This window comes from Gasterosteus aculeatus, chromosome 4, assembly GCF_964276395.1.
Source record: "Gasterosteus aculeatus chromosome 4, fGasAcu3.hap1.1, whole genome shotgun sequence".
NCBI lineage: Eukaryota > Metazoa > Chordata > Actinopteri > Perciformes > Gasterosteidae > Gasterosteus > Gasterosteus aculeatus.
Genome location: NC_135691.1, coordinates 22,236,440 through 22,344,897, shown reverse-complemented (window position 1 = coordinate 22,344,897; position 108,458 = coordinate 22,236,440). Strand labels below are relative to the sequence as shown.

Below are 108,458 nucleotides of genomic sequence, written 5' to 3'. Positions count from 1 at the left end.
TTGGGGGCATTTAAAGACTCCCTGCTGAGCCAATTCAGGTCATGTTACCTTCGTTTTTTGTGCTCTTAAAAAATGAAATAAGGAAACGTTCACCGCCGTGTTGTCAGGTGTGGTTCTGACCTTGCTGACTAAAGTTAGGCTAAATTTTTTTTCCGCATTGCCGGAAACTGAAGTGGCACCTGTTGATACAGCTTTAATGACTCCATGATTCATGATGTACTTCCCAACACAGAGAGCTGACAGGAACTCGTTTATCACCCAGACTTCCTCCAGCAGTGGAGGCAGGTCACTCCCCCGATTCTGACTCGTTTATGTAAGCGTCCTCTGGCCTGTGACGGCGGCTCAGTGAATCAGTGCCTGCTGGGCTCTCAACGCGGGCAGCTTCTCGGGTTTGATCGCTCAGTCGCGCACTACTTTTACTTTTGTTTTAGGCGGCAATTAGCGAACATGAGAGGCGGTTTTAAAAAGAGGCTCCATCTTTGTCAAGTTTCGGTCAACTTAGTCAAATGATCAAAGAGCAGGCAACCTTCGCTTGATTGTGCGGCGTCCTCTGTCTTTGTTAATGTGAATCTTTGAACGGAGGAGACTGGGAAAACACGACAAATGATGCGCTCGTCTCATTAGGATTGATCAAAGATCAGCGCCGGCCTCAGGGAAGCAAACTCTCACTGCTGATGATGATGTGGCCTCGGCCGGCGAGCTGCTAGCCACATACACACCAAGACCTTTCAAACAGACGTGTAGTGTTATGTATTAGTACTGTAGTACTATGTTTTTGGACAACAATGCAGTTCTATGACACCAGGGAAATATATTTATAATGCGTTTTAAAGTGCAATATAGAATGTCAGGAGACCTTGTCAAATAATCACATATCAAATGTGTTACGTTATAATTCTAAAGGGCCCATACAAATAATTATGGTTTTATTTGTCCAGGTTTTGCTGTATCTGTTTCTCCAATTTCTCTACATATGATGTCAATTAAATGTAGTATTTGAAAGGTTGAGATAAGACCTCATGACAGCTTTTTCTTTACCACAGAAGAGCAGTTAAAAAGTTGGTATGGATACTTGGAGGTACAGTATACCGGCCCGTTCAGTACGTTAGGATGCAGTTGAAAGCTCATGGAGAGGCCGGTAAATAGTTGTTCCCCTGTTTACATGAAGATGTGTTAATAATGAATTATATGAATGTAAACTTTACCACAAAATAAATTATATTTGCCTCCAGTGTCACACCAACTTGATCTGCCTGGCTGGAATTAACTCCCTTTTTATTTACTATTTTGTTGAATCATACTTCTGTGACAGACAGCTTAAGCATGTGTAGAGATCTGTGTTTTGGGGAGGTCATCTGAAAGACGGCACATACAGCCAACACCTGCAGTTTTGACGAGGACTCGTGGGTCCTATGAAGGAACATTGTGTGGCTTTCTCCGGTGTATTAGTAAACCAGCTCATGTGTCTAAAGAACGCTTTATCCAAAGTGCTTGTTTTTTCTGTCCTGGTCCGGCTGAGAACAGCATGTTTGCTCAGGTGTCCACTTAAACAGTGCATGGCCCTAGTAGAGTGTTACCTCCATTATCCTTACTGTCCTGGGCTCTGTGTTCCTCCCTGCAGATTATTGAAGACCACATTTTGCATCAATATGTCTCCAGCAGATTTACCTGTTGTTTTGGATTATTTAGCTGTGATTCTAGAAAAATAGACCACGCCTTATAGGTACACATCCTCCACTTCTTCCTCCCTCCTTACGCAAAGAAGTGATACCGCCATAAATGATGGACAGACATTGCATTCCTCTTCAAGTCATATACAGTATTTAATATCCATGTAATACAAGTGCTGTACTTTGTTGAGTATTTTGTGAGTGAATCTGCCAACCTCTTCACAATGGGTCAGGTTTATTCCACCATTGTGGTAGTCTAATGATTGCTGCCCCCTAGTGAACCTCCTGTTACATCAACAGAGTTCATACTGTACAGCAGCTCCGGCTGACAGCGACTCTGTCATGATGCTTTCCATTAGGTTTAGCCTGAGTTGATCCCCCAATACATTAGAAATACCATGTATCATTTGGACAACGAAAACAAACATCACATCAGGGCCTTGTCTTGCGTTTTTAAGTTTTGCACATCACTGTTCAGTCCCCATTTGAGAATCAATCGGGAGACGTTTTCCCACTGTCGCGCCGTTGGCATCGTCTTGGCTGCTCCACCAAGCTTTATTTACACGGCTTGTTAGAGACGACGTTCAAACCATGGTTTGTTGTCTTTGTCCGAGCCTTCTCAGTGAAAGTTTGTTTGGCATGGCCGTTCACCAGTGCGGCGGTGTGTATGTGTGTGGGGGGAGGCAGCCAACAGGACAGTGCCCAGTCAGTTTTGTGCAGAAACGAGGGATCGGATTCCAGTGTGGGAAAGACGGAGCGAAGGCCAGGAGGTTCTGATTACGAGGTAGCTCCCTGGAAAGAAAATGAGGGAGATCTATCAACGTCTCGTTTCCTCCGATGCATTTAAACAAGATACCATCTTCCTTCATCTTCATCGTTCACTGCAGAAGGCCCGTAGATATATTGTATTGAAACCAATGGCTTTCTTCAAAATGTGGTGATCTTCACATTAACTTCACTGGCTGATGTCCCTATTGCAAACAGGTGGCCGGTCACCCTTAAGGGGAGGAAGGGGGGGGGGGGGGGGGGGGGCAACAGGGGGGTCACAGACCCTTACACACAGCCACGATGAGAGAAAAAACGAAAGCGAAACTGACATGAGTACTTGACCTGTGTTGTGTTCCTTACCCCTCCAGAGTGGCTCAGGTTACGAGCCGACAAACGCAGCAAAGAGGCAGAGAGAAAGAGAGAGAGAGATAGGAGAGAGAGAGAGAGAGAGAGAGAGAGAGAGAGAGAGAGAGAGAGAGAGAGAGAGAGAGATAGCTAGACGTGCAGCGGCAAAAGGCAGCAAAAAAGACACGTGCAAAACTGAAATAGTGGTTTAAAAAACCTCCCTATTAAAGGTGGATTTCTTCCAATTACAGTACTTCAATTTTAATATTTGAAGTAAATTTATTTGAAAATATGTTGTAAATGTAATAAAACTAAAAGTAAAGCTATATGTACTTATTCTATAAATAAAATCCTTTTTTATATTTTATATATTATAATGTAATTCATTCAAAACAAACAAGGAACAACCCTATTTTCTTTTTTCTGTCCAGTTGGGGGTCTTCCAATGTCCCTATATTCTCAAAGGAGGTCCTGACGTTGGAAACCACTGCTCTATGCTAAGTTGCATTATGGGAAGTGCGAAATCAAGTTCAGGGCTATTTAACATTTTGCACATCTCTTTTTATCAATCTAGCTCTTACAAGCCACATAGTGAAAATACGAATAAAGATAAAAGATTAAAAAAAAAAAAAGATTGATTAAATGACTAAATTATTAAATAAAGGATAGTTTCATAATTTTTTTTTTGGTTAAACAAGCAAGACAGTGCACTATTTAATGGCACAGGAGACATGACACATAATTGATACTACCCGTGGTTGCCTCCTCATTTGTTATGGGTAAAAACAAATTAGTAACAAATGTGGAGCTACGCCAGTTTACTGTAAACACATTGCAGAAATAGCGGAGGTCAAATTACTGCAGTGACATGTGAGACACAGGTTTGTATGTTGTATACAGTTACAGCAGAGCCGCCTGCATCTGTAGCTCAGTGAAATGAGACTATTAAATAAACAGCAGAATTGCTGTGGCAGTAAGAATCTGCTTCATCTCAGCTTTGGGGAATTAAACTAACGGGGCCATAACCTGCTCAAGCTGCGCTTCACCTGAGCCGAAGGGAAGTCGGCAGCTGGAAAAGTCCTGTGAACAGTGATGTGCAAGAGGCCTTCAAACCACTTCCTGTGTGTTGGTTAGTCTGCAGGAAATCACATGTTAGTCGCATCCTGCAGAGTGACTCGGTGCTCTGATTGGGCGGCATGTTCGGAGAACACACCATCAGTCACAGACAGGCTGTCTTCATCTATTTCAGTATTAGAAATAAAAGGTTGCATCGATAATGATTATCGATTAGCAAAGGCAGTTGAATTGATAATACAAAGAATCAAGTGGTTGTGCAAGGTATTCATCTATTGTTAGTGTTTAACTACATTTAGAAATATTTGTATCACTCAGTCCTGACGTCAAACACTCTTATCTGGGGGGAACTGAAACTGTTATCTATGCTAAAGCCAAAGGGACCCTTTGACAGGGACAAAAGGGGACCGTGGATAATACTACAGATCAAACAATTCTAACTTACTCTTTCTCAGTTGACTGAATTGCTCTCAACAGCTTTCTGTCTCTATGGCAACTTGTCAGTCTGTGTTTGAGAGCTCTCGCCATCGATAAGAATCAAAACCACAGGAGGGACCTCAGTAGGACCTCAGAGGGAACGGAACAATTCGGTCGCTTGCTATCTCCTGTTAACACGTAGCTTTGGTGTTGGTGTAAATCAGAGAGACGCTCTCTCAGATAACTACGTGAGAAGAGATGGAGGCAAGTAAGGCACTAACCGAGCTCTTGAAGAAAGATGTGGCATCTCATGCTCTGGATTGTTTTCAGCCAGAGAGTGATTACTTCAGGTCAGAAGTCACAGCGCAGGAAGTGTGCTGACAGCCAAGGACGGGCCACGCGGATGTTGGCCCTTAGGCCTCTCTCATATCCCTCTGACACGTCATCTGGCCCTCCAAAGTGATACCACAGCATCATGCCAAGGTTTTCTTGAGCCTTATTTGGCGTAATTCAAGTGTTTCAAAACTAAAAGTTCAACATTTTTCCAGTAATCGCTTTATTTTCCTCACAAGAGTGACAATTGTCTTAATCGTCTGACAAACAAGAGACAGAAATTGGAGTTGAAAAATGGTTTAGCAATGAAGACAATAAGATGGGTCCTTTGGTAAAGTAACAGCTACAACTAAAACAGAATATATGAATGCTGAACCTTTCAAGACCCAACCACATCCTTCACCGGCCAAGTCAATAACACATGCACTCAAACACACCCGTTCATGAAATCATTTAGATTATAATCCTTGTCCAGTTGTAGGCTTTCACATTTTTCCACTGTGTTTGAAGTACTGGTTGAGAAGCAGAGAAAGAAAAAGTCTGATATAAAACCTACCATCCAACTACAAAATCAGACTTTACTCATGTACAAATAATCATGACTTCAACGTCCAACAAAACAAAACAAATCAAAATCAAATCAAATCAAATCAAATCAAATCAAATCAAATCAAACCAAATCAAATCAAATCAATGACTTGCAGTGGAGCTTTTGGTAGACATGACCGCCCCTTTAATACAATCACAGAGAGAAAAGGTTCAAACTGCACCTTAATAAAAGGCCGAGTTCAGTAGGTTCCATTAGAATAGTGTAATTTACATATTAAATGAAAAGAGCCAAACTCCTTTGGTGTTAACATTATTGAGACATTATATAATCCTTGTTTTATGTGCGTTCTGGTGTGGGCTCTTAAATGAAGATACAAAGCGAGACTGTCTCAAGCATGACTTTGGACAAGCAATGAATTTGTGGGGTAATAATTATTTTTGTATTTATCAACAGTATCTTCTACACGGGTACTCCGTGGCAAATGTAGCAAATCTGTAATACAACAATACAAAACAATTATAAACCAATAATAGTTGACGTGGCTGTGACGGTGCTGCTGTGTTTCTTCTGGGATTTGGGTCAGACTTTCGGCCCCTGAGCATGTTTGGCTCCTCTCGATGGGGACATTCCTGCCGACTGCCCCTCCCTGGAAGTCCCTTACTGCGCAGACTCGCGACTCTGCGCTGTCAGGGCAAGGCAGACTGACAGTATGGCGGCGGGGTGCAGCTGGAAGGATGCTACTGTCGCCCGTGATGTGTCTATCGCCGGTAGGACGTAAATGGACAATTAGCGGAAAAAACAGAAGAGGATTTAGTGAGAAAGGCTTGTCGCCGTGATCTCCCAAGATGGCCAGGCTCGCCGACTACTATCTAGTGGTCACTTACGACCTCGACAAGCGAGGTGGGTACTTGAGTTAGCCTGCCCTGCTAGCTTTAGCGGCGTATTCTTAGCCGTGAGTAAACAGGAGGCGGGGACGGGACGGGTCGCCGTTCACAACTGACCGACAATAGATGCTACAGCTGTCAGTTTGCTCCAACTCTGTGCCGAGGACGCGCAGGCCTCCCGGGATTAGTGTACTTAAATGCTAGCCTGTCAGCGAGCATGCCGCGTTTCTGACGGAAGGACACGTTGAATGCTCAACACCCTTTGCAATGCTTAACTTCCAGGCGCACTTTAGCTTGAGAAAAAGAAACAGTCCTATTCTTTTGACAGCAAACTTAAGCTAACTTTATGTGCTAAGAGCTAACGTTAGCCGGGTAGCTATGAGGGGGGCTGGCCGCTTGGTCGTCTGACCTAAAAACGTATTTATTCACAGTCTTCCCCAGTTGTCAACAAATGTTACTACCGCAACCGTCACCTTTTAGAAGCACATTTTAAAACTGGACCCGGACTCCGGCGAGCAGCGGGGTGTCAGTGATGTGGCTGCAGGGTTCTGAGCGGCTACAGTCCGACCACGAAAATCCTGCTGATTTCCGCTTGGACTTTTATTTCAGGCGTGATGTTTCAACTGGAAATCGATGCTTCTCCTCGGCGGAGTTGCTGATTGTTTTCTTTGTCTTTGTTTTTGTGTGGATTAACCCAGACGGCTTTGCCCCTCCCTGAGCCCCCTCGGACCACAGCTCTGTTCCCTTGTGTTGTTGGGACGGGGTTTGGACCGTTATCTGAGCCCCCCCCCCCCCCCCCCCCTCCCTTCAGCCAGGGCCTTGGCCTAGATCTTTGCAGTATAATGGCGCGTTATATCATGAAATATTCAACCCCCCCCCCAATCCAATAGAAGCATGCAGCTTGTAACATCTTTTATATAGAGTGGATTTTTTTTGCGCCCATTATTTATTGAGAAGAGGCAAATCGTAACATGACAAGCCCACAGTGGCACAGTGGCTAAACGCAGCCAGAGAAACGGCTTTCATCACTTTTGTCATTGCATGAACGCACTTAATACACCTTGTGTTTTTTTTCATGGTGGTAAATACAGGATGTTATAACGTGGACACTGCAAACGCTGCAGAAAGGCTCCTTCCTGTTCTACCGTGCGCGAATGCAACCTAGTGCAGAAGGAGCCTGTAAAAAGCATCTGGGAAGCAGACATTAAAGCCACACAGGCTTTGGATCATGGCTCCCATTCCTTGTGAAACCAAACACTCAAGGGTGACGATGGTTGTTGGCGTGGCCCCTCTACTGCCGCTTCCCTGTTTGCAGTAATGCTAGTAAACCGCGCTCGAGTTTCTAGGTGGAGGAATTGTCTTGACTCTCCAAAGGCTTGAGTTGATTTTGTTCCCATCATAAGCATCACCAGCCATTTTTAACCTGCTAAATTCATCTTCTTAAGTCAGATGGACAGTCTCGTCTACTGTGCACTTTTAGTTTTGTCCTCACTCATGATTGCCAAGATCCTAAAAGTGATGGAGAATGCTACGCACATTTGGGACGGTTCCTTACAGACCAGATCAGTGGCTGCTACAGCGTGACTGGTAGAAGTCTGGATTTGGGGTTAAACTCACATTCTGATGCCCCGAAATTTCCACGTTTGCATGCATGTGTTCAAAAGTTTTGGATGATAGTTATCTATTTATTCTTTTATCCGTGTAATTACTGTAAAGTGAAACACTGTGAATCAAGATTAAATGCTCCTCGATCATAAGAATACCAGGAATTCCGAAGCACAGTGGAGTTTCCTCTTGTGTTTTGAATATTTCACACATCCTGTGTGTGTGTGTGTGTGTGTGCGTGTGTGTGAGAGAGAGGAGTTGCTGGTTACCTCTCAGTCAGTGGAATGTTTTGCGAGCGTGGGCATCAGCTCCTCTCAGCTGCCTCTTAGTCAATGACAGAAGCCCCGCAGGGAGAACTGCTTCTTACCTACTGGATGAAGCGTGTTGTCCTTGTTTCCTGTTAAAGAAACACTTGACAGCGTTGTTTCTTCCAGAGCCTTGAATCTTCCATTCCCCCTCTACATGTGCTCTTTCGAGGTGTCGGCCTGTTCTACTCTGTGCTCAACCAAAGTTATACTATGAGCGGAGCTTTCTTTTTCTCAAGATGACTTATGGGGGCCGGCACAAGTCCATGAGGGTTGGGATCAGTCCGTAGCTGTTGCAGTGGTGACCAGCTGGCGAGGGTCTTCTGGGTATGTCGGTGTGTTTTGACAGTCGTTCCTGCGCTGGGCCACGTACCCAGCAGCAGCCCAGCGTGAATACTGCCGGAGGCCTAAACAGGAAGCTGTGGACAGGACCTGAGGGACAATCCAGATTGTCGCCCCTTTCATGTAAAGAAATCCAGAAAGGGGGCCTGTGTTTGTGTGTGAGGCAGTCTCATTCCAGACAGTGAAGAGGCACGCTGGCTTGTATTAACAAAAAACACACACGCACACACACAGACGGATGCTAAACACTCTTGACTGTGTTTGCGATCCGTCTTTCACACACACACACACACACACACAGCTTGCAGGGAGAGTCCAATGAGGACACGAAGAGGTGTACCCACGGTGGACCGAGCATCCATTGTTATGTTTACAAATTTGAGGTTCTCTATTACCGCTGTACTGTTTTTTTCGTGACTTATGATGAATGAAACGTTTTTGGTTTAAGGTTGCTATGAATCCATACTAAATAAAACAGAAGCCACCATGCAGTGCGCTGCAGCCCTGGACTGGAACCTCCTTCTGTGTGGTGGTGGTTCTCTGTAAGCAGAATATGTTCCCATGTCACGTCTGGTGGCCAATGGAGTAGATGAAATGGTACAAATAACGGATTCTGAAATGCCCCCTTTGAGATATATATATATATATATATATATATATATATATATATATATATAATAAATATATATAAATATATAATCTCTATCTATCTATCTATCAAAGGGGGCATTTCAGAATCCGTTATTCGTACCATATATATATATATTCTCCAATATCTAGGCAAAGATGTTGTGTGGCTGCCCATATGAACACCTGGTCTTGTACAAAAACATATTTCTCAAAGAATGGTACAGAAAATCGATGTGGACAGTTGTACCCCCCTCCCCCTCCTCTTATCCTTATTTTGTTTTCTAGATTCTTGGTGTCACCCAGGGATAAGTAATGAAATCAACTGGTCACACGCTGATTCGTGGATGGTTCCTTAATCCCAGAGGCCACGGTGTTGTGGATGACAGGGAATCTGGCACAACTACTGAACATTTATTGAAAGTGTTTCATTCCCACTGTTCTCTGGTGTTGAAGTGTCAGGTTGTGTCTTTGAGACAGGGCCGTGACTGTCTTGTGTCGCTCTTGCAGGTGCATTCATTGGTGCTTGAACGTGAGCATACGCCTGCACGAGGGGGAAGTAGAAACCTCTCAGATGGAAAGCGAGCGAGCGGATTGTGTGTGATGCTGCCAGCAGTGCCTGCATGCGGGCAGCCACTTCCTCCAGAGCGGGGCTGCAGCCTTTCAGGCCCTCCAGAAATAGCCCTCCCAATCTGCCTTTCACAAGGCGACAGAGCGCCGCCGGGCCGTGGCTACGGTGCACTGGTTGCTTGTGTGCATGAGTGTATGTGCTGGTTTGTGCGTGCTTGTTTCTCTCTGTGTGTGTGTGTGTGTGTGTGTGTGTGTGTGTGTGCGTGGTCTGGCGTGGGCTCTTCTCCCATTGGCCACTCAGATGGCTGCCTAGATGTTTGTGGCTGTCTGTATGTGTTTGCTTTGTTACCGTGGCAACTTCTACCCCACTGCAAGCTGCATCATTGTGGTTAGCGCTTGTCTCATATTGACCAGTTCGTCATGTTGCTGATTTCTTTGATGTGAAGGCCGTTTTCCTTTGTGCTGATATGAAGTCAATTTTAATTTGTGTGCTTTTCTACACAGTGAAAGAATATAACAATCAATATATATATATATATTTTTTGTATGTCAGCATTTAGACAAAATTGGGTAACCACAACCCTCACTGTCTGGCCCCAAATCGAGAAAGCTATTTCATTGTAAGCAGCTCACAAAGGCAATTAAGCATTTTGTAAGACCTCAAAGATCTTGTGTATATCAGCCGTTTTGGTAGAAATCATTAATATGCCAGTCTGTACAGGAAGTAGTCAGGGAAGACTTCCAGCATATTCCTGTTGGGATGTTGCCCGTGTCCTCCTGTGTCCGTATGTGTGGATTTGTGTGTGTGTGTGTGTGAGAGAGAGTCTGTATTACAGCATTCTGCAGTAGTGCACAGCAGTCTGCTGTGCATGAATACTTGTTATTCATGAGGGAGACGGTGGCCCCAAGGCCCCAGACCTGCCCTCATTCTCTCATTTCTACTACACAGATACAGAAGCGTGTGTTTCCGTGTGCTAGGGGTTGGGAGACAGACAGACACACACACACGCGCAGCCCATAGACTCTTCTTTACGCACACACAGGCCATAGACCAATTCTTTTAGGTGACATGTATTTTTCTGTCATAAACTGTATACTCAAATCCAAGTCTGTGTGGGACAACGTTTTTTGTGTGTGTGTGTGGCTAAGTAAATGAGATCTGGGGGGGTGGAGGCTTGGTCTTTTGCCCTACATTGAGATGCGAGATGCACGTTTAAAAATGAATTGCCACATAGTACATGAACCCATCCAATTGAAACATTTTCCACAGGTTGGCATTTTAAGGTGAAGACGTGATAGTGATAGTTGTGAGGGTGTGGATGGTTGTGCGCTTGTGCGTGTTGGATGGGGTGTTGGGGCTGCCCCGTTCCTTGGTGCTTTGATGGTTTCCCCGGTATTTAGAGAATGTCTCTGTCCCCTCTCAGGACAAAGGCCGAGTCAGTGTGGCTCACAGTTATCCCGTTGGTGCTCTAGGGAGCAATCGCTCAAATCCCTGAGGGGGGATTCCAGCGCGCCCGGAGCAGTTTGGATCAGAACATAGGGGGTCCTTTGGATTTGTGGAGCTGGTTATCTGAGGCTCACTTCAACAGTTGTGTTAGTGTCATGCTGCAGGCTGTGCACGCCTGGGATTAACACTTGCATGTGCAAGATTATTGCTCTTCTACTACAACTTTAAATAAAGATAAGGTGGTTAGATGCGTGTTTAACATAATTGCATTACCAATTGCTGTTGTCTCTTTACCGCCATCATATTTAGGGCTGCAACTAACTATTATTATTATTTTTTCGATGAATCGGATAAAAAAACAAAAACAAGAAACATTCGTTTCCAACCCGTTATTCAAAACACTGGTAGTGCTAATTAGCAACCCCTACAACAGACACATTTCATTTCATTCAAAATGAGTAGGTTGGCTGGACGTAAAAAACAAACATGGGAGGAAGACTGGTTTTCCCACAATGTCATTCTAAAAGTGCGTTTGCCTAATCTGCTCTAGTGTCGCTATTCCAAAGAAGGGAGATGTGGAGTGGCACTGTTGAACCTTTCATAAAGGCTACAACACTGACTTTCTTCTGAATGCAAGCTGAGAAAGAGCAAGGTGAAGGAACTAACATCGCATTGGTCCAGACGGCAGACATTATTTACACAGCATAAAAAGCGAAGGCAGCCACTGAAGCATCATTCCGGGTAAGCCACTCCATCATTAAGCACAAGAAGTCCTTCCATGATGGAGAGGCTTAAAAACGTTATCTCCACTCAAAGCTCGTTCGATCACACGTTCTCTTACGTTCTCACGTTTTCTTACTTTGAATTGTGTGAACTTGTGGCACTAGGGTAGTTTAAAAAAGCTGTTCCTGTGCACATTGCCTGCAGCAGCACTCACTGACGATCATGAGCTTACGCACAGAAGGCGGGATTCAGAGATCACCGGGCTGATAATGGCGGCAACGGGGAGTCATGACATCAGTAGAACGTTTCCGGTTTAAGGCGGTAGTAATGTGCACAGCGCAGAAAAGGTTTGTTGTTAGTGTCAGAAATGGTGACACTGTCAATGGTTGAGACTTCAGCCTATAAGTACTGTACAATATTCTGGGACAAATTGACATCCACTACTGGAGATTATATATCAAATGGAGACCTTCAAGATTTTGAATGTTCCCAGGAGGAAAATCCCAACAACTTGTGTTTAGCCCGCACACAGTGTTGGATATGAGCAATATTCGGTGGCATTAGACATTAAAAAAAAACCTGTCCTTCTCTGAACAAATGGGGATCCTTCCATCAATGCATTTCTAGTTACTGGAGTAGTTTAACATTTCAACCACTTCTTGAATGAAGTGCCTCGTTTCTCTTTTGGGGTGGCTGTCACCACAGTGACCAGTGGTAGAAGATTAAGTTCATGAAGACGGCCTCCAGGTCAAATCTGTTGTTCAGAAGAAACAATCTGATTCCCACCACTGCACTTGCTATAATCTTCTGTGTAGGACGTGATTGGTTTAGAGATGAAGATTAAAGGAGTGTTCAGACCTGGTTTGATATCACTGGGCTGAATCCCCCCCCCCCCCCCCCCCCCTGAAGTCCTCTTCCATCGCCAGTGAGTCCTGCCGTTGTTGATCATGTTTTGTGTTCAAAGTCTCTGACAGATGGCGGCTTTAAGAAGTGGATTTGAATTGTATTGTTTCTACGTGAATTGATTGTATTCCCTTCTGTTGATCGTATGTATTATAAATTCCTTTGAGTGGGCCCAGTAGAGTCCTCTATCCGTGACTATTGCAGACTCATTTGTCCAGTGAGTGAATGCCGACTCATCTCACATACGGCAAAAGCCAGACATTCCTGGGCATTGGTTTGAGTGTTTTGTGCTTTTAGAGGTTAATGTTCCAAAAAAATGGAGAGAATGAGAAGACATATTTCAAATTGGTGGCATAAAGCTGGTCATCTTCAAGTTGAGCTCAAACCTCGCTGTCTGCCTTTCTTGTTTCACAGACACTTGGTTTCTGTCTGGTAACCAGACATGCACAGAGTCTCTCAGTTTCATAGCTATTGGTTGCTGGGTAACACTGTTATTTCCGGGGCCATGTGCGTGGGTGCTGCGGCTGAGAAAAAGCTTCAGCGTTCATTTGAAACAGAAAAGACACGTGGTGCTGAAATAAAGTAGCAGTGATAAAGGGGGGACAGAAGAGTGCTGGTTGGAATGATTTGAGGGATGCAGGGTATCGCTGAAGGAAGACAAAGGTCTGGGAGGAGGAAGATGTGCTCAGCTACCGCGTTTCCTCACTCAGTATTGAAGTACCAGTACCAGGTTTATTAAGACAACCATACCCCCGCCCCCTCCCACTCATTATTTACAACTTATTTTATTCACCAAACCAATTTATTTCTGCAGTCCCTCACCAGCCTCCTCCTCCTCTCCTCCTCCACTTAAAGCTCCCGTGGAGTCTGGGACGCCGTCATGTGCCTCCCTCACCGTGTGACTGTGATCCACAGATGAGTCCCAGGCTCTGGTTCCTGTCACACCACACGTGATGTTATATTTGGGCCTCACACAAAACGACCCGTAGCATGTTCATCACCTCTTGTTCTTCATTTTCTTAGATGTGTCTCTGGGCAACGCTTGCATCAGGAATTCAGAGTATTCATAAAATATTGGTAAGCACGACATAGTAATGACGTCACTGTTAGATCCGTTCCTGTCAGCAGGTTACGTTACAGTACTTACGAGGCTGCTGGGATTCCCCCCTGCACTGAAAACCGATGCCGTGTCAAAACCATGCAAAAAACAATGGCTGCCTGTAACACTGCTGTACGCAAGTGTCCCCAGGTGTAAAACCCCCACCACATTTAAGACTGAATGTTTAGTGCTGGGGGCTTGGTGACATGAGGCCTAGTTGGTGAAACTGCTGAAGCACAGCGCGAACATGCTCCCACCTCAGTCTGGTCTCTGTTTAGTTTACGTCCACCTTTTTACTCATCAAGAGTTACTTCAGAGGGGACATCTCCCTGGCGAACTGTCAGTCAGCAGCATTTCATTTGTCCTGCGACACATTTAAACTAGAAATATGCTTGCTGCAGATGCCGGCTCAGGGATGGTGGTTACTTGTCAGGAGCTGCATTGAATCCCAGATGGACTTTAGTCTCAAACACTGGTCGCAGTGTCTGGAATGATGTGCTGAGTCCTTTGTGTTCCAGCGGGCTTTCCTCTCCTCCTGTGAGTCCGTATGGTGGCTACGACTCGAGCAGAGAGAGATGAAATTCTCTGAATTGAAATGAGTTTTGTCTCTCTGAGGCCGTTTGGCTTCCTGGAAAGCCTCTAGTTTCTCGCATTATATTTGCAGGAAGCATGTGAGTTTGCTGAAGAGCCTTCGCACAAAGAAAACGTCCCACATTGTCTCCAGGGCAACGGCGGCCTCCAGATGGAGCAGGGGCTTCTTTTTTTTCACCCGCTACTTGGCTCCTGACTGGCAGCGCCGCCCAGCCTGGTGGCGCATTTGTTAATGCGCTATCGTTTTCTTTTGCCGCCATCTGACACAAAATTCAGACCGCTCTGAATGTCAAGTGTTACTTATTGATGTGTGTATGTTCACACCCTCCCATATCACTCGTGTGTGTATAAGAATACTTTGTGGATAGCAGAGGGCCTGGATGTAATGATGATATAGTTTTTTACTTTTTCAACCAGGGATGTGATCTAAAAGTAATGCAGCGATGACGCTCGCTGATCCCACTTAACAAAGTGATCTTTGTGGATGGAGTTGTAGAAAGTAATTAATTTGGCTCGTGAGTTTTAAAATGCCAGCGGAGATTTATGGTGTTTATGATACAGGTTACAAATCAATACCAGTTCTCTAAATTGTTTTGGTTTAACACATATCTAAACAAATTTCATTCCTTTGGCTAAAGGGAGCGGACATCTTGGCTATGTGTGTAGGGCTGTACCGAATAGCTTCATTGTATAATTAATGACAAAATGGTGTATTTCAAATGATCCGCCTATATAGACTCTGCTTGGCATAAATTAAAAAGGGAACAGATCCCTTTTCATTTGCTCAGACAATTGGACTTTCAACGCTTTCCAGTTTCAACTCACTTGGAAAGTCTATTCTCAATGGAATTTTTGCCAATAAAAAAGGGATAGAAAATATGAGAGAAAGTCATAATTATTAGATTAAAACTAAGAATTATAAGATAGAAAAGTCAAAATGATAAGATAAGACATGCGCATGCACAGACTCCTTCATAGTTCTGTAAAGTTTTGTCTGACTTCTGGTTCAATAGCTAATCAAATGAATTCATCAAAAGCCCAGTTAAGCAAAGTAACAGCTGTAGTACAACAATAATGGCCCCACTGATGTACTGAATGATTGTGGTCATGCTACCATTCATACCAGTGAAGTAGTTGAATATTTTTGTAAAATGTTTTTCCGCGTTACAGAGAGGTGTCATTTGGGTTTTAATAACGTTTCACTGACGAGTTATTGAATTGGGGAAGTCAGAATCTGAAAACTTTACCAATGAAGGAGCCTTCTCATGCACATGTCATATCTCATCATTTTACATTGTGACTTTTTTATCTAATCTTATCTCATTTAGACTTCTTATCTATATCTTATAATTTCAACTTTCTATCCCTTCAATTGTTTTCCCTTAGTTGCAGAAATGGGCTTCCATAATTCTCAACTTTTAGAGCATTAAATACAAAAATGCTGAATGATTGTGTTGGACTTTGCATGAAGAACCAGGAAGCCATTGACCTCTTCGGTGGCTGAGCTCTGTAGGAACTGAACGCACTGATTGTGGCTCTCTGATTGTGTTACTAACACAGCTGCTCTAACACGCCTGCCGATTCACTGGAACGGACAAAAACCGGAAACACAGGGCGGTGGCTCACAGTGATCACCTCCATTTTCTCCTGTCTGTGTACATGAGGGAATGCGGTAGTTTGTGGCGTCTCCGGTGCTTCTAGGTCACTCCTTTGGTTCTAAGATATTCATCACAGAAAGGCAAACTTGTGCTGTAAACATACGGCCCAAAAACCTGTATTTGGTGAATAGAAGAGAGTCAGTTGTAGATATAAGATTGAAAATAAGCCGATAGCCTTGCCAGTCGGCAACGCTGATGTCACACCCCCCCTCATTGGGTTATGATCCCAGAGTCTCCTCCGGGTCATCATCCACCGGTGCCTCTTCACACAGCCTGCTGGAGCTCTGCCCACTGTGTGTTCCTTGGGGCAGCTGCCTTTAGATTTAGTCTTTAAGCAATAAGTAGTTTATTCACATGGAAGTTCTTTTTGTCGTTGTTAGTCTAGTTTGAGGTTTGTGATGAGAAACACTGGGTGAATGAGGAGGAAGACGCACCTCCGTTATGACAATCCAACCTACTGACATATTCCCAAGATACATTTTAGTTGGGTGTTTATTCATCAACAATATTGCATGTTTGATATTGTTGTGCTAGATCCCATCGGCGCTGCCTTGTCGTTGTGTCGTCTTTGTCATGAAGAAAGCAGTTTATCACACCTTTTAAAGGAATTGTTTGTTTTAATATAGAAAGATTGCCGTGCAGTGTTTGTATACGGTTGAGGACATTTGAGTGCGGAGCGGCATCCTTGTCAGATTCTGATTGGTCCAGCACACATCTGGATAGCCGGAAGGATGTGTGGACGTTTGTCAGACTTAATCCCCTCAGTCCAGAGGTCGTTTGTCCCTATGAGACATGAGAAATAGCAACTAAACATTGTCATCACAAGTTGTGTCTCTCTGCCACCTTTGTGTTTCCACCCCTGTTCCTAATTTACAACATTCAAGCTTCATTTCACATTCCAGGAAGCCCACAGACATTATCATGAATAATGAAATAGAATAAAGCCCCATATTCCTGCCCTATTTCTGCACAGCACGTTAGAAGACTAACTAGAAGGGTCATCTATTTCCCATGTGTTTTGTGTCAAAGGGACTGAGGGGATAAATGTTACTACTGCACTACTTAGTGTCACTAGGTTCTCTTTTGTAACCGTGACGTGTTTTATTTCTCTCCTTTTAATATTCTATTAATGTTAATCCCGTGAAAGTGATGTTCAGCCGGAACGTCTGTCGCTTGTGTTTTCAGTGTGGCTTCGCTGTCGGTCCTTCCAGAGGTTTAAGATGAATGAAGTGACCAGTTTGTAATGTTGTACACAGAGCCAACATGCGTAATGTGAGATCCTCATTCTGCCCCTGAACCAGTTTTAAGCAGCTTTATGCATCCGTTGTGCTTCTAAACAACTGACAGAGAGACATCTACATTCTGCGTCATAATGGAAATAGCAAGTCAAATCACAACTCATTTGTGGTACTTGATGGGTGGCTGCTCTCTTCTCTTCCCTCCCCCTCTCTTTCCTTCTAAGGGAACTTATCTTCTCTCCTCATCTCCTGTCCGTCTCTCCTCTTGGAAAAAGCAATGCGGATAACATCGCAGCAGGGTATTTTCAAAACAGGGCCACAAATAGGGTGATTTGTCATTGTGTTGATCATTTCCAGCCCTTCAGTTTAGCTCATAGCTAACTAGCCTCCGAGCCGGCAGCAGCTGGTCTGATCATAGAGGAAAAGAGGTTCTGGTTTTAGCTCCATTGTAAACCTTCCGTCGGCCAGTTATTTTCTATTTATATCCGCCGCAAGACCGGTCCGCAAAATATTTTCTAACATGAAACCACTTGTTGTGTGAAGTCCGTTGGAATGTTGTTTACATTCTATATATTCCTCCTGTCAAAATGATCCTCCTGTGTGGAAGACATACCTTTTGTCTGTAGCAGACCCACTGCTATAGATACCTCGGCCGCAGGATGTCCTGCTGTACCTGGTCAAAGGATCCCTGCCCTGCTATTGGCTGCAAGTGTTTCTGTCCCGGCTTGACACACCCTCTGTTTTTGTTTGTTTATGACCCACCTGACTGCACGTCACCCACTGACAACACATAGTAACACAAAGCAACACAAAGACCGTACCAGGCAACACACACGCTTATTCTTTAAAAATCCTGTCAGGGGTGACAGCAGGTCCCAGCATGCTTTCGCTCTGCTATGCTGACGTATAATTCATAAAATGGAATGTGCACGAGCCAGGTTGTGGTATGTGCCTCATGTCACAGACTAATCACAGGTTGATAGAATGAATAATGGTGCACCTGCATGATGGTTCAGCTCAGTCTTTGGGGAAAAAGATATGCAATTATTTAAATGATCTATATCTATTTTGTAGAATGTTCTGTGTGTGTGTGTGTGTTTCCCCCTCACTAGCTGGCTGTCTCTGTGCTGCACTGTACTTGCCTCTCAGCTGCGACTGCCGGGCCACTGTGGAAAATTGACTGTGCTTCTGAGGCTCCCAGTTTCCAGTTCCACATCAATATGAAATAACGGTCTACTGACAATTTCTGGGAAAGTGTCCACAAAAAAAATACTCTGGACAGTTGTCAAACAGCTGCAATAATCAAACTACAGAGAGATCTGTATCTGCCAATGTGGATCATGGATGATTAGCAATACGTGGCCATATTTGCGCACTGCAGAGTATCAGCAGTAGAAAGATCGGTTTAGGGGTCTCTAAAAGTTCTATTGATGATCTGAGCCTGAACAGTGAGGTTCCGATAACCGATACCAGCTCGATACAGAACTGTATCCCGGTCTGATTTAAGTACATTTTTGTTGATGGCTGACCAGTAAAGGTCAGGCTCAAAGAAGGCTGACAATAAGCTCCAAACAACATGTCTTTGATGACTTTCACCCAAAGCGCCGCTCACACAGGCGTCCACGTATCCCTGGATGACTCAAGTATATCCCTGTGTGTTTTGGTAGCTGGCCTACTTTCTGTTTGTGTATTGTCTCCGTAAGTCTGAGCTTCTGTTTAGTTTCCTTGGTAGAAAGGCTCTTGTTATTTTTTCTGAGGCAGGAAACTGCCATGGACGGCTGTAGATGCTTGAAAGATGTCTCCTTTTTTATCAGCATGGGATAATATTTAGTCTTGTACAGTTGTATGCTTGATTCAGCTCCTTTTGTATCGGGAGGATAAGTGCATTCTCTGTGCGGATGTATGCTGCCATGCAGGGCTTCAGATGGAGCCAAGCTGAAAGACAGGCTTGTGGTGGTTACATAAGAGGGCCTTTGTTGTGTCATTGTACCACTGTGATGAGCGAGGCCCTCGCCAACAGTGGAAATGGCCTCATTAACCAGCAGCAAGAAGAAATCACAACACATTACACTAATGTTTACAGATATTGACTAATGTAGGAGAAAAAATGGACATGAAAACAACTGTAACTAGTAAATATTTCTTGGACTTCATCTGAACTTACCAGGCAGCAACGTCCGGGTCTAAGAAGGGAAGTGGGAAGTGGCTTAAACCCGCATTCTCTCCATCAGGATTCTTCAGGGTGCAAACAGAATTCTGATTGTATGAGTCAATATTGTAAACATGAGTTTATGGTCTCAATCGTTTTCAATACAGCATGATGTTCTACACCTGTTTCACTCTGCAGTCCAACATGGCGACGACCAAAATTCCAACTGGACGATACAGCTTTCCAAATGTCCATTCATAGGTCCTAGATGAATTAGTAGTAAATGCGTAGAAATAGAAGCACTTTAGCAACTGACTGACATCAGCTGTGTCCAGCTTCTGCACTCATCGCCTCCACAGTCCTCTCCTCATGGTGAAGCTATCACACTTCCAATCCCTGTGGCATGTTGGAACAAAACATGTTGCGTTTCAACATAGTTTATTTCTATTTCAACATTCATTCCCCAAAGTCCTCTATTGAAACAAATCAAACATCTAAGGAGTCTCTTTAAAGAAGCAAACAGACAACAAAGGATGTAAATAGCACGGAGTGACCCCTGCATTTGTCCCTCTCTGTGTCACTCCCTGCAGCAGAGGGTGAAGGTCAAGGTCGCATTCTCCAGCGGTTTCCTGAGAAAGACTGGGAGGACAGCCCTTTCCCACAAGGCGTAGAGCTGGTGAGTCAACTCATGTAGACGAGCTGCAGTGGGCCTCAGTGGGTAGAGCAAGGCACTTTACCCTGTGGGGGTTACAGGTTCCATTCCCTTGGATTAAGACACTAACTGCAGCTATTCAAGGTTCAAATGGGTTCTTGTGTTTTTGGATCTATATCAGGTTACTCCTGAATTAAAAAAACACATGTTCAGTACACCAACGAGTAAAGAGATATTTCATGGACTCACTTAACCCCAGCGGTATGGATCACTTGGTACAAGGTGATCTAAGGCCGCTATTTCATCTGGTTGAAAATCCAACATGATTTGATGGAACAAACACCAGCCAGGTTGCATTTTATGGATATGCGTGGTGAGGACGGATACTGGTTTTAATGACCCACTACTCTTTCCTCCAATGTCACCACATCCGTTTCAAGGCGTTACGGCTACGTTCACACTTTAGTGCTCAATTGTGACTGACTGAAGCACATCAAATTTATATGATATTTATTTATTTGTATTGGTATAATGTTATTTGGCTACATATCCACTATTCAGAAGAAACAACACAAAGGCTATGCAATGTGCCAGAGAGGAATGAGATTGTGGCATTCAGCACAAATTCACACGAATATCGGGTGGAACCCAGTGAAAAAAGCCACAAAAAATAGCTTCATAAACTGTTGGCTGTGGATTTAATTGAGATAAAAGCATGTTCCCCCCTTTGTCCCATAACCTCCATCCCCTCCTCACCCCGTTAACCTGCTCCTCCTCCTCCACTGTAGTTCTGTCAGCCCAGCGGTTGGCAGCTGGTTCCCGAGCGGCAACCTGCTTCCTTCTTTGTAGCGGTTCTGACTGACATCAACTCTGACCGTCACTACTGTGCCTGCTTTACCTTCTGGGAGGGCCTGGACAACCCACAGGTGAGACGCACTGATTTGGATCAACGCCGTTTGGTATGCAAAGATGCAAATAAAAGGTGTAGTGTTAAGCTGATGTGAGTGGCTTCACGTTGATGCTTTCTTCGTCCAGCTAAAGAAGGCGGAGGCCGGCGAGGTGGACGAGGCCGATGATGAGCTCACTGTCGTCCAACCAGCTCAGGTCTTTGCCCCCAAGAGCCTGGTGCTGGTGTCCCGACTGGACCACACGGAGGTCTTCAGGGTATGACACTCATTTGTGCATCTATAGTGATAGTTTATGTGTCAGTAGACATTAGGATAGGCGGTGTGTGTGTGTGTGCAAGCACGTTCCACACGCTCTCTCATTCAATTTATTTCTCTTCTTTTTCTCTTACAAAACAAACTCAATGTCAACAAAAGGACTAATCCTCCATATTTTGTTCTTATTAATCAGAAAAACCCAAGTCTACACCTGCTGTATTTAAGTCTATCTCTTTGACCCAACTAAGACCGGCTTTGTTTCCTTTGTTAACTCTTAGTTGACCGAGTTAGAGGTAAAAATGTACATTCTGTTCATTTTAGTTCAAATTTAATAGAAACTGCATGATACCTTTTTTTTTTTACTATTGACAACTTATAGCCTTATAGACAAGTTTCCCGGGCACTTCCGGTTTACTTCCTGTTTCTGCCAAGAACTTCCGGCGCAGGCTGAGTAGTGGTGTAAAAATGGCTTTGGAATGGCAACATTCGACCGAAAATCTTGTTAAAAATGGTGTTTTGACCAATCCGCATCCAAGTAAGGTAACATCATGGGCGGACAACATGTCGATATGGCCCAGCATCACAACATCCAAGATCTTTTCTTATTTTATTGATGCCATGGCGGTGGATGGGAATGCAATTAATAACCTGAAAAGCTCAGAGGCGTTTCAGTACCTCCATTCCGACAAAGTGGGCTGTGTACTTTTACACATTATGGGCATATAAAGGCCGATGTTCAACCAAGCCAGTCCGTTAACAATTCAGCGCATAACGCCTGGGTTTTGATTACCAAGACGGGAGATGTGGAGACTGCAGGCTGTACCTGTAGCCATGCAGCCGCCGTGCTTTGGAAGGTACGTTAGCCCATCTTATGCTTGTATTAAGATGTTTGTATGTATCCGTGTGTTAATATATAACAGAACACAAAGAGTAATAAAAAGAAAAAGTAATCCCCTCTAGCCTGCCTGCACTAAAAGCATGCTTTAACCCTTCAAAGTCGACTGACGAGCGTCAAAGTGCGCACCCCTGACATATCTATTAATAGCTTCGGAATGGATAAAGGTATTAACTTACTTTTTTTTCTATGAAAAAGCTGACATTCGTCTGCGTAATAATTAGTAGACTGTGTTGACTTTGAATGATAAGCCTTCCGTATTTGAGTGCAAATCTATAGCATTTTACTCACTTGTAGATGGTTGACGGTCAAAACATTCTCCTTCCGACCAAACATTCAGCAATCGCCACGGGTTGTTGCAAACGCGAACAGCACAATATGTCCCGGAGCCGTGTCGGCGTGTAACACCATCCATAGTTTACTTTTTCTGCACGCTAACCAAAGACAGTAAAAGACGCTAACTCGCTAACCGGAAGTGCTTTGCAGACACAACCGGAAGTCGTTGGCAGAGTGAAAGGCCAATGGCGGCCCACCTATTTCACTCAGAAAACTTGTCTATAGCCCATCACTGAATATAATACAGTCAATATCAGGGCCTTCTCCCCGTGTGGCATGCTTTTATTGACCCTTGTGCCCTCCCCCCCTGATTGAACAGAACTGTTTGGGTCTGATCTACACCGTCCATGTAGATGGCCTTACTGTCCCCATGGAAACGGTGGTTGGAAATCTCCTCACTTGCGTCATCCCCATCGCTGGAGGCTCTCAGGTAACTGCTAACCACTCCTGCCCTTGTCTCTCTCAAACACACACACACACACACACACACACACACACACACACACACACACACACACACACACTGACTGTTGGACAAAGCTCAATGCTGATCGATCCTCAGTCTCATTCCTTCTTCTGTGTTGCTGCTGCTCGATAGTCTGCACCCTGTATGTTTCCACATGCCTCGCTCAGCAGTACAGTCTGTTGGCGCAGCAGTTAGCGCAGCATCTCCATCAGCACGGGCCTCTGCTGCCACTAAACGTCCATTCGTGTTCGCTTGATACAGCAAGAAAGGCCCTAGCTGTGCTTGGACTCTTTGTTTCTGTATGCAGACAATGAATGTGCACATGCAGAAGTGAAAATGGCGCTGATCTTCTCCACAGAGCTGGTTTCACAGCAGGTCTCCTGGTTCGCTGATTCGCACGGCGTTTTGTAAAGTTCAGGGTACAGTCTTTAGTGCGGACTGCAGCATTTCAATGGGAGGCCGTCATTTAGGGGCACTTAACAGACATAGTGATTCAGCAGATAAACACAACGGACATGTCTGACATAGCAGATACCAACCATGAATAAACTACGTACTAAAAAGCACATGTCAAACAATCAACAGAGGTAGAACGAAGCAAGATCGCAAACGCCTCCGCAACTACGTTAAATCTCTAACTTTATGTTAAAAAACAAGTGCTGCCGTGCCGGCAGATGACGAAGGGTTGAGCCATCTTGTTTCTCTCAGTTCTGTGGAGTGTGGAGCACATTTCCAGTATTAGTGTGCTAGCCGGGTGTGTTCCTTTAGCCAGAGCTAGCAAACTGTCAATTAGCTGTCGATATTTTACATCGGAATATGTCCTGTGGCATTTATTTTCTGTATGGATTTGTTCGTTTTACAAGGCGTGAACCAATAATATCCATCACATCTATAGAGGGGTAGTAATTTTACCAATATAGTAATTGAGTTATTCAAGGGACTAAACATTTATAAACAATTCATAGTGGTAAACACACTGGTATTGGATTGGTATTGGGAAGTAAAGAACTAAAGAAAAGGAAACAACATCGCTGGCCAATGAACAGCTTCCTATTTCTTCCTATATTTTCCTAAGCTGACTTTTGTTTTGGAAAAATGTTATGCGTTTTATCAATCTTTCCCATTGCACGTATTGTTGGCCATGATTAATGCTCATCGGTTAAACCTGTGGCCTCCCCAGGTCATAACCGAAGTGTGCTGTTCGTACGCAGCCTATACACTGGTTCCTCTGTGTTACAGACGGATGAGTCGCCAGTTTGTAGTTTAGACCAGGTTCCTCATGACGGGGCCTGTGATTGGCTGCTGGCCTCTCTCCAGGTAACACTCTGTCCGCCAATCAACAAGCCAATCTCTGTTATTGATTCTGCGGATCAAACGAGCGCACCCGGTTTCTTTTGTGTTGCTTTCTCGTCATAATTTCAAATCATTGCGTGATTGATGGCTCTTCTTCTTGTGTTCTGTTTTGTGATCAAATTTCCACAAGAAAATTATTTCTGCTTTTTTGATCATCTCTCCTGTTTGACATAAGCCTGATTAGTTGCAGCCATTTCACTACACTGATTATTTTTTAATTGATTCCTCACTTTCTAAAACACACATGTTGCTGTGCAGGTTGCCTTTTTTAAATTCCTAAAGCAATTCAATTATCTAATCAGTAACGCACACACACGAATACACACGCATATCTGATAACACTCATGGGTGCGCAGGCAGTTTTACCCCTACAAACAGGCACACATATATGTGCATACACACACACACCCTCGAAGACATGCAGGTTTGTACTGCGTCACTCCATCGGAGCACAAACTGTCCTGTTCCTCCGGCTCAAGAGGAGGGGATTCCACTTAGAAAAGTGTGACTTACACACATCTCTAGAACTGTGTGAGCGGCTAAATGTCTGTCATTACATAGAGAGACTCTCCCAAACGTACACAGCAGAATGATTCCTGGCATCAAATAATCCTCTAGCCTTCTACAAGGCCTGCGTGGGACTTGTATGTTCATGAAGACGGTCAGCATCAGAGTTGTTCAGCCTGTAATATGTGCGCCTATTTTGTTGACGTTGTGATGAGTCTTCCTGTTCCGCCATCGGCCGCCCAGTTTGGTTAGGCAGTAGTAGACATGCGATCCTCTGCTCACAAGCGGAAACCGGCCAGCAACGCTTCTTTCCATCATTAATCTGGTTTACAACGGCGGTAACGACTTTGCTGTGTTTTAATCGCGCTAAACCGATTAAAAATAATGCTCAAACAACAACACCAGGATGCAAAAAGTTTTAGTTAAATGGAAGAATCCTGCGTTTTGGAAACTATTATAAGATCTTTGATCTTTTCCCAAAAGGCGTTGGTCCAATCAGAGCTCGGCAACGCTTAGTAGGACTGACCAGTCTGTCAAGGGTGTGTTCATAAACTATAAATATAAGCATGCAGCTCCTCACCTAGAGTAGTAACTCAGTATTTCTTCCAAGGCCAACTAGCTTTGTTTTTAGATTTTTGTTGCAGAAGTTGCGGTCCCCTTAAATACACACTTCAGTTAGTTCTCATTCTTAAAGCCTGTTTTCTGCTATAATACAACGCATCTTTATAAAGCTGCATGCGGTCTGTTCCAGGACGGAACGCTAAACCGGCCTAGCAGCACTAACTAAGGAGGAGGACACTAGTAATTGGGCTGGCTTTCACTGAATGAATATGCTGCCCCTTTCCACAATTACACATTGGTCTTATTAAAATAAACGGTAAACGTTTCCCTGCAGTTTTCTGACCAACAAGGCGTTTATGTAAACGGTTTACACAACCCCAAATTTGAGATGAACTTTAGGCTGATGGCCTGTTGTGAGAAATGGAGAAGGTACAGCAGCAGGGCGTCAGGAACACCGTCCTTACTACAGATGGATCAAACCACGACTGCTGCTGCAACTTTTCACCACAATCTGCACAACATCTGACCCTGACCTCTGAACACTGCGTGTGGCAGTGTCCGTTTTCCCCAATGAAAGGAAGTGATGGGCTCTTCTTCGAACCCATTAGCGATGGAGCTGTTACAGTTCAGAGGGAATTCCATTCCCGGTTTCCGGACACTGTCTGTCACGCTGCCAAGCGATCTGAGCGACAGCAGAGCTTCAAACACGTCAAACTGAAAGTTCCACAATTTGTTTCGCTTGAGGTTGTTGAAACTTTCTGTCACATGACAAGAACACACATCATTTAATACTTCAGTTTAACCCCTTCCCCTTCGATCATTGCAGTGTGAAAGATGCATCACAGTGTTTCCAGCATAGTCTGACTATCCGAAGAACCATAGCCACCATATTTCGAGGAGTAAAGTAAAGAGACGCCATATAGACCATATAGACATAGAGTGTCGCCCCGTCTCTCTATAATGAACATCATGTAGTTTGAAGAAGACTTGAAAGTAGAGATTGAGGCCATGAACTCATGTTTACAATGTTTACTAAGGTGGACATTGGAGAGAATGCAGTTTTTTAAGATACTCCCGCCTGGCACAAATCTAAATAATACTATGCAATTCCATGTGTACTGCACCATATGTACTACATTTACATTCTCACAGAGATCTAGCATAAATAGAAAATCTCTTACTGCAGCGTCACCTGAAGGTCGTCACTTGACATAAAGTGGACATACAATCCAGCTGCAACGGATCTGGACTACTCACCAATGTGTGTATGTTTGAGAGACCAACAATGAGCTGTTCTAGTAAAAGGAACATCTCTGCATACTTCTCAATTAGTTTGACTGCTGTAAATGACAGGTACTTTATTCTGAGTTATTGGCAGAATGGCATGATGCTTCATCTGTTATGGTGCTGCCGGATGCTAAGTGATGTGCTATGCTTTGTTTTGTATGCCTGTTTCTCATGTTACAGTCGCACCTTTTATTTTTTTTAACCAGCGTCATCTTGGAGTTCACGATGTTCATGACGTTGTCTTTGCAGCTTCCTGACATCACTGTCATGTTGTTGTACAGTTTGGGCATCCTTTGTCCTCACTCCTTGTTTCTAACCTTTGTCGTCTTCTGGTGTGTGTGTTTGTGTGTGTCTGCTTGTGTAGCCGGGCCAGCAGGAGAAAGCAGCCAGTTTGGTACGCCGGCCCGTCTCCCCCTCTCTGTCCCAGCTCCAATCAGCTCTGGGCTTTTGTGCCTTCCTGTGCCCCTCCCATACCTATTCGCCTCAGCCGATCCATGCACACCTCTCACCTTGCAGCAGGAGACCCAATTTAAAGTCTTTCATACACGCTCAATGTGTGACTAACAACTGATCAATCTTTCCCTGAAACTGAAGTAAGAAACTGAAGTGGCCTTCGGTTGGTTAACAACTCCAGCGAGCTTCAGACAGTGCAGCTTACTAACAAAGAAAAGCAAGCTGAAGCTGTTCAGCTTTGAGTCATTTAGAACTGTGATGGAGGTGCTCCATCAGCGTTATGTCGAACAACACATCGGCCTCTCATTAACTCAGTTATTGTTGTTAAGCGCTCACCTGTGAATGCTGCTGCTATTGCAGCTGTGCAGAGCGAGACAATGCAACCAGGTCCATTAGAGCCACATAAGGTGAAGCTTTTCTTTTCTTCCCAGACACAGACAATGTATCCAACGGGTCTGTAAACCCTGAAGGATTTCATGTAATTGTATTGGTCTGCTGATAAGAAGCACAACCTGAAATTTGATTTGTATTCATTTCAAAAAGGAGTCTCAAATGTTTGGTGCACATCAGAGGTCCGGTGGCTACGTGATCTCTCCTCAGATGTCCTCATCTTGTCTTGTGACGCGTAGCTGTCCAGTATTATTGTGCGTATTGTGCTCGTACTGGATCGATTTATATTTCCGCCGTCTAAATCATCCTCATTCCACTCCCGGAAATGCTACTTATCAAAACCACACACAAGTCAATATTTATTGGCTTTGTCTGGCGCTAAGTAGACATCCAGCCCTACCAAATCTGTGTGTAAAGGAGGATGTGGTTGTTAGACACAGAGTTTAGTGCGAATCAGAGAGACAGACTTTCGTCCCTGCGATGAGCCGTGTAAAGAAAGCTCTGTTTTAGAACGCCATCTAGACCAGATGAGTGTGTCCAGCAGGCTGAAAGTTGGAACTGCTCATTTTATCCCACGGTCCTAAACGAATCATCCTGATCAGCCTCCTTCCCGCTTGTGCTTCCCTAATGCTGCCGTGAAAAATGGCCTGCGCATGACACGCTTGGATTTCTCTCACCCACAAAAGGCTCATTTGACACGTTGGTGTTGTTCTTTCTGCGGTGCGGCCGTTGGCATGGAGCCCTGCACGGCTCCATTCCCGGCTCCATTAGCTTGAGTGGCTTGCATTTTACTTGTGATGTACCTGCTAAGCCTCTGTGGGGACCTCCTCTCCCTCGCTGACCCACGCTGCTCATCCGACACGCCCTGTGATTAAAACCCAATGTTTCTGTGGAACGGCAGGCATTCTTTGTTCTTTTCAACCCTCTTTTTACTCTCTTAATCTATAGAGAACCATAACATTAGGCGCTGGCGACCGGCAAGTCATCCAGACTCCCATCGATGACGCACTTCCTGTCAGCGGCAGCACCGTGGCACAGCTCTTCAGACAGCTTGGTACGGTTACGTCTCTGTATATAGTTCATTTCAGTAGTGTGTTTTCAGGTGTTTGCTTGGTGAATATAACTAATAAAGTTTCGTCGTTCTATAGCTGGAGAGTTCTACCCGAAAGAATCTTCTATTTAGGGAAGATAGACGGGTCTACAGCCCTATAGACTTCCCTGACTGAAAACAAATGGACAAAATAGAAATAATCAGATGCATTATTTATGATGTTAATCCATTTTTAGAACGGCGTAGAAAGACTGTCACTCACCCAATCAGTAATCTGGGACGTAAATCCTCAAAACTGTTGTTTCAGACTCTTTTCAGACTCTGCTGGTCCCACATGTAAGCATGACGTTGGTTTGCCTCCTTGTCCGCACCCCCTCCTCCCCCAGGCATAGTCAACGTGTTGTGTCTGTTCTGCGCCGCCCTGACGGAACACAAGATCCTGTTCCTGTCCAGCAGCTACCAGAGACTGACCGACGCCTGCCGGGGACTGCTGGCCATCATGTTCCCCCTCAAATACAGGTGGGACCCCCTCCGCTGTCCCTCCCCGCTGCCTTCGGGTGTATATCTGGGTGCTCCTAGCCTCAAGACACACATGTGCCAGATGTGCTGAATGTCATTCCTGTTTGTGTCCCTCTCAGCTTTACCTACGTTCCCATCCTGCCGGGGAAACTGCTGGAGGTCTTGAGCACCCCCACCCCCTTCATCATCGGTGTCAATTCCTTCTTCCGCTCGGAGACACAAGAGCTGGTGGGTTTCCACTACCCAAACAACAGCACCTAGTACTTAGTATAATATTCAATTTGGAGGATTTACCTGATGAACGGCTACATCATCTATTAAATACAGTGTTTCTCCTAGGTTTACAATCTTGTGGGGGCGGACCGGCCCACGGGGTGAGGGGTGGTGGTTGGGAGTAGACCTTTCTGTATTTCAACTAATATCTAAAATTTGGAAATAAGATAGCTGTATTAAGCAGGAGCTCAATTAGTCCTAGCCCAATTCACTTCTCTTATACCCTGAGCTAATCTTACACACATTCTATTTGATGAAGAAAACGTTGTGAAAACGCTCACTGACCCATTAAGCAGCGCTTCATCCTGTTCTAAGCTAAATAAACTCTTTACAGTCTGTGTCAAGATAAATTATCCAAAAATATACCGTAGGATAATTACCGTCTGGATCTGATAATCAGAGAATTCCCTTTGTTGTTGTCTTTATTGAAGCTTGATGAAGGTGTAGTGAACCCTCCCGGTAGAGATGTCCCCCCCAATCACAACAAGATGCAGTGTCTTGTACAGTAGTCTCATGTCTGCTATCAACAGATGAGCGGTCAAAGGTCAAGCGTTGGGCCGTGTTTGTTGCGTCCTGTAATGAGCGCCTGCTAACAGAGGCGACTGTGTCTGTGTGTCGTCGTGCTGTCTGGGAAATGAAACGCGTGTCTGATGTGTTCCCAGCTGGATGTGATCATCGCCGACCTGGACGGCGGCACCGTGACCATCCCCGAATGCGTCCACATCTCCCTGCTGCCCGAGCCGCTCCTCCAGCAGACCCAGACCCTGCTCTCCATGGTAAGAGCTGAAGCCCCCTCCCTGAAACTGTCACATGCAACACGTTTCTAGGGACTTCAGGAGTCAGTCTCCCTGCATTTTCTTTTGTTGCCGATTTAAATATTATTTTATCAACATACACTATAAGGGCCCACAAGGGCAAAGTGAAAATATATTTTTACAATCCTTTGCAAAACTGAAATCTCTTTTCTCTCTCATATATATACATATATATTTATATAAATATCTATTTATATATCTATATATAGATATAAATTAATAATTTAAATTAATTAGGAATCACTTTCAAAAGCGTGTGTTTTAGACTCCTCGTGCACCATTGGCTTCTTATCGAGCACAGTAAAAATAAAAAGAAGAGATTCCCAGCAGCAGCTCTATTGTAAATAATGCCAGTTAGCTAGTCAATAAAGTATCAATCTATCTATCTTATCTATCCATCTTAATATCTAACATGTAGCTTCTAGTGCCACCGCATTCTGAGAAAGGCTTTGTTTCCCTCTTTAGTGTATAAACAAATGAATTCCCAGTTTTTTCATTATCTTATTTCGACATCTTATCTTATTTAGATTCAGATTTATTTCCTACTTCCCTTTTGTTGCTTTTGTTGACTGTGTGCACGTGTCAAAACGCATGTGGGAGCCCTGAGCAGTAAACCTGCGGTCTCAAGTATGAGATTCCCAATAGAGCTGCTGTTGGAAATCTCTTGTTTATTATCGACTTACTGGATGAACTGTAGATTGCTCTGATTGCATGAGTCACGTCTAATAACAGAGTCCGGAATAGTGAGTAAACGCCATGCTTTTGTTCCGCTTGGTTATCTTGGTCAAGTGTGATGTAATGTGTCAGATACATTTTAATAGCTGTAGACTAGTAAACGTCTGAGGAACAAACTACTGATGGGGACACTGTTTGTTTTACTCCATTTTACAGCTCATAAAAATCATTCACTCCCCTCAGCATTTTCACGTATAATTCTTTTACTGCTTTGATATGCACAGGGTGAGATTACCATCAAACAAGTCCACAGTCCACAGCTCCGGGTAGCTCTGCTTCAGATAAATGCTGCATAACATCCAATAGAGATAGTTAATTCCGGACCAAAGAAGCCCGGCGTGTCGCTAACATGCGCTAACATGCTGCTAAAATGGCGCTAACATGCTGGTTGAGCAGCTTCGCTGCTCTCACTTTTTCAGACAGTGCCCTAGTTGTGCAAAGCTGATAGTTCTCTCAAATTAGACCCTGTATGCCTGGCTTCAATAAACATTGTCATAGATTGATTTTATTTTATTTTTTAAATTTGTAAAAAGGTTTTGTGGCACGGCCTTTTTCTTTTCGTACACGAAAAAACAAACACAGAAAGTCCAAATTGTAACGCATGATTAATGATTAAAGGCTTCAAGCTACTAGACGTCCGGTCCTGGATTGCAGCCTTTGTTTGCACCCTTAAAACCTGATGATTCACTTTATGAATTTAGTGTTTCCCCTACCATTACATTGGGGGGGGGACTCCCGACACAATGTGCACACGTGTGCACACGTACACACAGGTGAGCATACTCCCACCAGCGGACAGAGAGTGCGCATCAGAAAGGTGTTCCCCTCCCTCCCAAAGCTGTAAACTGATAGGGAAACGGGTTCCTCCGACTGCATCCAAGGGCTGCATCTTCCCTCTGCTGTTTCTTTTGGAGACGTGTGGTCACAGAGGTGAAGGGTGTGCTGTGTTTATTTGGGAGACTGGAGCTGGCATCCAGTGCTTCGTCTCAACACCAGCGTCTGTTTGGATGCAGTGAGGAGCCTCGAGATTGGGAAATCCAACGGGCTCTTCCCACGGACCCTCTCCTTTTTTAAAGGGTTTTGTGTTGTAGGAAATCCATCGTCCTGTTTTTGTTACTCTAACAAAATAGAAACCGATGATGGTCTCTCTCTCTCTGTGTCTCTCTCTATCTTTTTTTAGAGATGCAGAGAGAAGTTAATAAGCTTTGTCTTTTGGTCCACATTAAAACCCCAGTGTGTAATTGTTATGTAATGCGGTGTAAACCTACTCCTGTAAAAGACATTGAGGCATTCGTCCGTTGTCTTTCATCTGGATTAAGAACATGAAAAACTAACTGTGTTGGACATTTTTTGCTTAGACAACGCAGAGAGGGCGTTCTTATCCTCTAACATACAGACACACGATCTGACCGCTCAAGCGTATGATGAGCTTCTTTTATCTGAATGATATCCTTTCTAAATTGATATACTGTCTATTATCTTGCAATGTGTCTATTCTGCTGTCCTCTGTGGATCCTATAAGGTTTTTATAAATGTTTTTTAAGTCATGATTACGTCATCCCAGTGGTTGGATTCACACGTGTGATGTTGCTCAGGTGCAGAATAGAATACCCTTAAGGATTGGTAACAGCAGTTGTACAACTACCATGCCATTACAAATATTGTTTACAATCCCAATGGCAGCTTATTCTGTTGTTGCTGGTGTGTGTGTGTGTGTGTGTGTGTGTGTGTGTGTGTGTGTCAAAGTGTCCTGAAGCAACACACTGAACCTGGACACACTGACCAGGCCTCTGATGAATGCCTCAGATGACTTTGCCCAAAACCCAATTCCTCTAAAAAAATAAGGATTTTATTGTGAAACCTCATGTTCCTACAACCTCGCCCGTCCCTCGTGTTTTGGTGTTACCGACTGCTCTTGTGTGCTTCACGGCCTCTGACCCAGAGACTCTTGTGTGTTGTGGTCCTTGCTCTGCATGCAGGGAATGAGAGCCGGAAACAAGTGGAGGAGAATTTGCTGGCGTGACACCAACACAGACTAACCCTAACCCTACAAACCTCAAAACATCCAATCTGCTCGCACAGACAGCACTACTGCAAAGCTGGAGAGCAGATTAGGAGGTGTGTGTGGTGGGGCTTTAGTGTGTAGAAGGAGGTCCGGCAGAAGGTCACCGGAGCCACGATGCTGGCGATTGTTCGGCAGCAACCGTGACTCGGAGCTTAGCTGCTGTGCTCTCCTTCCACTTAGCTGATTAGCTTTTCACATAACGGCCTCAGACCAAAGGCTGTGTCCAAGGTAGCACTCTGGGTTTGTTGCTGCTAGTGGCCTTCTCCAAAGGATTTAGGCCTTAATGTTAGGACACCTCTCCACAAATATTATGTCTTAAGAAAATTACTCCATTAAAAGGCGTTTAAAACCACAAATAACAGCTAACCAGTGTTATTCCAGGATCCTTTTATCTGGCCATATTGCCATGTGTTCATTGGTGACCGATCCAAACTGTGCGGTTAACAGGAAACGCACATTCAGTGGATTACCATCACACACTCTTTTCTTTATGTTGAACTCCTAGTGGTTTGATCCTGTCCTCAAACATACCTGCGAGGCTTCTGCTGGTCCTGCCCGTTTCTGAGGCAGCAGGCTACAGTTGCGATACAGGGGGCATAGTGACTGATGGGGGCTGTGTGTTTGTCGTGTAGGTTTTGGATCCGGAGCTGGAAGTCGCTGATCACGCCTTCCCCCCACTCTCAACACAACCCTCCGCGCTTAAGATCCAGGTAAGGAAACCAATCTGCTCCCAGTAGCTTCGTTCTCAAAAAATAATTATCTTGAGATTTTATGAAACATTCAAGTTTCCATACAATAGTTATGGTAAGGAATTAACTAAATGGAAAAAGTCTTAACAGACCGCATGATGAATTAGTGCAATCTCAGTCACCCCCACAGTGAACTGTTGTACACCCTCAACCCAAACTGTTATCAGATTTGGTCCTTAATCTAGTTTGCTGCTCTGAGGCCTAATGTCTGACCAGCAGGCTAGATCCTACATTTTTTTATTTTACTCTTGGGGCATTGAAAGGATGTTAAACATTTAACTCTATTAAATCGGCATGTCCAGGATTCTGGACATTCAAAAGTCTTTCAGACCCTTTGGCTAGTTCAGTTGTTCATTCCATTATTCCTTTGTTTTTGTGTGTGTGCGTGTGTGCGTACTTAAACCTGACTGTGTGTTCCAGGACAAGGAGATCCGGGGAGTCTTCCTGTGGCTGTTCGCTCGGCTCTTCCAGGGCTACCGCTGGTGTTTACACATCATTCGCATTCACCCAGAACCGGTGATCCGCTTCCATAAGGTCTGTAAAGAATACTGCATGCGAATATCCCCTCCAGCCAATCACCTGTGTGCTCTGAAGAGAGAGGTCGCCATCAGCTTAGTGTGTCGTGTGTTCCCGCAGGCGGCCTTCCTGGGTCAGAGGTCGCTGACTGAGGACGACTTCCTGATGAAGGTGTTGGACGGCATGGCGTTCGCAGGCTTCGTGTCGGAGCGAGGGCCTCCCTACAGAGCCACCGACCTGTTTGATGACGTGAGTGAGCACAACTTCCCCCCCTGTGTGACTGGGGGCGGTTGAAACCAACACCACTTGGATGTGAAACTTCTTTGTGGCGTTTCCACAGCTGGTGGCCAATCACGTTGAGCGGATACGACAAGAGGAGACCTGTCCGCACAAAGTCATGAACCACGTCAAGGAGCTGGCCGAGCAGCTCTTCAAAAATGTATGTTCTCAATGAATACCCTTCACTTAGCTGCTATCACTCTTCTCTGGCCCAGTTTCTTTCTTTCTGTCACTGCCTGGTTCAATGGGGATGTTCATTTCATACCTGTCCCTTTTAGGTTATTAAATAACAACAATAAGCTAAGTTAAAGAAAGGATGACGGTTCACTCTGTAATTTCCCTCATGTGTAAATGCCTTTTTTTTTTTTTTCCACTGGTTGGATTTACTGGCCTGACAAGTCATTGTACTTGCCTCGTGCATTCAGGCAATGCATATTGTTGACTCCTACATCTCCAAAGACCAATGATATGAGATATGTCCTCCTCTACGTTGCGTCTTTGCTTTCCTTATCTCACTTCCTCGTTCTCTCCCTCGTTCTCTCCCTCCCTCTAGGAGAATCCTTACCCCGTCGTTGCGATGCACAAAGTGCAACGACCGTCGGAAAACAGCCAGAACAGTGCACAGAGTCAGACGCCGTTCCCCATGCTGGACGAGGTGACGGTGGAGCTCTTCATCGACCACGCCGCCGCCAAACTCAAGACAGCGCCTCCTGTGGTTAAGGCGGAGCTTAAGAGCATGGTGCCGTCTGGGCCTCCGTTGGGTGAGCTGCCTGAGATTCTTTGTTATGTCTGAATCTGTAGTTTAATTCCAGTTCTTAAAACGGTTCGATTCATTTGAAAGTTGTTACAAAGGTGCTTAGAACTTGCACAGCAGCTGGTGTTGGGTGAGACAGTTTCCACTTCCACCTCCAACCTCCTCTGTGGACTTTTCACTGCCGACAGTTGGTCTCACAGTGTGTGGTTGAGCTCAGTGCTGCAGTGATGAATGAGGGTCTGACCGCTTCTCCACAGGAGACACCGTGGACAGGAACGGCAACGTGATGGCCAACAGCGCCCGCAGGCTGGAGGTGGTCAGGAACTGCATCACATACATCTTCGAGAACAAGATGCTGGAGGCCAAGAAGGTACAAGTGACTCACTCCTGACGCATGACTGGGCGTTTTAAGAGGGTTCCGTGGAGTCCAGTGCTCTTTTCACAAGCTGCACACTGAACAAACCAGTTAATTTGGCTCCTGAGCCTTTAGTTGTATTTTCCCTGAGGAAGGTAAGGTAGCCTTGTGAACTCGATGCCCTCCTGTTGGTTGTAGTGTTATGAAGCTATTGTGTGTGATTCATTGTAGGGCTGCACGGTATTCTGGTATAAGATCTCCTTACGGTATGAATTTCTCACATTGATTATAATGCTTGTCCTCTGTCTAGTTAATGCCAGCTGTGCTGCGGGCGTTGAAGGGTCGGGCAGCCCGGGTGTGTTTGACACAGGAGCTCAATCAGCACGTCCTGCAGAACCGAGCTGTGCTGGATGATCAACAGTTTGACTACATCGTCCGAATGATGAACTGCACCTTACAGGTGAGTCAGCAAATACTGGAAATCCTTTAAATCAATAATCAATAGCAAAAAAAGACTTGAGATTCATTTTCATCAAACTGCCATGGGAAACAGAAACATAGAAATACGTTGCTAAGGATCAGAATCCCTCTGCCCCCCAAAAAACAACTACTAAGAGATTCAAAATGACTTCATGGGGAAAAAAACTCTTCCAATAGAGCGAAATGAAAATACAAAGCAGTGTAAATTTCCGCAGCTATTTTTGATTTAGTCTTAGTCTTTAGACGAAAAATGCATATTAGTTTCAGTCACATTTAGTCATTTTAATCCTTCTTAGTTTTAGTCGACAAAAACTAGACTAAAATGTAATTAGTTTTAGTCACATTTAATTTACAACTTGTCTACAGCTGCATAATAGTCTAGCCTGCAGTACTTGGTTGTCCATTAGATGTCCCTCCTAGGACAGGTCTATAGCAGGTCGGCAAACGTTTTGACTCGTGGGCCACAATGGGTTGTTAAATGTGACGGAGGAGCCGGGCCAAGAACAAATGGTGGAAGTGTTTGTGTGAGCTGATATAAATGACATGTGAAAAATCATTACATGATTTGGATTTTAACAAATAGCAAAGCATTTATTTGCAATGCAATTTAACAAATTAGCAAAGGTGTAACAACTTCATGAGGACCAGGGATCTAAACACAACACTTTGTTGTCTTTGTCTGTTTACTTGCAACGCTTTTGACCTGGACACCGGAAACTTCATGCTCCTTTATTGTTTCCACTGTCCCAACTAAAGGGACCTTAACGTCCTGCAATCGTTGCAATAAATTATTTTCTTGATCATCATAAACCAGCCATTCTAAACTGGACCCCCACTTTTCATTCAACAGTCTTTTCTTTCTTTTTGTCTCTTTGTTTATTTTTTGGTTTCATGACCAGTTCTTCTCTCTTGTGTCCTGCGGGTTTTCCTCCACCTGCTCTGTGCCGCCACGTCCTTCACCTGCACTGCTCAGTTCTATTAAAAGGATCCACCTGTCACGTGTGCGCGCCTCTATGTTGCTTAGTAACGAACGTACGGTGGCCGAGGCGGTTTAACACCGTCTTCATCACCATGTGGCGAGTGAACTGTATTTGAAATGCGTGAGGCTTCAGAACCTGCAATGACTTTATTATGTTAGACGTGTCAACAGCCCTGAGCTGTTAAACGGGTCTTCATGTTTCTGTGAAGCAGCGCGGCTTCAGCCTGCTAACAGTCAGCTAAACCGAGACAGCTGAGCTAAACTAACGAAGCCACATTCAAACTCGCCGAAGCGTAAAATAGTCGTCGCGGTCCGTAGTCGGTGCACAAGAACCACCGCTGCACCAATGTGAGCGTTCTGGGTTCGTGGAGGACGTCATCATGACGCTTTAATATCCGCCGTACTTTGCCTGTTTGTTGTGTCAGCTGCGTGCGAATTTAGGGGGAAAAAAGTATCGTGACTTCGTCAACCACCAACATTTTCGTCTCGTCTCGACTAGATTTAGTCATAATTTTTATTTTTTAAGATAGTTTTCGTCTCGTCTTAGTCTCGTCTTAGTCATGGAAAAAAGGTTCGTTAAGGAAAAATTTTCGTCATAGTTTTCGTCTACGAAATTAACACTGATACAAAGGCACATAAATAACTAAAGGTACAAGACAAAACAATTGAGGGAGACAGAGATATGCTGAAAATCTACAAAGACACACAAAGCAACAACACATGGAGGCTTTTTATGAGAACTGTTCTAAAGTGTGTGTGTGTAGTTGAGGAGTTGGGACCTTTTGCATGTCTGTGCCTGTGGGCCCGATGTCTCACTATTCTCCCACGATCAAAGCAATTAATTTTCATCCTAGCAAGGCCAAGTTTATGTTTAAGGTTTAACATACAGTATATATGTATTACAGATTGAAAGATGTGCTCTTTAAAAATGTTTGCATTTAAGGTGGCAGAATGTAAAGCTTTAGATGCAATGAGAAGTCTCAGATGTTGAATACAATTGTTTTATGGTTTGCAGGTTGTCAGATCATTGACTGCTTCTTTATTTCTTTCAGGATTGCTCACATATAGATGAACATGGTATAGCAGCTGCCCTCCTCCCGCTGGTCACAGCCTTCTGCAGAGTAAGTTCACAACCATCTCCAGCAAACTCATTTCACTTTGCCAGAATTCTGCCTCAACTACAGCAAAGAACCTTTTAATCAGGAAATTTAATGATCCCCTTAGTTGTTTTCCATTCGACAAAGTGAGGAGATTTTGTGGTGGGATGAAGTTGGTGGGATGTCTTTGTTGAGTATTCATTCGACTGAATGTAATTCCAAGCTGCTGGCCCACCTCATGAAAATCTTCCCCTGTGTTTGTCTGACAGAAAATGGGTGCAGGCATCACACAGTTTGCCTACAGCTGTGTTCAGGATCACATGGTGTGGGCCACCATGCAGTTCTGGGAGGCCATGTTCTACAGCGACGTCCAGAACCACATCAGAGCTCTGTATCTGGAGACGGAAGAGGGGGAGCAGCAGAACAACCATGTGAGCACCATCGTCCCACTGCGCATGGTACCACAGTGACCAAAGAAATTATGTTCAAAGTTTGGCGTTTAGTTTTTCAAATAGAAGACTAGGAGTCAGTCCCCCAACAGCTGAACCGAGTGTCCCTGTTGGTCAGAGACGTTGAATCAGTAAGAAGCCTCTCTCTGACTGGTTCCCAGGAGGAGCAGGACGCGTTGGGCGACGGGAGGGAAATCAGCGCCCTAGAGCTGGCGTCAGAGCAGAGCCGGCTGTGGCCCACGCTTAGCAAGGAGATGCAGACGGAGCGCGTGCAGAAGGAGGAGAGCACGGTGTTCAGCCAGGCCATCCACTACGCCAACAGGATGAGCTACCTGCTGCTGCCGCTGGACACCAGCAAGAACCGCCTGCTGAGGAGCACCGGCCTCGTAGACGTGGAGAGCGTCAGCAACAGCTACGTCACAAACAGGTACGGCCAGCTGTCGACCTGCCTCGTTCTCCCGAACTTTCCTGTCATTCTCCAGCTGCTCTAAAAAAGGTAATAGGACGGCAATAAAGATCATCTTTAAAATAAAAAGGGGATCGGAGTTGTAAGTAAAAATATGCAGGTCGGCCGGTAAATTATCTTCTTTTCCCAATATAGTTGAAATCACTATAACCTTATTGTGTCACAAGGTGAAATAATATTATCACGTTGATATGGAGAGCAATGATCGCTGTTCTCCTGTTATTCCTGACCAAACTGTTCCAGAACAAATCGTCTTATCAAACATTGCTGAGAATCATTCATTTGGAAAGGAAATCATTTAATAAACCATTGTTATATCTTAATGAGACAATTTCACTTTTTTCTGCATTTTTGGTGTTCTTCAGAATGTCATTTTAATCTCTATGAGCAGACAGGCATTAATTGATATCTGCTATCGGTAATCTGTTCATGGAATATATTTACAACCAAATCAACATTCGTCCTTTAAAATTGAAATAAAGCCAAAGTCAATTAACAAAAGATTGTAAACGTTTAAATACTAAAAATGCCTTTTATTGGGTTCTATCCAAGATTTCTATTAGCAAGCTGTTCAGTGTGGAACATGAGGTTTATGTACTTTACACAACACACCTTTAAAGACAACATACATTAGCTCCATATGCAGGTCGTCAAGATCAAACATTGCATGTGATTCAGCCCACAAGGAGCAACTGTTCCCACGTTAGATAATCCACTCGGAACTGGTGGCTGGAGTGTTTGACGGCTTCATTCAAACACTGCTTTGCTTCCAGCTCAGACGTGTCTGTGAGAGTTTGGAAACCTTTTTATCCTCCTGGTCTTGTAGTATTGCGGGCAGCATGGCGGAAAGCTACGACACGGAAAGCGGCTTCGAAGACGCCGAGAGTTCGGATGTGGCAAACTCCGTGGTGCGCTTCATCAACCGCTTCGTGGACAAAGTGTGCAACGAGAGCGGTGTGACCAACGAGCACCTTAAGGCCCTACACACCATGATACCAGGTACACCCTCCACCCTCACACACTCGCTCCCTGATCCCTCCCTGTGCCCTGAGCGTCACACCCAATTGTCCCCTGGTTTCCTTGCAGACATCGTTCAGATGCACATCGAGACGCTGGACGCAGTCCACCGGGAGAGCAAGAGACTGCCTCCGATCCAAAAGGTAACCAATTCCTGTTTTTACGTTCCGCTGGACAAAGGCCGCGCAGAATCCCAATCAGCCCCGCCCACTCCCCTCTCCACCAGTCCCTGCAGCACAGGCTCACAGTGTCAGAGCAGGTACGTCTGTCTGCCACAGGCAGAAACCTTGTAACCCGAAGCCCGCACGAGCAGTGCATGTTGGGTTGACTGCTCCGCCTGGTTGTGCAGTTTGGTTTCTCCGAGGCCCCCTCATAGGAGCTGAGTGCCTTCAGTCTGAAGGGTGCAGTGTGTTGCTGGCAGCTCTGAGCTCAACAGAACATGTTTTGTCAATCTACTAAAGACTAGTGCCCCCCTCCTCCCCCCCAACACTCCCAAACCCCTCCATATGATGTTTTTACTCCTCACCTCTGATGTCACAATGTCCCTTCAGCAGTTTCTTCTGCCGTGAACTTCAGGATGAGTTCAGGAAACAGAAACATTTATTTCAGGGGAATTTGACATGGCGGTTGGTGCATGACATTGGACAGTAAGACAACGAGACATGGACAACAAGAAAAATAACAAGTTATTACAATACATGTCATTTAGCTGACGCTTTTATCCAAAGCTACTTACATTCCATTTTTCACCCATGGTTTTCACATTTTGCCCGGGGAGCTGGGCTCAGCTCGGGGGGGGGGGGGGGGGGGGGTGATGTAAAAGGCCTGAGGAAAAAGCCTGCTCAATATTTCATACAGCACACAGAGGCCTCTGAGATGGAGCCTCGTATCCTCGGGGACCGCTCAAACACGACAGTCCTTGTTATTTATGAAATACCAAAATAAACATCCCATCAGATAAACACACCCAAATTAATATTATTAAACAGTCTGTGTATTTATCGTCATTCATCGTTTGTTACATCCTCTCTGCCAAGATCCCACCAATCCCAGATAAAGTTTTGTGGTTTGCAACAATCTTCACATTGCTGCTCATCACCAAACCAGTAACCTCAGCATGGTCGTGAACGCATGAGACTTTGATGAGTGCAGTGGTTGGCCAGTAATCAAATGTCAAAACAATTACCTATGTATTATTGTATATTAAAATTGCAGGTGAGATATTTAATATGAGCAGAATCTTAGACAGTTTTATTTGAATCATTTTCAAAGGCTTTATAGGGTAAAAGTATCCCTGGACTCAAGACCAGGCGTGCCCAATTGGTCAATTGCGATCGACTGTGGGAGCTAACAGGAAACTTGGTAGTGCTCACTAGTGATCCTCGCTTACGACATGGAGGCATTTCATTTAAAAGCAACCCTGGCTGACTCCAATCAGTGGAAGTCATCTGAGTAAGGTGATGACCAAGAATGTGTGGAATGGTTGCGACGGTTCCCTTCTGACTGATGAGAAGCTCGTTGTTGTTTTTTAATAACGATTTGTCGGGCGCTCACGGCATGCAACGCTGTTCCGTTTGGTTACCGCAAATACTTGTCCGCCCGACTGCTAACATAAGGTTCAAACTGAAATAGGTTTGGGGGTGAATTATAAGCTTCATTCATTGCTACGGTTTTCTTGACAGTAGACTGTTGCTATAGAAATATTTGGCTATGGAAGCGTGTGATTAATCTCCCTCCTCTCTTTCTGTCTGCGCAGCCTAAGCTGCTGAGGCCGACGCTTTTGCCCGGTGAGGAGCTGGTGATGGACGGCATGCGGGTCCACTTGATCCCCGACGGCCGCGAAGAGGCCATGGGGCTGATGGGTGGTCCGCCCCTGCTCCCTGCCGAGGGCGCCATCTTCCTCACCACCTACAGGCTGATCTTCAAGGGCACGCCCAACGACCCGCTGGGTGAGCGATGACATACACACTGATGAAAGCTTCCATCCCAGGTCTGGGTCTGTGGGTCTTCTAAACCCTCATCTTTGCCTTGTCTGTCCCCCGCAGTGGGTGAGCAGGTGGTGACCCGCTCGTTCCCCATCGCCTCTCTGACCAAGGAGAAGAGGATCTCAGTCTCGTTACCCATGGACCAATTTATCCAGGAGGGGCTCCAGCTACGCTCCTGCACCTTCCAGGTACCCTCACATCCTCAACCCCTATCACAGATATCCGGGCCGTCTCACATACTCATTCCCCAGTTTTCACCTGTGTTCTCTGTCTCCGCCCGCAGCTGATGAAGATTGCCTTCGACGAGGAGGTTGCGTCTGACCTGGCCGAGGTTTTCCGGAAGCACATGCACAAGCTGCGCTATCCTCCGCACGTGCAGGGCACCTTTGCCTTCACAGTGGGTCAATCCGGGAAGATGGTGGTGGAGCACAAGACCAAGGACAAGAACCAGTCGCTCAAGTAAGGAGCCTTCCACGTAGGAAACAGGTTTACATGCAAGAGATACTCCTCATCAGCAACACGAGCACCGTGTCAATCACCGACTCACAGCATCCGGGGGTCCAGCACAGAGAGTTTCATGACAGTAACTCACTGATCATGCTTCAGATCAGCTGCATTTGTCTGAATGGTGTAAATGTTAGTTGCTGATGGGCAGGTGTCACTGTGTATGGTTACTCCCGTTGGTCAGAAAACTAGACAAGAGAAATACAACTACAGTCCGTTAACTATTTATGGTACCAGATTTCATGAGTAGCTTGGTTTATTGAAACCTAGTGACCCATTGGAACCAGAGAATCAAGGTCTACCGAGTACAGAACAAACATGACATGAAAATACATTTAGAATGTGTTGAATGAAAAACATGATAACAGCTAAAAGTCCTGAAAAAGATTGAAATAAACCATGCCAAGCCTCTGCCCGCAGTCTGCCTACACTTTTCTTAGTGCATGTCACTGCAGATCTGAACAAGTTGCATGAGTGTCATTTTGTAAACAGAAGGTCTGTAAAGCACTGCAAGTCATGTGACGCGCATCATCGTCTCCTCTGTCACAGTGCATCACGCCTAGGCTGCGGGAGACCTGTCCCAAACCTGCCAGGTTCATCTCTAAGTTCATGAACATGGTGTATTAAGAAAAGATTACTGTTATCTTTTACTTTTTTTTGTTGTTATGAGTTTCTAGTTTTCGTCAGCTTTTTATACAAAGGTGCAGCAACCAACTTTTGTTCTCCCCCCATCACATACAATCAAAGACATGCTTTCCTTTTTCAGAGAATGTGACTTTAAATGGGATACGTTGTTGAATGAGCACACCAATGTTGAACTTTCCCCTTATCCCCCCCTTGTCTTTTTCAGGACACTTTCCAAAAACCTAGTGAAGAGTGCCAAAAGGACCATCGGCCGACAGTATGTGACCAGGAAGAAGTACTCTCCCCCCACCTGGGAGAACCGGAGCAGCTTCCAGTCGGAGCTGGACGAAGACGAAATCTCGGGCAAATGCAGCTTTAAACTCGTTTTTGTCTGATTTGTTTACATCGTTATGACATCACCAAAACAGTGTCTCATCTCTCTGTGTGTTGTGTCACAGTTTCAGAGGAGGTGGACCAGAGCTCCCTCACCCTCTCCTCCACCATGCGCTCGTCTGACAGGCAGACCATGAGCAACGTCGTGGAGCGCGCCTGTTGCCGCGACTACCAGCGCCTGGGCTTGGGCACGCTCAGTAACAGCCTGACCCGCTCCAAAAACGAGCCGTTCCGGATCTCTACCGTCAACCGCATGTACACCGTCTGCAGGAGGTGAGTCCGCCCCCTGGAGGACAGCTGACAGAGACCTGGCGGTGTTTCAACAGCGTTTAACACACGTGTGTGTGTGTGTGTGTGTGTGTGTGTTACAGCTACCCGGGTCTGCTGATTGTGCCTCAGAGCATCCCAGACACGACCATTCAGAGAATCTGCCGCTGCTACCGTCAGAATCGCTTCCCTGTGGTCTGCTGGAGGAATCCGCGGACAAAAGGGGTGCTGCTGCGATCTGCAGGCCTCCATGCTAAAGGGGTGGTGGGCTTCTTCAAGTCCCCCAACACCCCTGCGTCAGGTAAAACAATCTATTTTAGACAGCTTATTATTTGAACTTTTTTTTCATTCCCGGGAATATTGCCTGTTATTTATTGCCGGGGTCCCCAACCACACCGGGGTCAAAGGGCCAACCTCGAACTTGAAAATCTGCCTTTTTGTGTCTTTAACCTAACGGTCTAGAGCATGAAGCATAAAGGTTGGTTCTCTTGTTTTCTTTACTGTGCAGGGCCGTCGCAGGCCGATTCCATTAGTTTGGAGCAGGAGAAATACCTCCAGGCCATCATCAGCTCCATGCCTTCTTACAGCGAGAGCAGCGGAAGAAACACACTTAGTGGCTTCACCTCCACTCATATGAGCACCTCTGGTTGGTGGACACACATACACACACACACACACACACTGACTCACTGTCACTGGGACCTTGGGGTCACACTTCTTCTCCACCCACAGACTCCTCAGACAAGCTGAGGCAGCCAAAGATCGGCGCTCTGATGAAGCAGGTCATGGGCGCCAAGGAGGAAGCCCCCGCAACCTTCAGCAGAGGAGGTGAGACGTGTTTGTGTGTTTGTGTACGTGTGTGTACGCGCGTCCCCCACGTTGCTCCTGTAGTTTTTCTGTAGTTAGCTTTATTCTGTTTTCAACACAAAATTTGTGAATTTTGTTTTCATTTGTTGCTGAAACTGGCACCACAAAAGGAGGATGACAATGGAGGAATGATTGTGTTGTGTGTGTGTGTGTGTGTGTGTGTGTGTGTGTGTGTGTGTGTGTGTGTGTGTGTGTGTGTGTGTGTGTGTGTGTCACGGTCCCCCATCGTGTGCCGTTGGTTAACCGGCCGTCTCTGTCGTTTGACCTCAGCTCATGGTCAAAGGGCGAAAGTCATCTCCCTCTCTCAGCCCAAAGTGTCTGGGAAGGCTAGGAACACTCCTAGAGGTACAGTAGGCCCCGCCCACACTCCCCTCCCTCCACCCCTGTCTAACCAATGCGATCTCTCTAACAGTAGCGTCAGTGTGTTTGCTGTGGCTCCTGATAGGTGCCGTCTGCGCGGACTAATGGTCTGCTCTCTGTGCATGCTGCTGCCGCAGCTCTGCTGTCTGACCTCTTGTTTGTCGTTTCCTCTGCTGAATGTCAGCAGCGATTGGAGTTGACGTCATAACGTAGCCGTCACTGAGCTGGGTACTTTAAGTGACTACTGTCTTGTTTGCCAGCATGGCTATCAGTAGCTGAGAACGTTATACACATCAATGTGTTTTACAGGATCATTACGGTCTGTTTCACCTCCCCCCAAGCTCTGAAGACTACGTTTTTATGTCACACTTCTCTTCCTCTGAAGACTCTACTTGTTGTATTGCAGGTAAATGGGGCAGCATCCGGGGCAGCGGGCGCCTGAGTGCTTACAACCCGGACGTGGGGACACGTCTGGCAGGGAAGGAGTCGCCACAGCCCAACGGAGGGCCGAGCGAGGCGTTCTTTCTCCGCCAGCAGAAGGCCTACCTCTACATCATCGGAGACAAGGCCCAGCTCAAGGTAACCACACACAGGCTGATATTTAGAGGTCCTGTGGTGTTTTAGGGCTAGAAGAAGATCACCAGTATTGACTTCAACAATGTCGTTGGGTTCAGGGCGGCAAGCAGGACTCCTTTCAGCAGTGGGAGGTGGTTCCCATCGAGGTCTGCGATGTGCGGCAGGTGAAGAACAGCTTCAAGAAACTGATGAAGGCCTGCGTGCCGAGCTCCTCGACCTCTGAACCCAACATGAGGTTCCTGCGCTGCCTGGAGGAGTCGGAGTGGATGGCTCTGGTTAGTGCTCCCGCACACCGCTCATTCTGTGACCTCATGGCATTGTTCTTATAGTGTGTGTGTGTGTGTGTGTACGCAGCTCCACAGGGTGCTGCAGGTGTCCGTGCTGGTGGTGGAGCTCCTTGATTCAGGCTCATCGGTCATGGTCAGCCTGGAGGACGGTTGGGACGTCACCACACAGGTCTGACTCACACGCAAAACCTCAGGCTCTACAGCGGAAAGCTTTTTCCACGAGGCTTGGCAGTGACCCGCCGCTGTCACTGTGTCCAGGTGGTGTCCCTGGTGCAGCTGCTGTCCGATCCGTACTACCGGACGTTTGATGGCTTCCGACTGCTGGTGGAGAAGGAGTGGCTGTCGTTTGGCCACCGGTTCAGCCACCGTGGAGCACAGACCCTGGGCAGCCAAAACAGCGGCTTCACGCCCGTCTTCCTGCAGTTCCTGGACTGTGTACACCAGGTGGGTCAGCAGTCTGAGGCTTCTGCTGTTGTTTTAATAAGAGGCATGATAGGTTAGGGGTGCAATGGCATTAATCCCACTGATTATACCGTTAATTAATGCACTTTCATAAAAAGCTGATGCATAAAACACGCACAATGATAAGTGTGTTCCTCTCGCTGTGTTTATTTCCAATGCTGTGTGTGTGTTTACCTGGACTTTCTTTCCCTGTTTTGCCGATCGCTGGCATGGGTTCTGACCTGTTATCATATGAAGGAAGTGCAGCTTAATTTATCTTCAGTGTCCCCCCCATGTCCCATATAGCACCTCTGTAAAGAAGGAAGGAAGAGGGACAGGATGTGACGCAAACACCCAACAACAGGTTGACAACATTGTGACGCCACCAACTTGCACCTCTTGGCTGGATTGTTTTATTGATCCAGAAACAGCTGTTTCACGTCACGATTTCAAACCGCAGACTATTAGGGTACTATGTGGGCGGAGGGGATTTAAAGGTCTGATCCCAGGTCTGAGATACAGAGTCAGTTTGTGGCGGTTGCTGTGACTTGGCGACATTTTAGCATGTATGCAGTCCGAACTGTGTCAGCGTCGCCCTTTAAACTGTAACCCTGACTCTGGATTCCGCCTCTCCCCCCCACCCTCAGATCCACTTGCAGTTCCCCATGGAGTTTGAGTTCAGTCAATACTACCTGAAGTTCTTGGCCTACCACTACGTGTCCAACCGCTTCCGCACCTTCCTGCTCGACTCCGACTACGAACGCATCGAGCTGGGTGAGAACAGTTCTGATTCTCCAAATGCTGCTGTTTGTTTCAATCTCATAATGTACGAATGTCATAGATGCAGTGTCTTTGTTTCTGACAATGCCACTTCTGTTGTGTGTGTGTGTGTGTGTGTGTGTGTGTGTGTGTGTGTGTGTGTGTGTGCGTGTGCGCAGGAGTGCTTTATGAGGAGAAAGGAGAGAGGAAAAGCCCTCAGGTGTGCAAATCTGTGTGGGACTACATCGACCGACTCAACAAGAAAACACCGGTCTTCTACAACTACATGTTCTCTCCTGAGGACGAGGAGGTGAGCGCGCTGCATTCTTCCCCCCACAAACCAGTTGCTCAGAGCGGTTCTCTACACACACTTTGACCAGCTTTTCACTTGGCAAGGCCTCGCAGGGATGCAAGTGACCAGCTGCAGTAAACAGACGGAGCAATAAACATGGCTCCGAAATGTTTAAAGAGTATGAATATAGTAAACCCTGCTGTTGCTATTCAAATATGGTATTGGTATCAGCCTTAATGATTAACCTCAGTAATTCGCACTAGCGATTAGGTAGCGATTAGCACTAGTGAACAGCATGAGCAAATTGAACTAGTAGCTTCTATCATGAAGGATAATTTGAAATCAGTAACGCCTGGCTCAGTTGTAAGTAACCCTTTTTGTTGTGCTTTTTATATTCCTTGACTGCAAGATTACATTATGGTGGAATTATGGTGGAAGATAGTTAGCTGTAGCAAGCTGCGAGGAACTACCAATGATTGATCTTTGTCAGAGGCACACCGTAGGTCTGTTCCGTGATCATTATGCAGGCTTTGTAATCCGTAACCCGGTCACTTTAAAGGGAGCTATTGTGTGTTCCAGGTTCTGCGGCCGTACACTTTCAACTCCAACCTGAAGGTGTGGGACTTCTACATGGAGGAGACTCTGTCAGAAGGGCCATCATACGACTGGGAGCTAAGGGGCTGGCAGGAGCGCGTGGCAGAGGAGACACTCGATAAGGCCGACAGCGGCGGCCCCAAATCGCAGCGCCGCATCGTGTGGCCGTGCTACGACAGCCTGAGCAAGGTGGTGCCCGACGCCATCACCAAGCTGCTGCAGGACCTGCAGAGTCTGGAGGCGGAGCTCGGCCAGACGTCCGAGAAGTGGAAAGACACGTGGGATAAAATGAAGGCCGCGCAGAGAACTGAGTGCAAGCTGGAGAGCAAGGTGACACCAGCGGTTTCATTTTCACGAGATGATACAGGAAACAGTCTGCAGTGTTGTATTCAAGAGAGCACTTGTGAATGAGATGTTCTTAAATGTTATTTATTCTGTCTGTAGGAAACACAGAAATCTAGTGTTGTGCTTTTACAGACATGTTCTGATTTGTTATTAACGTAGTATTGCTCACGTATCGGTAGACATGCTGTACGTTTCCTCAGTGTTTTTGTATTTACATTGTTGTAATAGTTGGTGACATTAGGGAAAAGTACCTCAAATACTTCACAGATGTCTAAAAACAAACTCCCTCCGTCCTCCACAGCCATCGTTCTCCAGCTCTTTGTTGATGGCGTCCAACCTGAGCCACCAGCGGCGCTCTCAGGGCGTCTACCTGCAGGAGAGCGGCGTAGGATCCTCTATCAACCTGGCCATGGACCACGAGGCGAGCGCCACCTCCACTCCCGTCGCCGGCCGGCCGAGCACCAGCACGCTCTACAGCCAGTTCCAGAGCACGGAGAGCGAGAACAGGTCCGTACCTGCAGTGTTGCACTCCGCTGCTACACCAAGGCTTGGAGCATCTAACTGGGAAGGCACAACAAGCAATGCAGACGGAGGACTCACTTATTTAATAGTACATACGGCTGGTTGGTCAACAGCCGAAACAACGTATGTTTGTAATACCAGAGTCTCCATCGTCATATTTTGTCTACTCTCTCGTCAGGAGTTTTGAAGGCATCCTCTACAAAAAAGGGGCATTGTTGAAACCATGGAAACCACGGTGGTTTGTGCTGGATAAGACCAAGCATCAGGTAAGACGGAGGGGTGGTTGAGATCAAAATTCAAAACCCTCAAATCCTTGGAAAACAATCCAAAGAATAACCCTGTAACAGCAAAAGAATGCGCTCATCATCGTCTGTCCACAGCTGAGATACTACGAGAGCCGACAGGACAAGGAGTGCAAAGGGGTGATCGAGCTGGCCGAGGTCGAGTCCGTCATTCCAGGCACGCCGACCATGGGAGCGCCGAAGAATATAGAGGAGAAAGCTTTCTTCGATGTAAGTTTATTTAAATCTTGGTCATATTTATGCATTATTAGTGCGTTGGGTTAGTGTGATTTATAGCGCCGTAGTCACAACAGCAGATAAAAAAAAGAAGAAATTCTTAAGGTACATACAGTTGTTCTTTGCGTGAATATCACTAAGAATCTGAAGGGGTTTCAACAAGTCTGATGTTGAGAAGGATATCCAAAGGGCCGCTGCCTCGCAAATCCCACCTGGCATCCCTTGTTTCTGTCGGCATGTTTTCGTGTCTCCAGTGTAATTCTTGTCTTTCCTGTCGTCTTTCAGCTCAAGACAACCAAACGAGTGTACAACTTCTGCGCCAAGGACAGCATGAGCGCGCAGCAGTGGATGGACAGTGTGCAGAGCTGCCTGTCGGACGCCTAGGGAGGAGGCAGGACTCTTTTATTGTTTGAATTTTAAAAAAGGGCGCGATGCACCCAGTGACGAATGAGCCGCCCGACGGGGCCAATCCCAGGGGCCTTTCACCACTTATGCTCCGGGCTGTTGGATAGTGTCGAACTAATTACTTTGCGTCACCACGTTTCAGTGTTTTTGTTATATAAAGACTATCAGAAAAAGTACAAAAAAATAACAATGTCCGTGACAAACCACTCGCTGTCGTCTCACAAAGTCGCCGCCGCCTCTCACCCCCACCCGCCGCCCCCTCTCCGAAAGTCTCACCACTCTGCTCGCTGGGCGTATGCGTGCGAGTCAACAAAACCGAATGAAGGCGGAGCTGCGGACGGGGGGACCAGGGCCACGCAGCGCTGCACCGGAAACAGAACAACCCCGAAGAGCTCGTGTACGGAGCGCTTTCCTCTCTGCCGCTCGCTGCCTGACGGAGCCTTTCAAAGGAGGAGTGTCCCGCTGCCTGGGGGGGGGGGGGGGCTCCTCAGCAGTACATGAAGGATTTCTTTATTTTCTCTCCCAAAACCTCCCATTTGTACCATACATATAACACACCCACCCTGTGAAAGGCATGCATCATTGTCAGAGATCAAACCAGGAGAGTCTGTCAGGTATCGAGTGTGATGGTGAAACTGTCACCGAGTGTTTACAAAGTAAACCACTGAACTCTTTTTCAATCAGTATCTACTGTTACTAGTGTTCAGGTTTTGTTAAGGTGCCGAAGGAAAAAGGACGGATTTATTTTGTATCCATATCTATCAAAAAGCAATCTTTAGAAGGAGATCTGAAGGTGGGATATTTTAGGTGGAGGGATACTAATGAGCCGAGTGATATTATGGGATGCTTCGGAGAGATTATGGTTATTAATTTTGTTGTTGAGACGGACTCGGCGCAGGGCTCAAAGCGTTGTATGAATGTCCACGTATTTTTTAACCTCAGTCTTATTTTCATGATGGGACAGTGTGAATTTGTATTTGGTTTTCTGGAGTTACTTGTTGGACCAACAGAGGAATGAGCTGTATATGGAAAAGTACCCCTTGATTAGCTGGTGCAGCTAAGCTCATGCTAACGTGATGAAGCAGGGGCAGCCAGGTAGCTAACCATCTGTATGGTTCATTTCATTTAGCCGGCCAAGTTGCACTAAAAGTAGACTCCTACGCAGTTAGCCATCCAGGGGTCTACTTTCTGTTAACTTTTTTACTAAGACTAGTTGTGAATAAATTGAGGTTCTTCTGGGGAACCACGTTTTTCCCAAAAAAACTCTTGTATCTTTTTGTCATTGAATTGTTAATGCTCATGATGTCATTTAAAAAAAAAAGGTGTCTTTTTATTTCGGTCCAACTATGGAAATAAGACTTGGGTTGATAAAATTTCCCCTGAAGGGTGCTGGGACATAGAAAGTTCCACACATACTTCCATCACATCCCATGTCTCAGATATGAAGGTGCTTAGAGCCCCCCCCCCCCCTCTCTTCTGCTCCTCTGTGTCACCATGGTTACCTCCAGCTGCACCTTTGACATGGATGTCTGCGTCTGTCAGGGAGCTGCAGAGACACTGTACGGTCAGCTGGAAGCTTTCTATCACTGGTTTGTCAGACCTTCCCCCGCCGTTCTCCACACACACACACACACACACACACACAGCTTTGACTCTTTGACCCACTCTTGTTAACAAAAACCCTGCTATGTAAGATAAGGTTCTACTGCTGTCTTTGTCCAAACGTCAAATTTGAAATTGTAGATTTTTCTTGTCTAATAACTCCTTTGTATATACTACTACAGATTTGTATGTAACGTTTATGGTAGTAATTTATTTAACTTGTCTCCTTAGTAAGAAAGTTCCAAGCACCACTTTATTTTTAAATTAGGAATTCAACGTGCCATTTGTTTATTTCTGTATTGTGACTAATGCTTTTTTATGTTCAAGTAAACCCTCAATATATATATATTTTTTTTGTATAAGCGGTTGTCCTTACACAACACCGGCCGTTATTGCAAGGGTGGAGAGGGTGTGTTTAGTGGAGTATGACCCCCCCCTCCCCCCTCCCCGGGCTGCCCGGGTCTGACGTTGTTGCTCAGCCAGTGATTGGATGCTCTGGATCCAGGCACAGACAAAGAAGGTTCTCCTCGGGCTGGTTCTGCTGACCGGGCTGCTGCTGCTCCATGGACCTCTGTCAGGAAATAGTCAATGACCAGGCTGCCTCAATAATTACACAAAGAACATAAGGGAGTCCATTTAAAGTACTAAATAGATGCCAAGCATGCTGTTAGGATTTACTACGCATTCTGTATGTTTAGCACGGTTCAACACCCTCTGGTTGGACGTTTCAATCGACTTGTAACCGGCCCATAGCGACATCACAGTGACACACAGGTCCCCTACCTCGGCGAGGACGCGTGATTCACAGGGGACGTGTTTAAATTTGTGTTTTATCAGACTAACAGTCTGAAAACATTGATATACAACATGGATGACGACTGAAAAGCTACGTGACAGTTGAGTGACAAGGGGTGGGGTAATATTCTGAGAAAGAGAAGTGGTTTTCTTCTCAATCTGCCCCGTTCAAAGTAACTTGTCTTCTATGTCTGCGATATGGTGACTGAGCTAATATCACAAGTACTTCATTTATAAATATCGATTGCAAAGTATATCTTCATTAGTCATACATTGCGGGCATAACCATATGTGGGTTGAAAAGGTTTTTTTTTTTTTTTTTAAATAAAGTTGTTGCTCGAATCAGAGAATTTCCGATTTTTATTTTTTAGAATTAATTTATTTTAATCAGAATGTTAACTGCTTCCGTAATATTATTTTATTATTTCACATACATACCATTAATACCCCAAATCATTTAATGGTACTGCTTGATCCAATCCGTAAACTACATTATATGAAAAGACGCGGTCGAAGTATCTTGCGGTGTTTTTATTGGCTCGTTACCAACAGGCCACATTGGTTAGAGCAGTTTACTGGAGGTCTGGGGACCTGAGGCACACATTGGGCATGGTTCACTATGGCAGTAGGTGTTCCCCGAGGAACGGATGGAGCGAAGTGGCTGCAGCAGCAGGGCCCGGTGCAGCAGCAGGACCGGCCCGTAGGACTCTGTGTGTGTTTGTGGGACTGCAGCCTGCGTCCAGGCAGAGCCGGCTTTTCAATCTAGTGTTCTCATCTCTTTGTGGTAATGCTCTACAGAAGCTAAGATTAACCACCACCACCACCAGACGTAAGGCTTTTAATTTATTTTATTTTTTGTTTGGAATTAGAAATTACTTTCTGAGCCGGGTTATGTTTTCAATCATGTCAATATAGTTTTTAGAATCCGAATAAAAACTGTGGATTTAAATGTTCGTTTGTGTCTGTGTGTGTATTGAAGACTCCGTGGTTTCACATTAGATTTAAAGCAATTTAAATTGGAAACAATGTAGTTATAGTAGTTTATCACACTATTAAATAGTCACTGTAGTCGTAGGAGCCTAAAAGAACACGTTAACTCCCAATAGTCGGTTGCTCTGCGCCCCCACGTGGCGTTCCGTGGTGGTAATCGGCACCTGCTGGTGTCGTCATCATAATCAGCAGCAGCTGTGCGCAGGGCGCTGTCTAGTTCGGGTGTTCTACTAAAAATAAGTGAATGAAGGGTATTTCGGGGTCAAAAATAATTTTAATCAGTTAGGGGTTGAATTGTTTTTGAATAAAATATGTATTTACATTCCTCACTTGTATATATTATGTTTGGGATTTGAGCGGTAGAGACACCGACGCGTGAAGCCACTGGCTCTCCCCACTCGGCTCCGCTGTGAGTCATTTCAAGGTTTCGACTCGATGTGAAGCCGTCGAATGAACGTCTGCAAATCCTTCCAGTCTTTCTGGAAATGTTTCAACCGTCACATCTGTTTGGGTTACTGTAGTTTTTTTCGCGCATGCGTCCTCCCGCACCACTAACATCAGGAGCGATGGGGAGGACGTGAGGATGAGAGGTCGGAGGATGAGAGGATGAGAGGTGAGAGGATGAGGATAAGTCAGATGACTACCGACGAAGAGCAGCAGCCTGAACAACGCGGTAAAACAGCAGCTTCCTCTTCCCGTTTTAGTCAAACTGCTTTCGCCATATTCGAGGGAATAGATAGTTAAGCGCTAGCTAGCTACCGTTAGCTTACATGTATCACACAGCTAACTGGATGCAATAGTACACGCTGATGGCACAATCCGGAGGACGTTAAACACGTTTCCCGCAGATGGACTCTGGGGGACGTCCACGCGGACACACGCTCGCTTAATAGGTCGAGTTTCATAGTTCGCACGGACAGCTGTTCGCTGACGTCATCAACCGAGCTGCACCACAACAAAGTGAAGCCGTCGGTGATGCTGTGTGACGTCACGGCTCCGGTGGCGGACGAGGCCTCCGCGCTGATGGAGATCTGTGTCGCTGAGGCGGAGAAGAGGAACGGCAGGAACACGGTGAACATGCAGGAGACGTTCACCGTGTACCTCGTCGAGACACGGTGAGCACGGCCCCCTCTGCTCGGGGCTGTCGGGATCTTTATTGCACGTAGTTATTGCGCGGTGGTTCATGGATGTTGTTATTGTGTTCCACGCAGGCCGATGGATGCAGTTGCCGAAGGCCGCAATCCGGCGCCGGACTCCCTGTGGAGGAGATACAGTGAATTTGAGCTGCTGCGGAACTACCTGTTGGTCACTTATCCGTACATCGTGGTGCCTCCTCTGCCCGAGAAGAGGGTGAGTTGTTATTATTATAAACAGAAAAATATACACTTTGTATTGGTAGAAAAGTGGAGGTTTTCACTTAAGATTAACACACACTTTATTTATTTCAATGCTTGGTCTTTTAGAAGACAGGAAGGTAGTTATATGTCACCATATCACGTTTATGTTGTGCGATTATTGCACACCAAAATTATTACCACCAAAAAAGATCGCACTCATTTTCTATTGTGCGATAAGTCAATATATTGGAACAGGCCTAGGAGTGAGATTATTAGGTTGTTTGTACCGTATATAATTAAAAAAATGATCAACCAAGCAGAAGTGACCACAAAGCACCGCCGTCGAGCGAGAAGTTGAATTGCAGGCGTCTCCGTTTTCCGGCCTTCAGGCAGAGTTTGTGTGGCACAAGCTGTCGGCTGACAACATGGACCCGGACTTTGTGGAGCGCCGGCGGGTCGGGCTGGAGAACTTCCTGCTTCGTGTGGCATCACACCCAGTCCTCTCCAATGACAAGATTCTCCACCACTTCCTCACTGAGGTACGTGCTGCTCAAGCTGGCCTGTTAACTGACATTTATTAGTCAGATACATATTTCAATAGGGAAAAAAACAGGTAAATCAATATTCTCCGATGAAAAATAAGCAGCAGTGTCGCTCTGCCTCATCGATCTGAATGCAGTGCCTGAAGAGTCTCACAACGTCGCTTTCATTCATTGAAAGAGAAATGTCATGTCATGTCGAGCAGAAAGAGGAACGACTGAACGGATCCAACTATGGGACCTTTAAATAGATGGGTGACTTGTTTCATTCCATGATTGTACTTTATAAACAGAAAACACTTGTTTTTGTACTGGAATATTTCTTTGAAATGAAAACAAGTGGCCAACAGCAAGAAGGGAACTCTTGGGTGATCTTTCTGCAGCCAGAAGATAGAAGGATGTGTGTCGAACCCATAACCTGAACCCTCAGTGTCCTCCCTCAAAAGCCTGAATCCTCAGACTCAACCGACTCACCTTTCCTGCCGTAGCCCGTCACCATAACAACACCGTACAATGTCATGTACCTTTTCACTCTGATTTGTCAAATAAAAGTACTTTGACAGTAAGTCAGGTGATAATCAGTACGGGTCTGTGGCTCATTGAATACCTTTCTTATCTCTGTTTGTGGCAGGAACACGGCTGGAAGGAAGTGGTGTATGAGACGGGATTCCAGGCCAAGGTAATCTGTGCGTTCTCTATCTCTCCATGCAGACAGCGTCTGTGTTGACAGAGCTTGACCTTCTCCTCATATTTCAGGCCGATTCCAGGCTGAGAGCTCTCAGTGCCACCTTCAGGGTGAGGAATCCAGATAAGTAAGTCCGTGTCTCTGACGCAACGTGTAACAAGGCTCAACTGCTGTCAAGCGTTTAATGTCAAAATAGTTCATCCTTTTTGAGTGTACTTCATAAAATTTAAGACGTAATAATTTGATTAGCCCGTTTTCAAAAAGAGTTGTATCTTCATGCTACGTTTGATCAATTCGAAAGCATTTACGGGATGACCGATTGGTTTTCCCGTTCCTGAAGGCTACTCCACCCAGCATTCATTAAGGTGGAAACTAACGACCATCAATTATTATTATTACTCCTTTTACTCCCCCCCACCCCCGCCGTCGTCAATCACACCTTTAGGACGGCTCCGCAAAGTACTGTCTCACACGAAACCGGTTTGTGAGGCAAAAAATGTTGAGAACCCCTGCTTTAAATTATTAATCATTAAAATAATCAATCAAAATAATATTAAATATGGTTCAAAGTGGATTAATACATGAGTTTCCATTGGACGGCGTAGGAAGAAGGGGAGGGGCCTGTACTGACCATCTGCTGTACTCGTTTCCCTCTCAGGCGCTTCGTGGAGATGAAACATTACAGCGACGAGCTGCAGTCTCACACGTCTCAGCTGCTCCGAGCACGAGTAGTACGTCTCTGTCTGTCTCTGTCCCTGTCTGTCTGTCCCCATTTAGAAATTGTTCATTTAGACAAGTTGGAAAAAACACTTGTTTGCACGTTTATTTTTAAATCACCATATAAAGATATTAATATGATAATGCTTTATTTGCATACTGTATATACCCTGAACGTTTCAGCAGGAAGACCATTGTAAAGCATTGTGGATCTGAATGCTCTGCTGGTTGAAGTGTTCCTCACTAACCAGCTGCTCTTGTGTATTCACTGTTTCTCTTGTAGAGGGTGGCAGATCGTCTCTATGGTGTTTACAAGGTCCACGGCAACTACGGGAGAGTCTTCAGGTGGGACAACACGTAAATGTGAAACAAAATGAATTGCTGATGAATAAAGGAGAGAACATCTTAATTAAGTTGGTCAAGTACTGTTTTAAATCCATAAATATGAACTCATTATCAGCTCATCATTGAAAAGTTTTGGAGACCACGTCTGTAGAGGGAAGATCCTAATGAAGACCACTAGCTGGACACCGCAGGCGTACAGCTCCCTCAAAGGCTTCACCATATCTACGGCCTACAGCGCCCTCTGCCTGAGGATAAAAAAAAGAAAACAACTTTCACACACGGCACAATAATGTCACTAGATAGAAAAAGATTGGCTGGGATCTTTTTGAAGGATGTTCATCAAAATTCAGCAGCACATCCAATACAAAATAATTTCACTGCACATCCTTCATATTCACCAAATAAAACAAGACGATTATATTTTCCTGCGCGCATGTGTGTGTGTGTGTGTGTGTGTGACTCCTCCCTTTGTTCCCTGCAGCGAGTGGAGCGCCGTGGAGAAGGAGATGGGAGATGGGCTGCAAAGTGCTGGTCATCACATGGATGCGTGAGTATCAGACGGGTCATCGTCAGTCGAACACATTTAACTCTGCTGGGTGGCCACTGCCAGCTGTGTTGCATGTTAATGCAGATGCTGTTTTTGTCACTCACTCGTAGATTTGCAGCCTCAATAGATGATATTTTAGAGGAGGAGGAACATTATGCAGACCAACTGAAAGAATATCTATTCTATGCTGAAGCTCTGAGGTAAGGCCCTCTACTTATCTTCATCCAACACGGTGGCCCCACGAACATTAGAAACCCTTTCTTTAAGGCCCTTCAACCAAACAGGACAGTTCGGTCAGTATCACTGAGATTCCTTTGAGGAAAAGAAAATTGAAATAATTTTCCCCAAACAACTGAAATCGATGAACAAAAAAAAGCCTCTAGTTTGATGGAAGTATACTGGCGATTCTGTACTGGTTTAAGTTATCTCACCTGTGGTTGTGCACACGGGGTGGGGTGATGCTCGCGTGGGTGGAAAGGCTTAAGAAGTGGTGTACAAAAGGTCCTTGTAATATTTTACTGACACCACACAAGAAGAATGTCAGGAAGTGTCGCTGTGTCACCAGTGCACTCATTGATCACAGTTTTTAACTTTTTATTGTTGCTTCCAACTGTGATAAAGTTCAGTTTAGTAAAATGCAGAATTTGATTGACTTTATTCTAGCTAATACCAATCCTTTAGAATAGTCCTTTATCTGTTTTCTACATGAATTTGATAAATATTAAAGTGACATTTTTGATGCTTTTCAAATCTGTTTTCCCTGGATATTGTGTTTGTGTCAAAGTTGTGCATTGTCGGCACAAGAGCAGCATGACATTGCGTTACGTAGTGCGCTTTGCTTTGGCAGGGCAGTGTGCAGGAAACACGAGCTGACCCAGTTTGAGCTTGAGATGGCCTCCCAAGACCTGGTCTCCAAGAAGCAGCAGCACGAGGAGATAGCCACGGGGGTAGGCTACCTGTAACCCTTGACCCCCAAGGCAGGGATAGCTGGTTTTGGCATGTCAAACCCAGGTGGGCCAACTTCCAGACCAACGTGGTGTCCTGTGCTCACGTCCTCAGATTGTACGGACGTTCTCCTTCAAAGGCATGACCAACAAGCTCTTTGGCCAGGAGGCCCCCGAGCAGAGGGAGGCCCGGCTGAAGCTGCTGGAGGAGCTGATCGCGGAGGGCGAAGAGACCGTCAAGGAGAAGACGGTCGAGTGCGAGTGAGTCATGGACACTGCTTAAAGGGGCGGAGCAGATGTTTAGAAGTCAGGTGGTATGTTGGAGAAACATCATGGGAGCAAGGAATGCACGGCTGTGGAGTTCAACATCTCTACAGTAGTTAGTGCCCGCTAGGTTTAGAAGATTCACTGCTTCGTCTTACAGCTCACGCTTCAAAGCAACCCGTTGGTTTACGGAACATTGGGTTCCTTCCAGTCAACTGTCAGTCCTCCGTCCCTAAAAAAAATAAATAAAGCCCCTTTTTGGCGAGCTAAAGTAACATTCATAACAAAAATAACCACACTACTAGTAGGATTACTTTGCAGGTCAATATACTTTTGTGCGCTTTCACAGACAGGATTTGGATCCCTCAAATTTGTTAATTTGTTAATGCCTCAGTTATCAGTAGTCAAGCTCCTCTTCAGTGGAAGCAGCAGGAAAAGCTCTGTAGAAAGTTTAGTTACAATTACTATGACAAAATACCTTATACAACCGCATTTCTAAACTCCACTTCCAATTGTGTGTGTTAGAGAGCACGTTGACAGGGCGTGGGTGGACATGCAGCGCTTCAAGGAGCAGAAAGACAAAGACCTGCGAGAAGCGCTCATCAATTATGCTGTCATGCAAATCAGCATGTGCAAAAAGGTACGGAGCAGCAGGCCGGCTTTGAGAAGAGGACCGAGTGACTCCAGCGGTCGTGTAATTATTCTCTCTTCCTTTTAGGGAACACAAATGTGGAGCAACGCCAAAGACTGTTTCCTCAAGATGTAACGCTGATGCCGCGCTGGAAGGATTCCCCTCGGTGGGCTTGTTGTTGTTGGCAGGGTTTAGAAAACCAAGCAGAGTAAATTGACAATATCAAGATATTGAGTCTGAAGAATCCCCCCCAAAAGAAGGGATTCAATTCATGGTTAGAGAGACATTTCTACCAGAAATAAAGATGTTCCTGTAGTGCTATTTATCAAATGTGAGCAGGCAGAGCTGTCTGACTTATATCTAATATAATGGGCCTGTATTGCTAGTGGTGCCATGTTAAAGTTTTTTTTGGGGGGGGGGGGGGGGGGTGTTGTACAGATGTACAGATTTTAAAACCCAAATTTGTGATTATGGTCAATACAAAATAAATTGAATTGTCGCTCCACCTCCGTAAAACTGCTCCAGAAAAGCGGTTTTCTCTCGAGTAACCGAGGGGAGAGGTTTCCAAATGTATTCAGTGCCATCTAGTTCACTCATACCCAAGAGAAGGAAGACTGATATCTGCCACGATGTGCCAAAGAAATTGTTGGTTGATAAATGAAAATACAGGTGATATAAAAAAATGGTTTGAATTTGTCCCTTTAATGCTTAGTGAAGGGACACCAGGAGACCATGACTGGGACACCAGTTAGCCAAAACCATGTTCTCTCTCCTTAGGAGAACTTTCCACAATTCTCCCTGTCGAACTAGTTGGTATCGCTCCGTTGGCTTTGGCAGACAAGAGCTTGGAGTCTGATCCAAAAAAGAAACCAGAAAGTCTGCTTATCTCAGTTTCTACCACATTGATTTTGACCAATGTTTCGTGCCCAACATGTACTGAGGGGAGAGGAGAAGTAGCACCGTCTAGCATCTTCAGACATCGGTGTCTTTAAGCTGGATCTTTGCAGAGGTGGAGACACAACAACCAGACGGCCAAAGCAAAGCTTTTGGTATTAATGTGGTCAACCAGACACTTTTAATTTTATATTGGTTTAACAATGATCGTAGAACCTGATCTGTCAAATGATTGAAATAAGTACACCAAAAGGTCGGCAGCGCTGAAGAACCCGGACCTGCCCTCTTTCCAATCCTGCTGCTCGGAGACCAAATTAAAACTTAAAAGGTAACATACAGCGTCACGCTGACCAGTCGCCACTCTCGCCCTGTGAGTAAGTGCCCGGTGGGGAGAGAACAAAGGAACAGACAATAGTAATCTCAAGATTGCTTGTAAAATGACTTTTAAATGTAGATAATATTCGTATATAGGTAGATAATGTTTGGTTGATTTTAGGGGGGGTAGCAGTAGGACTGTAAAGGTCAATACAATCAGAAGGTCTTAGCTCACTAGCTAGGTCAACAAAGAACCGGTTATACATGCATTAAAACAAACAAATTAAAAAATCACAACGATCGAGTTGAGATTATATCAAAATTTATCGGCCCCAAATTACACCAAATCCAAGTGTCCAACTCTGATTATTTGTAAAGAGACAAAGAAAAATGTTGAATTTAATTTTTTAAATATAAATGGCTAATTGACATTATTGCACATGAGCAAAAGACAGTAATACTATTAGAGCTCTGTTCAGCAACCCACCATCCACCTTCTCCTCCACTTTCCTGAAGCACTTTAGAACATTCAGGAACCTGGTGACGCACGACAACAAGAGACCGACGAGAGAAACACAAAAAGAAAACCTTGATCTGGGTGGGAGGACACTTATATTGTGCTATAATGTACACAAAATGGCTGCATAAGTGCTTTTTCTTGAAGCTTGGAGAAAATAAGAAGTATCTATTGTTGAGGCATTATCAAAGTTAGCCTGTGCTATCCATTCAGGGGTGACGATGTAAAATCCCTCACAATGGGATTCTGACGGTTTCAGGACATAGAAAAATAATGATGATGATGTTACCCCTCGGATTCTGATGCTGCTACATTAAAACCGCACATAACTATGTGCAACATCAAAAAAAAAGCTGCGAAGATGATTCCTCTACACTCTTCTGTCTGTTGGTTTTGTTTCTCTTTTTTTATTTTTTCATCATTGGTGTTGATTGGCAGTGTCCAGGTCCAATAACATGGTCGAGTGATTCAGTAAAAAAAAAACACTGTAGTTGCAGTGACGTTATTTAGGGGAGGAGTCTCTCTGGAGGAGGCCGACGGTGCCAGGCACCATCACTGAAGGGAGCAGCAGTGCAGCTCAGACCGGCCCATTGACTGACACTTCCTGTGGCGGCGTTTCTTCTCTGCAAGGAACACAGAAGCGGAGAGATGAGCACCAGCTGGAGATCAATTTGTGACCAAAAAGTGTGAATTAGATCCACGATGCTCTCTATAGTTAACCTCCTACACAGGGACTATTTTGTCACAAACGTGGCTGTGTAGTGATGAATAAGAGCGCTGCAGGAATCTGACATGTGGAGATATGCAAGTTGAATGGATACTCAATAAACAGTGACGCTTCTTAATAAATGTCTGACTACAAAACGCCATCTCTTCCTTCACGTTATCATTTTACTTGTGAAGATTCATTGACTCCTCAAAATGCACAGTCTATTTACTGCAATAATCCAAAAGCCAAAAGGAAAATCCCATTGCAATTTTGTGGAGAAAGCCAATGCTATGGCAACTTCTGGCTTGCTATACAAAAATACGTCGTCACTCAGCTCTCTATAAAACAGTAATTATAATTTTGTGCAGCTACACTACTGGAAACGCTTCCTGTGCAGCCCTTCAAATTATGCCTCTTAATATTTCATTTTCCTTTATAAATGCATGGAATCCGTTCATGCAAATAAATGCTTATGTGATGTCATCAGATGGCTTCATTCTGACCAATGTACAAAACACCGTACCTAAAAGTAGCATGGATTTCTCCAGAAAGAGTTAGTTGTTGGGGATGTCTCCTCTTGATCAACAGGTCAACTAATCTGTAGCTTAGGTTCATTCCTTGAGTGAATTAGTTGTTTTTTAGAGTTCATTGATGCTGAAGGCCTTGAAATAGGACGTTGTGAGCAGATCACTGGTAAACAAACTTTAAAGCAGTGCTTCTCTGTGTGAAACTCCAAGGTCGACCCAATCAACAAATTGGTTCAATTGTGTTAAGAACTCACACACATACACTCATTTGGAGCATCTGTGGTTGAGGACAGTGCTAACCTCTGCACAGCTCAAACTTGTATTCAGAGTCAATAGAAAGTCACCTACTTGCTGTCCGTATGTGTGGTTGGGGGTGAATCCTCAGCAGGCTCCGACACTTTAGGAGGATCGGACAGCGAAAGCTTCTCCAGAGACACCGGACTCTCCTCACTGCAGGACACAGACAAACAGTCACCAGTCAGTCGACCACGGTGCACCTTCAAGCTAGGGGCAAGTCACTGTACTTTGGATTCACCGTTTTGACCCTTGACTCCGCCACTGCGAAAGACATTTTAATATTCATCCTGGGATTCATGTAACCTCTGGAATTGTACTATATACTAGATAACCGTAGCTTAGGGAAACCGATGCTATCAGCTAAAAAAGCTAAAGGAGATCAGCTGGTCCACCTTAAAAAAGGGGGCGATAAAGATGACCATAAGTTAGTTAATTCATGGCTGTATCTAAAATATAGAAAAAAGCTCTTGAATTCCTTAAGAGTTCTAGCTCAAGTTGTCTGTAAAGAACCAGAGAAGCTGACATTATGTACTGTGTTATTGACGTGCCCAATGCGCAACCAGATATTCAAATATATGTGTGTGCGAATATTCAAATAGCATATTTGAGCAATTTTGACAGTCCTAGTGTGGTAACGAGGGCCGACGTGGCGCAGGGGTAGAGAGGGTCCGCTGGGAATCAAAAGGTTGGTGGTTCGAGCCCCGACTGCTCCATGTCCCATGATGAAGTGTCCTTGAGCAAGACACCTCACCTCTAATTGCTCCCCGGGCAAAAATGTAAAAAGCCATGGGTTAAAAATGCAATGTAAGTTGCTTTGGATAAAAGCGTCAGCTAAATCACCTGTAATGTAATTAGGTTTCAAATATGCTTCTACAAACACAGTGCAGCTTTTTGATTGTGGCTGCAGAGTGGACTGGTCACCAGAGGAGGATTTAACTACCAAAGTTTCCAGCTAAAAAGATCCAAACCTTTTGAGGTCAGCCGTCTCGTTCCCGGGGGCGCCGCCTGTTTCTGGGGTTCCGGCTGCAGCAGCAGCACCGGCAGCATGTTTGTCATCCTCCTCGCTGTCGGATCCCCCGGAGGAGCTGCTGTCTGAGGCCACAAGAGGAGCCTTCCTCCCTTCTTCCGCCGGCCAAGCTTCAGAGGAGGCACTCGCATCGGCTGGCAGACACACGGACGGTTGTTCACTCATGGTGATTCAAGTGGGCATCTCGGACACCGAGCGCCTCAACGTACACAGTAGCGCCACGGAGAATACGCAGATAGCGCTCGCTGTGATACTTCACACTTAAATGGACCTCCTTTTCGCTTTCTATAATGCATTAGCCAAAGTCAAAACAGGAAAAATTCCAAAGCTGATGTGTAATTTGGGCAGTGGTGGTGGGGAAATGTACATATTGACTAGTGCGCTGTAGCAAAGCGTGAAGTACTTGCTGTGATACTGCTGAGTGCAGACTGCGATATTCCCACTGCTCATGCTATGAGTGTTTGAAACAATCCTGATGCTAATAGTTGTTTACACCTGCTTTTAAGAGGTGCAGAATTTTCAACGCAAAACGAAAGCGTGCTTAACGCATCTCCTCCGATCTGTTTATGGGAAACTCCCATTTCTCCCCCCTACCGTGAACGCAAATGCATGTAACGCACACCTTGCGTGGGCGCTTTAGTACAAGAAGGCCCTGAGGGAGTAGGGAACCACTCACCAGTCTTCTCGTTCTTCGGTTTGGCTTGTTTTTCTGTATCGCCGCTGCCCGCATCCATAGGAGAGCTGCACTTGGGACCAGTCTCTTTACTGGAGACAATCAACCGCAGAGAGCCGTGTTAACAAGTGGGAAACCAGTTTGGTCTGTGATTAGTTAGTCAATCAATACAACTGTTAAACAGTGCTGTGTGGTTCGTCCTCGCAGCGAAGGACTACTACCAGAACACATGTGGGTGACCACACCACATTTAAAACATGTAGAGTAAGAAAGTTGTCTCTCTTAAGACTTTAGCCAAAATCCTTGGACAGTTATGTCACCACAGGGCAAATAAAGTGGAATTATCACGTACACTCTCCATACTTGAAATTGAAAGTATTATGTAAAGGTTAACAACATTTTGATTCTTCACGGATCTTCTTCACAACAAAATAATAGCTCCTTGTTCAATAGAAGTTCCACTGATTGGTACAAGTAGTTCCAAGAACTCTGGAACAGAGAAACTTGTGTCTAAACTAGAAATAGGTATAGAATGGAATGTCAATGTTTCTTAACATTTAGAACGCATCGCCCTAGAGTGACGCTTTGAGCCATTCTTCTTCTTCAGGATCGTTCTAGCAGAACTGCTATTTGGGTCAACATGTTTGCTTCTCACCCGGAGAAAGGCTGGAACTCCGTGAAGTTGGCCCAGCCACTTCCCTGCGTCTCTGCCCCGCTCCTGGATGAGCTGTCCCACCCTGCTGGGGTTTGGGATGCCGCCGTCCCTCCAGATTCCCTGAAATGTGCTGTCCAGCCTGGACCTGGAAACAAGACCAGGCAATAAAAAGACTGTTTCAAACTAAGTCAGAGAGGCTATTCTCAAACTCTGGGTTTTAACAAGATGATTCTCTAACTGACCGGTTTCTGATGTGTTCTGCTCACAGTCCTCGTCCTCATCAGATCCAGATCCGTGGTCCCGCTCCCTGCCTCCGTTTTCCATGTTGCTCCTGGAGCTTTCCTCTGAGGTTTGGGAAACCCCAAACCTGACAATGGATAGAAGGTGTTAACAGACAGAAGACAGAAACGCCCAGTGTTCTAGAAAAACCACAAACTTTACCGTGTTCTGGATTTAGCTTGCGTTGCATAGTTCATCTCCTTCTCCTCCCAAATGTCCTCTTCCTCTTCAGCATCATCAAACTGGCGTATTCTCTCTTTACAGCAGGCTTCAAAAGCAGCCGCATTGGCCTGCTCACAGACAGACATTTGAATTCAGTAACCAAAATATTAATATTACTAAATAAAAAGATCAGAAACAGGATAATACTTACACTATTATCATCAGCATCTAGATTGAAGTTTATCTCAGCAATTCTGTCAAACGTGGCACTGAGGAAAAGAACGAGATCATATTCAAATACGTTGTAGGTTAAGATGATTAGTGTGGAATAACTGGAAAGATTCCACATCTAAGGATAGCACACCTACACTGAAGTATCAAAACAATACAGCCATTGGGTATGGATGAAATGTTGGGAGAGCTCAGAGATGGCGGTGTTGTGTACAGATGATTTTACGCACATCGGCTAATCCTTCAAGGAACAATTCACTGGCACTTTAACCTTTAGTTAAAACTGAAAAAAAGCACCAAAAAAACCCATCCTTCCAGAAGACCGGTTACCCCAAATAATCCACAGACCTTGTTGTGAGCATTTTCAACTATCTTATTTTCTTCTTCCCCAGCTAAACCCCCCCCAAACGCATCACCGCCCATCTACTCATAGACGAGAGGCTCGTGGATGTAGATATGAACGGCATCGTCCTCGGCCGAGCTGCAACGTTAGCCAGCTCATCAGTTAGCTCTTAACTGTCAAAACGAGACATCTCACACCAAAAGAATCGAGTTGGCCAAACATCACTACAAATCAGAGGACAGATGAGTGAACTTTGAAGCAGGCAACAATCCACTTTTACTACTTACTTGATATTTTCATCATGCTCGCTGAACTCCTCGTCATTGAAGCCAAACTGATCCACAAAGTTGGCCGTCATCTGTTGGATCTGATAGTCAGAGAAGGCCTGGGAAGGTCAAAGGGTAACTTTTGAAGGTGACATCCTTGCGGATAGTTTGTTCATCTTTAAAGTCATGGTGTTGACCAGCCTACCTGCTGGAGAGACAAGTCGTTGGGGAAGGGGCTCTCCATGTCGTCGTCTTCACTGGACGAGTGCATGTTGTGGGTGCTTACCTGCCGTGCACAGTGAGGTCAACGTCATACACATTTGAACATCTTGTTGCGCTTTTTAAACAAATGATGTAAAATAATGAACTTGCGAAGAGAAATACAAATACTAGTATTTGCACCATTAGTTCCTGCAGAACTGATAATAAAAATGATTTAATTAAGTTAAACCAGGAGCATCTGTTTACAATCAATCACTGAGCCCCGTACATAACTAGTTTGGTTTCCCCCCCTTGCGAAGACATATCAGTCTTTGATGCCAGTTTAAATCTTGTGTTTGCAGTTCATTCATTTAAACAACACCTCTCACTTCTGTTGATTGTATTCTTAGATTTATTAGAAAAATCAAATTATGGGGGAAGCTGCAACATCTGCTCTGACACTGCGCTGCGCTGCTCTGCTCGCTCCACTCCTGATAAACTGGCTACTGTGAACACAACAGGGTCAAACTGGGAGAGGAGGAAACAAGGGGGAGTTACAAGAAAACTTTGCATGCAGGAGTGGCATCTCACCAGCTCAACAGTGTTCCTCCGGTTAGTCTCTCTCAGCGTCTCATCCACGAAGCTCTCCCAGCGACCTCTGCAGTCTTCCGGTAGCTCTGCGAGACCGGGGACATTCAATTTAACTAACTTTTCAGTTAACTCAACCTCTTGACTCATTTTCAGCATCAAGCCTGCAGCAGTATCGGCTTTACCTTTGATGAGGTCAGTGATCTGGTTGTGTACTGGTCCTTTCTCCAGGTTCTGGACCACCATGTTGGCAATTCTGGTCAGGTGACCCATGTTGCCTCTCCTGGTGCCACCCTCAGCCCTTTAGATTCACAGATACCATAAAATTGGGATAAAACTGCTTTGGCAGCAAACCATGTGCTGAGATCCAGGAGCCCAGGTGATAATGTTCAGGTCAGAAACGGCTACCAATCGAATTATTGATTCATGGAATTATCTTTACTTTAATCACACACTATTACCCAGAATTAGTACCTCTGGGTTTAGCGTTTATGGAATAAATATGTATGTAAAATGTCAAATCATAGTTGAATCCATAATCGTCCCAAACTTAATACCAGTTGCGTAAAATTGTCAAATAATAGCCAAATATTTGTGAAGTCAAGGTGACTGCTGAACACTAAAATCATCCAGTCCAAGAGGTCGGTTCTGCCAAATTTGAAGAAATCTTGTTGTTTCGCAAGAATAGAGGATGTAAGGTAAAGAGGTAGAGGTAATGTAAATGTTTATTTATTTTGCACACTGCTTTGCTGTGGGTGTAAAGAGAGATACTTACTGTATTTTATCATTCTCTTCCCAGGCATCAAGGATTCTTTGGACCAGTTGACACTTCTGGAAAAGCTGAGGTTCAACAGAAACACAGAAGGTAGGTGAGTGTGCGTTGGGTCAGAGCATCAAAACAGCCAAGAAGGTTTGAGGGGATGGTCAAGTCGCCAAGCTGCTAAAGCCCCCTACATGTGCTACGAGGGCGTTGTGGATGGAGGCGTGTGGGTCACTGGTCCTGCCCGTCTCCACTGCCTCCTCCTGAGCCTCGGGGCCGGATGCTGCAGGCTGCTCATCGTGGTTCTGGAGGGCCGGGCTGGGCCGCTCCTCCAAAGAAGGATGGCTCAGGATTGCTGCCACACACAGCTCCACTTGGAAGTGCAAAAAGTTATTCCAGGAGTATTTAAAGAACAGATCCTATTTAGAGAGGGAAATAATAGAGATGGAGGGAGAGATTTAGGGGTTATTAAGTCAATTACTCATAAGATACATAGTGATATTTAAAAAGTGGTGATAATATCTGGACCAGAGCTGACTTCTCCAGTGATCACATGCTGGCTAACACTGGAGGGTTTGAATCCCCCATATGCTATAATACACACAAAGCTCAAAGTTCTTAAATTAGCCTGCTCTGAATAAGCAAGACCCACTGCCTTTTGGTCAGGGGATGTGATTGGGTAATCAGTGCTCCGCTGCCTCACGACCGACCTTGTGCAAATCAGACACACAAACAGGAGGCGGAGGGCTCAGATGCATCTCACAGAGAGGGGCTACAGAGCTCCAATGTGCAGAGTCAAGGCACGCTTTAGCCTACCAGTAGTAGGTCCATGGTTGCAAGATTGCAGAGCTCCTGGCAGATACTGGGGGCACTGGTCTGCAGCAGGGCGGCCACCAGCCTGGCCATGTGAAGGCGGGCATTCCCCAGTGGCTGCTCGAGAACACCAACGGTCGTCAATATTGCACTTTTCTGCAGAGGGAATGTGAAAAGCACAATGTTGTTTTCATACACAAGAACCCAGAGCTTGAATGCTATAACTGTCCCAAATCAATCAACTACTAACAACATGTCCATATGTTTGGAATAGATTGGCTGACTTCTCCCTGCTCTGTGGTTTTACCTTGGGGGGAACCAGAAGAAGCTGCTGGAAGTCCTTTAAATGGGGCTCAATGGCATTTAAAATACTGCTGTTGACAGTGTAAGACCTTTCATAACCCTGAGAATACAAATCCATCAGCCCCTCCAACCTGGGAGAAAAACAAGCAGAATTACACATATGACCGGAAAGCTACCAACGTTTGCAATGAAAGACCTGATAGGAAACACTTTGACTCACCCAGGCCTCCTGGTCTCCAGTAAGGTAAGTAGCACTTGAGTTCCGTTAACAATGGAGGCCTCACTCCTCTCCCCCTCAAACATGTTCTTGAGGAGACCCGCTACACTGTCCTGCCTGAAAGACAAGGTTTACCTTACCAGTAGTAAGAACAGACGAACTACAAAACGTCAACACTCTAAAGGTGTTATTATAATCATGCCTCTCTTTTCTGTCGTTGACACTGATGTGTGGAAACTTATGGGTGACGTGAGGTCAATCAATCAAGGTCAATGTCAATCTTGTACAAAAATAAAAACCTGCTGCAGAACAGGCTCTGCCAGCAAACCCTTGAACACAGAACAATCATTGAATGAACTCTGGGCTTTACACTGGGAGTCAAGGACGACAAAGTGTTTCTGCATGTTTACAATCCTTGCTTGTGTCAACATGTAGAGCTCACTCCCTTCCGAGTTTACTGTCAAACAGAGTCAAATACAAAAAAGCATAGAAGAACCTGCCAATTATGTGACACTATTAACCAAGAGCAGATGGAAAGCAGAGGGTTTGAATAGCTTTGTCATAAACAAAGCCGATCTGGTGCCATGTTTTTTTTGGTCTCTGTTGTACTGCAGCTAGATAAATAAATATGTTTTTTTCAATTCACACTCAAACGCGTTGAGCCAAAAGGAAGATTTTCTTCCTTAAACTGAAACAAAAAGCATTATAAACTTACGACTCTAGTACAGCCAATAGTGGGTCGGCCTCCATATTCTCCTGCATCTGATTGGCCTGGTCTCGACTGAGGCGAATGATGTCACAAAGCGTTTGGGATGCATTTGATTGTCTCTAAAAATGCATATCAATGAATTAGAAAATCCTCATTATTTAATAATGTTAGAACATTTGTGCACAATGATAGTGTTTCAATCCGACAGGCATGAGGACAACATGGTGGAAGCCCGCTCACCTCCTCATCTTTGCCAGTATGGATGAGCTCTGTGAGTCTTTGTACCAACTTCTCCTCGTTCAGCCACTTGGGGGGAAAAACAAATGGTATCAGGAACCTTTACTACCAAAATATGTCAGACATACAAGCGATTTGTATGACTTGGCGCTTGATGCATAACACCAGACCGTAAGACAATGGACAACAAGACAGATAAGACAATATAGTGCAAACGGAATGAAAAATAAAAGGTTTAAAAAGTAAAAAATAAAGATAGTAAAGACATTAAAAAGGTGCTCAAATACGTATGTCAAGAGCACATTTATTGCCTCTCAACATGGTCTAACACTGCAAAGAACTCTAACAGTGCTACCAGTGATAAGCTGCTGCTTATGAGAAGTAGAGTAACTTACATGTAGGACCTCCTGCCTCAAGGGGGCAGGCTCCACACAACTGATGAGGCGAAGCAGCAGGTCCATCATAGCAGAAGCATCAATATGGTTCAGCACCAGACCAATGAAGCCCTCCTTTTTCTTTAGAAAGCTAATCACCTGGAAAACAAAAGGCACTCAACACTTTTGGTCCCAAATAGCAGCAGTAGGCTGCGAGACTCGTGCCATATTTACCATCTTTTTCCAATACAACACACTGCTGTTTAGTACTGTACGCCAGTGTTTTAAATACCCAGTTCAAGGGATTAACAGTTTTGATCGCTTGTTCACAAATGAATAAACCGTTTCTCAAGCCGTGACCTTTTCCAATATACCTGTTCGGTTTTCCTGGCAATGAGATTGCCAATGGTTTTGCTGAAGAAGCTGGCCAGTAGCGGGTTGAGGGGGGGGTCCTGCTCCAAGAAGTGATAGAGCACCTCAAGGAGAGACTCGTCCGCGCCCAGTTTATCGTTTATTATTGGCACATCAGATGTCAGGAGCTCACAAGCAATGTTGGGAAACCTGAGAAAAAAATAACAATGACAAGAATTCCTTAGTGTAATTATTGATTGTTTAACTTTTTATTGGTAACATTAAATCTAATCGGGAGAAGTTCCTGAGTTAAAACGGGATCTAACCAAGTAAGATTAATCAAATAATAGCAGAAATGGGTATTTTTTACAAGTATCCACAACTTCAATTAAAACATTTGTCAACGTGTGGCCACGTGTGACTATAACCACACAAGTATTTTTCACAATTCCCGTGGTTATCCTGGAACCTGTTATCTTTAGTAGTGCGCAGACTCACTTGAAGCGCATTCGCTCCTCCAGGTCGGTGGGCGGCTCGGTGGTGATGAGGTTGACCAGCTCTTGCATGCACTGGTCCTGGGAGAGGAAGAGGAGTAGCCGGCGGTTTTGGGCCTTGCACTCCTGCAGGACGTCGTCTTCCTCCATCAGCTCTCTGAGCGTCACGTCATCCCTGTCCAGCAGCTGGTCAATGTGGGAGGTGGTGTGCAGGTCAAACTTCCAAAACATGGTGGCCGCCGGGATGGGGCACACAGCCCTGGACCGCAACAACAGAGTGAGGAGAAAGGAAAGGAAGAGGGAAAAACAGAGCCCAGCAGTAGCCAGAACAACAAAAGAAAGAAGCAGGGAAGGGAAGAGTCAAGGGTAGGTGGGGAAGGAAGCAGGGGACAGGGATGGATGTAAACAAAGATGGAAGGTAGAGGATTAAAACTAAAATATCTGAAAGACGGCACTCTCACTTGCAGTAAGTCCTTTTGTGGCACAGATTACGTTTAGAGGGGCTGCATTAAGTAAAAAATAGACACCAGACTTTTTCCCCACTCCCCCCCTGAAAAAAAGAGTCTTAAAACTATTTTCCCACGTGCACTTGGTGCTCGCACCAGCAAAAACACAGAACACCCTTTTCTAATAATGTAAATTATGATCAAATTAAGATGGATAAAGTAGGAAATGAATACATCTGTTGACAAATCATGTAGGCAGTTCATTCAAAATAATATATTGTTTACATTAAGCGTCGTTACTTTATTGGTGTTATGGTAAATGTAGTCATGGACTGTGCAATCACAAAAACACAGTAAAATGTTCATACGTACCAGAGGATGAAATGTGGATATCTTTAATCAGACCTCCCCCTTGGGCAGGCAGGCATTTGTGTTTGTGCAGACAACAGAGAGTGTGGCGAGGCCTGGCATTTATCAGCATGGGTCTCCTCTTAGAACGCAGGCCTCTTTAGGAGAAGAGAGGCTGGAAGGCTCACCATAACCTGCACCACACCAAACAAACACAGATCATTAGATATGTGCAATAGGATTTTAGAAGCAACTACACAACGTTAATAAAACTATTCCGAAATGATGTGTGGTCTCTTTAAGGGCTGTATGTTATTTCAAAGTCACTAAAAACATATTAAACCCATTTACATAACCAGTGATCAGAGATGTAGCACCAAAAAAAAGGATTTCAAATGTCATTTAAAAAGGCATTGTATTGAACTACGCATGGGTCAGGGGCTAAATATATATATATATATATATATATATAGGTTAAAATACTCCACACTGATGCCCAAAGCTTCATAGAGAATTACATCTGAATCAATCAAGTATTAACTCAACGGGGGTATTCACTAACACGTAGGAAGGTTGGAATTATGACGCTTCCCCGAGAGACAAATGGACGTAGAGGTTTTGTGCTAAACATTTTGTGAACTTCTTGTAGGCTACAGCCTATTGGCCCGTATCACATATTACTGCCAGGAGTACAGCGATGCTATTAAACTATACCTATAACATAGGCTATGTTACAGTAATGTTAACTCCTGGAAAGGAAAGTGAAAGATTACGGCCTGTTACCATCCTCACACTAAGAGCATATGCATGATCCTTGTTGTCTCGAACTACACTGGTATGAGGGCTCATTCTTCCATACTCAGACAACTGCTTAACAAGCTTTGATCAGCATCTTTTTGTTCCGTACCATCAGCAGAGGCTTTTAAATGCTGACTCAGTTGATGGTAAATGGAGAATCTTAAAATGATAGAAAAGCATCAAATTAGCCAATCTCTAACAAAGAAAGCATGTTTAGTTTGTTTTTCCTCTGTGGTTACAGGGGCAGCTGTGACACCACCATCACCTTTTTTTCTTTTTTTACATCTGCTAGCTTCATCCGAGCAAACAACTCTGTCTGAGTAACATGCTACTTACTGTTGATCATGGAAGTAAAACTGAGTGGGGAAATTAAAGTGCTTCCTCCTTTTTTGTTTCCTATTTCTTTTTCTGGGGTGGACCCTTTCATGCACATGCAGCAGCAGCGTCCATCTGGCATGCATTTACAGAGTACACAAGTGCAATAATAACCCGCCGAACGCTCCCTGTGGACACGGAGCAGGAAAGCAAATGCTTGACTTTAAATCCAAAATAGAACCCACCAGTGGCTACCTCAACAAAAACAGTCTACTGGCACGGTTACTGACGCTGAAAAAAGGAACAATGGCGCGCACACTGTGGATGTTGTGTGCCAACAACAGTCTGTAATTAGGCAAGTTAGAAAGCAGTGAAATCAAGGCAGGAAATTCATGTAATTCACTCTATGCGTTTACATGAACTCCAGCTTGACTTGCAATTTGTAAATTCAACGATGCAACTGAATGTTTAGCGTAACGCACTAGATACGGATTTACATACGATACAATGATCATACAATCTGCAATGGTGGAGTTCAGAGGACAAACCATTTGACCCGTCCTGTCGCTGCTTACTTGCACTGAAGTTGTAAAACTATGTGGACAGACCTTAATCGTAATGTTTTATACACAGATGATAGTCCAAACATACTGCGACTTTACATTTAGCTTTTGAATTCTGCTTCACAAATATAGAGAGATCCTTTTGGGGTTCTTCCTTTCACATTATTAATTACCTTTAATAACTTGAGATGGGCATTTGACATTATTATCTAACATGTTATGACAGCTGATAATACACGGATATAGTTCAAAACAATGGATCAATCAAAGACCAAAAATGATGTATCCGCTCCCTTCTTAATATTTTGGATGGTAAGAAATGGGAACATATGTGTGTTACGACTTTAAAACAATGAGGCCCACGCTGCTGTGTTGATTAAGTAATGCTAACTGAGCCACTGTAGCTTTTGGCATGAAGTGCACATCAACTGACTGCGGTATTAGCTCAGGTTTCTGTTTACTTCAACTCCAATAGAGACACCACTATCAAACAATACAAGATAACTGGACAACACAAGGTAGAATTACTTGACAGTAATTACCGCCCTCGCTGTTATTTGCACACGTCACAGTAGTCGCACGGGCCCCTTTCGTCTTTATCCGTCCCTAAGTTGACTTAATGCACAAATTAACCCAGAAACCCGGCAGATTCGTTGCTGTTGGCCTCAACTACCTCAACGTTAACTCCGAATGTCCGAATCAATACGATAATTAACGTTCGCTAACGTTGATGTCGATGTCGCTCAGCTGCAGCTGTTAAACCAAAGTATCGACTATGCTACGTTAACAAGCTTTAAGTGATCGAACTAAGCTAACATGACTTAAATAAATTGCTACGGCAATGTTAGCCGATTAGCCAACATTAATGTAACGTTTCCTGAACAATGCGATGCTACAATTGACAACTTCAACAAAAAGTTAACCGACTAAACTATTTTGCTAACTTTACGTTAGTTCCTGCTTCCCCCTGATTAGCATGTCAGCTAATGCTAATTAGCGACTTACGGTTATGGTGTAAGTTAAGTAAATTTACGTTACTGCGGCCAGTTAGCCAACTTAAATAACGTTAGCTCTCCAACTTGGGTTCAACTTTGTCGATGCAGCAGCAGAGTTAATGTTGGCTCATTGCTCAAACTTAGGACGATCTGTCCGTCAATAACTTACCTTCGATTCAGAGAGATCCGCTGCTATTCTTTCCGTTTGTATTCAATTTTTACAGGGGTTTTTCGCCCAGTCGCCAGCTTCTAAGTCACTAGCTATCCAGCTAACTATTAGCTAGCTGTGTTAGCTTACATACATTAGCCTCTGAGCAAATAGTGATTTGTTTTGAAGGGGTCAGTGTGCGACAGCACAGGCTACTGTTAGCAAGCTCAACTTAGCTATCGCAACGTTAAGTCAAATATGGCTTTGAAGTATGTCAAAGAAACAGTTCAAAAAACACTAATGTCTACCTGGCATTAAGAACGATCGATATTATTTCAGATATAGTGTATGCGCCGTACTCACGCACAGAGTATTTCAAACACGGGGCTAAGTTTAGCATGCAAAGCAGGAAAAACTCAGTCATATTTTTTCGAATCAAAATGGCGACATTGGTTACGAGAGCGCGCAGCAGAGCTACACGGTGTACGTGCACGGACTTCAGACCGTGCACTGAACACAGCAAAGTACTTCGGAGTACGGAATGCTGCGACACTGTTAATCCGTTATACCAAATTCAACTTAAATATGTTCCATACCAAGGTTAAGTCACCTCACATTTTAGGAGATTCCAATTATACAATGCTTGTATTTATATTGGACACAATTCTAAGACGTGTGAAGTAGGTTCCAATGTAAATCTATATTTTCTAAATTAGGTGAGGTGGATTGAAAGTTTTTTTGGCAGCAGTTTGAGAACTGATGCAATAAGTAAATATATGTTTAGTGCATACGGGGTCTTTAATTACAAGAGTGTATAAGCAAATGAATACCCAAATTACATTTTAATAGCGCTAAAATGGTTGAAATATTTTAACCCCTCTATCTTAATGTATCATGCCCTGTTGATCCTCAAAATGTTCAGTTGGTAAATCAAAATAACAAGTCAAGGTTTGTTGGACTTATCTTTCTTCAACCCTACTGCAAAATGTAACCTGATAAATTCCATTTAGTCTTGATTGTTCATCCAGTTTGAATTTTCCATATTAGTTTTTTTTTTGGTAATCTGAGTATTTGAAAGTGTGTTCCTTAAACAAATACTTATTTATATTGAAGTTTTCATATCTCCAATGAATGATAAACAATTTCTCCGAGTTTATGGCTTCAGAGGTTATGCCAGCTCTTGTAGAAAGTATGTGCTTTGCACTGTTTTTTTCTCTTGAATCATGTTGTCTTCATCACTCACCAGCTTTCCTATTTTCCTTCATTCATCTGTTCCTTCCTTTACTCTCCCTTCACCTCTGCCCCTAGCTTCGTCTATCCCACAATGCATTGCGTTCACTCGTTGGATCATGGACCAAAGCGGTAAGCCAAATACCGAGTAGGGCGGACGTTAGCAAACTTCTTTAACGTAATATTTTTCACTCCGCAGTTGTAGTTGTTGTATCAGCTCATCAGACAACGACATATAAGCCTCCCGTTACATTATTCTGCTACGACATCCAATTTACTTCCAGAGAAGCGTCAAAGCTAGCGTTGTTCAGGCTAACGTTAGCTAAAACTGGCTAGAACATCAGAACGCTTGTGTGCACAATGAGTGAACGTTACGTGACGTTAAACCTGGACATATAATGGCACATGCATTTTGCCAACGTGTTTAGACAGTTTCTAATATGTATTCATTTGCAAACGCTGCGTTTCCCTTGTTAGTAGGCGTAACCGCTAGCCTCCATTGAATTGCGGCGCGAATGCTAACTTAGTTACCTCATCAACGTTAGCATAATGCTAACTAATCTAACGTCGTCTAAAAAGATGACATCGCTTATTGCATATCTTAAGAATGTTTGCGGATATGTGTAAATATGTACTTTAAGATCATTGTCGCAAAGGCAGACCGTTTAGGCCATAGTAAATAAATTGTTTTTCTATGATGTCAGTGTAGCTTGTTAACGCGGCCCAAAGTTACACGACATCATTCGATATGTCACTAAGTTAACATAACGTGTAAATCTTTTGACAAACCGACCGCTGTTCTCACTTCGTACTTTGAGCCTTGTACGACAGGCAGGTGCCACCATCACAGACCCGGTCTTGGTGCTTGTTGCACACCCTGATTTGGACCATATTCCCCTGAAAGCAAATTCTCAAACGGTCCAGAAAAGAGAAATTCCTTTTCCTTAATATATAACAAGAAATAGCCTTTCTCCTTCGGATTTTACCTCTCCCACTGCTCATTTTAATTATGTTTTATCACGATCAAAAGTCGTATGAAACGTGTGCACTGCCGACTGTTGTGTAATATTTATACTTAAAAAAACTAAATCTGTGTTTTCAATCGGCAGACAATGATCTTCAAGGAAGTGACGGCTCTGGGAGTTTGGGTGGCCCAGATGTCCGCAGACAAATCCCCATCAAACTAATATCCAAGCAGCCCATAAGGAGCAAACCTCCACTCCGCACCCAGAGACCCAGCAGCAGGCCATCTAAAAGTGGGACTGGAGAAGACGGTAGGCACATTCTGCTGCAGTTGAGGCTGCGCTTTCACACCTACACCATTTGGGTTAAGCAGGTCTCTCTTACCCGTAACTACAATTTGTTTGGGATGATGTAAATGTTTTCAATAGGGGCGACCGTGGCGCATGGAGTAGAGAGGATGCGCCGGGTACTGCAAGTTTGGCGGTTCGAACCCTGGCTGCTCCATGTGGAATTGTCCCTGTGCAGGACACCTAACCTCTAATTGCTCCCCGGGCAAAATGTAAAAACTATGTGTTAAAAAAGCAATGTCGCTTTTGCTAAAAGCGTTTGCTAATTGACATGTGATGTAATGTAAAGGCTGGCGCATGCTTCTGCGCTTGCATTGTTGCGTCGAGGCACTCGTTTCAATTCATGGTTCTAAAAGTCTTGCGTGTGTTGCAGAGCAATTCACCACCAGAACAACAGGTGGAGTAACGTGTTTCTGTTGAAGACGACTCAGAGAGTCACGTCTTTGTGTGTGGGGTTTGCGGAGATCTCCCTCCATGAATCCAACCCGCTTATACAACCCGTCATTGGCGGGTTGTAGGAGGGCAAGAAGGTATGAAAAGACGCAAGGGACACGCAAGGGGCTCTTGCATCTGCCTCGCTCTGAAAACGCAGAAGCATAAGCTAGGCTTAAGCCCTGGTGCGAACCAAACCATTGAATCTAGGGTCCTAGGGCATTTCCAAGCAGACTGTTTTTTTTTTTTTTTTTTAATTATTTTCTCCAGGTGGAGCCGATTATTAACTATTTAGACCGTTAGAAAAGACAAGCTACTCTGTTGATTCACTAGATTGCACTTAACATAACTGAAATAGTTTTAGCAAGCATCCATGAGACGTTCTGTTTTCCAACATGTAAACGTTAAAATAAGTTAACAAGGCCAGCGTTACTTAGGCAGTTAACTAAAACTTTCCCATCAGGAGAAGACGTGATGGCTTTGAATGTTCATGCGTTGCCGTAGTGCTGCTGTGGAATGCCAATTCCGTTTGTCAGATGCTGCATTGTACAGATTCATTTTGTTTGCTGAAGAAATACTCGTTCTCGCTTCTTTCAGTCCTCCCACATTCTTCAAACTTCAAAAAACGTCTCTTTTGCCATAGTGCAAAAAGACTAATAGAAGCGATACAGGCCCCAGCGCTTCCTGTAGTGCAGCTCTCAATGCCGAATGGTAATTACCGGTAGCTCTGGATTTTATAATATACGATGCGGCAACAATAAAAATCCGTAATAATATTTTTTTGGTTGACTAATTGTTGCAGCTCTAATGTGAACATGCACTGCACCACAACTAAAAGTCATCAATGGGAAGCTACGTGTGTGAAAGCTCCGTCAGTTGTTGTCTCTGTCAGCGATGGTGTGGTTCAAAGTTTGACCTCCTTTCCTCTTTGCCCATGTACCTTTCCTGTTCTGTCACCTGAGTTTGTTATTGTCCCGCTGGGAAAAAAAGTGGTTTGCTGTGAAGCACATATAGGTGTTTTATCTACCATTATCTAGGGGGGTCGGCGGTGTGTCGGATGTCCTCAGGGCGGCGGTGGCTCAGTCCCACTTAAACCACAATGTTGGCGGTTGGTTTCCCGGCTACCCGTATGACTATTCTGACTATATAATATTTTTAGCAGTTCATGTAAAAAAGAACGTTTTGGACATCCTTGTTTTACTTAGATTATCTTAACTGGGGGTGTCAGGACTCGCTTTTGCAAAAAGTGTAATTTCTTAAAGAAAATGTAAATTGTTCACTCCTCTCCATTCACGCACAGGTTCATTAGATGAATAAACAGGATTTAATTTTTTTTTCTAGTTCTTTAACAAAACGGTGGCGACGTTGTGCAGTTCCTCTTTGCACCACCGGACGGTGCCACTAAATCACCCGTAATGATCCTAGTAGACAGCGGCCCAATAACCTACAGAAGATTTTACAAACACAAATAATAGTCTCCTCAGTTGTTATATTAAATGCAGTTTTACTTGAACATTGTGTCACTCTGCCCCCTTTCATGTGATTGCGAGTGCTGCATTGACCGAAGAAAGCTGATTTCTTCTGCTTGCTGAGACCAAGATGATTTGACGCCCTGAGTCCCCACCGGCCTTCTCTTTCCGGCTAATGCAGCTACATCATCAGAGACTCTGTGGTCTTTCTGTAGCTAGATAGTATTGAAGCTAAGAAAGTTCAGTTAATGAGCGACATCCCAAGCAGTCAGGCTCTAAACTGCAGAGATGTTCAGTCCAAGTTGACATAGTGAGCAAGAATTATCTTCCAGCAACTTCCCTATCATTTCAAATGATAGTGCTTGATGCTGAAGCGACATCTATTTCCTTAGGTCTCTTGTCAGTATTGCTTCAATCTACTACATTTACTGTTAACAGAGCTACGATAACGGTAAGTATATTCAATAAAGCATAGTTTTAAATAAATACAAATAAAAACATTTTTTTTAATAAAATCGGAAGGTTTTATTATTTTAAAACCTCCAACAGATGATTGATTGATTGATTGATTTTGGTCTGAAAATATTCTAGTTATTTTATATTCAAGAGCTATCCATATTTCTCCCTGGCCCATCTAACTCCTTGATCACCGCTTTGGAGACCACTCAATTAATTATTTTCTAAATTACATTTACATTTGTCTCTTATGTTTTACAGATAACTTTGGCTTCAAGCAGGAGGAGAGGTTTGATTGTGGAGCTAAATCTGGTGATGTGTTTGCAACTCAGAGGAGATTCCCCCAGGCACTGTTCTGGGACTACAAGGTAAACCACCTATCAAACAGCAGATATGATTGACAGAGATAGCATTGATATTTATTTTATCTAGAAAAATATATCAGATAGGTTTTACTGAATGTTTTGGTTTCAACAATTAACTTGTTTTCTTATTTTCAAAGATTGAGCTGACAAGTCTTCAATGGTCCAAATGCTATCCAAGTCACTCTTATGGATTATATTTTTATAGTAGTTACCTGTGTTTTTTTCTTTTCAACAGTTGAATTTGATCGGTGAAAGGGATAAAGTACCAATTCACTTTTGTGATAAATGCGGACTTCCTATCCACCTTTATGGACGAATGGTGTGTATCATCACTGAATCGACATGTCTCTGCACACTGCCACAGAGACATGTTCTTTTGTAACTCTTGTATTCTGACTCCTTAGATCCCCTGCAAACATGTTTTCTGTTACGACTGTGCTTTGCTTCATGAGAAGAAAGGAGATAAGATGTGCCCTGGGTGAGATTTCCTCCTGACATTTCAACCATTTACCTCCTATTCTAAACATTATTTTCAAGATTTTGACTTGTGAATCACTGGTTATGTAACATGCTTTACTTGATTATATGGCTGCTCTGATGGGTCAGCACCCATGTTAATCAAACAAGCAGATTGATTAAACACTTATCGTGTGAAATAAAATGTACTGCCGGTCGTTATAGGACAATATTCAATATAGGTATGTCGTCTGGAGATTGTTACTAGTGCTTTCACTGGTCCCTGATGATAAACAAATCATTGTTTATGTTGCTAGGTAGCTTGTGCGCCAGCCGCTGAGCTAACAGCTGACATGGAATTTCTATTTTTGAGTTACATTATGGTGCATTCATGTGCTGGTCAGGAGGTCAATTATAGCACGTACTGATGGGTTCATATTCAGTTAATCATATTCAATGTGTTATGTGGCATTTAGTCCAGTTTTGTGTGAAGATGTTTTTTTTTACAGCAATATGGAACTTCTAAGACGTAAAACGTTAACTTGTAGAGTGTTTGCTGCTCTTGTATACCAACTCGAAGGTCAGTTTGCTGGTCCGTTGCACCCCTCTAAATAAGTTGTTGTACATGTTAACTAACCCCTGAAGTAGCAGTGATCTGCTTGCAGGCATCTGTAATGTGGCCCCTCACACGTTCATTTGGTTTCTGTGTCCCCGTTCAGCCTCACCATGTACAACTGCACGGACCCGGTGCAGCGCATTGAACAGAGCCTGCGCGGCTCCCTTTATATGTGCAGCGTCGTGCCTGGATGCAAGCGGACCTACCTGTCTCAGCGGGACCTGCAGGCCCACGTTAATCACCGCCACCTGAGGGCGGCCAAGTCATCCGCCGGCCGTCAGGAGCCAGCGCACCTGCCCCTCCAATCCGACGACCGTTTCCGCGTGCCTCCCCCTCACCTTCCCAAGAACCACGTTCACCTGCCCAACCCGCTCCAGCACAGCAGTCACGACCCCTACAGTCAGCCGCCCCTGCCGTCAGCCCACGAAGCCCCGCCCCCCAGTGCCCTGGGCCCCGAGACATTTCGCATCTCCACAGTGACGACCCGCAAGCATAGCAATCTCATCACAGTGCCCATTCAAGATGACTCTTCCTCTCGGGAGCCGCTCTCTGGAGGTCCGGGGCCCGGCCAGCCACCCCACCACCACCCGGGGGACTATCCCGGTCAACCCCCTGTGGTGTCCCACGCTCACCACATGATGGCCCCACCGCAGCAGCACTTCGGCCCCCCACCACCCCCGCCCCCTCCTATCAATCACCCCATGCAGCATCCTCCCCAGACTTCTGGTACGCCACACATGGTGTACAACCAGGCCCCTCCCCCCCCAATGTCCACAGCTCCCCCTCCAATCACTCCTCCGCCTGGGCACATTATGGCCCAAATGCCCCCCTATATGAACCACCCGCCCCCAGGACCACCACCACAGCACAGTGGCCCCCCAGTCAACGCCCCCCCACCTCATCACTACAACCCCAACTCAATGCAGCAGTTCCCCGAAGACCAAGGCACCCTCAGTCCCCCGTTCAGCCAGCCAGGAGGGGTCAGCCCCGGGATGTGGCCCGCTCCGAGGGGGCCTCCACCACCACGAATGCAGGGTCCTCCCCAAGGCCAGATGCCTGGACCCCACCACCCAGATCAGGGCCGCTACCGGCCTTATTATCAGTAAACCTTCAACTGAACGGATGGGCAACCGCCACACCACTCGTCTAAGTAATGTGATCGTAGACCTCAGGGTTCTAGGACATTTTCCCCCCCAAGAGAAATGTGTCAGCGCTGCACATTTTAGTTAAGTGTACTGAACCTCCTGCTGAACTATTGCATTGGACTAGACGTGCAGCAATGTGTTTTATTTTCTTCTTTTTTCTAATCGCGTATGGTAAATATTTCTGTATATATGTCAGCTGAATCCACACATATGTACTGTACATTAAAAGACGCAAACTATGTCTCAATAAATTTTTAACAGCAGAGGTGCGTCTGATCTGTTTGATATGACTGAATGGTCCGTAGCTGGTAACTTTTGGTTAACCTTTTCATGAGCGAAGACCGTTTGAACTTATAAAGTAACACATTTAGTAATTTTGAAGTGTCAGGTTGAAGTAGTAATTGTCCTCGTGTTTTTGTCATGTTTGTTTTCAGTCAATGAAAATCCTTTGGAAAAAAAATACTACTAATGGTAGTTTAATAGTTTAATAGTTGTTTTTAATGGTGTTGTTATGGGGTGAAGAGAAGCGTTTTGGTTTGAAAGGATTGCTCCTGGACTCATCGGCTCTGCTACAGTCTGCTTTCACTCAACTGCAAAGAGGAGAAAGTGTGTAGGGTTAGTTTTCAATAATGAGTCGTTGCATGCATAAAACGTACATACATGAATGTATTTCACTGAATCTCTTTGATTTTTTTGAATTTAGGCTCTTAAAATACCCCATGCTTCTCTAACAACAAAGGCTTAGTGACCTTTCTGACGTTTCCTCCAGTGGCAACCTGATTCTAAACCTGACCTCTTTTCTCCATGACTGACCGTTGCTGTACTGTGTTTGCATGCATGTTTAGTTGTCTTAACAAGACGCTAGTATTTATAGCGCAGATAGCTTACCACCCAGCCTCGACTTCTGTCCTTTGATCTGTCTAGCACATGCAGCGTGGCGTCATGAAGGGTCGGGAAGAACATGGAGGTGAGGATCTCCTCATCAAAGAACCTACAGCTGTGTAATTTCTCCAGGATGCACTCTGTCAACATACGGGAAACAGGGCCGTGGCTTATTTTGTATTATTCACCTCATCCACAGTGCATGCCTTGTCACTGCAGCTAAGCTGAGACTCACCATCACAAGAGACGATGTAAACCTCCACATCTACACGGATGAACTCTTTGAGTGCCTGTGGAAAATCCAGTGAGTTTAACGTAAGAGAATGAAATAAGGCAGATGTGTGTTGACCACCTGCTTGATGTGGGTCCTTCTGCATATGGTGAACAGCGATAACACCATCTTGGGCTTTAGAAAAATACTATTTTTAAACTTTTGCAATATTTTATCGATGAAATGATTAGTTTAAAATATAGCCAGTAGATTAAAAGGAAATGACCACTAGTTTCAGGCTGTAGTCTTATTTGTTTGGGCCACACAAAAAGTTGTGTCGACTATAGCTAATAAAAACATCCCATCCTACAGGCAATGGCCACTTTCTCAGAATCACGAGGCTACTGTTGGAGCCTCCTGAATGACTGTACCGCTTTGAGTCCCTTCAGAGCAGATATGTCCAGGAAGGACACAGCAGAGAAGTCCAGGATCAGGCTGTGGAGGTCCACTCTGGGAACAGTGACGTCAACGGGAAGCTCTGCTCTCCAATCCACCCGGAAAGGAAGGTCTTTGAGGTCAGAGGGACGCTCCTGCCCGTCCACGTTCATGCCTGACCCATCAGTGGTACCAAATAACTCCTCCGGGCCTTTCTGATTGACATATGTGAGACAGTCGGCTTAGAGCTTTCTGTGGAAGAACACCTTGAAGCATTCACTGCTGCACTAGTGTATATTTGAGGTGTCACCGCAGTAACGTCATCCTCCTTTTTCTGCAACCGTTTATTGATTTTCCAGAGAGCCTTGTTCCTCTTTCTCAAAACCCTGAGAGGGTTAAACCCGACCTGGAAAACAAAGAGTTGATTCTACAAATATATTTTGTGGGATGGACAAACGGACAAAAAGTGGATGTTTGCTACATACGGTTTCTACCAGCTTGTCCCGGAAGAATTCAATATTGGCAAAGAAGATAGGCGAGGGTATCCGGAAGATTTTCACTCCCGGTATTTCAGATATCTGAGAAGGGCAGCATCACAACTATGATTCAGAGAGATGTTGCAACTTCAACTGAAACGATTCATCAGTGTTTAAGATTTTTCGTTTAACATGCTTACATGCGTGTAATCTTTACGATCTTTGTAGAGGTCGGTCCCTGGGATGTTTGCCAGGACAGAACAGCGGGGACTATAAAGACATGAAGAGATTCAAGAAATGTTGTTTAGAATCACTAAAGTTAAGCATTAGTCAAATATTGGTAGTACTTCCCCTCGTTGCAGTTATACACTCTTTCTGAAACTGTATTTACAACAGATCTTCATTGATGTGTTGTAAAATGTCATTGACTGTGGACCCCCAGCTACTTTCAATTAGGCGGCAACTTCCAATCCTGTCAAGTAAAGCCTGAAACCTGCATTCTCTCTTATCAACCAGGGGCAACATATGGTTGTATAAAAGTTTAAGAGAAAAATCTCTTGATTTATTCCTCTCATAAACCTTAATGGTCTCTAATCTCCTCACCAATCTCTAGCTTCAAGTGTTCTTATTTAGTTAGTACGGTCCATTTAGAGTCAGATGTGGACATATTTACAGGGTACATTTTAGGGCAGGGCTACATTGTGAATGACAAGTGGCTACCACAGCGGTTGTGGAGTTGTCCGTGTTCTTGTCTACAACTGAAAATATACCGTTCACAGTTAAATACAGCGTTCATATACACAAGCTAGTTGTTGCATTTTGATTTCCTAAAAATGTTTTGTTCTATATTTGAATCTATTTTCTTCCAGCCTCCTGGGTCAGTTCTCAAAGCTCCAAATCCACAAAACCAATGTGTGACGTCACTGTGGACTGTTGTCCACCTCTGAATATAGTCTATGCTCTTAGGTAGCAACTCTCCATAACTGGTTTTCCCCCTTTTCTTCCATTATCAGGACATTCTAATTATATAATTACTCGATCATATAGAGCACCGTAAAGAAGGCTGCCATTTGAGTTGCACTTATTACCAGCCTTCCACCAATCTTCGTCATCATGAACATAACAAACGCTCCAACTGTAACAAATACTAGCCAACGCATTCCCTACAGTCCACAGGGAATGCTTGTGCCAACTTTGACCTACAGAACTAAACACGTTGCAGGACTGAGAGCTAACACGAAGCTCTAAGCAACGTAGTTACACAGTGTAGTAACACAGAGCTGCTTGAATTAAAATGGATTTGCATCAGCACACAGACCCGTCTCATAAACTTGCTATCTGGCCTTTTGTTTGGTCATTGCAGACACACCTGAGGGCACTTCACTAGTTTCCATATCAATAAACCAATATCAGTTTCAACTCGTGTCCTTACAACTGAGTCCTGTAGACCACGGTGAGCAGTTCCACACCCAGACCCACCGCCAGGCCAAGATCCAGTCCCAGCAGGATGGCACCCAGGCATGTCCCCACCCACACCACCTGCAACAGATGGTACGTATGTATGGTACCGCTTAGCTTTGCCAGTAAACTATGAGACAACACTTACACATTCTGGTTTGTCTCTTATCCACAAGTATGGGATTTCTCTGAACTGCACCAGCATGCCCTTTAGGTTGACGATGACCAGGGCCCCCAGGACAGACTGGAGAGAAGGCAAATATTTAGGATATATAGGGGGAAAAAACAGCTGACTTTTAACATAAAGTTGTACATTTTACCAAACATTAAAAATGCACTACTTATTGGTATAAGCCGCTACATTACAGTGGGAAGCGGCTCCAGCAGGAAGCCAAGTGCCAAGGTTACAATCATCGCCATGGCAGCTGAGATCAGGCCTGCAATCTGCATTTGTAAAATGTTAATGTTTCATCTTCCCATGGCAATGAAATGAAAGCACCTCATATAAACTAGATTGTAACATTGCAAAATAACCACCTGTTGTGGGATAGTAAAAGTTTGTGACGCAGGAAAACGCAAAATTGCTTTTCTGACCTGTGTTTTGCCTCCCGAGCTCTCCTGCACGGCCGTCCTGGAGAGCGCTGTGCTGGCTGCAAACGACCTGAAGCTTGCGCCAAATATGTTACTAACCCCAAATGCAATGAGCTCCTGGGATGAAACATGAAACAAATGAAGTCATGAAGTCAAAACATGAAGTCAAATTAAAAAAAGTTAACCTTTTTTTAATTTGACTTAATGATTCTTTTTCACCTACTTTTCATCATGCGGCACAGAAAAATGATTCAACGCAATTATAGATCTTAAAGAGCAGAAATACGAGGAGTGTTATTCTCAGTGTTTATATATATAATTGCTCACCTGGTTCCCATCAATCGTGTAATCATGTTTGATAGAGTAGACTTTGGCCACAGAGAAGGCAACAGCAAACCCGACTATGGCTATAGGAAAGGCCTCCACAGCACTTTCCTGGAAGACTTCAACGTTGGGCGCAATGGGAGATTCATATCTGCAAAATATATTGTGTATTCATATGATCTGAACAGGGTTGACCATTGCTCTGTACATCTGAAGATCAGAAACAGAGGGAAATATTATACGCTACAATTATCTGACAGCTGTGGTTACTAATTACTTTTTATATCCTGACTGTACAAAGAAAAGTGGTAAAAAACAAACAAAGAAGTATTTCTCCCTGGGTCTGAGTAACCTAAGAAACAGCAGCCTGCTTGGTTTTGAACTATGATCCAAGACGAGTAGAACAACTTACCCACTGACCATTTTGCCAACAACGTCAATATCATATCTCGTCTGGAAGTTGAACCCATAGGACACCCCACAAGCTATGACAGTCTGTGTGAGCAGGAAGTGACGATGTTAACTGACACATTAACTGCTATTCTTGGGAGAATAGTTTCTAAAATATGCACAATTTGCAATTAATAAATGAAATGCTGTAGGACTTGTATATTCCTTTAAAGGAGACATATCCGACCCGTTTGCAGGTTATGAGTACATGTTTACCTGCTTTAATGTCCATAAAAGACATTCTTTTTCTCATACTGTCCATTTGAATATACTTGTATCCACCCTCTTTCCGAAACGCTCCATTCTAACACCTCCTCCTTAAGCCCCTCCTCCCTGCTCTGATTAACATGGCTCGCCTCTGCAATAGTTCTTCTCAGGCTTCTGGCGGTTTACTCTATCGAGCTTAGATGTAACTTATAAAAGGGAGCGAAATGTGAACAGTTTACTGAATCCCGTCTCTTCTGTTAGGGTTAGACTGAAAAAAGAACGATTGTCATATTTCGCAGTTTGTGAGTTGTGGGTTGAGAGAAACTGCAGACACCCACATTAATGTGCACAAGCAGGATGAATGCTTAATGATATGTCCCCCTTCAAGGTTTCCCTCACCATGAAAACTTCAATGGGGATGGGAACAGGCAGCTTGGCTTTGTATTTGTCATTGAGCTCCTTCACGATGAACACGACCATCATGATCACTATGGACATCACCAGGTCACAGATGTTGGTGGAGGTGATCTGGTCAAAGATCTCCTTCAATGTCTGCGCAAAATAAGGCAACGCTCTTTAGTCAGCATCAAAAAGGCATTGTTAGTTTTAAAGCACATTTCAAAAGCTTAATAAAGGAAAACTGCCCATGTTTGGTTTTGAGACTAGTTTTGAGCCAAAAAAATAGGACTTTACCCCCAAAACTACCCTTGAAATATCTGTGAAAACTGGGATTCAAATTGAGCAAACTGGGACTGCTTTTGGTTGTTTAACCCCGTACAATGGCTGTAAACTGAACCGTGTATCCTTTTTTTTGATGTGAGGAAGATGATTGATAGCATTCTTGTGTATGGTAGATGAAGAAACGTCTGTCAGATGGTAAACATAATTTAGCATAAAGACTACGGAACAAAGACGATGTTAATTAGTCAATTTTTGAGGCGCTGGTAGATGCGTGGACAGTCCTCTTTCCAGCTTTATGCTGCTGGCAGTAGCTTCAAACAGCACAAACTCACAAAAATTTCAAATGATGACAAAAAAAAGTTTGTTTGATACATCCTGGACTTACATATATGATAGAGAGTGGACCGCTGATGCCTGGAACGGTCAACCCGAGCACAAACTTGAGCTGGGAGACCAGGATGTGTATGGCAGCTGCTGTGGTGAAGCCGGACACCAGAGTGTCGGACAGGTACACGACAATAAATCCCACCTGAAGAATCCCCATCGCCAGCTGCACAGGATGGAGAGAAACGAGAAAGCGGAGCTCGAAAACACTCTTGAACAAGCAGTAAGCTATGCTATGGGATCTGAGCTACCTGGAATATCCCCATAAGAAAGGTTACAGACGAGGCCACTAGGACTCTCTGCTGCTCCTGAGTCAGGTCCTCAAAGCCAGTGATGTTGGCTGGTGGTCCAACCTCTGGCACCAGGCGTGTCACCACAGCTCCCACCATGAGGCTCAGGACTGGAAAAGAGCCTGTATGGCGGATGGGTGGCGATACACCTTAAAGCTATATTACTCAATCTTACCAAGATGATAAGATCCAAGAAATGTCCCAACTTTTAGAGTGAAATTTATGAAGTTTATGAAAATTCCTCTGGTTTCAATTTCTATTGAAAAACATTTTTTTTATTGACTCAGTATTGCACAACATACCTACGGATATATGTCTTGAAGTACCAAGGAAGAAGTACGTTAGCATGGGGAAGAAGGCTGTGTAGAGGCCGTAGCTCGGGGGAAGCGAGGCCAGCAGAGAGAAGGCCAGTCCTGAGAAAGACCACACCAAAACACAGAACAAAGATTTTAGTAATATATCAAATATCTCTGCTATGCAAAGGCTTATATTTCTGTCACATGAATTTATGAATGTAAAGGTGTAAACAGAGCTTGACTGCTGGGTATACCGACCCAATATATATAAACTTTGGAGGACAAGTAACATGGGACTGGAATTTTTGTCTCTCTGAATGCAGGCGACTGGATCTCTCACCTTGCATAATGGCCACCATTCCAGTGCTGATCCCAGACACCACATCGCCCAGCAGCCACTCTCTGACGCTGTAGGTCCTCATCCAGCTGATGATGGGCAGTAGAGACACTGCTGAATTCTTGGCACGTTTCGAATCCCAGCTGGATACAACAGATATGAAAGTAGGTCTTACATCACTTTTTGAAGTAAAGGTTCCAAAAAATGTCCTTTAGACAACGTTTTACTGAAACCTCATTGATAGACGCCTACTTGGCAGAAGATTAAAATTCAAGATTCACTAAATTCAGAGACGTATGTGAATCTCTGAAGAAGCGGCGTTCTCTTACGTCAGATACTCTCTCATATGGTCCACGATGGTTTTGTGCTGCCGGTAAACTTTGTTGTGATCTTGAGCCAAGCTGTCCTCTGAGTACACGGGTCTGGCCACCGCATATTGTTTCCTCAACGTCACCATCCTCACGCTGGAGAGGCAGAGGAATGGTGGTCCAATGTCAAAGGTTCTAAAAGAAAGAGAACCTGTTCCTGAATCTTTTGTGCGGCGTTGCTGTCAGGTGTATCTGAGTGTAATCTAATCTGAGATCATCTTTTCACTTGTCACTTTTGTTCCGGCTCCCGTCAATCATTAACACAGATTTATGATTCATAGTGTTGATATGTCATCTCATATGCTTTTTGTTCTTTGTTCTTTGTTCCGTTTTTTGAGCTATGAAAAGGGACACTTTTTTTTTGTCAAAACGTCTTCGGAAAATGGAGGCAGTGAGACCACGAAATGCAGCAGAGATATTTGCGTTCTCTGCTGCATTTCATATTGGGGCTGCAGTCCATTTAATAATATCCATAGAGGAATGAACACTAGCATTTTTGGGGTAGGGCAACATTTTTCAAACACAAATGTGGTGGTGTAATCACAGCCGAGTGATGCAGAGGTTCAAGGTAAGTACAGTAGTTGTTTTGTCAGGTTTAGGGCCACAGAGAATAGCATGGTGGGTGCCATATAACGTTTATTATGTTAGGTTATATGTTATAACACTCTTATTTAGAAATGACTTTCTTCAGTATCCTGTACCTCAGATCAAGTAAGAAACATACAGGAGATATTAAAATGATTAAACAACAGAAGGTGAGTAAAAACACAAAAAGACAGAAGTTGTATGACATGGTTTCAACTTCAAGTAATAGAGCAGGAATAAGTTTCGCTCATCAGAGCGTACCAAAACATTTCTTTTAAATCGACTAAGTATTGTCAATAAAATCTGATGTAACCATCCCCACACAGTCCTGATACGTTTTTACAGGTTATTTAAACATTATATTCATTTTTCAAATCCCCCCTGACTGGTAATTTAATAATCAGCACACAATGTCATGGTGAAAGAAGCAGTAGTGAAAGTAAGCTTTCATGAAATCCTTAAGCCTAACATGTCCATTGATATTGAGGCTTTAGTAGTGCCTATTGCCAGATTCTCAACGAGGATAAAACAAACCAGCCTGTCCAGCCTTTATGTCTAGTATGAATGTAGCAGCCGTAAATTTTCGATAATGCCAATTAGAAACTAGAAACATTGAATGGAATCATTTAGAGTGGTGGAATATTTATTTCCATATTTCAGCCGCTGCACATTCAGCCTTTTTCACATTACTTTAGAGACAAGTTTGCTGGGATTTATTCTCATAATCGTGAAAATATAACTATACAAAATGTAAAATATATTGCACCTACATTTCCCACAAATCCACTATATACAGTTTAAAAAAACATAAATTCCATACATAAGTTTTTACATTACAGTAAATACTGTATATGTAAACTCAAATCATTGAATGTATAAAAACAGTATTTCGTTACTGTGTATTGTAGTTGACAAAGTGATTTGTCAAACAATTCATCTTTATTTCGTACACGGTTTGGGGATTTTCTTCTCAGAAATCCACATCTTCTTATTCGGAAGTCAGAACTTGGTTTCTGGATATGGAGCCTGAAGAAGACAGACGGAGTTATCGAACATGGCATCTGTTAAACCTTTAGGACCTGTTTATACGTGGACAGATATTTTTATAAATTAATTTCCGTCCACATAACTTTTGTGTTATAAAAGTCTGTCCGCAGAAGAACACAAAAACAACCTGCGGGCGATAAAAGTTCCCGTCAAGGATATCTAAAGTACCAGATAAGCTTGTGAGACTTGAGAGGGCTTGTTTTCATTTGGTATCGGATACTAAAGTCAACAGTAGTAAAACAACAGCTAATTATTTATTCCTACAAATGTGATATTTGTTGCCATGGCAGAAAACAGAAATGGACTCGCGGCTGTGGATAGATGAAGATTTGTAGTTGCTGCTTTGTGTCACTGTACAGTTGTTAGAACCCCTCCTTCCCACCAGGGGGTCTATGTCCTGTTTGATGTCTCTTTTCCGATTTTCCAGATGTTGATTGACAGCTGATGAGCAACACCTCAGCCAGGTGGGGTTCCAGCTGAAAGTCTCCCGTCCTGAACATTTGCCCATTCGAGTTATCTAGTCTATTGCCACAGAATGTGTCTTATTATTAAGATCTCTAACTGTGGAGCATTTGATAGTTTTCCCTGGGGCTTGTCTTACCAAAATAAAACAAATAATATAACGTAACATAAACATGATTGAAATAAATGATTCAATTGCAAATAGCACAAAGTATAGTATATGATACCCACATGTCTGTCTCTGCTCCTCAAGCTGCCTCCAGGTTGATGAACTGTCACCGTTGTTATAATCTGCACAGCAATATGAAGCATTTATTATCCTTTTCATATCTGCAGTCCTGAAGGCTCCTCTTATGTATATGCAGTATATATATATATACAGTATATATATAGTCATATGTATATAAGGAGGAACCTTTCCATTATACCGAGAAAGAAACAAACATGACACTATAATACATGTATACATATGCATATTGTGTCATGTTGTTGTCTCTCTTACCTTGTCAAAGTCAGATTTCTTTTCTGTGGACCCTGGATGTTTCTCATGGACGTACAGCATGGCGTCGTGCAGAGTCAGGAAGAACATTGATGGCTGAACTTCATCATCAAAGAAGCAACAGTCATGCAGTTTCTCCAAGATGTAAGCTACAAGAGGTCAAACGCATTTGGGTTTTATCCATGTTGTCCGTACATACATACATACATACATACATACATACATACATACATACATACATACATACATACATACATACATACTAAACCTTAAAAATATATATTTTTTCTCTGGCTGTCTCCCTTATGCTAATGCAGTAAAACAAATGTATTGTGTGTGTTGGAAGTGAAAAAAAAAAGGTTTTACTTTATATACTGTGGTTTTATACTCACGATCACAAGCCACAATGTAAACCTCAACTTCCACCCGGATCAGCTCTTTCAGCATCTGTCAAACGATAAACCAAATGAGATGCAATGAAAACATTTGAATATATAATATGGAAGTGACGTCCAGTAATAAATACTGCAATCATGATTGATAATCTCACTGTTTTCAGTCCCTTCAGAGCAGAGATGTCCAGGAAGGAAACCGCGGCAAAGTCCAGGACCAGGCTGTGGACGTCGACTCTGGGAACAATGATGTTGGCGGGAAGCTCGGCGCTCCAGTCGATCCGGGTCGGGAGGTCCTTGAAGTCAGTAGGCAGATCTAGCTCCTCCATGTTGCTCTCATCCTCCGACTCTTTGATGGGTCCACATGAGGTGTTCAGGAAGCCTTTCTGCAATGGTAGGAAGTACCGTCCTAACATTTTCTCGGTTGCCTTTGGTTCACACAGAGCTGAGACACATCGCAGTCTATGAGGGGCAAAAGACAAAAGGAATGCAAGAAGGACGAGCCACTTTGCTGCGTGGAACAGTGTTAGCTGTCGTCTAGTAAGAAAGTGAAAATACTTCTTGTAAATCTACTTCTGGTGAATCATGCGTCTTAAAACTCACTACTTATGCGAAACCAGTACTTCATCATTTTACCCAAACATGATATCAGATCAGGTATTTTCTCAAAAAAGCACTTTCATAGATTGTATAATGTTAGAGGTTACAGTTACATGTTACTCCACTAGTTTAAGGTACAAAATAAAATTCAGCAAGTCAGAATTGCTGAGACACCTCTAAGACCAGGGTAACACTAGTTAGGTATCTTTTGGTTCGACATCATCAAATGGTAAATGGTAAATGACCTGTACTTGTATAGCGCTTTTCTAGTCTTCTGACCACTCAAAGCGCTTTAACACTACATGACATCATTCACCCATTCACACCCATTCATACACTGATGACAGGAGAACCATACACAGTGACACCTGCCCATCAGTAACTAACATTCTTGGTCTTGCCCAAGGACACATCGCCATGCGGGTTAGCAGAGCCTGGGATTGAACCGACAACCCTCTGATTGGAGGACGACCGCGCTCCCCACTCACCCACAGTCAAACACAATTCATCCACCAGTTTTCATCCGAAGTTTCAATTGCTGCTAAAAAAATGAGGTCAAAACCTGAAAATTTGGTGAAAAAATAAATAAATGGTTAGCCCAGATGTAAAAGTTGGTTTGGTCAGCGGCAAGCAAAACCTTGAATAAAGTCTCCAAATCATATTCTATATATAATATAATTCTCAATTAAATGTTTGTCAAATGTTTACATCCACTCCTTGTATTAAGGATTGTACTTATTGGGGTTTATAACTGTACTTTTTAGTACTCTACTTTTATTGACCCATCTTTTTAATTCCAAGAGATGCAATAATGACCGGCAAGTCAAGGACAAGTTAAAGTGATAAACCAGACACAACACACTGCACATCACACCGTGTCCTGCTGACACATTAATCACATATGAGATAAGTTGAGGTGAACTTTGCACACTGCAAAAACGAATGCGCTCCAAATCTTTTAAACTAAATTGTTTCAGCATCAATATGTCAATCGACATATATATAATTTGAGTTGAAATGTATTTGTGTTCAAATGTATTTCAACAATGAAATAAAATGTATTCCAATGTAAAACAAGAAAAGGAAGGCAGAAGGAAGAAAGAGGCACCGAACAAAGTCAAAGTCAATACTCACTGATGTCCACTGAAGGTCTCCCTTCTTTAGAAGTTTCCGGATCCGCCTGAGTGCTTTGTTTCTCTTTCTCAACACTCTGAGGGGGTTAAATCCAACCTGAGGAACACATGGGTGTGAAATATATGCTGTGTTGCAAACTGAACTATCTAAGTAAATAGATCAATTAGCATTTTAAAAAGTTATTATTTTCATCGAATTCTGTTCTTTTATTACATCAACTATATTTGCATGGCTTCTATAAAATCAGTGTTTACAAAATGCTTTATCAGACATAGCAGGACGAACACAGGACAAGATATGGGTCCAACTCCAATAAAACAGAATAAGAAACGAAAACAAAAAACAATTAAGAAAAAACACAATCAAATTGAGAAAAATATAACTAGTGGGGACTAAAATAAAAACATATTTTGAGCTATCCAACAGATATCTAAAACTGTCAAACAAAATAGCAACAAGGCTTCTAGGGTGATCAGGACTAAAGGCAAGAATATGTGGGTGTTGTCTGCATTGCAATGACACGAGATGGTAGATTTGACCAAGTGGGAGCATGTATGGGGAAAACAATTAGATCTAAAATTGAGCCATGCAGTAGGCTGCAGTAATGTGAGAAATCACCTATGAATAAAACCAACTTAGTGCAGCACCCTTGATGCCAACCCAGGCTTTAAACCTAATTGTTAGAGTGCTGCTTCAGCATAAATATTTATTCCGACTTCTTCTTCTATTTCTTCCGTTGCACCTTTCAACTCCTTCACACTTTCAGCTATTAAAACCATTCAAATATTAAAATGTTCAATGTTCACTCATTCAGTCTGTATGCCTGTATCTCTCTATTTCTTCCCCTCTCTCTCTATCTCTTCCTCACCACCCCTCGCTTCCTCACCTTCCCTCCCTCTATCTAGCCTCCCCCTCCCCCCACCCAATCCAATAATTTCAAAATAAAAGCCCCATGGAGGGAATTCTTATTGTAAGGTTTGTGATGAGGCCTATCAATTAATAACTTCTTAGTTTGAATAACAAACGTTCTGTCTCCCAACTCCCCCTCACCCAATTCCATAATTTCAAAATAAAAGCCTCAATGATTATCTGTACCTTAACCATGAAGCTCAGAATGAAGCAGTTTCGTTGAAATACGTATTGCTTTTTCAAATACTACTACAACCACTACGAATATTACTAGTACTTCTAGTAGTGCTACTACAACTAATATTTCTACTACCATAACTAACACTGCCAGTATTTCAACTGGTATTAATGCTAAATGTACTCTTACTACTACTAGTACTAAAAATACTATTACTACTACTAGAAGTGACACTGCAACTGATAGTACTACTCGTACAACTATAGTAAAAAGTACTACCAGTATTTCTACTGGTATTAATACTACAACTACTACTAATGTTACTAATAGTAGTTACAAATACTACTATGGCTAATAGTATTAGTATTACAGCTATTTCTACTGCTATTGATACTAAACCTACTACTACCTACTAAGCTTACTACTTCTACTGCTAGTACTGCTAATACCACAATTACAACTGTAACTAATACCACCACTAATATTACTACAAACAATTTAAAACCTCTTTTTATTCATCTCAGCTTTTGTTATTTCTGTATTTCTTTAAATTCTTTTAAGCTCCTGCAACTTCTGTATTTTTTTAAAATTCTATTGAAATTCAGCTTCTCCCATTTCTGTATTTTTAACAGTTCTTTAAAATAATTTCAGCTTTTCTTATTTTTGTATTAACAGCAGTCTTTTATTATTCATTTCTGTATTTTTTCTAATTCATTTCAGCTGTTTTCATTTCTGCTTTTTCAGCAAATCTATTGGAATTCCTTTCAGCTTCTCCAATTTCTGTATTTTCAGCAATTTCAAATTAATTTCAGCTTTTCTAATATCTGTCATTTCAGCAAATGTATTAAAATTCCCTTTAACTTTCTGTATTTTCAGCTATTTTTAAAACTTCATTTCAGCTTTCAGCTTTTAGAATTCCAACGCATTTTCAGCAGGAAATGCATTTTCTAGTCTTAGCTAGAGGTTTTAGACTGAAGTTTAGGTTAAGTGCAGCCTAGACCATTCAACTTGAACCAATCGTTTTAAGAAAGAAGATGTTTTTGGATCTTTAACTGCCATTTGATCAATTTCCATTGAATCTTTTCCAATTTCCTTAAGTAAATGGAATCCCCTCTTTCCAATTCCGTCGCTTTCGGGAAAGTTTCTTTTTAACATTTGGGTGGATTCCTTCAGCCAGAGATGGGGTATTCTGTTTTTGATGTGATAGCTTCATGAAGCTAAAATGAAGATTGACAGCAGCTTAAAAACCTGCCTGAAGACCACACCACATGAATATAGTCGTCACTTTTTTACTCACAGCTTCCACCAGTTTGCTCCTGAAGAACTCAATGTTGGCAAAGAAGATTGGTGATGGTATCCTGAAGATCTTCACTCCCTCTGGCTCATATATCTGCAGAGAGTAATGAGACCTTTATTCCTGAAATTATGACCATGACCACGATGACAGTATGTTGAGTTGACAACCATTAGAAGCCTGGGACTGGTCGACTTTTCTGTTTGCTGCTGACTTTAATTGACCATTTCGGAATTCTTAAAGAAATTCTCAAATGAATAAGTACAGGACATGAATCAACCCATATTATTACACCACAGAACTATCAACGAGATTGCTTGATATACTCCACCGGTTGCTCAGCCTGAGAGCTTATCATTCACATTCAACATATCCCCGATCTGAACAGTAAACGTCTCACTTTTTATCTGATGCTGACGACTGTTGACCCCAGTGGTGCTAAAATGTCAAACTGTTACTTAAACATTAGCTGATATGACAGAATACACTCACACACAATCACTCAAACTTACATCAACATAATCTTTTCGGTCTTTGTAGATATCAGTTCCATTGATGTTGGCCAGCACACTGCAGCGGGGGCTGGCGAGGAAAATGAAGAAAAGATTTTAACTGCTCAGGAAAGAGTTTATGCATTGCATTTATCAAGTAGATACTTACAACTGAGCCCTGAGGACAACACTGATCAGCTCCACGCCGAGGCCTGCAGCCAATCCGAGATCCAGCCCTAGCAAAATGGCTGCAATGCAGGTACCCAACCACACCACCTGGAAAAAGGTTATTGGAAGAAAAAATGGTTACACAGCATCTTTTTTCATTGCTGCTAGCACGAGAAGAATGTAATAAACTTTAAAATTATCTTTGTGAGTAAGATAGTGAGTCTCTACACAGTCTGGTTTGTCCCTCCGCCACAAGTACGGGACGTCTCTGAACTGCATCAGCATGCCCTTTAGGTTGACGATGACCACAGCACCCAGCACAGACTGGTAAAATTAGGGGTCAAAAGTTAGATTTCAGCCACCGCCAACTCCAAAGACTTCACTCAATTGTTGGTTGAGCGAGTACGCTCTGAGGTTTACCTTCGGGAGCGGCTCAAGTAGGAATCCGATGGCCAGTGTGACGATCATCACTATGATAGCCGATAGTAAACCAGCCACCTGCAGACGTACAGAGCAGCTGTGTAAAACTGCAGACACGTGGTTCCTTGTACTGCAACATGTTGGTCAGAGGTTTGTTATATCTCAAAATAAAAGGACATTTTAGTACACTATCCTTACACGAACCAAATGAGAATATCAGTGGGGTATCCTAGATAGATACCTCAGAGTTAGATCATTATGAGGGAGTTTGAAAAGCTAGCCCGGCTCAGTCTGAAGCCACCAAATCACCTCTACAGCGTGCCAGATATCTAACGAGGTCAAATTTGTACTAAAGGAAAGTGTAAACAAATATATTGTGTTTTAGGAGATGTATTTTTCCCGCCTGTTTCCAGTCCCTTTGATAAGCTAAACAGCTGCTTGTTCTGGCTAACGGGTGATGTTTGCCTTAAGGGGAAGTTTACCTGGGTCTTACCACCTGTGCTTTCCTGCACTGCACTCCTGGAGAGGGCTGTACTCGCAGCAAACGACTTGAAGGAAGCTCCAAAGATGTTGCTGGCTCCAAAAGCTATCAGCTCCTACAGAAAAAACAACCTCGTCATTCAAGTTTGTATGTTAACAATTATACAATTATACTTTCCCAGCTTACTTGCATTACAGATTTGTGAGTCGTTGCATACCTGGTTTCCGTCTATAGTGTAGTCGTGTTTTACTGAATAGACTTTTGCCACGGAGAAGGCAACAGCGAAACCCACTATCGCCATGGGAAACGCCTCGACTGCTGTCTCCTGGAAGATGTGCAGGTTCGGTGCCATCGGAGGCTCGTATCTGAGAACAGATTTGATGCTGTTGTGTTGAAATGTTTCTCTACTTCATTTTCAGTTCCATCTCAGATAACCTAGTTAGCTGTAGCTTTAGAGATCCATGATACTGTTTTTTACACCCTCGTTATCTATGCACTGTGATACATTGACCATGACACTGTTTGCCATAGCAGATAGTGAGAGTCCTCGTAAGAATCTAATTGTTGTCCTGATGCGGTCGCATTGATTTCAGAGAGCCATGTATTCTCTGAAATAAAATGAATGGGAATTGAGATGTTTAAAAACACACAAAAATTGTTAGAAGTTACACCTCAATTAATTGGATGTTAATGGAATGTAATTTAAAAGAAATGCGTTTAAAACCTGAAATGTAATTCTTCTATGACAACTGTGTCATTGGCATGGCTGCAAAATATAAAATGTGAAAACATAACTTTTATATAATTTGCCATAATGGATTAAACCAGCAGCCATGGCAAGTTAAACATCTCGCTCTGGGTCGATTGTCTAGTGGGGGGGGGGGGGCTTAATTATCCCTGATGGCATTGCCATGAACATAACATACAAAATCCCTTACTTTTGGACAAAATGTCTCACCCCTTTGGAATATAGCCGACAACTTCAATGCCGTATCTTGTCTTGAAGTCAAATGCGTATGAAACTCCACACGCAATGACAGTCTGGAGGAGAGAAAACACGTGTTGTGTAGATTCAAGGCATAATGAGATTACTTCGTTAACTCCCGATGAAGTCTGATGATTCCTTGAAAGCTTTTGCTTTGAAGTGTCATAAATGATCTGATACATCTGAGTAATGATTGTTAAAGACAGCACTCTTCAGGCCAATAAAAATACATGGGAGGATAAGGAGGCCCAGTGAAGCTCACCATGATAACCTCTATGGGGATGGGCACGGGCAGCTTGGATTTGAAACGGTCGTTCAGCTCCTTCACGACAAAAACCACCACCATGATTGTCAAGGAAATCACCACGTCACACACGTTGGTGGAGGTGATTTTATTGAAGATGATCTCCAGGGTCTGAAAGACGAAAAGTTTAGCAGATAAAAGCGGAATGCGATTAACAGCGATGAAGCGGGCGGCTCCGCACTCACATATATGAGCGCGAGGGGACCGCTGAGGCCTGGGACAGTCAGCCCCAACACAAACTTGAGCTGGGACACCAAGATGTGGACGGCGGCCGCCGTGGTGAAGCCAGACACCAGGGTGTCGGACAGGTACATGACAACAAACCCCACCTGCAGGATACCCATCGCTAGCTGGAGGAGAAAGAGAGGTGGTGGAGATGATGTGGTTGCTTGTGAAAAAACACATTGAGGGTTGAAACGAAGACTCAGACGCAGATAAAGTGTGTTTCACCTGCATGATACCGGCGAGGAAGGTTACAGAAGACGCCACCAACACTCTCTGTTCGTCTCTGGTGAGGCCTTCAAAGCCTGTGATGTTGTGGGGTAGACCCTCGTCAGGGACCAACCTGGTGACCACCGAGCCGATCATCAGACACAAGACTGGGAACGGACCTTCAAAGAGAGAGAAAGAGTATATGAGTAGAGTTTTAGCCTTTAGAGAGCACCTATGGCGGCGATACCCCCCCCCCCCACACACACACGCATAGCAGCCTTACCCACTGAGATGTGTCGGGATGTGCCCAGGAAAAAGTAAAGGACGACGGGGAAGAAGGCGGAGAAGAGTCCATACCAGGGAGGTAGAGAGGCCAGCAGACAGTAGGCCAGACCTGAAACATAGAACACATTCACATGACGGCTCTGATAGTTGCTATTAGCTATACGGTTACTGTGTCACCCACACTTATACTTTAAGTACCTTCAAAACTACAAACCACTTGATTTTATATACATCACTCCCAGAAAAGCACATTTCTGCTTTCTGTTTATGTGTGTAGTGAACAAGATATAATTTCCAAAATTTGGGTTGGAAGATCATTTATACACAGTGAATTTATAGAAGACGTTGTGGCTTGTTGCTTGTTGCTCATGTTTTGAACAAAATAATAAAGCACCTATTCTGAAACTAATCATTAGTTTGAATTACCATGTCTTATATAAATGCTAAAAAACATTTCCCTTGTTGGCTACTGGCAATTTATACACTTACAACATATTACACATTATGCTGTAATCTGACCTGCTGCTTAAGATAACAACACGGGAGGTTATCAAGTATTATTAGATTATACACAACAGTAAATGATAAATACTTGTGATAGGTAGGGAACTCAAAATCATACAGGATGATGTATATGACAATATATTTATATAATTTTATCATGTATTGGTTTAATTACCTCTCAGTTTTTATAGTGATGTTTACATCTGCTGGTATACACACACACACACACACACACACACACACACACACACACACACACACACACACACACACACACACACACACAGTCTTATTCTATAAAACCAAATCAACTGGGTAAAGTGAAAACCCTTAAGGCAAATCAGTTACAGCAACAGATCTCACCTCCCTTGGAATGTTCACACAGGTTGTTTTTCTTATTCTACCGAAACCAACGCTGTGTGATTGAAGATGCATTTGTCTCCTCCCTTTGGTGAGGTCATGCAGTGGGAATGAGGCCCTCTGATGGAAAACGCTTCATCTTTATTGCTCTATCTGGTTGGTCGGAATGCATTTTCGGCATTACGTGCCTCCTTTCTCTGTTTGGCTGCTTTGACCGTGACATTGCAGCTGCAGACACATACTATGCCAAGAATTTGGGTCTCTTAAACACTGTGTTGAGATCACCCATGGTTTTGTCAAAATATGATTACTGGAATCAGACTTATTGGTATTTATATGTAAAAGAGACTCCAATGAAAGGTATTGTCAACTTCCGTGTACTAGTTGTTTTCTTTAATTCCATTTATTTTGTACAGGACAAAATCACAAATATGAAATCTGCCTCAGGTGGCTTTACAATCTGTACACAAGCAACATCCTCTTTGCTGGAACGCTCACGTCAGCACAGGAAAAACTCCACCAAAACATGCCAGAAATGGGAGAATAGAATTGTATTTGAGCTGCTGAGCACACGCACACGCTCACCTTGCAGCACAGCCACCAGGCCGGTGCTGATGCCGGACACGATGTCACTGAGCAGCCACTCTTTGATGCGGTAGATCTTCATCCAGGCGATGACCGGCAGGAGAGAGAGAGCCGCGTTCTTGGCTCGTCTGGCGTCACATCTGTGCAACGGCCCGGCAGAAAGATATAGGAAATCTATGTTAAATAGGTGATGGGTGGAACGCTTATCATCTCCACAGCTCCAGGTTTTTCAACTTGGGGAGATCTTTGAAAAAACAGCCTCACTGCATTTAGAGTATCAGGTGTTCCTAAAAGTCAGTGAAGGAGGGAGTCGGTCATACTGAAAGTATAATGGAATCATCATCATTTGCAAAGACAAGAAATACAAAAGAACAGGAGAATATTGGTGAGACTGAAGGGAGGAAAGCAAGAGGGAGGGTTGGGCTAAAGTAATGCATAGTGTCACGGTGCGCACAACATGAGCCAATTTTCAAACTTTTTCTGCAACTATGACAACTAAAGAAATACATTTCTGGCATACCTACCTTACTAGATAACGTATCTCAAGAACGTCAAGTAATTTCTGCTTTACCCAGAAATTACTCCCTACATTTCTAGGAATGTCTCATGCTCTTTGTCCTTATTTATATGGTTGACCAGAGTGAGGACCATAAAGTGAGTAATTCAAAAAAACATAATTAACATTTCTTAGGTCCACACTTACATATTGTGACGTGCTGCACATTTTCTATTAGAGTAATGGGTGCAAAAGTTTGACTTTATTTTACAAAATCTCACGTAAATCGTTGTAATTTGACCTAAATCAAAAAGGTTCAAATTGAGGCACAAAAAAATAAAAAAAAATGTAGGTTTTAATACTATCAGAAGAGAAGAATAAAAATGACTGCTCAAGAACCAAGAGCAGACAACTGAAACCACTTAACTTCACTGACACTTTTCATGTTAACTTCATCTTAACCTCCATAAGGAAAAGACTTCAGGCATTGACAAAAGAAAAAGCATCGTGGCCCCTCACGTGAAGTACTGCTTGATGTGGTCCAGCGTGGTCTTGCGGTGCCTGTAGACAGTCTCATGGTCCTCGGCGAAGGACTCTTCCGAGTACAGTGGCCTGGCCACTACGTACTGCTGAGCTCCCCGTCGCATCTTCTTGCCTCTACTGCCCCCGGAGCACTGCTGCTGCCCCTCTATGTGGCCCTGACATTCAATGATTACATTAGGGTTAGGGAGACTGTCCTGTGTTGACTTTGAACATCGCTTACCAAACAGCATTAACGGGAAACAACAAAGGTCCAGGCTCCCCAAATAGGAGCAGGGCACACAAGCCAGGTCGGAACCTGCACAGTTCTGTGGAGCTTGGGGGGCTGGCCGGCTCTGTTTGAGCTCTAGAAACCAGAGCACCGGATCTGCCGACATCAGCTGGAGCCCAAAGCACACCAGCACCTCTGGAATTCAGGCTCCTTATAAAGATCCTCTGATTTCAACATTTTTCTTCTTCCCAGTAACTTTCATACCATAAACAATACGTCCCACATACCTGACGGTATCCTAAACTGTCTCCAATCCAGATTCTCCTCTCGTCCCTCCTTCCTCTTGCTGGTTCTGGAGATCAACTGGGACCTCTGACAGCTCTCCCATCCATAAAGGCCAGCTCTGTCGCTTATCACGGCTGTAATTATTGACAGCAATTATGATGAAGTCCCTGTTTCGCAGAGCGACACCTGACTTATCCTTGACCATTGTTCTTACTGATATCTGTGACCTGCAACTTTCAGTGGGGACTTTCCATCCCCAAAGATCGGAAGATATTGCACCGATGTACAGGATGGGGAGGATGTGGACAGGAACAGGAAAATCCAAGGGTTGTAATCCGAGATTTTTGTTGTCAGTGTTTGATAAGGCTCACTAATACCATGAAGTTCAGGGTCCCCATATAAAGGGTAAATGCATGAGAGGCTCTACGTGAGTCATCTAAAAACAGGACTGAGTTGTTTTTTTCTTATTTTGGAGAAACATGAAAGAAAAGATCAATGGAAAAAATAGAAGGTTGTCCTTCAAGTTAAAGGCAAAACAGACCAAACTAATGGGAGTCAGAAACTTGCGTTGTGTGTTTGGGTGGGTGGGGCCGGGTTGAAGGGGGGGGGGGCTTATTACTGGTTTCAGTACAATCTTATCAATCTGTCTACCCAGAATAAAGTGTAAGTAATGCCGGCCTCTGTTTGTCCACAATCGAGCACAGTTCAGGGCGGTTTCATGGGAGATGTGTGAACCGACTCACGTGAGTCTATCTCTTTGTTTGGGGATTGGATAATGGGGATATTCCCTTTTTGTGTTTTTGTAATGTGTGTATCTGTGCCAGTGTGTGAATTTACAAGTGCTTTATTTTCTTAATCACTGAAACAGTAACACCTGCGTCAAACCCACGGCACATCAAAATGACTATAATCAAACAGTGAGATCTGACTGGAGACTTTGAATAGACGTTGTACTATCACAACACGCTCATTGATGGAAAAAAACGTAATGATTGATATCTGATGGAATGCTGCTTAATGATCTGCTGCCATTTACACCAAGGTCAGCCACTTTCCACTTGGCATGAATTTATGATTTCCATAAGAGACCGATGGAAATAACGTGTGCGTGGGCCGAGAGACTTTGTGCAGTTACAGATTGTCAGATTGTGAGGATCTACAGTTTTGGGAGCTTGACTCTACAGGTCCTAAAATGATATCTATTTATCTCATAAATCCACATTACTGACTTTGCTTCTTCCCAACAGCTTTTGTGCTGTTTTGCCTCACAGGTTTCCGTGGATCGTGTTTCTATCTGACACCGTCCAGCTGCTATCCTTGTCAGTAGTCGCATTGCTATTCCTTTGGCCGATGCTATTACTGCTTTTGTTGTTATTAATTATCTACCATATCCACTGCTGATATTAGATATAATATATTAGTAGTTGTAATTTTTTTCAGCATTCTTCTTATTACTCTCTTTATATGAATAATATATGAATAATCTGCATGTAATGTGTTGTAGCTCATAACTGTTGTATTGAGGTGAGCAGTAACATTACGGAGCGCAGAGTAAATGAATAACATGTAATAAATGAATACATCATTAAAACCTTTTCTGTTGCCAGAACACTTTGTATGGCTCATAATTCCGTGTTGGCACTACCAAAACAATGTAACGTTATGTTTGAGAACCCCAAAAAGCATTGTGTGTGAGCATGTGGTAGACATATAAACATGTACACTTACCCTCTTTATATATACACTTAAGGGAAAGATCAAATAAATAGATTTAGGGATGTGGTAAAACATCTGCAGTATGAACAACACAGTGTACGCTGTTAGACACATTTGATGAAACAGATGGAACAGTTGAGAGAAATATACAATCCGGGGAGCCAAAAATCACGACCGAAGATGCATATTTTGGAGATGCATGATTTGAAAAGTATTCAAAAATAAATGTTCCTTCAAATAATTGTCAAAAAGCAAAATGTGTAAACTGTTAGCAACTAAACTAAACACTGTTAGCAACTAAGGCTAGACGCACAAAAGGTGTTGCTTTTATGGCACAGACTTTAAACCCTTCACGGGCAATAAATACCACCCACCTCTGGCGATTGTGTACATAGATAACAGATACAATCAAAGATTAATGACATCGAACTGATAACGAAGATCAACAGCAGAATTTGGCTCGAGACTTACAGTTCTGGATGTTCACACTTTGAACACTGATTTGTCATTAAATAATTTCAAGTCAAGAATCATTTATGCCACAATATTTTCGGTTCTACATGAAGATGCAGAGGAAAGGTAAATACTGAGCAGTTAAAATGTCCCTTTCCTGTGCAGACAGTTCAACTCATGATCAGGCATCAAAATGTCTAAAGTCGTCACTCCAATAAGCTCTTTTTTATCTTTGCAGACGCATTAGAAACAAAAGTGTTAACACCAAATCGTGCATTTACCAAGGGACAACGTTCTGATAAGGGTTTAGTGGTTTGTGTGTGTGGGTGAAACACAGATTGCCCGTAAATAATGATATTAAACATGCAGTGGCATCGCACAGTGACTCAAGCAATACTGTTTGAGGACAGAATAAACATTGTTCAACCATTAGCGGATGCCTGGACCTACAAAGACTTCCACACAGGAACAAACGCCAGGTACAAAGTTCACAGGTTTATGTGGCCCGGGAAACAAATAACAACAACAGTAAAGAACAGTTAGTTTCAAAGAAGAGCTCTGACATGAGCCTCAAATCCACATTTTATTTCACATACAATCTATTTTTAATCTAGTGAAGTGTCAGGTTGGATTACATGTTGAAAGAATTACATACAGATAGAGACGCGGCTCGATTGGTGCATTTCCAAGTAATTCATTCCAGTGATACGGTCACACTGCCATAGTGCTTTACACATATAGCTTTATCTTTAGATGTTTTAGTTTGACAGAACAGTAAGCTACCTTACCACATCTGGAAGTTGTAGTTTTTCAGAATAGAATCTGTTTTACTGTGAAAGTGGAGTCTTCTCCGTTAAAGCTCGGCAAGAGGTGTATTTCCCCAAATGCTGACTTGATCCTTTAATTTCACGAGGAGCTTGCAAAAGTATGCTTTAAAGTTTCCACAATGGCACCATCAAGACAATCGGATAGTTTTCTGCCATAACTGTCTTGTTTGTGCCATTATATGAAGGTAACTGTTAACCCAAACCAAAAGAGGACAGCAGTATGATTCTGGCTCTCTCCTCAGGGTCAGCAGGTTGGACGTTTGTCCGAAGGAAATCAACATAGACACATATAAAACATTCTGGTAAACATTGCTAATTTTTGCATTTTACATTCTTTTTTATCACTTGTTCCTCTTAATTTGAGCTTGTTTCAGCCACATAACTGGAGCATTTTGGAGAGTGTTATGTTTGAAAATGAAGAAACTCCGCACACAAAGGACATCTTGGATTGAAAAGTTAAAATCGAAAGTATTTAATAAAGGAAAAGGCGTTGTGCTAAAAAGTTAACATGTCAGATGAGGATCCGCCAGTTTCTGCAATCCACAGGCTGAAGAGAAGTTCAATCACTACCACATAGTGACTGTCTCTTGCGGATCCTGAACAAAGGGGCCCATTGGTGTTTATACAGGTCAAAAAAAGGTGTGGAAGGTCCACGCATGTGACATCTCCTGGTGACTAGTTAATTAGAGTTTTTCATTATGGTGGTGGATGAGATATTACACTGAATGGGGCGTTCAATGTAACGCTCCTTTTAAGACGAAGAAATTATGCTCTCAGCCAAAAATGTTTGCGATTAGTTTTGAAATGAGATTCCGATAGCCCCATTTTACAGACTAAGGGCTATAATTTTAATCAATAGTGCCCAACCATAAAGTCATATAATCAAACAGATAATGCCTTCCTTTGTATGGTATTGAATCCGTATGAGTAATAAACACCAGCAAGAAAATGTCTGCGATTGGAAACTCACTCAGTGACTGGATTTTATTAAATTGGAGACATGGCTTTGTACGCATTCTTTATGCAGAGCGGCTTCAAACACGTGGTAAAAGTTCCATATTACTAATGACCAAAAAATACAATTTTCAGGAATCATCAAGGCGTCTACAGTAATTATGTAAATGTCCTCGACACATGTGTCTGTGTCACCTCTAGACATTTATTGATACACAAGCGCCATAAGTAGCATTCAGCATTGACGTGAGAAACCTTAAAGTCCTCTTTGGTCAGATGTGTCTCCACTGATCAGTCCTCTATCACCACCTTGAGGGCAGGAAAATAACATGTGTTTGTCGAGTGTGTACAAGTGAGCCATCTGAAGTGGTGCTGAAGTCTATCAGACGCTTTGCAAAGGGATACTTCAGGCTTTGTCCAAGGGGGCGGGCCAAAACCGGCACTATATGAAAGATCCTCATGCAGCTTTTAAGGCAACTGTATTCAAACATTTGACATTAGGGTTTAGAAAATATAGTTAATTTTCAAATTTAGATCTGACATACTAAACATGCTGTAAAATCCAAAGTAAGATTCATTACTATAAATCCATTGAATTGAAACCCAATATGAAGGAGCACATATTTACCATATTTACTTTACCCTTTTCAGGCAATTTTCAAATATCAATAATAATAATCAAATAATTTGGTATATATCAAGATAACAGCAACAAGGGTTAAAGGCTTCATGACTGTACAGAGGCTGTTGTACATGTACATCTGACCAGAGATGGGCCCCTCAAATAAATGTATCAAAATGAAATACAAAAAGGAAGAACAGTCACAGAATGTCAGTGTAACTAAGCATTAAAAGACAACAACTTGATTATGTATATCTATTATCTATCTATATCTATATCTATCTATTTCTAATAATGTGGATAATAATAAGCCATACACTTTGGCTTTGTATCAACAAGAAAATATGAATATGTACATATGAAATTCTGTGATGACTCTGCAGTGGTAGGGTGTATAAGGGATGGACGGGAGGAGGAGTACAGGGCAGTAGTGGAGGACTTTGTGTTGTGGGCGGGCAGAAATCACCTGCTCCTGAACGTGGCCAAGACCAGAGAGATGGTGGTCGACTTCGGGAGGAAGACGACGGCTCCGCTACCGCTGAGGGTTCTGGGAGAGTATAGGTGGTCATGGTTGAGGACTACAAGTACCTGGGTGTCTCCATCGACAACAGACTGAACTGGAAGACCAAGATCAACGCTGTCTACAGGAAGGGGATGAGTCGACTCTTTTTCCTGAGGAAGCTTCGATCCTTCCATGTGTGCAGCAAGATGTTGGAGATG

At 43.8% G+C, this 108,458-nt stretch overlaps 6 protein-coding genes across 30 annotated transcripts; 3 read left to right on the top strand and 3 right to left on the bottom strand.

The window, feature by feature from the left end:
- The first annotated feature begins 5,699 nt into the window (after positions 1 to 5,699).
- On the top strand, positions 5,700 to 53,049 carry sbf1 (SET binding factor 1). 16 transcript variants are annotated; one of them, XM_078101094.1, is made up of 43 exons: positions 5,822 to 6,057; positions 19,889 to 19,974; positions 20,739 to 20,876; positions 20,986 to 21,114; positions 22,664 to 22,774; positions 24,050 to 24,127; positions 26,883 to 26,912; positions 28,310 to 28,415; positions 28,799 to 28,931; positions 29,051 to 29,159; positions 29,867 to 29,980; positions 33,452 to 33,529; positions 33,989 to 34,102; positions 34,205 to 34,333; positions 34,425 to 34,523; positions 34,917 to 35,124; positions 35,375 to 35,487; positions 35,783 to 35,932; positions 37,984 to 38,052; positions 38,298 to 38,459; positions 38,639 to 38,904; positions 39,770 to 39,942; positions 40,030 to 40,103; positions 41,717 to 41,909; positions 42,006 to 42,133; positions 42,229 to 42,404; positions 43,300 to 43,436; positions 43,532 to 43,739; positions 43,838 to 44,034; positions 44,242 to 44,379; positions 44,466 to 44,561; positions 44,871 to 44,945; positions 45,367 to 45,539; positions 45,635 to 45,811; positions 45,891 to 45,992; positions 46,082 to 46,267; positions 46,912 to 47,038; positions 47,203 to 47,333; positions 47,895 to 48,239; positions 48,556 to 48,761; positions 48,955 to 49,042; positions 49,157 to 49,288; positions 49,580 to 53,049. In XM_078101094.1, the coding sequence occupies exons 1-43, from the start codon at positions 6,003 to 6,005 to the stop codon at positions 49,676 to 49,678; spliced, it is 5,838 nt and encodes a 1,945-aa protein (XP_077957220.1). In that variant the 5' UTR covers positions 5,822 to 6,002; the 3' UTR covers positions 49,679 to 53,049. The 16 variants fall into 16 exon arrangements, with proteins under 16 accessions (XP_040029718.2, XP_077957227.1, XP_077957232.1 ...); XM_078101092.1 differs by having other exon boundaries at positions 38,298 to 38,486; XM_078101093.1 differs by having other exon boundaries at positions 5,830 to 6,057; positions 19,892 to 19,974; positions 38,298 to 38,486.
- A 575-nt stretch (positions 53,050 to 53,624) lies between these two features.
- Positions 53,625 to 61,690, top strand: LOC120817496 (sorting nexin-4). Its single transcript, XM_078101113.1, has 14 exons — positions 53,625 to 53,759; positions 53,935 to 54,201; positions 54,298 to 54,436; positions 54,813 to 54,962; positions 55,594 to 55,641; positions 55,719 to 55,774; positions 56,306 to 56,378; positions 56,648 to 56,709; positions 57,191 to 57,256; positions 57,367 to 57,456; positions 58,104 to 58,203; positions 58,316 to 58,461; positions 58,990 to 59,104; positions 59,183 to 61,690. Exons 2-14 carry the CDS (start codon positions 54,062 to 54,064, stop codon positions 59,228 to 59,230), a joined length of 1,233 nt encoding a protein of 410 aa, XP_077957239.1. The 5' UTR covers positions 53,625 to 53,759; positions 53,935 to 54,061; the 3' UTR covers positions 59,231 to 61,690.
- Positions 60,140 to 75,272, bottom strand: ppp6r2a (protein phosphatase 6, regulatory subunit 2a). Of its 8 annotated transcripts, none has more exons than XM_040173778.2 (24): positions 74,672 to 75,272; positions 71,856 to 72,025; positions 71,042 to 71,296; positions 70,567 to 70,753; positions 70,214 to 70,351; positions 69,822 to 69,887; positions 69,588 to 69,700; positions 68,876 to 68,989; positions 68,660 to 68,786; positions 68,356 to 68,508; positions 67,734 to 67,958; positions 67,555 to 67,619; positions 66,965 to 67,080; positions 66,783 to 66,868; positions 66,196 to 66,276; positions 66,012 to 66,109; positions 65,362 to 65,419; positions 65,151 to 65,278; positions 64,952 to 65,076; positions 64,710 to 64,854; positions 64,058 to 64,146; positions 63,323 to 63,515; positions 62,406 to 62,507; positions 60,140 to 61,444 (listed from the first exon to the last, which is right to left on the bottom strand). In XM_040173778.2, exons 3-24 carry the CDS (start codon positions 71,266 to 71,268, stop codon positions 61,399 to 61,401), a joined length of 2,682 nt encoding a protein of 893 aa, XP_040029712.2. In that variant the 5' UTR covers positions 71,269 to 71,296; positions 71,856 to 72,025; positions 74,672 to 75,272; the 3' UTR covers positions 60,140 to 61,398. The 8 variants fall into 8 exon arrangements, with proteins under 8 accessions (XP_040029712.2, XP_077957234.1, XP_040029713.2 ...); XM_078101108.1 differs by having other exon boundaries at positions 64,710 to 64,848; XM_040173779.2 differs by having other exon boundaries at positions 66,012 to 66,091.
- cbll1 (Cbl proto-oncogene-like 1, E3 ubiquitin protein ligase) lies at positions 73,905 to 82,392 on the top strand. Of its 3 annotated transcripts, XM_040173781.2 has the most exons (7): positions 73,905 to 74,025; positions 75,959 to 76,012; positions 76,990 to 77,154; positions 79,809 to 79,915; positions 80,148 to 80,231; positions 80,317 to 80,390; positions 81,088 to 82,392. In XM_040173781.2, the coding sequence occupies exons 2-7, from the start codon at positions 76,000 to 76,002 to the stop codon at positions 82,088 to 82,090; spliced, it is 1,446 nt and encodes a 481-aa protein (XP_040029715.2). In that variant the 5' UTR covers positions 73,905 to 74,025; positions 75,959 to 75,999; the 3' UTR covers positions 82,091 to 82,392. The 3 variants fall into 3 exon arrangements, with proteins under 3 accessions (XP_040029715.2, XP_077957238.1, XP_077957237.1); XM_078101112.1 differs by lacking the exon at positions 75,959 to 76,012 and having other exon boundaries at positions 73,927 to 74,025; XM_078101111.1 differs by lacking the exon at positions 73,905 to 74,025 and having other exon boundaries at positions 76,003 to 76,058.
- Positions 82,393 to 82,601: 209 nt separating this feature from the next.
- On the bottom strand, positions 82,602 to 89,710 carry LOC120817497 (chloride anion exchanger). The gene is made up of 19 exons (XM_078101110.1): positions 89,481 to 89,710; positions 89,155 to 89,294; positions 88,821 to 88,931; positions 88,480 to 88,640; positions 88,230 to 88,394; positions 87,563 to 87,715; positions 86,919 to 87,001; positions 86,510 to 86,657; positions 86,186 to 86,299; positions 85,958 to 86,035; positions 85,740 to 85,835; positions 85,566 to 85,672; positions 84,334 to 84,403; positions 84,143 to 84,235; positions 83,968 to 84,063; positions 83,654 to 83,872; positions 83,247 to 83,301; positions 83,018 to 83,151; positions 82,602 to 82,719 (listed from the first exon to the last, which is right to left on the bottom strand). Exons 1-19 carry the CDS (start codon positions 89,606 to 89,608, stop codon positions 82,699 to 82,701), a joined length of 2,172 nt encoding a protein of 723 aa, XP_077957236.1. The 5' UTR covers positions 89,609 to 89,710; the 3' UTR covers positions 82,602 to 82,698.
- Positions 89,711 to 90,137: 427 nt separating this feature from the next.
- Positions 90,138 to 103,279, bottom strand: LOC120817494 (chloride anion exchanger). The gene is made up of 21 exons (XM_040173780.2): positions 103,169 to 103,279; positions 102,650 to 102,828; positions 101,635 to 101,774; positions 100,184 to 100,294; positions 99,919 to 100,079; positions 99,654 to 99,818; positions 99,427 to 99,579; positions 99,138 to 99,220; positions 98,397 to 98,544; positions 98,181 to 98,294; positions 97,699 to 97,776; positions 97,507 to 97,602; positions 97,280 to 97,386; positions 97,132 to 97,201; positions 96,623 to 96,715; positions 94,239 to 94,334; positions 92,663 to 92,890; positions 92,505 to 92,559; positions 92,116 to 92,261; positions 91,845 to 91,904; positions 90,138 to 91,130 (listed from the first exon to the last, which is right to left on the bottom strand). Exons 2-21 carry the CDS (start codon positions 102,775 to 102,777, stop codon positions 91,104 to 91,106), a joined length of 2,259 nt encoding a protein of 752 aa, XP_040029714.2. The 5' UTR covers positions 102,778 to 102,828; positions 103,169 to 103,279; the 3' UTR covers positions 90,138 to 91,103.
- Positions 103,280 to 108,458: the final 5,179 nt, after the last annotated feature.

Bases quoted from the DNA above. Each gene is read 5' to 3' on its own strand.
- sbf1 (XM_078101092.1), top strand. From the start codon at position 6,003: ATGGCCAGGCTCGCCGACTACTATCTAGTGGTCACTTACGACCTCGAC. The intron at 22,775-24,049 runs GTAACTGCTAAC...TCTGTGTTACAG, and splicing joins CCATCGCTGGAGGCTCTCAG to ACGGATGAGTCGCCAGTTTG. The intron at 48,762-48,954 runs GTCCGTACCTGC...CTCTCTCGTCAG, and splicing joins AGCACGGAGAGCGAGAACAG to GAGTTTTGAAGGCATCCTCT.
- LOC120817496 (XM_078101113.1), top strand. From the start codon at position 54,062: ATGCTGTGTGACGTCACGGCTCCGGTGGCGGACGAGGCCTCCGCGCTG. The intron at 56,710-57,190 runs GTGGGACAACAC...TGTTCCCTGCAG, and splicing joins AACTACGGGAGAGTCTTCAG to CGAGTGGAGCGCCGTGGAGA. The intron at 58,462-58,989 runs GTGAGTCATGGA...TGTGTGTGTTAG, and splicing joins GAGAAGACGGTCGAGTGCGA to AGAGCACGTTGACAGGGCGT.
- ppp6r2a (XM_040173774.2), bottom strand. From the start codon at position 71,268: ATGTTTTGGAAGTTTGACCTGCACACCACCTCCCACATTGACCAGCTG. The intron at 70,754-71,041 runs GTGAGTCTGCGC...TTTTTTTCTCAG, and splicing joins GAGGAGCGAATGCGCTTCAA to GTTTCCCAACATTGCTTGTG. The intron at 64,147-64,709 runs GTGAGAAGCAAA...GATTGTCTCCAG, and splicing joins GAGTTCCAGCCTTTCTCCGG to TAAAGAGACTGGTCCCAAGT.
- cbll1 (XM_040173781.2), top strand. The intron at 80,232-80,316 runs GTGTGTATCATC...CTGACTCCTTAG, and splicing joins TCCACCTTTATGGACGAATG to ATCCCCTGCAAACATGTTTT. The intron at 80,391-81,087 runs GTGAGATTTCCT...GTCCCCGTTCAG, and splicing joins GGAGATAAGATGTGCCCTGG to CCTCACCATGTACAACTGCA.
- LOC120817497 (XM_078101110.1), bottom strand. From the start codon at position 89,608: ATGGTGACGTTGAGGAAACAATATGCGGTGGCCAGACCCGTGTACTCA. The intron at 88,395-88,479 runs GTAGCTCAGATC...CATCCTGTGCAG, and splicing joins TTCTTATGGGGATATTCCAG to CTGGCGATGGGGATTCTTCA. The intron at 86,300-86,509 runs GTGAGCAATTAT...GTTTCATCCCAG, and splicing joins ACACGATTGATGGGAACCAG to GAGCTCATTGCATTTGGGGT.
- LOC120817494 (XM_040173780.2), bottom strand. From the start codon at position 102,777: ATGCGACGGGGAGCTCAGCAGTACGTAGTGGCCAGGCCACTGTACTCG. The intron at 97,777-98,180 runs GTAAACTTCCCC...GTACGTCTGCAG, and splicing joins GCACAGGTGGTAAGACCCAG to GTGGCTGGTTTACTATCGGC. The intron at 97,202-97,279 runs GTAAGTATCTAC...TTTCCTCGCCAG, and splicing joins GTTGTCCTCAGGGCTCAGTT to CCCCCGCTGCAGTGTGCTGG.